We start from the raw sequence: 144,179 nt of genomic DNA, 5'->3' as shown, positions 1-144,179 counted from the left end.
TTATCAGATGTTCAAGGGCAGGAACCACAACTCTTTGTTCTCCAGAGTACAAATGTTTCTTTCAGCAAATATGCTTTAAGCTCCTATTATGCTAAGCTCTTTAGATACAATGGCAAAAAAACACAAAAACAAATATAAAGCCACGATTGCGGCCTGTAGTAGTTTGCTAAGGTCGCAGAGAAAAGCACCCCAGATCGGGTGGCTTAAATGATGGAAGTTTATAGTCTCACAGCTATTGGCAACAGGGCTTTGGGGAAGAATCCGTTCCCAGGCTTTTCCCCTGGCTTCTGGTGGTTTGGGGCCATCTTCAGTGTTCCTTGGTTTGTGGAAACATCACCTCAGTCTCTTCATCTTCACATGGCCTTCTCGCTGATCTTGTGTGTCTGTCTTCAAATTCCCCCTTTTCTTTTTTTTAACTTCCTTTTAAGTTTTTTTTTTATTGAAGTATAGTTGATTTACAATGTTGTGTCAGTTTCTATAATACAGCAAAGTGAATCAGTTATAGATGCATAAATATATATATGCACTGTTTTTAGATTCTATTCCCATATAGGTCATTACGGCGTATTGGGTAGAGGTCCGGGTGCTATACAGTAGGCCTTTGTTAGTTATCACATTTTATATACAATAGCGTGTATATGTCAGTCCCAATCTTCCAGTTTATCCTTTCCCCCTTTCCCCCTGGTAAACATAGCTGTGTTTTCTACATCTGTAACTCTATTTTGTAGATAAGTTCATTTGAACCCTGTTTTTTTAGATTCCATATATAAGCAATATCATAGATATTTGTCTTTCTCTATATGATTTACATCACTCACAATATGACAATCTCTAGGTCCATGCATGTTGCTGCAAATGGCATTATTCCATTCTTTGTGGCTGAGTCCATTGTGTGTGTGTGTGTGTGTGTGTGTGTGTGTGTGTGTGTACCACATCCTCTTTATCCCTTCCTCTGTTGATGGACATTTAGGGTACTTCTATGTCCTGGCTATTGGAAACAGTGCTGCAATGAATATCGGATTGCATGTATCTTTTCTAATTATGGTTTTCTCCAGATATATATGCCCAGCAGTGGGATTGCTGGATCATATGATAGTGTGATATTCAATATAAGTGTTACATTCAATTTGCAGATGAGAAGTTTGAGGCTCAGAGATATTAAATAACTAACAAGTGTCACATAATCTCTAAAGGGTAGAGACAGAATTTGAAGCCAGATCTGCTCAACTTAGGCTCATTCTCCTTCCATAACTGTCGGTGTCCCCACGTCACAGGTCATGATCAACTATCACTGCAAACAGATATAAACAGGTCAGGGAGGCATCAGAGATTTCATACCCCGCCCCCCCATTTCGTAATTCTTGAAAGGAATCCAGAAATCTGGCCTAGTATGAATCACTCACGTTCACTTCATGAGAAAAGTGTCCCTAAAATGCTAAGAACATAAACATGACAGTAGAATATAGTGAAGCTTATGACAGAGAATCGGCTATCATGTTGAATAAAGGAGGCCTTTGGGCATATTTCTCTGTGTGGGGAGACACTGACGGAGTTCTGTGGAGACGGCTCTTCTCAGTGTGTGGAGTTACACAGTGTGATTTCCTTGGAGAGGGCCAGGCTGTGTTTTTCTGCAGGTTTTGCAGTCATTCCTGTCTTTTAATCTCAAGGACAAAGCACCGTCATTAGTTAACTACCGGAGCTATTGACTCCCTTTTCTTCAGTAAACACTACTGGCAGGTTCTTTCTGCTGCCTCCTCGCAGCCATAGTAACCGTTGTTGGGTAATCCACGGTTGCCAGACTCCTCAACTGAAGTGAGAGTTAAAAAAAAAACAACACCTAATGTCATATCCAGGACAAACAAGAAAAGTCCTTTCAACCCACACCAGACTCTTTTATAGCTACGGTATTTACCGTGTAGAATTTGTATGCTCTCATCTGCCCCTTTCTACTGCTTGGGAAAATATAGTTCACATGCAGAGATCTATCTGTCTCTGTTTAGAGAATAGATGGAGAAACAGGGATCAGAGATATGGCCCTAAAGATGCTTGTTGGGCCAGAATCCATAGGCGAACAAATCCAATTAAGCCTCACAGCTGCCTTAAAGGTAGGTACTCATGTGGTTCCCATTTTACAGATGAGAAAGCTGGGCCCTGGGTCAGTCAGGGTGGCGCTGGGATTTGAACCCGCCGTGAGTGATCCTTATTGGCCTGCCTTCAGTTTCGTTTACACGTCGTCCGTGATGTGTGTTCATTTCATTGCCAGCTAGCTTTCTAGCTCTGGAACCTATTCTTCACATAGAACATACAGATTTTGAGGAAAAGGGTAAAATCAAGGCAGACTTTCTCCTGCTGGGAGAAAGTGGGGGGTTCCCTGCAGATGAGGGAAGTAAGGAGCCGCGTTGCTGCTTCAGCTGCAGGTCCCTGCCAGGGCGACAGCCGCTCTGGCCCCTTCCTGGCTCCCGTGGAGAGCGGCCAGCGCTGGGGACCCGCCGTGACCCGACATACGTCACTGACCGACCCTGCAACAGTGAACAGCTGGAATCCAGTCACACGCAAACATTCAAAATCCGCTGCTGTAGCGTGACACTCTGTCAGGACGCTTTATAAATGAAGAGACAGTGTGGAAACCAAAGGAAGTCAGTCTTCTTATCAAGTTATATTTATTTACTTGAGGGGCTCTGGTCCCTAAAGTGGGTTCTCCCAGGGGCCCTTCCTGTGGCAGTGTGTTATTCCCCTGCAATGAATTCATATTATTATTAGGAATATTATTGTATTTTATATAATAATATACCTGTGTATTATATTGTATATATTAACATACTAGGGATGATATTTTAATTGAACAATTTGGACCTTATTGAACCCTCAGAGGTAGGTTAACATTCTTAAGCATGTAAAGAGGTCTTATAAATCCACATAGAAATAAAGAAGAACAACCCCACACAAAAAAGAAATAAGCCATTCACAAAAAAGGAAATATAAACTGCTCCAGACTATAAGAAGATAGACAGTCTTGTTCATAATAAATATCCAATTTAAAATAAATGAGATGCTATAGTTACCTACCAAATTGTCAAACCAACAACAGATTTAAAACTCAGTGCTGTCCACAGGGAACTCTGCTCAATGTCATGTGGCAGCCTGGATGGGAGGGGTTTGGGGGAGAATGGATACGTGTATATGCATGGCTGAGTCCCTTCACTGTTCACCTGAAACTATCACAACATTGTTAACTGACTATACCCCAATACAAAATAAAAAGTTAAAAAAAAAAACCAACTCAGGGCTGTTGAGAGTATGAAAAAAATAGAGTTTATATACTCTGTAGTGAGAGTATACATTTGGTTCAGTTATTACAAAAGAGCATTTTAGAAAAAAAAATGTAGCCTTTAAAGAGGCAGATACTAGACAGCTGTACATGTACATACAGACACACATACAGAAACACAAATGTACACACACACACACACATTGCATATCTTATGACTCAGTAACTAAACTTTCAGGAATGTGACCTAAGAAGGCCAATAAACTCGAAAAATGCAAGAGGTGGCTGCGCGGCACTGGAATGGCGAGTGGCCGAGGAGATACCCCATGTCCAAGGTCAGTTGCTGTGGCCGTGAGGAGATACCTCACACCCAAGGTAAGGGGCAGTGGCTGTGCTTTGCTGGAGCAGCCGTGATGAGATACCCCACGTCCAAGTTAAGAGAAACCCCAGTAAGATGGTAGGTACTGAGAGAGAGCATCAGAGGGCAGACAGACTGAAGCCACAATCACAGAAATTAACCAATCTAATCACACGGACCACAGACTTGTCTAACGCAATGAAACTATGAGCCATGCCGTGGAGGGCCACCCAAGATGGATGGGTCATGGTGGAGAGTTCTGACAAGATGTGGTCCACTGGAGAAGGGAATGGCAAACCACTTCAGTATTCTTGCCTCAAGAACTCCACGAACAGTATGAAAAGGCAAAAAAATAGGACACTGAAAGATGAACTCCCCAGGTGGGGAGATGCCCAATATGCTACTGGAGAAGAGTGGAAAAATAACTCCAGAAAGAATGAAGAGACGGAGCCAAAGCAAAAACAACACCCAGTTGTGAATGTGACTGGTGATGGAAGTAAGGTCTGATGCTATAAAGAGCAGTACTGCATAGGAACCTGGAATGTTAGGTCCATGAATCAAGGCAAATTGGAAGTGGTCAAACAGGAGATGGCAAGAGTGAACATCGACATTTTAGGAATCAGTGAACTAAAATGGACGGGAATGGGTGAGTGTAACTCAGATGACCATTATATCTACTACTGTGGGCAAGAATCCCTTAGAAGAAATGGAATAGCCATCATAGTCAACAAAAGAGTCTGAAATACAATACTTGAATGCAATCTCAAAAATGACAGAATGATCTCTGTTCATTTCCAAGGCACACCATTCAATATCACGGTAATCCAAGTCTATGCCCCGACCAGTAATGCTGAAGAAGCTGAAGTTGAATGGTTCTATGAAGACCTACAAGACCTTTTAGAACTAACACCCATGAAAGATGTCCTTTTCATTATAGGGGACTGGAATGCAAAAGTAGGAAGTCGAGAGATACCTGGAGTAACAGGCAAATTTGGGCTTGAGTACAGAATGAAGCAGGGCAAAGGCTAACAGAGTTTTGCCAAGAGAACACACTGGTCATAGCAAACACCCTCTTCCAACAACACAAGAGAAGACTCTACACATAGACATCACCAGATGGTCTTAATTGAAATCAGATTGATTATATTCTTTGCAGCCAAAGATGGAGAAGCTCTATACAGTCAACAAAAACAAGACTGGGAGCTGACTGGGACTCAGATCATGAACTCCTTATTGCAAAATTCAAACTTGAAGAAAGTAGGGAAAACCACTAGACCATTCAGGTATGACCTAAATCAAATCCCTTACGATTACACAGTGGAAGTGAGAAATAGACTTAAGGGACTAGATCTGATAGACAGAGTGCCTGATGAACTATGGACAGAGGTTTGTGACATTGTACAGGAGACAAGGATCAAGACCATCCCCAAGCAAAAGAAATGCAAAAAAACAAAATGGCTGTCTGAGGAGGCCTTACAAATAGCTGTGAAAACAGAGAAGCAAAAAGCAAAAGAGAAAAGGAAAGATATACCCATTTGAATGCAGAGTTCCAAAGAATAGCAAGGAGAGATATGAAAGCCTTCCTCAGTGATCAATGCAAAGAAATAGAGGAAAACAATAGAATGGGAAAGACTAGAGATCTCTTCAAGAAAATTAGAGATACCAAGGGAAATTTCATGCAACGATGGGTTCAATAAAGGACAGAAATGGTATGGACCTAACAGAAGCAGAAGATATTAAGAAGAGCTGGCAAGAATACACAGAAGAACTGTACAAAAAAGATCTTCATGAACCCAGATAATCACGACGGTGTGATCACTCAACCTAGAGCCAGACATCCTGGAATGTGATGTCAAATGGGCCTTAGAAAAGCATCAACGAACAAAGCTAGTAGAAGTGATGGAGTTCCAGCTGAGCTATTTCAAATCCTAAGATGATACTGTGAAAGTGCTGCCCTCAATATGCCAGCAAATTTGGAAAACTCAGCAGTGGCCACAGGACTGGAAAAGGTCAGTTTTCATTCCAATCCCAAAGGAAGGCAATGCCAAAGAATGCTCAAACTACAGCACAATTGCACTCATCTCACATGCTAGTAAAGTAATGCTCAAAATTTTCCAAGCCAGGCTTCAGCAATATGTGAACCATGAATTTCCAGATGTTCAAGCTGGATTTAGAAAAGGCAGAGGAACTAGAGATTAAAATTGCCAGCATCCATTGGATCATTCAAAAAGCAAGAGAGTTCCAGAAAAACATCTATTTCTGCTTTGTTGACTATGCCAAAGCCTTTGACTGTGTGGATCACAATACACTGTGGAAAATTCTGAAAGAGATGGAAATACCAGATCACCTGACCTACCTCTTGAGAAATCTGCATGCAGGTCAGGAAGCAACAGTTAGAACTGGACATGGAACAACAGACTGGTTCCAAATAGGAAAAGGAGTATATCAAGGCTGTATATTGTCACCCTGCTTATTTAACTTATATGCAGAGTACATCATGAGAAATGCTGGACTGGATGAAGCCCAAGCTGGAATCAAGATGGCTGGGAGAAATATCAATGACCTCAGATATGTAGATGACAGCACCCTTATGGCAGAAAGTGAAGAAGAACTAAAGAGCCTCTTGATGAAGGTGAAAGAGGAGAGTGAAAAAAATGGCTTAAAACTCAACATTCAGAAAACTAAGACCGTGGCATCCGGTCCCATCGCTTCATGGCAAATAGATGTGGAAACAGTGGAAATAGTGACAGACTATTTTTTTGGGCTCCAAAATCACTGCAGATGGTGATTGCAGCCATGAAATTAAAAGACACTCATTGGAAGGAAAGTTATGACCAACCTAGACAGCATATTAAAAAGCAGAGACATTACTTTGCCAACAAAGGTCCTTCTAGTCAAAGCTATGGTTTTTCCAGTGGTCACGTATGGATGTGAGAGTTGGACTATAAAGAAAGCAGAACACTGAAGGATTGATGCTTTTGAACTGTGGTGGTGGAGAAGACTCTTGAGAGTCCCTTGGATTGCAAGGAGATTCAACCAGTCCATCCTAAAGGAGATCAGTCCTGGGTGCTCATTGGAAGGACTGATGTTGAAGCTGAAACTCCAATACTTTGGCCACCTGATGCGAGGAGCCGACTCATTTGCAAAGACCCTGGTGCTGCGAAAGATTGAAGGCGGGAGGAGAAGGGGATGACAGAGGATGAGATGGTTGGATGGCATCACCGACTCAATGGACATGAGCCTAAGTAAATTCTGGGAGTTGGTGATGGACAGGGAGGCCTGGCGTGCTGCAGTTCATGGGGTTGCAAAGAGTCAGACACGACTGAGCAACTGAACTGAAACTCTAAAAGATAATCTTTTAGAAATCAAGAAAATGCAAATAAAATACGATGGGATCCATTTTTATCAGAGAGGCACCAATCCAACATTTGGCCATACATAGCATGGATGAGGTGATGGTGACGCACCACACACCCTCATTTGTTCACTAGTGGAGCCGGATTGTGCAACCACATTGGTCCAGTTTAACAGTAGACCTTAAAATTAAAAAATGTGCTTTCTCTGTGATCACCAATTCTACTTCCTTGAGTCTCACCAGAGAAGCATTTGCACATGTATGCAAGGAAGAGATCAAATTCAGCATTGTTTGTCTTAGCAAGAAACTAAAAAGAGCCCAAATACGCAGCAGTAGGAAACTAACTCAATAAACAGTCATTTGTCCTTATTATGGAATCGACCCAGCAGTTACAGAGAGAGTTCCAGAGCTTCATGTGGGAACATGGAAATATCTCCAGGATTTGCTGCCGAGTGAATATATACAGCATGTGAGCATCTGTGTGCCACTCCTAGCCTTGCAAATAGAAACCATACACCACTATATACTTTATTTAGATACATGAAAATATATGTAAACACACTGAAAAAAAGGAGGCTAGGCATTAACCAGTTACAGTAGTTAGTGACTAGAACATCACTGTCTAGTGACTAGTTGGTCACCAGAATGACTAGTTGGTCATTCACGGGGACTTGAGTCATAGCTGTACTGTTTTAAGTTTTTACCAAGCACATGTGTTGGCTGATTGCACATGTAGTTTAAAAATATTTGAAAGAATGATTGCAAAGCCTTGGCTACACTAATATTTATGGAGGTATTACTTGGAGTAGCGAAAATTTGGAAATAACCTAAATGTCCAACAGCAAGAAATATTTCATGGGATATCTCATGACGGATTACAACACAACCATCCAAATAATATTTACAAATCTAGTAAATAACAGAGGGGAATGTTCACAGTGATTGTCAAGGGGAAAAGGCAGATTAGCCAACAGTGTGCACATTATTAAATACCTGTTAACTGATGAGTCCAAAGCAGGCATGTCAGATCACAAAATGTGAGAGTGCTAGCCAAAAAGCTTTTTAAAGCTTCATTAAGATCAAAGTCAACAATACCGGTGGTTGAAATGATGATCCCCAGTAAGATGTTGGAGGGCTAGAGAAATTGAGGAGGAAGAAAGTGTGGCCAGGCAGCCAAGTGGAGGGTGTGAGTGAAGTGCTAATGGTGTCACTGGGGATGGGTTCATCACATGCGCTCTTTGTTCAGGACCCTTCTGGAGTCCAGGATCATGCTGGGGTCGGCCCAGCTGTACCTAGATCTGCCACTTTGCCAGATGTGATCAGTCTAGGGGTGGTCTGGTCCCCTTCCTCTTCCTACTGGAAGATCTTTTCAGAGTAGAGTGTGACCCTCCCCTTCCCACTTTGGGGATACATGCAGGCTCAGTCACTCAATCGTGTCCAACTCTTTGTAATCCCATAAACTGTAGCCCGCCAGGCTCCCATGTTCATGGGATTTCCCAAGAATACTGGAGTGGGTTGCCACCTCCTCCTCCAGGAGTTCTTTCTGACCCAGGGATGGAAGCCAGGTCTCCTGCATTGGCAGGAGGATTCTTTATCACTAGCGCCACCTGGGAAGCCCTCACTTGGCTGGACGGTAACATGCCTCCTAGGTGTAACTCCATGGCACATAGAGCCCCAGGCCACCTTCGGAGGGCAAAGCTAGGTGCTTCACACCTACAAGTCCCTTTCCAGTGGCTCCTCGAGAAACGGCTCATCTTCATTCAATCATGAAAACTGTCACACAATATGGCGAGGGCCCCCTTTGAAAGTCAAAAATGAATGTTAGAAAATCACATAGCAGAATTAGAGAGAAACGGTTCAATGGAATAGATTTTTACATTATGGAAAAGGAACAGAAAGAAGAGAAAACAGAGAAAAGAGGTGGATGGGAAAGAAGAAAGGAGAGAGAGAGACTATAAATCTAGAGGAGAAAAAGACCAGAGAGGTCTCCAAATTCACAAATGACTATGCTCTTCAGGTTTAACTGTGCCCCTCCCCCGCTGCCCCGCCCCAGCAGCCCTGGAACGTGAGTGAGCTGGTGTCTTCTGAGCTGGTGGAGGGTGGGAAGAGCTCATCTTAGCAAGATGAGTTAAGCGGACAGAGAAAGAGTCCAATTTGAAAACGCAGGTGGAAAGTAATCTGGGTCCTAAGTGCCAGCAGGTGTGGTTAAAACAATTAAGCAACCAAACCAACAAACAAATCGGCATCTCAGCATGAGTCTGGGGCTAGAGTAGTGGAAGAATAAATGGGGGAAGAGGGAGGCAGAACAAGGAAGGAGCATTTCTGATGCAGGAGGTGAACTTCAGGTGCTGGGTGTGATTCTAGAAACCGTGAGCTTGTGAGTTCGTTTCTTTTAAAAATTTATTTATTTTTTGAGTTTGGAGGATAATTGCTTGACAATGCTGTGTGGCTTTCTGTTGTACAACAATGCGCCTCAGCTCTAAGTATACACTTTTCTGCTCCCTCCCGAACCTCCTTCAACTTGTTTTCTTTCATCGGTCATTTTTCCTCTGCTGTTTTAAAAATCTCTTTCCCCCTTCCTGCTTTTATACCTGCATGAAGTAGTTATCCTCCGTGAAGGGGACAAAGGGTTTCGAGTCCCTTCTTGGTTTCATAACAGGTGGCGCCTTGCATGGGAAGGAAGCTCCCAAAAGAGGCAGGTGGGCTGGGAGAGAAGCTGCTTGCCCATAGTCTGCAGACTTGGAGAACTGCAGCCCGGACAGGTGGGAGTGGTGAGACCTGCATGCCAGCTTCAGAGATCAGAATAAAAATTTGCTTTGTTTCTGTGGTCAAGCTTGCAAACATTTAAAACTTATCTGGGTGATTTGTCAATGGATTTAAACAGTTTACGTCCTAACTCTAAGTAAGAATAGGTCTGTGCCTTTGAGCAATACTGACACCCAGTGTTGGAATTTTTAGAACTGAAAGGGAGGAGGAAGAAGAAATGCTAAATATAACTGCTCTCATTCACCGAAGTTCACTGCACCAACTGAGGTTCAGCAAGGCAAAGTGTTGATGGACTGGCCCTGTCTTCTTGTTCTGCACTACTCAAAAGCCAATGTGTGTGTCAGGGGTAAATTTTGGGAATTGAGTGTCCTTTTTTGTTTTTGTTTTTTTTTGTAGAAAAGATCGTTCAGAGGTCAACAAGTATTCAATAAGTAGGATACTAATTTTTTTTGGTTTTCAAAATTAGTATTTAACTTATTGAAGATTATAAAAATTTAAACATAAGCTATTTCTTCCTTAAGTGTTTAATGTCAACTTCCAAACCCCATTATGTTATTTATTAGTACAAGTACATCCTCAACAATCATATAGTCAACTGAAAGAACAATACACCACGTAAGACCTGTGAGTTTCAGTTTTTTTCAGGGAACTTACTGAGGGTTAAGCCCAGGAAACAGCCTCTCAGTAGCTCAGAGGAACTGATCTAAAGGGGTATGGGAGGAGCCAATGTATATATGAATTTTTTTGGCTAGGAAAATACACGTAGTCAAATGTACATCTTAAAAAAAAAAAAAAATCTATTTATTTGGCTGCGCCGAGTCCTAGTTGCAGCCACACAGGATCTTCCATCTTTTGCGGCATGCGAATTCTTAGTTGCAGCATGTGGGATCTAGTTTCCTGACCAGGGATCGAAACCAGGCCCCCTGAGTTGAGAGCACAGTCTTAGCCACTGGACCACCAGGGAAATCCCCAGACATACATCTTGGTAAAAGGTGACTACTTATCTCAAAGAGCAGACATCTCAGATTAATGATCTTTGTGCTTTTCTGTGTTTGGGAAGATACAAGAATCTGGAATCATTGGAATTCTTCTGGAGAGATGCATCTTAATTATCTGTGGACTCCTTTATCCAAAGCACAGAATGCCTCATTCTATTTTTCTCCATCCTGAATTCCCACGAGGGTGCACAGTCAGTGGGCCATGGGTCATGACTTAACCTTTTATACACCTGGATGATGAGTGACACTGTCCTTTTGTTGTTGTTCACAATATCTACTCTTTGGGAAAATCTGTCAATAAGCATATACGTATATATGATGTGAAACGAAGTAATTTAAATACTTAAAAAGAAATCTGAATATTAAAGAAGTGGGACAATGTACTTATATTTAAGGAAGCTAATTATATTTTTCATGCCTGTGAGTGTGCGCACTCAGTCGCTCAATTGCGTCTGACTCTTTGCAACCCCCTGTGAGGTTCCTTATCCATGGGATCCCCTCAAACACTGTCATTTCATTTACAAATTTATTATATTCAGATACCTTTTTGAGCACGTCTAATGGAAAACCCTTTCCAGATATTTTATAATAACTTTTAAACATCAGATAAAACAAAAATATGCGTAAGACAGTTTCTTAAAGTTACCTAAATGACTCAAGATTGGTTTCAAACTGAAATAATTATCTTGTTCCTTTCCAGTTAAAATCGTAAGTGTTGAACCGTTGGTAAGTCATCTTTTATTGTGGTGTTCTTAGATTTGTCAATAATGCTTCTACTGACGTTGTCACCCTTCACAAGATCTCGTTTGTTGTGATTTAGTGCTCGGAGGTGCTTCCCAACTAATTTTCATGTTATCACAATTTGGCACTTGCCATGGGCATTTGCCATCTATCTCTTCAAGGATTAAATCTTGTGCTGCTGCGGTGCTGACCTTCAACACCACCTAAAGCAGTTAGGGAGGAGGGCAGAAATGCGCCACTCTGTGCTCAGGGAGAAACCGGCAGGACGGGTCTTCAGACGGTCAGATAGTCTCAGGAGCTGATTTTATGAACCCAATTCTTGTATCCCCTCCTATCCAGAAAAGCACTAAAATCCTTCTATTAGTCCCTGTTTCTCACATCTAGCAGAAGCTTCACAAGACTAATAGAAACCTTTTGGAAAAATATGTGCCTGATTGCACGTATTCCCCCTTTACCAAAAATCACATATATGCTGTCCTCCCGCCAACCCCCTGCATCTTTGGAACAGTTTCTCAGAGGTATCTGAGGTGCTGTTTCCCCACTTGCAGTCTTCATTTTGCCCCAAATAAAACAACTCACAGCTCTCACTTTGTGTATTTTTTTTCTTTAAGCCGACAATATCATGGCCCACGTGGCAAATGCTGACATTTACTCAACGACTGGGGTCCATGGAGAGGCTTCTCCAGGCTGGAAGTGACTGCCCAGCCCTGCCTGAGCTTCCGGAGCTGCGGGTGCCGTGACCATCCCCAGGAGCCCCCCAGCAGCCCCGTAAGAGGCTACGGTGCTCTCCCTGGCTGGAATCTGGCCCTGGTTACGGGCCTGAGTGTGGACTGAAAGCAAAACCTTAAGATGAGAAATATCACAGGTCACTCTGTCAAGAAAAGGAGATTATACTTTCTGTCATTTGGAAGAAATGAGCTACCAGCCTTTCAAAAGTAGTAGTCAGATTCCACTCTAGCGTAGTCACAAAACCACTCACCCCATACTGAGATGGGCACAGAAAAGGTGCTTCTCTCTGGCTCGTCTGATTTTCTTTAGGAGCCCACCCCTATAGGGCAATAGGAAAAACCAACGACAGTCTGCTTAGAATGAACTTACTCTGGTGACCTTAGTCTGTCTGCAATAATACAAACTGCATGGACTTCTCCAGGCGAGAGGACTGGAGTGGGTGAGCTGTGCTGTGCTGAGCCAATCAGTCATGTTTGACTCTTTGCGACCCCATGGACTGTAGCCCACCAGGCTCCTCTGTCCATGGGGACTCTCCAGGCAAGAATACTGGAGTGAGTCGCCCTTCCCTTCTCCAGGGCATCTTCCCCACCCAGGGACTGAAGCCTGGTCTCCCATTTCTCCTGCGTTACAAGTGGATTCTTTACTGTCTGAGGCACCAGGGAAGCCCATAAACTGTCCCAGTTTCAGAAAAATTCTCAGTGCCTTTAACAGAAAGCCTCAGGCTCTCAGTTTCCACTGTCTTCCCTGGTTCTTCTTCAAGATGATTCCTGTATCCTGGATGGAGTGGCCATGATAACTCATCCTCCATATGGGACACTTTAAACACACACACACACACACAACTGGTACAACAAGCTGAACGTATAAAATAGCACACTTTCCATAGCACCAGCCACTACTCAGGGAACCATTGTTAGCAGCCTCTTTCCAAACATGTTCACTGCAGATGTGCAAACAGAAAGAACTTTTGTAATTAATAAATAGATGCAGGTGATACTTTTGTAATTAATAAATAGAATCACAATGTGCACCTTATTCTATATTATTTATTCGGGACATGTTTGAGATAGAAAAGAAGCATTAGAAGCCTGTGTGCTCAGTCATGTCCGTCTCGTTGCCATCCCCTGGACTATAGCCTGCCAGACTCCTCTGTCCATGGGATGTCCCTAGCTAGAATACTGGAGTGGGTTGCCATTTCCTTCTACAGGGGATCTTCCTGACCCAGGGATGGAAGCTGTGTCTCCTGCATCTCCTGCATTGCAATTGTATGCTTTACCACTGAGGAACGCCATTAACAGGTATTCTGGGATGACAAGCATGAAGGGGTGAAGATATATCCCTGGTAATGGAGGAGAGGCATGGCTCTTGTGACCTCATGGCAGAAAGAATGATTGCATCCATTTCGTGTCCTTTATTTACACGCTAGTTTATGCAATAGAGTGACTGGATGGGGCTCCCTCCTGCCCTGGTCCCTCTGGTGGGCTCCTGGCTTCATCTGGCCCTTTGGGGTATTATGTTGTAGCCCGCACTGGAGTCTGGAGACCTGGTCATTTTCTCTGATGTTGATGTCTGGAATCCCCAAGGCTTTTCTGAAGTGACCTGAGATCTCTGTTGACAAGTGGCATTCTTAGCATGGTTGCATTCCCTTCTGGTGGCACCTAGGACAGTTGGGCTCCATTGAGCCCCAGGCAGGTCCAGGGCATCCAGAAGCCCGGCCTTGGGTTCTTCTGTCACCCAGTTGCCATTACCTTGTGCCATTTTGGATGTAGCGTTGAGCTGAAGGCTGGTGTTCCCCAAGGACCTGGAGCTTCCCCTTCCTCTGCCCATGTTGTCGCCAAAATCTTGGCTTTCTCTGCCCACACACCAAAGCTGAGTTGAAAAATATGGAGACAGAGTTTGGAGAAAACAGACAGGTGGCTTTAATCCTCAGCTGGTAGAGGGTAGAACACAGTAGGCTCCTGCCTCAAAACTGTGCCCCCCTTCCACGAGGAACTGGGGGGATTAGATAGATGAGGGCTTGCAGTCAGGGGTAGGTGATGAACAACAAAGTTGTAGGATCTTGTATTCTTCCTCTCGCGTTGTTTCAAAAACAGCATTGGTTGGCATCAGGTAGCCTGGTAGTTGGGGCCACTGTCTTTTGTGTATTGTACCCTGACCTTCTTTCTGTAATGCAAACAGAAAAACAACAAGGAGTGGTCTGCAAAGAGGGTGCTATAAAGCTGAGCACCAGATACAGGATGTAATTAGCATAGAGGTAAAGGAGAGTAGGGCTTCCCTGATGACTCAGCAGGTAAAGAACCTGTCTGCAATGGAGACACAGGTTTGATCCCTAGGTCAGGAAGATTCCCTGGAGGAAGAAAGGCAACCCACTCCAGTATTCCTGCCTGGAAAACCCCATGGACAGAGAAGCCCAGGGGGCTATAGTCCCTGGGGTCAAAAAGAGTCAGACACATCTGAGCACTGGTACAGAATGTAGGTGGTGGAGTTAGGGGCGGAAAAGCAAACTTAGTTACAGACAACAGATTAGGAACCATTGAAGTAAAAACTAGGAGTGATCAGGCCTGCTTACTGTTCTTTATCCTCTTTGTTTTCAGGAAAGAAAAGAAAAACTCATTCCTCCTTTTTCCTTTTCACGGCAACACCCAGAGATGTGCATTTCCAATCCTGAGGTTCCAGCTTCCCTTCAGTGATCTCTGCGTTTCTACAGCTCCCCTCTTCCTAAGAGCTGCTCCTGAGAGAAAAGGTAAACCAAAGCCCCAGAGTTTGTCCTCCTTTACCGCCTTCCCTTCCTCCTGCAGCCCCTCAGTTCTAGAAAGGACAGGCATTGGGCTTCCAATTTCCTCCATGTCACAGCATCCTTCTGTCCAAGGATTACAGCCTAACCAGCTTAGCTGTCACTGAAGGATGGGGGTGGGGTGCGGGTTCTCTATCTGTGTGGAAAATGATCTGGGTCATCTAATTTGGTTTTTGACCTACTAAAAATAATTAAGAAAAGTCTCTCTCTCCCAGTAGAAATCAGTTTTCAAGCTGACTATGTTACTGCCGACACAAAGATGGTCAGTGTGGAGCAAAGCTGTTTTCTTATAGCAGACATCTGCCTTTCTCCCCAGGCACTCAGCTCAGGCTGTCAAAGGGCGCAAGCCTTGAGTAGTCACTGTGCAGGAATGGTAGCACCAGGGGATACCCCGACCTGACACACTCTTGGGCTATTTTATGGGTGACTTACAGCCTCTGGGGTCAGGACCGGAAAGAAGGAAAGAAAAGTGAGAAAGGGGGCTCCCGCCACCCACATCACTGCTGCTGTTGCAGCTCATCAAAACAAGAGCCTCAAACAGTTGCTGGAAAGTACCTTGAATGATTCCTTCGTAGAAACAAGAGCAGACAGCAAAAACTGCACAGTCAGTTCTGAGCACCATGCAGGCCTCCTCCACTAACCTTTCTGCTTGTCCTGCCTTCATCTTGCTCCTCCCAGCAGCTGAGTTTCAGATCCTATTTCTCTTGGATTTGACTCCTTCTCCCAGTGTTTGTGAAAATCAAGTCCTGCTCCCAGAGGCTCCGGAAAATGCTCCTGACAACTCAAGGAGGACTCAGCAGGAGGAGGGCCCAGACAGAGCATGGGAGAAGTACAGGATTTGGGAGAAGGTAGACCCATAGCTGGGTCTCAGGTCAGTGGATGTCTGACCTACAACCATTTACTAAATCTGAGACTCAGTTTCCCTATCTGTAAAGTGGGATTCATATTATCTACTTAATGGGCTGTTGTGGGAATTAAAATATGCTCCTGGGTGTGATATCAGCTCTCTGTTGGAGAGACTTACTGCTTGGACAATCTCAGCCTTCCTCAAACCATGCAGTTGCCTGCAGGTGTCACAGCTCTTTGGCTGATTTTTTTTTTTTCCTGGCCACTTCCTGTAGAGTTTCAGAAATAGACTTTAAATTTATTCTTGGGAAGAATTGCTTTTACACCTAATTTCATGTGTAAGAGTTGATTAACATGTTCAAGTGCAAAGAGCTCAGGACCATGAGTTCAAAAGCCAGCTAAAAGCCCCAACCGATATTCTGACTTTGAGAAAAAGCACCCAACTTTCTGGAGGTGGGTTTCCTTATGGGTAAGTGGAGGCTTAGGACCAGGTGGTTGCTGAGGTTCCTTCATCTGTGACATGCTCCGATTTCATCTAATGTTCAAGAATGCAGCTGGCGGGTGTTTTTCCCTCCAGAATGTTCTCTGGCCAGCAATTTGGTCACTGACTCCTCAGTCTTGCTCTTTACTGACTCAGATTCCTAGTCTCCAGCCCTCAGCTCCCAGGTCCCAGAGTCCCCTCCATAGGCTGTATCATCCAAGTTCGCTTTTCAGTTCAGGCTTGTAAGGGAGGTTATACTCATGAAAGCAGGGAGATTCAGCTGAAAGAGGAGCCTTGTGGCTCCCCATTATTCCAAGGCTCTTCCTCTCCTTTTCTTTTGTATAGAAAACACTTTCACACTTTTCCTGCCTGAGGCTCCAATGACATTTGACAGCTGTCCTAAACAGAAGCACCTTGGATCTTCCAAGACATCCTACAAGACATTCTTTTAGGGCTTCCCTGGCTGCTCAGTGGTAAAGAATCTGCCTGCCAATGCAGGAGACGTGGGTTCAATCCCTGGTCCAGAAGGATCCCTCGTGTTGCAGAGTAACTAAGCCCATGTGCCAGAACTATTGAGCCTGTGCTCTAGAGCCCGGGAGATGCAACTGCTGCAGCCTGTGAGCCCTAGAGCCCATGCTCCACAAGATAAACCGCGTCAGTGAGCAGCCCGTGCATCACAACTAGAGAGAGGTCCTCACTTGCCAAAACTAGAGAAAAGCCAGTGCAGCAAAGAAGACCCACCACAGCCAAAGATAAATAAATAAATAAAATTATTTTTATAAAAGACATTATTTTAAACAATAGCCAGATCCACAGTGCATTAAAGATTCATACTTTTTTTTAAACTTTTTATTTTGTATTGGGCTATCAGTTCAGTTCATTTCAGTTGCTCAGTCGTGTCTGATTCTTTGCAACCCCATGGACTGCAGCACGCCAGGCCTCCCTGTCCATCACTAACTCCTGGAGTTTACTCAAAGTCATGTCCACTGAGTCGGTGATGCCATCCAACCGTATCATCCTCTGTCATCCCCTTCTCCTCCCACCTTCAATCTTTCCCAGCATCAGGGTCTTTTCAAATGAGTCAGCTCTTCGCATCAGGTAGCCAAAGTATTGGAGTTTCAGCTTCAACATCAGTCCTTCCAATGAACACTCAGGACTGATTTCATTTAGGATGGACTGGTTGGATTTCCTTGCAGTCCAAGCGGCTCTCAAGAGCCTTCTCCAACACCGCAGTTCAAAACCATCCATTCTTTGGCGCTCAGCTTTCTTTACAGTCCAACTCTCACATCCATACATGACTATAGGAAAAAACATAGCCTTGACTAGATGAACCTTTGTTGGCAAAGTAATGTCTCTGCTTTTTAATGTGCTGTCTAGGTTGGTCATAACTTTCCTTCCAAAGAGTAAGCGTCTTTTAATTTCATGGCTGCAATCACCATCTGCAGTGATTTTGGAGCCCCAGAATATAAAGTCTGCCACTGTTTCCACTGTTTCCCCATCTATTTGACATGAAGTGATGGGACCAGATGCCATGATCTTAGTTTTCTGAATGTTGAGTTTTAAGCCAACTTTTTCACTCTCCTCTTCACCTTCATCAAGAGGCTCTTTAGTTCTTTACTTTCTGCCATAAGTGTGGTGTCATCTGCATATCTGAGGTTATTGATATTTCTCCCGGTAATCTTGATTCCAGCTAGTGCTTTATGCAGCCCAGCGTTTCTCATGATGTACTCTGCATATAAGTTAAATAAGCAGGGTGACAATATACAGCCTTGACGGACTCCTTTTCCTATTTGGAACCAGTCTGCTGTTCCACGTCCAGTTCTAACTGTTGCTTCCTGACCTGCATGCAGATTTCTTAAGAGGTAGGTCATGTGGTCTGATATTCCCATCTCTTTCAGAATTTTCCACAGTGTATTGTGATCCACACAGTCAAAGGCTTTGGCATAGTCAATAAAGCAGAAATAGATGTTTTTCTGGAACTCTCTTGCTTTTTGAATGATCCAATGGATGCTGGCAATTTTATCTCTGGTTCCTTTGCCTTTTCTAAATCCAGCTTGAACATCTGGAAATTCATGGTTCATGTATTGCTGAAGCCTGGCTTGGAGAATTTTGAGCATTACTTTACTAGCGTGTGAGATGAGTGCAATTGTGCGGTAGTTTGAGCATTCTTTGGGATTGCCTTTCTTAGGGATTGGAATGAAAACTGACCTTTTCCAGTCCTGTGGCCACTGCTGAGTTTTCCAAATTTGCTGGCATATTCAGTGCAGCACTTTCACAGCATCATCTTTCAGGATTTGAAATAGCTCAAGTGGAATTCCATCACCTCCACTAGCTTTGTTCATAGTGATGATTCCTAAGGCCCATTTGGCTTCACATTCCAGGATGTCTGGCTCTAGGTGAGTGATCACACCATCATGATTATCTGGGTCATATTCAATAATGGGGTATAGTCAAGTAAAAATGTTGTGATAGTTTCAGGTCAACAGCGAAGAGACTCAGCCATACATATACAGGAATCCATTCTCCCCCACACTCCCCTCCCATCCAGGCTGCCACATAACTCGGAGTGGAGTTCCATATGCTATGCAAAATGATAATGATAATAGCCAGATCCAGAATTGGGGGGGAAAAAAAAAAGATTCATATAGCAATGTCCCAACTAGTATCTCTTTGTCAACATGTCTCTGTCTTAGAAAAACCTCCACATGGCACTGTCTCCAACAGACTAACCGAGTGGCTTGAGAACTCCAGCTCTGGTTTCAAAGCTAAGAGGAATGAGAACCTACTCTATGGCACCGGGAACACCACTCAGCACTCTGTGGTGACCTAAATGGGAAGGAAATCCAAAAAAGAGGGGATGTATGTGAACAGCGGACTCAGTTTGCTGTATAGTAGAACTAACACACCATTGTAAAGCAATTTAACAACAACACCACCACAAACTAAGAGGAGATGAAATCACAGGCCAACCAAGATTCTTTAGGTTGCCTGCTTGTAAAATGACAAATGCAGTCATGAGAATAACTGTGATATCTCCAGTATTTCCAGTCATTATAGAAAAAATGAGGTAATCTAAGCCATGCTATTCACAGTGAGTTCTAAGGTGCAGCAGCATCTCCAGCCGTCATCTGGGAGCTTATTGGAAATGCAGAATCCCAGGCCCCACCCCAGAAATATTGAATCCAAGTCTGCATTTTAAGAGGATCTACAGATTTCCAAAACGTGTAAGTATTTGAAAAGCCCTGATGTAAACTACCTTCAGGGCTTCCCAGGTGGCTCAGTGATAAAGAATCCACCTACCAATGCAGGAGATGAGGGTTCGATCCCTGGGTCAGGAAGATTCCCTGGAGGAGGAAAAGGCAACTCACTCTAGTATTCTTGCCTGGAGAATCCCATGGACAGAGGAGCCTGGCAGGCTACCGCCCATGGGGTCTCAAAAGAGTCCAATATAACTGAGCAACTTGAGCACACGCCAACTACTCTGAGGGACTTCCCTGGTGGTCCACTGGTCAAGAATCCATGTTCCAATGCAGAGGATGCAGATTCAATCCCTCATCAGGGAACTAAGATCTTACATGCCATGGGGCAACTAAGCCTGAACACTGAAATGAAGATCCTGTGTGCCACAACTAAGACCCAGTGTAGCCAAAAATAAATGAATAACTTTTAAAAATATAAATAAACTGCCTTGAAAATTTAGAGGAACTCTGTGTGGAAAGGTCAAGGATTCACGTTGCTAGCTCTTCAAGTAAGCAATATCTTCTTCTAGGAGAATATTGTTACTTGTGCTTTAGACTCAAATATGACAGAGACAAATATAGGAAGACCTTCCCCTCTTTCTCCTTCCTTTCAGTGGTAACATGTAAAACTGCAAAAATTGAAAAACTTAGTACAGGTGAGGAGAGAAACAGGAGGTTCCCTTGGGTGGAAGAAAGAGCTCCCAGCCTTGGGAAGGGATAAGGGAGAGGGAAAGATGAAAACTTGTGGCTGAGAAGTTTCTGAGATTAGTGACATTTAATGAAATTTTGCCAAGTGGTTGATGACTTTGCTGTCACTGCTTTTGGAGTTAGATTTATATTTCTTTTGGATGTAGTACAGCAGGAAGATGGGTCATAAAGTGATAGAAAGAGTCCCAGAATTTCCCAGGATTCACATGTACTCTCTCCGTAATTCTACTTCTTAGGCCACCATTTTGCAAGGAATAGTGCTGGGAAAATATAAAAATGCAACGTTCAAATGTTAAAGTTCACACATACATTGGATGTCATAACTCCAATGATCTCACACTATAGATAAACATCCTTTTGTCCAGGGACTCTAAGATCATGCTCAAAGTCACAAAGAAGAGACAGGCGCAGATGCTGGGTTATACCCTTGACATTCATCACAAATAAAGTAACACTGCCACAACAAAACCTGAGTTCCCCAGTTCTTCTGAAAACTTGAAAGCATAGATATATCTGGTCTTGTGCACAGCTTGGGCGGAAACATGAAGCTCTCTGGAAATTACCAACTCCCATGAAACTCCCAGTTGACACCCCATCTTTGCAGATACGCGAAGTGGTTGTGAAGAGTGAAGTGAAGATGCCAGCGAAGTGAAGATCCCCTTCCCCGCAAGGGGGCTGAGCGCCCAGGAGCTCTTCCATCTCTACCGGAATCATCATCTTTCTCTGCGTTGGGCTCTGAGCCCTGCAGGGGCTGCTCCAGAAGCACCGAGGGCGTGGTGGCCACTGCTCCCAGCAACACCTCCTTTCTCTACAGCGCTCTGTTCCTGGGCTCCTGGAAGCAAGCTACTTCCTCCCAATCTCCTTAGTGACTGTTCTGGAAGGTTTGAAAGGGTCACACTCAGATGCGCTGCTTCAGTGACTAGAGAACAGCCATCTGGCCCAAATGATTTTCTACTTCTTGCCAGAGCCAACTCTGGCGAAACCTACTTTTCCTCCCAGAAACGATAAGTGGAACACCTGGAGGAGTTGGAGGAGAGGCCGGAGGCTGGGGGACGTGGAGGCCAGGGAGCGTGGTTGCTAGGACTAGTGTTGGGGTGGGGATCGACGGAGCACCGGCCAGGGTCAGGGAGCGGGCAGTGGGGTCTTCAGAGTGACAGTCACTGAGCGGTAGCCCTGCCTGAGACTAAAGTGATAAGCATGGATTTTATTTATTTATTCTTTTGATGGCCATAGTGTATGGTATATTTCCAGACAGGGCTTATCAAGGAGGAAAAGAAAATGGGCTTCCTGGAGTGACACTCCAGGCAGAAGTCTTTCTCTCTCTCTTTTTCTTTCTTTTTTTATTTTTTAAATTATGAAAGTATGATAACACATTTACAGGAGACTTGGAAAATATAGAACAAAGTTACATCTAGTTCTACTGCATATTGCAATTATTTTTTAAGTAGATAAATATAATTTTTAGTTGGGGTTCAACTATCAAACTCTCAAAAATTAATAGAATGAATATACAGAAAAGTAGAAAGTATAGTAGACCTGAAAAACACCATGAACCAATTCAAAATAATCAAGATTTATATAATTTTCACACAACAGCAGGATACAGATTCTATTCAAGCTCCCATAGTATAAAGCAGGAGACATTGGCACATATCATGGACATACAACAAGGTGCAAAAATTTCATGGTCTAAAGGTATTAAAAGCATATAGAGTCTGTTCTCTTATCACTGTGGAATTATGTTAGAAGTCAGTATCAAAAGATATTGAAAGGAACCCGTGTATTTTCAAGTTCAGTGTGACATCTCCCAAGCGAGATCTTTGACTTTTAGCCATTCAAAGCCTCAATGAAGTTAGAAGACCGAAGAAACACAGGTTGATTGCAGTGAAGAAAGCATTTAAATGAGAAATTAATATCAAAAATACTTTTAAAATGAAGTGGTAAGGATGGATTTTAATCGGTAACCTCCCTCTATCCTAGGGAAAAGAGACCAGTATGAACTGAACTCAACTTTGATTTTACAGAAATAACTGAGTGTTTTCAAGGGAGAATGAAGGACTATGCAGGGCAGTGGACAGGGCTCAGTAGAGTCAGAGAGGTGAAAAATCACAAAAACTGAGAAGACGGGATTTGCCCCATATGGTACTAAGTGCCGGGGTCCAGCCTCGGCAGGATCCAGGGGGTACCCTCGGGATGAACAGTGTCGGTGAGAGAAGACACGTGAGACCAGCCTTGATAGGGCCAAGTCTGCGAGGGAGAGAGAGAAAGAGAGAGAGAGAGAGAGAGAGAGACCAGATGGGGGGTGCAGCAGAGTCTGGCAGGGTCTGGCAATGCTTTATTTTTTACCGTAGCTTTTATACCCTAAGGTAGTATATTTCTAAGGGGAAGATAGTTTAACATTACATCAGCTTGTCCTTCATGAAACCAGGGTGTTTTCTGCATACTTCTTTGTTTTTGAGGGTCTTGTACAGTATCTTCTGGCCTTGGGGCCTTTTGACATTTTATGCAGATCAGGTGAATGTAAACCTATTTTCTGTTTCTATGGTGACCTTAACTGAAAGGTAGCAGTCTCATAGGTCAACAGTACAGAGTAGAAGTATAACCTTGTTAACACAAAAGTTAATCCTTCTGCAGAAGTTGTCAGTTGCGTTTATCTAAGAAGTTTACCCCACACAGACTCTGCGGCTTCAGTGAGGCAGCCCCTGCCTAGCACTCCTGGCTGACAATTAACAACCATCTCATTATTACTACACTAGGGCTAAGCTCTTAGTTTTCTAGATCTTTAACTATATTACCAATGGTTTCCATAACACAACCTTAGCACATTAAGAGTAAAAACACAGCAAGCAAATGTTAACCCAATAACCACTTTTAGAATAATTTTTCTTGTGTTTTCTAATAGGACTTCCTCACCCCCCAAAAAGACTCTATGTCTATTAGGGTCTTTATATGATCAGGTTCTTTATGCTATTTTATGATTAGAGTATTATGAGCAATCATGCATATTAGTACCAAGGGCATAAACGCATTTGCCAAACAAACTAAAACTAAAATACCAGCAAAGGAGTTTAAATTAAAACACTCTTTTCACCCTGGATAATCTCACAAAACACCACCACCCGGGAAACTTACTGATTAAAGTTCTAAGTTGATTCTTATTTGGAAAGAGATCAGGGAAGGCCTTCTGCCTGTGTCACAGAAATTAGGGAGTAGTTTATTGAAGCAAGCATCAGAAAGACAGATATCATCTTTAAGCTGAGCACCGGGGGCAGCTTTTCGGAATCCCTGAAAACCTGATCTGCCTTGCCTGGCAGGTTTTCTCCTGGTGACCTTGTCATGGGTGGGATCTCATGTGCGGGCTCCGGCAACTAAGGAAAGGAATATTTCCTGTCACATCAGTAAACAAGGACATCACAGTCATCAGTGATGGCAGCCCTTCAACGTGAGCCTGTGAACCCTGAGGACACTCAGGAAGGAAAAGAATGCCTGCCATTTTAGCAGCCATCAGACTGCAGCCACTCCCCATCGTGAGCCCTGAGGACAGTCAGGAAGTGAAAACACAGGATACTGGCCCAAGATAGCTGAGGTGCACATCAGCTATCTGATATGAGCCCAGACTCTTGCGTCTTCCCATACATAGAAAAACACTAAATTCCTTAACTTGGGATATCTGGTTTTCTTTAATTAATAATAATCTTTTGACGTTCAGATTGCCTGCTCTTTGTTTCAAAACTTCTATAAAACCTGGCTCCCCAACTCGCCTCCTCAGAGCAGTTCTTTCAGGGCTACTTGAGATGCTGTCTCCTGGGCTTGAAGTCCTAAAGATTTCTGCCGAATAAACAGAACTCTCGACTTCCAGGCTGCATTTTTTTTTTTTTTTTCAGTTAACAAAAACTCATCTGGGTTTGTCAATTGGCATTTACCGAAGTTAGCCTCCCACGTCCTGCAGAGGTGGGGAGCCAGGGACCCCATCTTGGGCTATTGGCTGGAACGGCCAATTCTTTTGCTAGCCTTGAGTTTTCTCAAGCTGGCATTTTAAGGGCGGGAGGGCTTAGGGTCAGCTAGGGATGCAGCCCTGAGCTGTGAAAAACTAGGTTAGTATTTTGTTCAAGTCTTTATAAGACAAAGTTGAGGCTTCATTGAGAAGAGGCCTCAGAGGAGCCTGATTGGAGATTGGAGCAGGAGTGACTTTTATGTTAATTTAATTTTTATTGGACTATAGTTACTTTACAATGTTGTGTTATGGGAGACACTCTTCATCACTGACCTTGGCGGGGCGGGGGTGGGGGGGGGGTCCCCATCACATTGACAATCTTCAACAGGAGCTTTTCAAGCTGCAGTTCCCTCTGATTCTGAATAGAGCAGCCCCGCTGAGCACAGACAGCTGATATTCTGTGCTGGGCACCCTGACCACGTGACTCCTCCTCCCTGGGGGAGCGTCTGGGAGAGCTGTGGCTGCCTTCCAGCCCACCCCAGAAGCTCAGCGCAGGGAGATGCCAGCCAACTCAGAGAAGCCATGGAAACAGACTGGCTTTGGCACTGGAACCTGATCTGGATTTTGATTCTGCCACTCGTGTGCCTAAGCTTCCATGTCCTCACCTAGAAACCGAGGGAAGAGCCTGTCTCCTTGGGCTACTGGACTAGATGGATTCATTCTGTAAAGTGTGTAACGTATAATGCTGCTGCTGCTGCTAAGTCGCTTCAGTCGTGTCCGACTCTGTGTGACCCCGTAGACGGCAGCCCACCAGGCTCCTCTGTTCCTGGGATTCTCCAGGCAAGAACACTGGAGTGGGTTGCCATTTCCTTCTCCAATGCATGAAAGTGAGAAGTGAAAGTGAAGTCGCTCAGTCATGTCTGACTCTTAGCGACCCCATAGGCTGCAGCCTACCAGGCTCCTCCGTCCATGGGATTTTCCAGGCAAGAGTACGGGAGTGGGGTGCCATTGCCTTCTCCAGATGTATAATCAGCACTTATTAGCATTTATTGAATTCAATAAATGCTCATTCCTTTCCTCCTCTTACAGAAGTTCAGAAAGTGCCCGATTTAATAAACAGGCTAAAGACCAAAATTCCCCTTGTAAGTCAGTTGTTTGTAATTTAGAAACAAAATACATTATATTTAGATTCGCGGGACACAAACATTCATCGATGCTAAATATAGTTGGTATGCTGCATGCTTACAACAAAACATGCAAAAGCCAAATCCATTTTTTTTTTTTTTTCCGCCAGCCAGTCAGATGTGCAAGACGTTCACAAGGACATGAAGATTCTTCCAGAGAGCTCACAACGCAGGCACCTGTAATTCTTGTCACCTCACCTGGAATTTTCTCTAAAAGTTAAGAGAACAAATTTCAGTGTCTGCAGACTTGTGTTCATGTCCGGACTCCTTCATTAGTAACTGTGATGTTCCTAAGCCTTAGTTTCCTCATCTGGGAAGTGGGCTAATAACGAGGGTTGCTTATGAGGACCAAATGAGAAGATTTCAGGGAAAGTGCTTGGTAGAGCGTCCGGTGGAGTTACAAGCCTAAGCAACCCCTCAGGATGTTCATTTCTGCGCTGCAAGACCTCGTGCACAGTCCGTGTTCAGGGAAGGTCTGTCTGGGGAATTGAACTAAAGCACAAGGGACAGGAGGAGACTCACCTGGCCCTTACTGCCACCGTGCTTTACGACAGCCGTGCTTTACGACAGCCGCGCTTTACGGCAGCCGCGCTTTACGGCAGCCACTGAGACGTGGAGCTGGAGGGACAGCGTGCTCTGAAAGGTAATCGTCTACCAGGCATGCGTGCAGATTCTTATGGAAACCTGTATGGGAAGCCATGTAAGCAACAAGGGCTCCTTCCCGCTCTGACACATCCCAAGAGTCAAAGCTTTGGTCTGGGCTTGATTGAAAACTGGATGGCACCCAAAAGTAGAGATTCACAAAGAAATATTTATTTCATCTCACTGAAAGACTTGTTGGACGAGGGGTGAGATTCTAGAAAACATTTGCCCGTTGTTGATGCCCCTGTGAGGCATCCAGAAAGCAATATGCGTTGTCCTGCAACCCCGGTGGGTGTTAGAAAGGTGATGATGGTGGCAACATCCCCAGAGCCCTTAGCTGCCTCCTTCATTCATTCATCAAACAGTGCTCCCATTGTGTGCTTAGCACAGTTCTTGGTACTGCGGGGACAACAGCTCTATGATGTTACACCTCTCGCTTGGGAGATGTCACATTGAACTTGGGATTTTGGTACCCAATGGGGTCATGGAAACAGTCCCCTGTGAACACTAAGGGACAGTTATATCAGACCTAAGACTGGTATTTAATCTGCCAGAGTGAGGGCAGGTGGCCATAAGCAGAAATATTGATCAGGCAAATGAATGGACATTTAGGGACCTAGGTGTGGAAAATGGGGATTCCCTGATGTGAACTTTAGTTCACAAAGATGGTTCTGAGCTTCTTAGCAGCCAACTCAAAGAGGAAAGTGCAATGAATATTCAGTATATATTACTGTAACTCAAGGTGTATATAGCATAAAAACATAAATGTTTCTTTAGAAAATCATGGCGGCTCTATGATGACAAGATACAGAGTAAGTATCAATTTAACTTGAATGCTACACTAACCGTTTTGTAAATATTCACCAAATGTTGTGCTTAGTCGCTAGGTCGTGTCTGACTCTGAGACCCCCATTTCCTCCTCCAGGGAATCTTCAAGACCCAGGGATCGAACCCATATCTCCTGCACTGGCAGGCAAATTCTTTACTGCTGAACTACCTGGGAAACCCCACTAAATGTTACCCTGTTTTAATTATAAGATGAAGGATAAGATGCCTAATCTATCTTCTTAAAACATCTATATACCAGGTAAGGCTGTGTTAAGAAATAAATTGCCTTTAATTTCCATTTCTTTATTGGTTATGGGTTTCAGTTGTGTCTTGTTATTTATTCCATTTGGGTCAGTTCTGCACCTAGTTAAATACAATTGGATCCACATATTAATACCCTGTCCTTCTTTTGGAACCTCAGTTCCACTTACAGAAGAGTCAGGGAACTGTAGCTCTTTAGAGATGCCCTGGCTATTTCGTCTAAGTAGTTCTGCCTGCTAATCTCTAAACCATCGCCCTATTCATTTTCTTCATAGCAATTATGTAAAACAAATCACATAGAGTATCTTCACTCCCTGTCAAAATTTTCACTCACCTTTCCCAATTTTTGTAGACATTCAGGATTTAGGTAGAATTTACTGGTAATATACATTTTTCATTGTATAACTTTTCTTTTAAATGTAATGGAGCATTTCACATCCCCCCTTATTACTTCATCTTAAATGAAGTGACATCTATATAGAACTAGTATTTGTAAAGAGGTAGGGTCAGCTGATTGCCTGTGGTCATGTCCACTTGTGTGGAATCTCATTCTCAGACCAATAGCCAGAGGATAGGTGGACAATACGAGTTCCTGTTTTCAGTTTCTGGCAGAATTTCACCCATAGACGCTCTGTTTTACCAGACTGCCAACTTCTCCTACCTTAACTAATTGGTTCTCTGATGTGGTATTCTGTGTCCAAGAAATGCATGGAAAACTTAGGTTTCTGATATATTGTCATACAGTGTATTTCCTACTCTTCTGTCACTTGGAGCACTTTACTTGTGGGGCCTATTCTTCCTGAAATGTGATGAGCTACTTCCAGTCCCTTCTAATTTCCGCACAGGATTTTTAAAATTAATATTATTTATTGTAGTATAGTTGCTTTACAATGTTGTATTAGCTTCTGCTGTCCAGCAGAGTGAATCAGCTATACATTTACATACATCCCCTCGTTTTTGGATTTCCTTCCTATTTAGGTCACCACAGAGCATTGAGTAGAGTTCCCTGTGCTATATAGTAGGTTCATATTGGTTATCTATTTCATACATAGTAGTGTATATATGTCAATCCCAACCTTCCAATTCATCCCACCCCTATTTCCCCCTTGGTATCCATGCATTTGTTCTCTGTGATTGTGTCTCTGTTTCTGCTTTGCAAATAATATCATCTATACCATTTATCAAGGTTACATATATATGCATTAATGTATGATATTTTATTTTCTCTGACAAGCTTTTTGTTTTTTAAAGTTCTTCCTATCTCTGAGTGAATATAGATTAAAAGGGGTCTGGGCTGGGAGTGGAATCACAAAGAACTCCCGTGTAATTCTCTGGTTGTTGCAGTGTTCAGATCCTGGGTCCCAGAAGGAGAGAGCAGACTGCAGGGATATATTAATACAACATATCTTCCAGCGTCTTTTATGTGCTGTCAGTTTCCTGAACTGAATCCTGGACATGCTTGAGGTGAAGACTGTTGTAGGTAGGTGTTCCCTCCACCCAGTTCTGCCTGCCATGCCATTCATGGAGTTTGTCTACACTTTTCATTAGATGATCTGTCAATCCTAGTTTTGGTGGTGGTATAAATTTTGTTTTTCCCTGGGCAATTGAGAAAAGCTACATTTAAGGGTTGCCAAGCAGATCTCATTTAAAAGCAACACTATATTAATATTATAACATTATTTTATGTGAGACACTGACACGATTTTCCTCAAAGCAGCATAAATAATTATTAAATATATACTTTTTCTCAATCAGCTATATGTTAGGAACTGGCACAAAAGGAAATTAGAAGAAATATATGAATATATTCATATTTTGTTGAGACTATTTAAAACCTCTCTTCTCATAGCTACAGCAGACTTTCATTTTCCTCTATGCTTTCTTTTTCCTGATTAAGGGGGAACCAACAGCAAATGCCTATTTCTCTTTAAATGAATCTCCCCCCTTTTCTATTTTCAACTATTTCTGAACATATATGGGCTGGAGAAACATAGATTTTAAAAACCTTGAATGAGTTAATTAAAAGGCTACTCTGCTTTCCCAGGGGTTTTGGTCATTATTATGGAGAAAACAGAACCACAGGAGTTAGAAAATCTGTATTTATCACTGAGCCATAGAAAACTTTAAATATACATTTGAAAATGTTTTATTATATAAAATACATGTTTAACATATTACATATAATATAGAATACATTTAACAGGTGTTTTATATATGACTGAAGTTACAAATTATGTATTTATCACTCAACAGCAGAAAGAGACTTTAATATATACAATATATGGGTTTCCCAGGTGGCTCTGTGGTAAAGAACCTGCCTGCCAATGCAGGAGACACGGGTTAGGTCCCTGGGAAGATCCCCTGGAGTAGGAAATGGCAACCCACTCCAGTATTCTTGCCTGGAGAATCCCATGGACAGAGGAACCTGACAGGCTCAGAGTCCAAGGGGTCTCAAAAGACACATGACTTAGGGAGTAAACTGTGATTATATGTAAAACACAATAAGTAAATATACATTATACACAAAATAGATATATAAGTGCATTTTACATTATACTTACATAATACATATTAAATATATATATATTTAGAATATATTTTAAATATATGTTTTAAATTATCTTTGTTGAGATAAACACATGTTTTGAAACTCCCTTGTCTCTTTTAAATGTATATGTGTATCTCCATTGTATTTAATTTTAAGGCAATAATCTAGGGACCAAAATGGAAAAAGTTCAGCTCGTGGTCGCCTTACAGACTGTAGACTGGCACAAAATCTGTATGGGGTCCAATGCGCGTGTTGAGCAAATCCTTGCAATAAGCCATTGACACTGTCAGGCTAAGGCCGTTTGAATGGAAAGCCAGCTCAGAGCCAAGGGCTTAAGGCTTTATTTTGAAAATAGAGCTCCACCTAGTGGCCATTCGAAGGCTGACCGCTAGGATCCTAAGAACCTGCCAGTTCAGGAAGCGTCTCTGAATTTGTTTTCTTTCTGCTGTTACGTTCTACCCCTGTATTTGCGCTAGATTTTAGCTTCCTTTCGCCCTCTGGGGGGAAACCCTTCCGTGTTGTTCTTACGTCTGTAGGACAAAGACACACCCTTCCCAGAGTGTCAGCAGATAGGACAGTTGGAGGCTGGTGGTGGGAAGAATACGGGGCAGAGACCCCTAGGTCTCTTGCTGGCTGTTCCATTGACTGTACCCTTGTTTTCCCCACCGGGGCTCAGAGCCCATATCTATGTAACCAGAGGCCTGAAGGCCGAGTCTGTCGAGGGCAACATCTGCTTCTGAGATTCTGTGGGTCTAGAAGCGGTTTGGGAAGAAGAGGGACTTCAGACCTTGGCATCTGCCGTTTCTCGGGGGGAGGAGTCTTATTCCACAAACTGGGCTTGCTGTGAGGTGGAGTCGTGGGGCTGGCCTGGGACCATGAGAAAACGTCCAAGCCCAAGCCTCCTTGGATAGTTCCGGTCACTCTAGGGAGGGGCGCCCATGTCCTCTTCACAGGGCATGGGCAGCAGATTTTGCTGCTGGAAGACTCCTTGGAAGAGGTATCCAAGGGGGAAGAAACCCAGTATTTTAAATGGGCAAATATTTAAAATCTGTCAAATTAACAATTAAAAACAAATATGCTCAGCTAAGGGTGTGGCAGGATGGGCAGATGGATGGGAATATAAACAGGTTGACCTTGTTTGGGGCAACCTGGTAACATCAAGAGCTCTGAAAATGATCATTACTCTTTTCTTGGAAATTTCAATTATGGAGGCAGAAATATAGGCAAAGATTACAATACAAAGCTGTTCATGTAACCTTCCATCACTTTAGAGAAAACTGGACGCAATCTAAACATTTAGCTTCAGGGAAGAGGTTTAATATGGAGGCATTCAAATGTTATTTCTGTAATTTTCCATGGAGCCTTTCTTCAGGGGGAATGTACAGTCTAAGGTACAAATGGATGGACCCAAGGGGGGAGGGGGTTCTGTTTCAGCACCCCACTGGACTGAGGACCTGGTTGGTCCCCACCCTCCTCTTTGACACCTCCTAAGGCATTTGCCCGGCACACACAGGACTCCAGGGCACAGATCAGAGCCACAGCTCGGTCAAGCTCAGGATACTGATGATGACCCTTCTCTCTGACTGGTAGAATTCTCCATGATTCTTTCCTTGATACTTTTACATTTCTGTACTTGCCAAATCTCTCATCTCTCATCGTGACTATTTTTTTTTTTTTTTTTTGCTGCCACTAAATATTTATCTTAAGAAACTGAAAGTAATGTTAGTTTATAATTTTAGAATTGGATGTATTATTGTCACACGTGTCTACATCCAACTTGTGTCAGCCTGGCCAGCATATTCTTTTATTCCTGGCAAATCTTCAGGCTTATGTGAGAAACCTGAATCCACAAAAAAGCAATATTAAGAAAATAAAAACCACTCATAGTCCCACTGCCTGGAGAAAACTATTTGTAGCATTTTAGTGTATTTTTCTTTACAGCTTTTTTTCTATGTGATATATATGTATGTATGCATAATGTAGGGCTTCCCAGGAGGCTCAGTTATAAAGAATCTGCCTGCTAATGCAGAAGATGTGGGTTTGATCCCTGGGTCAGGAAGATCCTCTGGAGAAGGAAATGGCAATGCACTCCAGTATTCTTGCCTGGGAAATCCCATGGACAGAGGAGCCTGGTGGGCTACAGGACAAAACTTAGTGACTAAACAACAATAAAACACAAGATATGTATTATTAAATATAGTATATAAAATAAACTTATTCTGTATCTTACACATGACATTTTATTATAAAGTTGTTTTTTTTTATTATAAAGTTTTACATCCTATTCATTTATATAAACTGCTGGGGTCCAGCCTCGGCAGGATCCAGGGGGTACCCTCGGGATGAACAGTGTCGGTGAGAGAAGACACGTGAGACCAGCCTTGATAGGGCCAAGTCTGCAAGGGAGAGAGAGAAACAGAGAGAGAAACAGAGACAGAGAGAGACCAGATGGGGGGTGCAGCAGAGTCTGGCAGGGTCTGGCAATGCTTTATTTTTTACCGTAGCTTTTATACCCTAAGTTAGTACATTTCTAAGGGGAAGATAGTTTAACATTACATCAGCTTGTCCTTCACGAAACCAGGGTGTTTTCTGCATACTTCTTTGTTTATGAGGGTCTTGTACTTTATCTTCTGGCCTTGGGGCCTTTTGACATTTTATGCAGGTCAGGTGAATGTAAACCTATTTTCCGTTTCTATGGTGACCTTAACTGAAAGGTAGCAGTCTCATAGGGCAACAGTACAGAGTAGAAGTATAACCTTGTTAACATAAAAATTAATCCTTCTGCAGAAGTTGTCAGTTGCGTTTATCTAAGAAGTTTACCCCACACTGACTCTGCGACTTTGGTGAGGCAGCCCCTGCCTAGCACTCCTGGCTAATAATTAACAACTGTTTCATTGTCACCACACTAGGGCTAAGCTCTTATTTTTCTAGATCTTTAACTATATTAACAATGGTTTCTATAACACAGCCTTAGCACATTAAGAGCAAAAACACAGCAAGCAAATGTTAACCCAATAGCCACTTTTAGAATAATTTTTCTTGTGTTTTCTAATAGGGCTTCCTCACTCCCCAAAGGGCTCTATGTCTATTAGGGCCTTTATATGATCAGGTTCTTTACATTATTTTATGATTAGGCTATTATAAGCAATCATGCATATTAGTACCAAGGGCATAAACGCATTTGCCAAACAAACTAAAATACCAGCAGAGGAGTTTAAATTAAAACACTCCTTTCACCCTGGGTAATCTCACAAAATACCACCACCCAGGAAACTTATTGATTAAAGTTCTAAATTGATTCTTATTTGGAAAGAGATCGGGGAAGGGCTTCTGCCTGTGTCACAGAAATTAGGGAGTAGTCTATTGAAGCAGGCATCAGAAAGACAGATATCATCTTTAAGGTGCGCGCCGGGGGCAGCTTTTTGGAATCCCTGAAAACCTGATCCGCCTTGCCTGTCAGGTTTTCTCCTCATGACCTTGTCATGGGTGGGATCTTGTGTGCTGGCTCCCAGCAATAAACATTATATTGTATATTCCCAAAACATTAAGTTTTGAAAAATAATGGTTTCTCAGTATTCAATTCTATTGATAAAATGTAATTTTCTAACCAATATTTTTGCTGTAATAGACCACACTAATGTGAACATATCTAAACATAAATCTTTTCTGTTTCTAATTATTTCCTTAGATTGAATTCCTAGAGAGAAGACAGTTGGGCCAAAGATTATGAATGTTTTTCAGGTTCAAAAGGTCTATGGTTAAATGTCCCTCCCGTCAGTGACCATAATACAATACTTTAAAAAGTCCTCCCAAGAGTAGTGACCAAGTGACCTTTACTTTGGCATTCATTGATTTGATATTAGAAATATACGTAAAATGTGCCCTCTTCATTAGGAAATGTCTGTTTATTTAGACAATAATTATAAACCTACTAAATGAATTTAATTTAAATGCTTTTTTACTTGTTTCAAATGGAGTTATAATCTGTCAAATGTTAAGGAGTCTCTGCTTTTATCCTTGTCTAGTCCTTCACGACCCTATGGACTGGGGCCCACCAGGCTCCTCTGTCCATGGAGTTCTCCAGGCAAGAATACTGGAGTAAGTTGCTATTCCATTCTCCAGAGTCCATTAATATTGAATAGTGAGTTAAAGAAAGTAACTGGTTTTCTGTTGCTAGCTGCAGTCAAGCCAAGTCTCACAGCATTCAATTTGGGGCAGAGAATTAAGATGAAAGTGAGCAAACAGCCAGCCCCACCACTCTTACTGAGTGCAGGCAAGAAGGCAGCCTTGCTCATGGGGAGTTACAGGCTTAGGTGCTGAGGCAGCAGGTTGGTTCTCCAGCGGAGCCAGTGGGAGAGTCTGGAAACAACGACAGAGTGATGAGACTCTCAGAGAGAGGGTGGGAGAGGCCTGCTTGGATGGTCCACACTGGACCCGGTTGCCTCCTGCCCCTCCCAGGGTACACTGAGGTGTTCACTGCCACACACCCCCACCCCACAGCCCATCCCAAGGATAGTCTGGGGCTTCGCCTAAGCCGGCTCAGGCCAGCTTTCCTCCTACACCAACAACGACAACCTCCTCGATTGAGTCCTGGAGTCTCCAATTCTGGGAAGGGCAAATCAGATACTCCCTGCCCCTGCTCTATGCAGGACAGGGCCAACCAACGCTTAACGTTTATATCAAAGTGCTTGGCCCAGATGAAAGGAATGGGGTGTTAGTGCCCCAACCCCAAGGAACTGGACTCGAGAAGGCTGTTTGTGCCCTGGGTGGATGAGAAGTGACTCCAGCAACCTTCCTGCTTGACCCCTGAACCTCTGGATCTGAGCTTCTAGGAGCCTGGGTGACTGGCAGCCTGAATATGCTGCTTTGCTCTGAAGTAGACGGTGTTTAATTCAGGGGGAGCGTGCACCTCCACGTCCTCGCCCATGCCTGTGGCAGACATTACCAATCAATCCCGGCACGCTGCGATCGACCACAGCTGCGCTCCGTCTTCTCGGAGAATCCGCTGTTTGTCTTCACGATTGAGCGGGCCTCGGTTTCTGAAGACCGCGCAGTGTAAAATGGCTCCTTTGGACTCCGCTCTCTATGAGTTCTCTGCACTTGGATCGTATGCATTCCACAGAGCTACTTCAGCTTCTGAAAGTCAAAGGTTAATACACGGGGAAGGTGAAAATCAACTTTAAAATCGCAGGTGAAACGCGGGGCTGGGCAATAGGAAGTTTAGAATTTGGCTTCTGGAGCAGCCTGGGTTTCCATAGAAACAAGATACTGCTGAATCAAACTCAGGAAGAAAATTGCCCACACTGTTTTTTAAGCCTGGAATGAAGCCCAAAAAGGGTATTTACTGATGGTTCAGGCAGAGTGAGAATTTTGACGGTAAAGCCCTCCACAAAATACCCAGCCAAAGTGAATGGCAGCGGCTCCCCATAAAAATCATGAGGGAGACCCCGCAGCAGCCTCATGTGCACTAGGGGTGGGGGCAGGCGCAGGACCAGCTCTGAGAATGAAAGGTGTTGTAAATCACTAAGGAAGCGTATCTTAAGATGGGCCTCACTGGTACCTCAGGCGGTAAAGAATGCGCCTGCAATGCGGCAGACCTGGGTTCCATCCCTGGGTTGGGAAGATCCCCTGGAGGAGGGCATGGCAACCCATTCCAGTATTCTTGCCTGGAGAATCCCATGGACAGAGGACCTGGCGGGCTACAGTCCATAGGGTCGCAAAAGAGTCGGACGTGACTGAGCAACTAAGCATAGAACAGCATCACCCCTAAGAAACCATTAGTCAGCACAGGCTAGTGATTTGGGGGTCTTTGGGGTTTCATGAAAATCACTATCACACTTTGCAGGCCCAGGGCCCCCAGTTTTTGCAGACAGAGCTAAGAAAGTGGAAACGGTGATGGGGCTTTGCGGCGGCACCTCCTGGCGCCCCCTGTGAGCCATAACCATGGCGCGGCAGCCTCGGCAGCTCGAGCCTGTTTTCCCAAAGCCTGGCAGTGGTGGGGGCGCGTGTACTCATACCTTCCCTCCGGGAGCCCGTGTGAACCCGTGGGCCTGTGGTGGCGCCGTCCAGCTGGAGCAGCAGAAGGTGAAAGGAAGCTTCCTTGAGCCGGGTGGGAGTTGTCTGGAACACCCACTGTTTGCTCCCTTTTTTCTCCTGGGCAGGAAGGACTGCGCTCCCGGCTGTGTGCTGGCGAGTGCTAAGTCGCGTCAGTCGTGTCTGACTCTTTGCAACCCCATGGACTGTAGCCCACCAGGCTTCTCTATCCATGGGATTTCCCGGGCAAGAATACTGGAGTGGGTTGCCATTTCCTCCTCCAGGGGATCTTCCTAATCCAGGGATCGAACCCGAGTCTCCTGCATCTTCTGCGTTGGCAGGCGGATTCTTTACCGCTAGCGCTACCGACCTGTTCTGCCTATCACAGGGCATCCTGGCTTGTCAGGAGCAGTCCCCACAGCTGACCGTGACGTTCATAGTCTTGCCTCATCATTTGAAGGTTCTTGGTTTCACCTGTTTGGAAGTGCTCATGAAGGTTCATGACATATGGCTGTTTGCTCTTGGGCTTCTGAGCTCCTGAGTCAAAGCCAGCGCCTGGCCAGTGAGAGAGCCTCACCAGCCTCCAGTTGCCAAACCAAAGCAGGGCTCCTTTGTTGATCTCATTTGCTGATCCTCAGATATTTCGACAGAGGGTGACATGGTTGGATGCCATCAAAGACTCAGTGGACATGAGTTTAAGCAAACTCCAGGACATGGTGAAGGACAGGGAAACATGGCGTGCTGCAGTCCATGGGGTCACAAAGAGTCGGACACGACTGAACAGCTGAATAGCAACAAGATATTTCCTCACAATAACCCTTTGAAATTGGCATTATTATTCCAGGATTTCTAGTAAGAGAACTTATTATATACCATAGTGATGTTTCCAAATTCAAGGATTATTTACATACTCCCCACAAAAAAATGTAGATGTTTTATATTCTTAGCAGATCCAGACTCCTTTGGAGGCTTGAAGCTTTAAAAAAAAAAAAAGAAAAAACTTTGGCCACTAGAGGGAGACAGCTCTTTGAAGAACTGAGGCCGTTTTTCCCATTTGTGGGTATAAACAGATGAAATCCTGTTTGTGTTTTAAAGTGGTATCCAGGGCAGACCTCACAGGTGGACAAAGAAGGGGGCAAGTCCGGCGCTCAGCCTCAGTGCAGACCTCACCGAACAGCCCTCCTCATCACCCACGGCTCCCTTTTCCATAGTCATGGTTGCCTCTCAAAGCAAAGGTCCATTTTACTTAGCCCTCGACAGCTTATCATTAAACAAACAAACAAAACTTCTTGGTCTTTCTGCCTTAGGGTAAACTTTGTGGAGATAAAGCTCGATAAGTTGTTAGAACTGATTCTGTGTAAAAACACAGAATCCCAGAGATCAAGTGCTGTCACGTAGGGCCTAAAACAGGCCCCTGCTCACCCAGACAAGCCCCGCTGCAACCGTGTTCAACAATATTATTCTGAAATGGGAACCCAGGCGTGTTTTCACTGTTAGAGAGTGCTGGGTTTCCTGACGTAAGATTTGCTCCCGACATCTCCTAGTTTGTTTATTTATTTTTCATCTCCTAGTTTAAAAAGTGCAACTTCTGTAGTAAAGAGGTTGCAAATGTCTTGTATGGAGATCATGCAAGACCAGATCTGCAGGCAGGGCCCAGGAGGAAAGAAGCTGGGTGACTTTAGCCCAACACCCTCTGTGGTGAATCTCAGAGATGCGAGGGTTTATTGGATAAACCCTCGGGTGGTGCCCGCCTCACCACCTCTTATGCAGAGATTTTGACTCAAATCTGGAAGAACTGGCCCCCAAACCACAGTTACTAATAGGGATTTGTCATATTGCTTATGTGTTTTCTGGGCTTCCCTGGTGGCTCAGCTGATAAAGAATCTGCCTGCAATGCGGGAGACCTGGGTTCAATCCCTGGGTTGGGAGGATCCCCTGGAGAGGGGAACGGCTACCCACTCCAGCATTCTGACCTGGAGAATTCCATGGACTGTATAGTCCATGAGGTCGCAAAGAGTTGGACGTGACTGAGCGACTTTCACTTTATGTGTTTTGAAGAAGTGAAAGGGTCTCCACTATGAAATCACTTGGCATTTTAGTTTTTTTCACCAGGCAGATCAGTCTTGGTTCATCATCTTCCTAGAAATGACATCCCTATCAGGCTCTTTAAAGGCTCTTTAATTATTTTTTCCTATCAGGCTCTTTAAAGGTTTTGTTGACTGTGCTTCTTCCTTCTTTTAAGTAAAATACATTTACTTTATTGGTAAATGGTGTGTTCTTGATCAAGCGGCTACGTCAATTAACTGATAAGGTTGAGTGAACTCTGTAGATTGTGTTGGCTATACTTCTATAACCAGATTTAAAATTAAACTTCAGTTACAGGCTGCATATATTGACTTGAAATATACAGTCTCTGTGATATGTACATTTAGTTCTTTTATAGCGTGAGGTCAGAGTGCTGCACATATTTTGCATAATAACAGCATTTGGTGTTCAAAATTAGTCACTGTTTTTTCAAGAAGATAAATTGTCTCTGTAATGAATTCTTATTTGCAGATTGCTTCAATCCTTGGATCTCTTCATTGAACAGACTCCCAGTAACTGGACGTTTGAGGTCAGCCTCTTGCAGTCAGGGAAGAGCTTGGGTCAAACCAAGACCAAACTTCCCTGCCTGGATAAGCAAAGGTCTAGTAAATATCTTCCTTGGTGAATCGGGCCACTTCTGGTTCCACCTGACCCAGTTAAGGCAGATGCATCATTAACATTAGTTAAAATTTTTCAAGAAGGGAGACTGGAGACTTCTTTCTGGAATCCAGTAGCGAGGTTCTGGTTTGAAAACAGATACTAGGACTTCCCTGGTGGTCCTGTGCCTTCCAGTGCAGGGGGTGTGGGTTCAATCCTGGGGAGCTAGGATCCTACCTGCCTTGTGGCTGGAAAAACCCAAAACATAAAAAACAGAAACTGTATTGTAACAAAATCAATAAAAGACTTTAAAAATGCTCCACATTTAAAAAAAAAAAAAAAGTCTTAAAAAAGAAAGAGGTACTTTTTGTGACTTGGCAACTAGTAGTCTAACTGGTGGCTGTTGGTGTAAAGATCCATCTCACTCCCACCCCCTTATGAAGCTGGGGGTTCATTGAAAGGATTCTGTGGACTAGAAATGGAGCTGGCAAGGACCCAAGGCTGAAGTAGGACTGGCTCCACCCCTTCCGTTCTGTCTTTCTAACAATACTGCACATAGACTGCCACACCATGCCGTATAGACAAAGGGCAAAGTATATATCTTCACCTGATATAGTTAAGAGTTTTCTCCCAAAGCTTATGTCATTATCCACAATTCTGGAATTCAAAAAGCCCTGAAAGCATTAAGATTTAGATAACTTGAGGAAAATCCTAATCTTATCTGAGCTCACTGGATGGCATACACTCACCTTGATCTCAGTTCATTTCAGTTCAGTCGCTCAGTTGTGTCCGACTTTTTGTGACCCCATGAACCGCAGCACGCCAGGCCTCCCTGTCCATCACCAACTCCCAGAGTCCACCCAAACCCATGTCCATCGAGTCAGTGATGCCATCCAACCATCTCATCCTCTGTCATCCCCTTCTCCTCCTGTCCTCAATCTTTCCCAGCCTCAGGGTCTTTTCCAATGAGTCAGCTCTTCGCATGAGGTGGCCAAAGTATTGGAGTCTCAGCTTCAACATCAGTCCTTCCAATGAACACCCAGGACTGATCTCCTTAGGATGGACTGGTTGGATCTCCTTGCAGTGCAAGGGACTCTCAAGAGTCTTCTCCAACACCACAGTTCAAAAGCATCAATTCTTCAGTGCTCAGCTTTCTTTATAGTCCACCTCTCACATCCATACATGACTACTGGAAAAACCATAGCCTTGACTAGACGGACCTTTGTTGGCAAAGTAATGACTCTGCTCTTTAATGTGCTGTCTAGGTTGGTCATAACTTTTCTTCCAAGGAGTTAGCGTCTTTTAATTCCATTGCTGCAGTCACCATCTGCAGTGATTTTGGAGCCCAGAAAAATAAAGCCAGCCACTGTTTCCACTGTTTCCCCATCTATTTGCCATAAAGTGATGGGACCGGATACCATGATCTTAGTTTTCTGAATGTTGAGCTTTAAGCCAACTTTTTCACTCTCCTCTTTCACTTTCATCAAGAGGCTCTTTAGTGCGTCTTCACTCTCTGCCATAAGGGTGGTGTCATCTGCATATCTGAGGTTATTGATATTTCTCCTGGCAATCTTGATTCCAGCTTGTGCTTCCTCCAGCCCAGCGTTTCTCATGATGTACTCTGCATAGAAGTTAAACAAGCAGGGTGACAATATACAGCCTTGACGTGCTCCTTTTCCTATTTGGAACCAGTCTGTTGTTCCAATGGGAGGCTATTTGTGGTCTTTTCTTTAATCCCACTTAGTGTGAACATACATTCATTTTTCTGTAGAAATATTGACAGATATGATAATTGGGTGATGCCTCGAATGCTGCTGGAGTTTATATGACATATTCTACATGCACCATGTTACCTTTTCACATCAGAAAAATGCTCAACTCCCAAACATAGTTTGCCTCAAGGGTTTCAAAGCACCTGTGGACCATTACAAGCAGGAAAGAAATCTATTACAGGCAAATAAACAATGAAAGGGGGTGGGTTGGGTAGAGAGGTGGAATAAATGAAGGTGAAATTTTGAAAAGCATTATTATGGGAGATGATACCTACTCTGGACTCATTATTTTATGAGTGATCTTTGTGATCTTTCATTCCTTTCCCTATTTGACATGCAGCTTTCTCTTCTCCAAGATGAACAGATTACCACTAGATTATTGCCGGGGAGCCGCACACGAGATCCCACCCATGACAAGGTCATGAGGAGAAGACCTGAAAGGCAAGGCAGATCAGGACTTCAGGGATTTCAAAAAGCTGCCCTGGTGCTCACCCTAAAGATGATCTCTGTCTTTCTGATGCTTGCTGTATTAGACTACTCCCTAATTTCTGTGACACAGGCAGAAGGCCTTCCCCGATCTCTCTCCAAACAGAATCAACTTAGAACTTTAATCAATATGTCCCCCGGACGGTGGTATCCTATAAGATTATCCAGGATGAAAGGAGTGTTTCCATTTAGACCCCTTTGCTGGCATTCTAGCCTGCTTGGCAAATGCATTCTAATGCACATGACTGCTCACAACACCTTAATCATAAACAGCATAAAGAACCTGATCACATAAAAGGCCCTAATAGGCACAGAGCCCTTCGGGAGGTGAGGAAGCCCTATTAGAGAACACAAAAATTTATTCTAAAAGTGGTTGTAGTTAAAGATTTAGAAAAATAAGAGTTTAGAATTGTGAATTTTAACCAGGAATGCTAAACAGGGGCTGCCTCACCAGAGCTGCAGAGTCTTTGTGTGGTAAACCTTTTAGATAAATTTAACTGATAACTTCTGCAAAAGGACTGACCTTGTGTTCATTAAAGAATAGATTACGGAAAACAGCTTTGCATTCACCTAGGTCATAAAATGTCAATGGGCCCCAAGGCCAGAAGATTATGTACAACGCTCTCACAAAGAAGTATGCAGAAAACACCCTGGTTTCATGTAGGACAAGCTGATGTAATATTAAACTATCTTCCCCTTAAAAATATACTAACTTAGAATATAAAAGCTACGGTAAAAAATAAAACATTGCCAGACTCTGCTGCACCCCCCGTCTGGTCATTCTCTGTCTCTGTCTCTCTCTGTCTCTCTCTCTCTCTCTTTCTCTCTCCCTCGCAGACTTGGCCCTATCAAGGCTGGTCTCACGTGTCTTCTCTCACCGACGCCATTCATCCTGAGGGTACCCCCTGGATCCTGCCAAGGCTGGACCCTGGCAGATTATGTCTGTAGTCTCTTTCATATTCACAACTCTATAATTCTGTGATTGTAGTTGCTTTTTTCAAAGCAGTTCTTCTCATCTGGCAGCAAACAAGATGTGACAATTCTCTTTTTTTTTTTGTAGCAATTCCTTATCAAGGTTTACATGCTACTGCATTTTCCCTTCATATTTCACGTATTTAATGTAAACTTCAACTAACCATTTTTTCAGTTTTCTTGAAAAGAAAAACATTGAGGAGTTTCTATTGGTTTAAAGTGAGTTTTTACATTCAGCTTTTATGTAATTATTAAATAATCAATTTTACTTTCCTCAGCCTACATGATGATTTCTGTTTATCCAGCAAAGACAGAAAGAGAGAACCTTAGGTCATTTGTACAAGAGTGTTTGGGCCAGGGCTCAGAATTGCGTACTCTTGACAGCCATGCTGAGATCACTTCCCTAGTTCTATTCTGAAGATAAAGTTCCTTTGTTACCTTGGATCGTGGTTTGAATTAGGTTAACTTCCCTCTTTTTTTCTGATTTATATGATGAGGTGATTGCTTAAAGATGGCAATTCTCCTATGGTGCTGATCTTGACAAATGGTGCTACTCCGTCATCAGAGGCAGAACCTTGGGAACTATCCAAGACCCCTTTCTCTTACCACCCACATGTTCAATTCATCACCAGGGCTGCTGATGATTTTTAAGTTATAATATGTTTCTGGCCTGCACAAAATCCAAGGGCATAATATAACTAGCAGCCTTGTCCCAACCCTAGTGGTTGTGAAATTGTAGCATTTTGTCCTACAAGGACCCTTGGCATTTGTATTTTGTTTCTTAAATGAATAGAACCTTCCAAACTTGAGACCCCAAGGCAGCTCTCCCTGGTTTCATTCTCTTCTGTCCTTTCCAGAGGAAACCTCAGCCCTGATTTTGATGTTTATAATTTCCATGGTGTTGGTGCTATTATACAGAATATTGTGCTGGATGTTTTTATGTTAATATTTTAGATCGTGTGTATCCATCTCCAACTGATTTTTCTAACTCACTGTTATTCTTGAGATCTTCAAGAACCAGACATCTACATCTCGTTCTACATCTACATCTTTTGGGGCTTCTGTGGTAGCTCAGGCAGTAAAGAATCTGCCTGACAGTGCAGGAGACCTGGGTTTGATCACTGAGTCAGGAAGATCCCCTAGAGAAGGGAATGGCAACCCACCCCAGTATTCTTGCCTGGAGAATTCCATGGACAGCGGAGCCTGGTGGGCTACAGTCCATGAGTGGGACATGACTGAGCAACTAACACTTTCAGTTCTTTAGGACAGCTATAGAGTGTTCTGTTCTTTGAATACTGATATTACTTATTCATACTCTTGTTAATGGATTTTTAGATTATTTCTACTTTTTTTTTTTGCCATTACAGACACTGTAACAATAAATACCCATGTATCTATCTCATTGTACAAGCTTATCCATGACAGCTTCTCTCATGCACAGTGGAGTTAGCTCAGCATTCATGATTTCCTTTGACAAACTTTTTTTTAATGGTCACAGTGTTATAGGCTTTCTGTCATCATTGGAACCACTAAAATATATTTTGATACACAAAAAAATCTTCTGCCTATTTCAGTAAGAAGATTTAGAAACTTTACCATGAGAAGATGCAGAATAACTCTAGATGGTTCATCATCAGAGTCACAGTAGGTATGGTCCTCCCATGGTGTCCTCAGGGATTGTTTCTAGGACTCTCCCGCATCCCCGGGCCAAAATCCATGGACGCTCAAGTCCTTTATATAAAATGCATAATGAGTACATGCTTTCGCATCAGTTGTGTCCAACTCTCTGTGACCCCATGGCCTGTAGCCCAACAGGCTCCTCTGGGCTCTTCAGGCAAGAATCCTGGAATGGGTTGCCATGCCCTCCTCCAGGGAATCTTCCCAATCCAGGAATCAAACCTGTGTCTCTCTTATGTCTCCTGCCTTGGGCCCCATCCTTTTGTTTTATGAACACTTCCTCACTTTCTGGTTCTTCTACTAATTTTCGCATCCATCAGTGGATATTGCCTGTGACAGTTACTTCTGCAGTGTTCCTACAGCGATTTTCTGTTTCCCCCTCTCAGTTTAATCAAGGCAAGCTGAAGATGTTTAGGGACTTTGATTTTTCTTCCTAATTTCACAAACTGAATGTGTTCCCCTAAAATACAAAGCTATAAAAGAGACCTGGGCTGGAATTGCAGTTCTGACTCTTCGGGTTATTTGACCTTAGGCGTCTCTGAACCTCGATTTCCTTTGCATTGTAGGGATATAAATACCTGCCTTACAAATGATCAGAAGATCTAAGTGAAATAGTGCATGTAAAGTTGTTTTATTTTCCTTTGGCTGCACTGGGTCTTCATTGCAGGGGGTGGGTGGGCTTTCTCTAGTTGAGGCGCCTGGGGGCTTCTCTCTAGTTGCAGTTCCCAGGCTTCTCTTGTTGTAAAGCACGGGTTTGCCCCGAGGCATGTGGGATTTTAGCTTCCCAACCAGGCATCGAACCCATGTCCCCTGCATTGGCATATTGGCATGTGGATTCTCAATCCCTGGGCCACCAGGGAAGTCCCGCATGTAAAGTTCTTAATATCAAGAAAGGTGGGTGTTATTACTCTTGCTTCCGTCAGCACTGATGTCGCCTCCTCGTGGCTTCTGGATCCTGCTTTCTAACACGCAGATCTGAAGGTGACGTGACCTTCTTCAGGCCTGTCTGTTGCTGCCTGTCATTGTCAGCAGTGGTTCCCAAGCCTGGCTTTTGATCAAAATGACAGAGGGGCCACTCCTTTGAGGTCAGCCCACCCTCGTATTCCAAGGGTGTACTATCTGCTGCCAGTTTAATGAAATTCTGCTTGCTTGAGCTGTAACTGAAAAAAAAAAACATACAGGAGGCATCTTTAAAGATATATAATAAGCCAGTCTTACCGACTAGAATTGTGGTGGGATGGGTTCAGTCCTCATCTATACTCTGGAATAGTGAGGCCAGGATCCACCACAGGAGACAGGATTCTGCAGCCCCCTCTGAGGCTGATCATATCAAGAGAGAACCCCTGCTCCCCGCCATGAAATGGCCAAGCAGGACCAAAGCATGAGATTAGCAGTCAGGCCAGCAGTTCTTAGACATTCCACCTAGTATCTGGGTGATCTTGCTCACTTAGCTCTCTCTTACATACAGGTTCTTGTGCACCTGTGTGCTCACTCAGTCGTGTCCAACTCTTGTGATTCCATGGACTGTAGCCTGCCAGAATCCTCTGTCCATGGGATTCTCCCGGCAGGAATACTGGAGTGGATTGCCATTTCCTCCTCCAGCTGATCTTCCTAACACAGGGGATCTTCCCAAATGCAGGCATCTGCTGCGTGGGCAGGCGGATTCTTTACCCCTGAGCCACCTGGGAACCCCGAGTACATTCTTGAAGGCCATTTAATTTAAAGCGTGCACAGATGAAACTGCTTTCCTAGTAGGAAGACATAGAATGATTGTCGTATGAATTTTTTTCAATGCTCTTTTACTCCTTTTTAAAAAATCTTTAATTCTAATACATTGCAGAGTGTTCTTTCTTTTGTTCTGATTCAGTACAGATGTATATTGTGAAAAGATGATCACGATAAGGTTAGTTGACACCTCCGTTGCATCACAGACAGAGGATAGAGGTTGGCTGACAGCCATTCTAGAATTGATTAAGGTCAAACTGCCTTCAATCCCTGGGAAGCTTTGACCAGAACCTTACAAGCTTCACCAGGATCTGAGCAACGTTATAATGATAATAATAGCGTTCATCAAGGGCATGCTATGGGCCACACACATTTTGTAAGCCTTTATATTGAATTTCCTGCCAAATGAAAGACCCACAGATGCCTGGTATCTGGACTTAGTGCTTTGTCTCCTGACCCACCTGTGCTTGCTGCCCTGCATTGACCTGCTGGCCTGCCTCCCAGGCCCTCCTCGGCCTGGTCCTTCTTGGCACGAAGCCTCATGGTTATCCCTAGCTGTGCTTGTCCATCTCGAAATCTCACCCACCAAGGCTGTCTCATTGCTGCCCTCCTAGGGCAGTGCTGTCTCAGACCAATTCCAGTAATGACCCCTGACAATCTTGTCCAACTCTGGAACTTTCTGGCTCTATGACTCTGCTGAGAGGTGCCTCCTCCTACAGTTGTGTCTGGACACAAGCAACTTGAAATATAAAGTAAATTCTGTGTATAGATGGATACTAAAACAATCAATGATTGACACATAGACAAATAAAAATTTGTTTTTAAATGTTCTGGAGATGGGGGCGCTGCTGGAAAGTTCACAGGTATGTCCACCTAAGTTTACTGTCTCCTGTTGACACCCTGAGTTAAGAGGTCCATGTTACTAAATTCTGAGGAAGTCAGTGAGAGAGTTTAAATTGGGCAGAGATGAGGGATAACAGCAAATTAAGAGATCACCCTTTCCCTTGACTCCTCCCTTTGGTTAGCTCAACTGCAAAGTTAGAGTTGACTTCTGTCATCTAAAATTCAACCTCTCCGTGGGTGCTTGTATTTCTGGAATATTCGCCCCAAAATAATATGGTTTGCTAACTAAAACAGATGGACAATGTGAGAGTTGTGAGTTAAGTTTTATTTGGGGCAAATTGAGGACGGCAGCTCAGGAGACAGCAGCTCAGATATCTCCAAGAGGCTGCTCCAAAGAGGTATTAGGGAAGGACAGTGTGTGTGTGTGATTTTGGGAGCCGCTGGGACAAGAAAGGAACCTGCAAGGCAGCTCTTCCCCTCGAGGTTGTCCCAGGGGCCCGGTATGTCCCTTTCTTCCTTCTGTCTTACTGTTGTTGGGCTTTCTATTAATTTTTGGAAATGATAATTTATAGTAATAAGGCCTCGCTGGAAAAGTTCAAACCTTTTTGGAAATGCTTAAGATTGCTCTAGCTCAGGACACGACCATAAACATGAAGTCATAAAAGAAAAGGCCACAGGTATAGTTTGGCTGCTTGCTTAAAAGATTATAATGTTCTAGAACAGAAAAGAGTAGAGGTGTTTAGATTTAGAAGTAGATATACTGCTTTAGTTTACTTTCTCTTTGGTTGAAAGGGTTTTCACTATTGCTATTTCCTTGCTGCTACCTGTTCATTGTTTCCCCTTCTTTAAACAACATGGGATATTATGGGTATTTTTATAAAGTTAGAAAATGGGGTATATAAGATTTTAATAGAAGATTTATATTAACCAGCTTTATTGCCATTATTTTACTATTAATAGAGGTATTTTGCTGCTTTAGAGGTGTTTTTGCTGTTTAATAGTTAATCGTTGTAAATTGGGATTTTGTGGTTTCAGGTAAAGAAAAATATCAGGTTTTTCTCATGGTACTATTTTCAGAAATGCCAAACATGTTACTGTAACCCTTCCCATGTATTGTTTTATTGTCCAAAGAATTTACACTATACCTGAGATTTATGAAACATTGTTTTTGTTAGAGTGAGAATGTTAGGCCATTGAGGCAAGAAGATTATGTACGGGATATTTAAGTATAAACCCTGTAATCGGAAACGTTCTAGATGAATGCTTAGGGGAAAAACATGGGGAAAAAAATATTGACGGAAGCATAAACCAATATCTGATGTAATATGTGGTGACTTAAGGGGGAGGTAACATTCATTCTATAAAAACTGAGCTATCCTAAAAAAAAAAAAAAGCTACCTCTTCTACTCAACGTCTGTGTGTGTGTGTCTGTCTGTCTGTCTTCTCTCGCCGATGCCGTTCATCCTGAGGGTTCCCCTGGATCCTGCTGGGGCTGGACCCTGGCAGTGTAACACGTGCAATCAAGTGTGTGTATATATATATATATATATTTTTTTTTTTTGTAGAAAGTTTCTGCTGGTCTCCTGAAGCTTCTGCTAGTCATAAGAGTCAGTCACCATGCAAATCCCAGGGTACACTTTCCTATCCATCCAGGTGGAAGCCAAGGTCATAAATTAGTACCCACAGAGTCCCATTTGGTGCAACCCAGTGACTCTCTGGTCGTCTGCCCAGTCAGTTCCACACCGATCACTGTCTCTAAGGGTAATAATATGTAGGCACTGTTCATAAGGCACCCAGCCTAGTTTCCCAATGTTACTAGGCTGGTTATCCTTCAGTTCGGTTCAGTTGCTCAGTCGTGTCCGACTCTTTGCGACCCCATGAATCACAGCACGCCAGGCCTCCCTGTCCATCACAAACTCCCGGAGTGTACTCAAACTCATGCCCATCGAGTCGGTGATGCCATCTAGCCATCTCATCCTCTATCGTCCCTTCTCCTCCTGCCCCCAATCCCTCCCAGCATCAGGGTCTTTTCCAACGAGTCAACTCTTCGCATGAGGTGGCCAAAGTATTGGAGTTTCAGCTTCAGCATCAGTCCTTCCAATGAACACCCAGGACTGATCTCCTTAGGATGGACTGGTTGGATCTCCTTGCAGTCCAAGGGACTCTCAAGAGTCTTCTCCAACACCATAGTTCAAAAGCATCAATTTTTCGGCGCTCAGCTTTCTTCACAGTCCAACTCTCACATCCATACATGACCACTGGAAAAACCATAGCCTTGACTAGATGGACCTTTGCTGACAAAGTAGTATCTCTGCTTTTTTTTTTTTTAATCTCTGCTTTTTAATATGCTATCTAGGTTGGTCATAACTTTCCTTCCAAGGAGTAAGCGTCTTTTAATTTCATGGCTGTAGTCACCATCTGTAGTGATTTTGGAGCCCAAAAAAATAAAGTCTGACACTGTTTCCACTGGCTCCCCATCTATTTCCCGTGAGGTGATGGGACCAGATGCCATGATCTTAGTTTTCTGAATGTTGAGCTTTAAGCCAACTTTTTCACTCTCCTCTTTCACTTTCATCAAGAGGCTTTTTAGTTCCTCTTCACTCTCTGCCACAAAGGCGGTGTCATCTGCATATCTGAGGTTATTGATATTTCTCCCAGCAATCTTGATTCCAGTTGTGCTTCCTCCAGCCCAGCATTTCTCATGATGTACTCTGCATAGAAGTTAAATAAGCAGGGTGACAATATACAGCCTTGACGTACTCCTTTTCCTATTTGGAACCAGTCTGTTGTTCCATGTCCAGTTCTAACTGTTGCTTTCTGACCTGCTTACAGGTTTCTCAAGAGGCAGGTCAGGTGGTCTGGTATTCCCATCTCCTTCAGAATTTTCCACAGTGTGATTTAATTGTTCCCAAAATTGAGGAGCTTTTAAACTTAAATGGCCAAAGCCTGTTGTTAACTGTCTAAGCCCATCTCATAATGTGGGGCCGGTGAGGGGGCGGGGTTCCTTTTAATAGACGAGAGGTCATAGGTTTTGATTGAAACTTGGCTCATTGTTTTGATTGAGCCTTATGAGCTGAAAAGAGACTTTATGACAAGGGTCAGAGCAGGTATTATCAGTTGGCCAGGTGAGAGGATCCCATCTATTAGGTTCATGCAAAAGTAACTGCAGTTTTGCATTGTTGAGCTTTGCCATTTGATCTTGGAATCATACATTCTTAAATAAATAGAGGGTGTGAGCTACTGCAAGGGGCCTCAGGGAAGTGTCTGATACCCCCATGCCCTCCCAGGCAGTAGAGAGCCCTGGGTGGGCAGCAGGGGTCATCTGGCCCTAAGGAGCAGGTGAGCCCTGGACCAGGAGTGCCTCTGGAGTTCTTCAGTTCGGTTCAGTCGCTCAGTCGTGTCCGACTCTTTGCGAACCCATGAATTGCAGCACGCCAGGCCCCCCTGTCCACCAACTCCCGGAGTCCACACAAACCCATGTCCATTGAGTCAGTAATGCCATCCAACCATCTCATCCTCTGTCATCCCCTTCTCCTCCTGCCCTCAATCTTTCCCAGCATCAGGGTCTTTTTCAATGAGTCAGCTCTACGCATGAGGTGGCCAAAGTATATTGGAGTTTCAGCTTCAACATCTGTCCTTCCAATGAAACCCAGGACTGATCTCCTTTAGGATGGACTGGTTGGATCTCCTTGCAATCCAAGGGACTCTCAAGAGTCTTCTCCAACACCATAGTTCAAAAGCATCAATTCTTTGGTGTTCAGCTTTCTTTATAGTCCAATTCTCGAATCCATACATGACTACTGGAAAAACCATAGCCTTGACTAAACTGACCTTTGTTGACTAAGTAATATCTCTGCTTTTTAATATGCTATCTAGGTTGGTCATAACTTTCCTTCCAAGGAGTAAGCGTCTTTTAATTTCATGGCAGCAATCACCATCTGCAGTGATTTGGGAGCCAAAAAAAATAAAGTCTAACACTGTTCTGCTGTTTCCCCGTCTATTTGCCATGAAGTGATGGGACCAGATGCCATGATCTTAGTTTTCTGAATGTTGAGCTTTAAGTCAACTTTTTCACTCTCCTCTTTAACTTTCCTCAAGACGCTCCTTAGTTCTTCTTCACTTTCTGCCATAAAGGTGGTGTCATCTGCATATCTGAGGTTGTTGATATTTCTCCCAGCAATCTTAATTCCAGCTTGCGCTTCTTCCTGCCCAGCATTTCACATGATGTACTCTGCATATAAGTTAAATAAATAGAGTGACAATATACAGCCTTGACGTACTCCTTTTCCAGTTTGGAACCAGTCTGTTCCATGTCCAGTTCTAACTGTTGCTTCCTGACCTGCATACAGATTTCTCAAGAGGTAGGTCAGGTGGTCTGGTATTCCCATCTCTTTCAGAATTTTCCACAGTTTATTGTTAACCACACAGTCAAAGGCTTTGGCATAGTCAATAAAGCAGAAGTAGATGTTTTTATGGAACTCTCTTGCTTTTTGGATGATCCAGCAGATGTTGGCAATTTGATCTCTCATTTCTCTGCCTTTTCTAAAACCAGCTTGAACATCTGGAAGTTCACGGTTCATGTATTGCTGAAGCCTGGCTTGGAGAATTTTGAGCATTGCTTTACTAGCGTGTGAGATGAGTGCAATTATGCGGTAGTTTAGCATTCTTTGACATTGCCTTTCTTTGGGATTGGAATGAAAACGGACCTTTTCTAGTCCTGCGGCCACTGCTGAGTTTTCCAAATTTGCTGGCATATTGAGTGCAGCACTTTCACAGCATCATCTTTTAGGATTTGAAATAGCTCAAGTGGAATTCCATCAACTCCACTAGCTTTGTTTGTAGTGATGCTTCCTAAGGCCCACTTGACTTCACATTCCAGGATGTTTGGCTCTAGGTGAGTGATCACACCATGGTGATTATCTGGGTCATGCAGATCTTTTTTGTACAGTTCTTCTGTGTATTTTTTTCTTCTGGAGTTCTCCTGTGTCTATTCCCACCTCGCTGTTCCAGGGTTCACTTGCAGGAGGAATGAGAGGTCTCCGTGGTTGGGAAGATCACGTGATGAAAAGACAGGGCAGGGCCCCAGGCTTAGCTGCCTTGAGGATTCAGGTGCCCAGGAGCCTGAGGACTGCACCTCCAGTGTAGGGATGAAGCTGGCCGGGGCCAGGGCGGTGGGGTTCCAGGCCGGCTCTGCCTCCAGTGCTCTTGGCCCCAGATCACCGCTCTGTCCCCAGAGACCTGGGGCCTGTGGCCAATAGCAAGGTCAGTGGGCAGGGCTCTGGTCCCTCTCCCCATATTAGAAAAACAAAACAAGATCTCAGGATCCTCAGCCTCTGCGGGAGATCCTAGAGCCAAAGGAGACTTCTCCAAATTTGTCTGCACTCCCGAGGAGGTGGATGGGCTCGAGGGGCTGCTGGTGGTACCGAGGCTTGGGGTCCTCGTAGAGTTCAGGCAAAGGAGGGAAGTCCACTCTGGGTCTCTTCACTGGTCGCTATGACTGTCGACTAAAAATGATGCACACTGTGAGCGTTGCGAGTTGAGTTTTATTTGGGGTAAAATGAGGACTGCAGCCTGGAGACAGCACCTCTGATAGCTCTTGGAAACTGCTCCAAAGAGGTCGGAGGGACAGGCAGTGTATATGTGATTCTGGCGAAGGGGGAGTACATGCCATCAAGCACTTTATTTTTCTTTTTTGGTAGAGTTTCTTCTGTTCTCGTGGAGCTTCTGCTAGTCACAAGATACAGTAACTAGCAGAAGTATTTTAGTGCTTTTCTGAATATGAGGAAACAACTGGATATGAGGGGAAACCAGCTCCTGAAAATATCTGACCACCATCCGAAGACCTTCCCTGCCAGTTTCCTGGAGTACAGAGTGCCTCATTCCTGAGGCACTCATTCCTCATCTCCACCCTAGACTCCTTGGGAGGGGGGGAGGTCAGAGGTCAGCGCCACAGCATCACGTGACTTCACCATTGTAGAGATACAATAGATGGCAAGCACCCATGGCAAGTGCCCCTTTGTGCTGGGGTCCAGCCTCGGCAGGATCCAGGGATGAACGGCGTCGGTGAGAGAGAGAGACGGGAGACCAGCCTTGATAGGGCCAAGTCTGCGAGGGAGAGAGAGAAAGAGAGAGAGAGAGAGAGAGACACCAGATGGGGGTGTGCAGCCAAGTCTGGCAGGGTCTGGCAATGCTTTATTTTTTACCGTAGCTTTTATACCCTAAGTTAGTATATTTCTAAGGGGAAGATAGTTTAACATTACATCAGCTTGTCCTTCACGAAACCAGGGTGTTTTCTGCATACTTCTTTGTTTATGAGGGTCTTGTATATTATCTTCTGGCCTTGGGGCTTATTAATATTTTATGCAAGTCAGGTGAATGTAAACCTATTTTCTGTTTCTATGGTGACCTTAACTGAAAGGTAGCAGTCTCATAGGGCAACAGTACAGAGTAGAAGTATAACCTTGTTAACATAAAAATTAATCCTTCTGCAGAAGTTGTCAGTTGCGTTTATCTAAGAAGTTTACCCCACATTGACTCTGCGACTTTGGTGAGGCAGTTTCTACCTAGCACTCCTGGCTGACAATTAACAACCATCTCATTGTTACCACACTAGGGCTAAGCTCTTAGTTTTCTAGATCTTTAACTGTATTACCAATGGTTTCCATAACACAACCTTAGCACATTAAGAGTGAAAACACAGCAAGCAAACGTTAACCCAATAACCACTTTTAGAATAATTTTTCTTGTGTTTTCTAATAGGACTCCTTCACCCCCCAAAAAGGCTCTATGTCTATTAGGGCCTTTATATGATCAGGTTCTTTATGCTGCTTTATGATTAGGGTATTATGAGCAATCATGCATATTAGTACCAAGGGCATAAAGGCATTTGCCAAACAAACTAAAACTAAAATACCAGCAAAGGAGTTTAAATTAAAACACTCCTTTCATCTTGGATAATCTCATAAGATACCACCAGCCGGGAAACTTATTGATTAAAGTTCTAAATTGATTCTGATTTGGAAAGAGATCGGGGAAGGCCTTCTGCCTGTGTCACAGAAATTAGGGAGTAGTCTATTGAAGCAAGCATCAGAAAGACAGATATCATCTTTGAGGTTAGCGCCGGGGGCAGCTTTTCAGAATCCCTGAAAACCTGATCTGCCTTGCCTGTCAGGTTTTCTCCTGGTGACCTTGTCTTGGGTGGGATCTTACTTGTTGGCTCCGGGCACCTTTGTGGTTTAAGAGTTGCACTCTCTCTCTCCCCTGGTGTTCATCCCAGGTGGTTTGGGAACCTGACTTCTCTGAAGGAGTCCATCTCCAGACTTGCTAGTAAAGGGTGAAGCCTAGATGTTTTTAAAAGGGGGTGCTGTTCCTTTAAATTCTGAAAGTGAACTTGGCTCAGGAAGGCCAGTAGTCAAGGTCCAGCCCCTAGAAGAGAGAACAGCTGCAGTCTCTGCACCCTAGGCTGGGGCAGGCTCCTGGTGGCATGGCAGGGAAGCTGGGGATCCTCCTGCTGGCCCTCATGCTCAGCTTGGCGCAGCCAGCCTCGGCCCGCCAGAAACTCCTGTTGTTTCTGCTGGACGGCTTCCGAGCAGACTACATCAGCGATGAGGCCCTGGAGTCCTTGCCTGGGTTCAAAGAGATTGTGAGCAGAGGGGTCAAAGTGGATTACTTGACCCCGGACTTTCCCAGTCTCTCTTATCCCAATTACTACAGCCTCATGACCGGTGAGTACCCTGTCCTCCTCTGGGTGGGGAGGGTGGGCTGGAGTCCATCAGAAACAGTGAGCTCCTGGCATTAGAATCGTGTTTAAAGTTTCAGTCTGCCTTCGTCTTTGGGGAACCCAGGGATAGGCAAGAAGAGCGTGTTCTCGGCTGAGATTCCTTTTTTTTTTTTTTTCGGTGCATGAATGTGTTATTTTCCTAAAGTTATTCCCTAGGACCTGTTTTGGCTTTGCAGTGTGGAGAACAGAGGACTCTATGATTAGATGATGGTTAAAGTGGTTATTTGTTTTGCAAATTAAAAATTCTAGCCAACTCTGTATTTTCTAAGTTGAAATTTAAAAAGCCAACAGGTCTTCGTTTGTATCAAATTCCTTCTGTCCCTTTTGCTCTGTGGTCATCTGTCATCCTGGAACTGTTTTGGCTTGTTGGGCTATGAAAGTTACATGTGGGATTCCTGCATGACTCGGAGGGATATTCAGGTCATATCCTAAAGTATTACTTAGCAACACTACTTGCTCCTTCTTTTGCCTTTTCGGGCCAGGTAAAATGACATGGAGAAGAAAAAATTAACGCATAGTTCAGATTCCCGTTTTTAACTTCTAGCATCTGTTAAGAAAACAAAGCTCAAATCCCCAGCTCACCCAGACTGTGCCGACGTTTGGGAAAGCTGACTTTTGCCTCAAGATAAACTTCGCCTAGGATTGCAGGCACACCAAATGTGATTCCATGAACTCGGTCCTCTATCTGTGTCACAGAATGTACATCCCGATGGCACAATGGGATTCCTAGCTTCCAATTTGTTTACCAGTTAACCACTGTAAGGTCCAGTAAGAGGCACTCGGAAGGAATTTAGCAAACTGTCCAGGGACGCTGGTAAGAATGCACTGTTATTGATGGTGCTTATGTAGGACTTAGCTCTGTGCTCTGTGCTCTGAGTGCAGGGGAAAACTCCATGAATTATGTTAACAGGAAGGGAATGAAAACTCTTGTACTTCATTATGGATCTTCACAGAACAGCAAAGCCGCAGGATCCTGGAAAGACAAATTGCTATGTCTGTCTTCATACATGGAGACTGAATGCATGTGTACATCAAAAAGCTATAAAATGAAAGAGGGGAGAGAGTTTGGGAATTAGAAGTAAGGGCATGGAGAGGAAAGAAAATCCGGACTGCACACAGCAAGGAAATTATTTGTCCATTTTGAAACATCTCCCTCGGACAGACAAATGATCAGCATCTCTAAGATCTGGTCCTCACTTGGCACGGCTTTCCCCTTGCAGGGAAGGAAGCCGTTTGCTGGCTGCTGGGCCACACATAGATGCTATTGTGTGTCGCAGCCCGGCTTCCACTGTGTCCGTCCGGGGGTTTTCACACACGCAGACCACCCCCCACAGCAGTTGTCTTTCAGAGCCTTGCCGGGAGACTCAGTTCACAAACTGCCACGTGCACTTTTCTCAGTGTCAGTAAAAGATGAAGAAAATCCAGTCTGAGCAAGCCAGACTCCAGTGAGCAAAAAGGGACCATTACAGTCTGCAAGAGAAGCCAAGCCAGTGACACGACCCTTTGTTCGTCAGATGCCCCTCTTCCTGATATCCCTGCGAGGACGAATTGGCACAAAGCCTCAGTCACGCAGACACTTTCTTGTCAGGCTGTGGGTATCGTCTAGTCTCTGGTCTAGCCATGACAGAAGGGTTCTTTTCATGGGGGGCACAGTGCAGATCCCAGGAATGTGTGACAGAGATCTTCTTTACTTTCAATCTTGCAGGCTTCAGTAGCGGCAGCACTAGGGCTCGGTTATTGCCGTTCCCGGGCTCCAGAGCACAGGCTCAGCGGTTGTGGCCCATGGGTCCAGATGCCCCGTGGCATGTGGGATCTTCCTGGACCAGGGCTTGAACCCATGTCTCCTGCATTGGCAGGCAGGTTCTTTACCACTGAGCCACCAGGGAAGCCCCTCCCCTTTTTTACTTCTATGGAAGCAATAGTATGTATAGGATGTGTCCCGCAAGACATGTTCATGTGAAGATGTCTTTGGGTGTGGCTTGCCTTATACACAGTGAGCAGACATAAGGCTTGGAGCAGGACTGTGGGCTGGATGATGCCCGGCCGTGAGGCTGCTGTCATGTCCGCTGCCCTGGAACTGACTCAGGGTGAAATCTCCACTATTTTCCCCAATGTCCATGCTTATTTTTCCACCTGATACTGAAAAATTCCTCTTTATATATATATATATATATATATATATATATAAAGGAAGGATATATATATATATATATATATATATATATATAAGGAAGGATATATCTGTTGGGAATTGCACTTAGGGTTTGAGCATTTTATGAACCAACAAAAGAATCATGCTAGATCTCTTTGGTACCGAAATACACACTGTCTTAAGGTTCCTCAGAATCCCTAAGATGGACTATAATCTCACTTCCTTACATGAATTATTGCCCATAACACATAAAGCCCTTGGTGTTCTCTTTGTGTAATGAGGAATGATGGGTTACTGGAAAGAACTTGGTCTTGAAGCTGGGAGAACATGGTGGGAGTCCTCGAAGGGTCGGGAAGACTTCAGGCGCAAGTCATCACTGTGCCCTGAACCTCAGTTTCCCTAGTTTCTGGGTCCTCATTAGGCCAGAATCTCAGCTGCTGCCAGAAGCAGGCATGAAATGAGAAAAAGTCAGGACTGGCACTTCTTGGGAGGCCCGTGTGTTGTGTGCTCAGTCGTGTCTGCCTATTTGCAATCCCATGGACTGTGGCCCTCCAGGCTCCTCTGTCCATGGGATTCTCCAAGCAAGAATATTGGAGTGGGTTGCCATTTTCTCCCCCAGGAGATCGTCCCAATCCAGGGGTCGAACCTGAGTCTCTTGCATCTCCTGCATTTGCAGGAGCACTCTACCACTAGTGCCACAGGGAAGCCCAAAATGTATTTGTAGCAGGACAAATATGGCTTCCCCGGTGGCTCAGCAGTGGAATTTGCCGGCCAGTGCAGGAGATGGAAGAGACTCAGGTTCGATCCCTGGGTCAGGAAGATCCCCTCGGGGAGGAAATGGGAACGCACTCCAGTATTACTGCCTGGAGAATCCCATGGACAGAGGAGTCTGGCAGACTACAGTGGGGTCACATAGGGTCACAAGGAGTTGGACACGACTGAGTGACTGAACTACCAAATAAAGTGCTGGGAGACTGGGTGCTTCCCTCCAGACACCTGAGGGCATCAGTGTGAGGGCTGAGATCCGAGGGCAGGCTCCAGCGGTCCACATGTCACACAGGGACCAGCATGGCGCTGACTCCAGTCCTGGCATGTCCAGAAGGCGGTATGTGTGACCTGGGATCCACAGGCAGAGGTCTCCTTATGCCCAGTCCAGAAGGCAGCCAGAGCCTGGACAAAGGCACTTGATTAATCATCTACTGGAATCAAGGCAAAACCAAGAAAGTTAACTACTTAGAATTAATATCTGTGCTGCTACACTTCTGACCACCCTCCTAGAAATACCACCTGAAGTGAATTCTTCCCAGATAGCAAGGCCCCACATTCTGGAGTGAGGGATTATGGGATAAGGTAAGCTTTCCCTTGCTTTCAAGAAAATAGCTGATTTAAATTAAAACCAGCTGTCACTTGGGCCAAACGAAATCAATGTAGATAGTACTTGAGAAATCATGTTTTGAAAAAAGCCCACATCCTCAACCTTCTGCAGAATTCAAAGTTTCACCTGGGGGCCTCTCTGTGAGCCTCCAGCACAAGCAGTGTGGACTTGGCCTCCTGGCTCCCTGGCCTCCCCTCCCCTGGATCTATTTTACACACGCTAGTGTATATATAGGGCTTTCCAGGAGGCACATTGGTAAAGAATCCATCTGTCAATGCAGGAGATGCACGATCAAGCTCTGTGTTGGGAAGATCCCCTGGAGAAGGAAATGGCAACCCACCCCAGTATTCTTGCCTGGAGAATCCCATGGACAGTGGAGCCTTGTTGGGTACAGTCCATGGGGTCACAAGGAGTCGGACCTGACTAAGCTCTCATGCAAGCGTGTATGTGTCAATGCTAGTCTCCCAATTTGTCCCACCCTCCTCTTTCCCGTCTGTGTCAACATGTCCCTTCTCTGTATCTGTGCTTCTATTCCTGCCCTGCAAATAGCTAAATCTGTACCATTTTTCTGGCTTCCATATATATTTGTGTGTGTGTTAATATAGGATATTTGTTTTTCTCTTTCTGACTTACTTCACCTTGCATGACAGACTCTAGGTCCATTCGCATCACTACAATCTGGTTCATTTTTGTGGCTGAGTAATATTGCATTGTATATATGTACTACATCTTCTCTATCCATTCCTCTATTGATGGATGTTGATACCTTCATGTCCCGGTTACAACACTAGTTACAATAGTAACTAGGGCTGCAATGATGTACCTTGAGCATCTATTCTTTACGATGGACTGTAAGTGAAAAGTCGAATTTGAGGCATGCCCTTGAGGCAGAACTTGCTGACTGAGTATGAGTGACTATGGAAGAGCTAAGAGGAAGGGAACCTGAGTCAATTCCAAGGCGACAAGAAATTCAGAAGTCTGGGGCTCCTATGAGCAGAGATGGGAAAGCTTGGATAGCTGTTTGTTTGATGAAGTCAATTTTCATCAGACTAGATTTCAGGTTGGATTAGGATATTCACCTGGACTTGGCCCTTGAGGGGATCAAAGACAGTAGAGTGAAGGAGAGTTCCAGAAACATGTAGAAAAATGATGGGGGTCCAAGACAGAAATTGCTCCTGTGGGTCCCAGTGGACCCCCGTACATGGACTTGTCTTTCCACTTGCCCCACAGCTGGTAGAGGATATTTCTCGCTGACACACAGTTAAATCTGTCTTCTCAACTGCATGAACTTTTGTCTGAATTTTGTCACTTACTTCCCAGAGACACCTAATGACATCCTTTCACGTTTCCACTTAAAACTAACAGTGTGTGTAGTGGATGCTGATTAGTGGGTGTGGGAGGTGTCCGGGTGGCCGAATGGGTTAGGAACACTCAGAGGCTCAAGGCTGCAGGAAAAAAGTGTCTTCCAAGAATTTACAAAAGTAACCTCTCTCAGCGCGTCATTATTTTAGCCCCCACCACCAGACCTGTCTACAATGAAGTGCCACTTTTCAAAAAGCCTGTTTCTCTTGGCGTCCACGGTGACGCCAGGGTGTTCTTGTTACAGGGGTTCGTCTGGCTTCAAGAAACACATTCCCAGCAGGAGGGGCTGGCGAGGGTGGCGGGCAAAGCTTAAAGGCGTGCTGAAAGCCTTTGATTCTGAGCACAGCAAGCCCTCCTTCAGGAGGTTCCCCACACAGAGCCAGGCGGTCTCCACCCCAGGCGGGTCTCCCATCTCACTCCCCTCTCCCCGCTGCTGACCCAGGGGATGCAGGCATGCTGCCTGCGCTGCCCCATCATGACTGCTTTGCCACAGACGGGTTAGAGAGCACCTCCAATGGATTTGGAGGGAGCCTGAGTCAGCAGGTCAATGTTTATTTCAGAGACACTTTCAACAACACCTACTCGGGTTTCAGAGTCCCCATCCGTGAATAAGGCCATTGTGTCCACGGTCTCCCAGGAGGGGGTCCTGGGGCAGGTCTGGGACTCCTTGGGGTCCCATGTTGGACCTGGTGCTTGATCGTGACCTCCTCCTGTCTTTGACCCTTTCCTACGAGGAGAAGGGGCTTGAGAGCCGGGTCACACGCACCTGGACGAGGGCCACCCAGGCCGAAATCGCAGACAGGCTTATGTGAGGGGTATTGCCCATCCTTTGTGCCCTGAGGAAGTGACTTCCCCTGGGCACCTGCCTGTAAAAGTGGGCGCTCCTGCGGTGCCAGGACCGCGGCAGCAGAGCTTCCCAGCTGAAAGGACGGCCTCCCTCAGATGCACGGGGCTGGAAGCTGAGCTGTCCTTTCTGGTCCTTCCTGCCTGTTTATCCATGCTTGTCACTTGACCAGCGCCCTTCAGCACTCCACTCTGTCCTGGTGGGGCTTCCCTGCTGGACAGCTTTGACTTTCCCTCGGCCTCAGGAACATCTGCCAAGATGTGTAAGGTGAAGTAGAGATGGGATTCGAAGAAGCCTTCTGTGTAGGTTTCATCAAGATCTGGTCAAGGGGGAGGTGGAAGCCTCTAGAAGGTTGTGTGTGGTGGGGGTCGGGATGGGGATGTTTGGGGCTCAGCTCAGCCACCCTCCCCACTTCCCCGAGTCTGGATGATCCTCAGAGAATGGCTGCTCTTCTTCACAAGCCTGGAATAACCTCCCGAGTTCCGGTGGAACAGATAAGAAGCAAAATCGTGTTCCAGAGAGTTCACTCTCAGACTGTGTCAACAGCTGCTGAAAGCTAAAACAATCCAATGAAAACAAAAATGCCTTTTTTAATTTATCCGATTCTCAACCACCTGTTGGACTTTTGAACCCATCAGCCAGCTATGTGGTGAATCATGCCTCAGGAGATTCCGTCAGTGGACACAGACTGGCTCCTACCCTTCAAAAGCGGGGATCACTGGGGTCTGGTCAGCCAATCGTGACGCCCCTGTGGGAATGGAAACTCTGGAGAGTGACCTCTTTACTTCCCCGTTTGGGTTGGAGGCCTCTCCCAGAACGTCCTGTCCTTCCCTTGGCTGATACTGCTTCTTACTTCTGAGAGGGCTCTCCTCCCGTCCTCCCTACAGCCCCAGCCTCAACCCCAGCCCAGCTGCAGCTGCCCTCCAACCCATCTTTCTCTTTCAGGCCAAAGTAAGATGCCCCCCACCCTCCATACGGCCTTGACCCACAGATGGTCACCTTTCAGAGCTGGGTAGTGCTTTGAGATCCCATTTTCATTCATTTGCTGACTCCTGTATCGCTTACTGTCCGAACCACTGAATCTGGCAATTATTACAGCAACATGTAACTTTGACACAAATTTATAGTGTACGTTTGTGTATGATCACTCCTGATGCAGGGCTATGCAAATGTTTTCTAGGTGAGACTGCTCTTCTGAAGGGACATGTCTTCTGTCTTGGATGAACTTGTAATGAAGCTGAACAGCTCAGAGTGTGTGGAGTCACAGACCAGGACAGAACAGGGACAGAGGGTGCAGGGACCACTTCTGAGGAGGTTTGCTGAGGTGATGGTATTTGAGTAAAGCCTGAAGGGTGTGGGAAAGTGAAAGTGTTAGTCGTTCAGTCGCGTCCAACTTTTTGCGACTCCATGGACTGTAGCCCACCAGGCTCTTCTGTTCATGGGTATTCTCCAGGCAAGAATACTGGAATGGGTTGCCATTTCCTTTTCCAGGGGACCTTCCCAACCCAGGGATCAAACCCAGGTCTCCCACATTGCAGGCAGACTCTTTATCACCTGAGCCACCAGGATTTGAGGGAGGAATTGAAACCTGAAGAAAAGGCTGGGTGGGGAGGCGGGAATGATGGAGCATTTGGAGAGCACAGCTGGGCTTTGAGACAATTACTCTGACATTTCTGAGCTGTGTGGATTTGGGCAAGGCCATCCAAGTCCAAGGGGAGAGTTAAGGAGCCTGGGAGTCAAGTCTCCAGAATGAACCTGGGGTCAGGGGCCTGATAGGGAACTGGCAAGACTAGTTGGATGTGGAGGATCAGAGAGAAAAACAACTTCAGGGTAAGATAAGAATTTGACCAGAATTAGGGGAAGATGAATAAGTCCATCTGTATGTACAGTGGATCCAAGTTCACAAACTTGAGTGAATTGGTTCAGTCAGTTCAGCTGTTCAGTCGTGTCCGACTCTTTGCGACCCCATGGACTGCAGCTCGGCAGGCCTCCCTGCCCATCACCAAATCCTGGAGTTTACTCAAACTCATGTCCATTGAGTGTATTAGAAATTGTTCATTTCTTGATTTTCTTTTAAAAAAAAGCATCTAAATGGGTAAACTTGAAAACATTCTAAGTCAAATAAGCCATACACAGAAAGAGATAGATTGTTTAATTCCACTTACCTGCAGTACCCAGAATCACCAAATTCACAGAGATAGTGAGTGGAAGGTGGTTATCAGGGGCTGGGGGAATAAGGAGTTAATGCTGAATGAGGCAGAGTTTCAGTTTGGGATAATAAAAAGTTCTGGAGATGGGTGGTGCTGATGGTTGCACACGCAGAGTGAACATTCTTCATACCACTAAACTGTACACTTAAAAGTGGTTCAAGTGGTAACTTTTATATTATGTATATTTTACTGCAATAAAAAATAAGTAAATCTCAATCTGACTCTGACCTCCATCCCACTGGGCTCAGTGGAGATTCAGTTTCAGTCTTTACTGGGTGGGTGGTGATGTGACCTCTTTTCCTCCTCTATGATTTTGCAAAGGTCCTGGACCACATACCCAGTCCTAAGGCATTGGGACTTCAGCCCTGAGTCATTAGTCTTCCGAGAGTTTTATACTTTTAATTCTTACATCTAGGTTCACGATACATGTGGAGCTAATTTTTGTGTTTGGTGTGAGATAACTGTTCTGGCACCATTTGTTGAAATAATAATTTCTTTCCTGCTGAATTTTCTTGACATTTTTGTAGAAAATCAACTGACCATGAATGTTAGAGTTTATTCCTGGGCTCTCAGTTTAACTCTCTCTGTTTGTCCTAATACTAGGACCACACGGTCATGATCACTGTAGCTTTGTAGTAAGTTGTGAAATTGGGATGTGTATGTTTTTCCACTTTGTACTTCTTGAAGATTGTTTTGGCTATCTTGAGTCACTTATATTTCCAAATGAGTTTTAGTATGAACTTTTCAATTTCTGGGGGAAAAAAAAACTCTAGCTAGGATTTTGTTAGGTGTTGTATTGAATCTATACAACAATTTAGGACATATTACCAACGTAACAGTATTAAATTTTTTGATCCACAAACATGGAACATCCTTTCAGGTTCCAAAGTGTTCCCACAGCGCTTTATAATTTTCAGTGCACAAGTCTTGCCCTTCTTTTAAAAAAACTTCTAGGCATTTTATTTTTTATTTTATTATGAATGGAATTATTTTCTTAATTTCACTTTTGCAGTATATGAAAACTCAGTGGCTTTCTGGGTGTCGATCTTGCATCTCGCTACCTTGCTGAATTTGTTTATTAACTCTAATTGAATTTTGTGGATTCCTCAGGATTTTCTGCATCGCAAGGATCTTCAAGATCCTATTTCCTGCAAATAAAAACAGTTACTTCTTCCTTTCTAATCTTGATACCTTCAAATGATCTTTATAATCCCCTTGGAAGCTATGTGAGGGCAAATTCGCAGATGAGAGAGCTCAAATCTGGGGAGGGTAAGCAGTTAGTCCGAGGTTACCTAGCCAGGAAATGGGTAAATCAGGACCAGAGCAGGGGACCTCTGCACCCCCCATCTATCCCTCAGCATCTTGGCCACCCTGCCTCTGGTCGCTGGAGTCAGAATCTGTGATTACAATGGAGGCCTATTCTCAGCAGCACGCCTGTTGTCCTCCTTTGTTACAAGCAGCCAGATTCAGTCAAGAGGGAACAGAATGTACATTTCCCAAACGCCTACCAGATTTCTACATCTGTGTGTCTACAGTACTTAGTGCGAGATGCTTTCAAATCGAATTTCAGTCCATCCTCAGAAAACCCTGTAAGGCAGGCCTGGTTACCCTGGTTTTACATCTGAGGGAACTGAGGCTGGGAGATATAAAATCGCTCATTCAAGCTCACAGAGCCCCAGGCTGGCAGAACCTGTGAGAACAGCATCCTGTCTTCCTGTTGGGACCTCCGGCTTTCAAGGAAGTGGCTCTGAGCGCAACGCTGTCCTGTGGCCGTCCAAGTGTCTGCCCCTCAGCCCGAGACCTTGTAGCTGCATTCATTATGCATGCGACACACGCCTGCACACACACACGCCACAGTGCGTGTGTCCCTGCCCATCCAGGCTTCTTCCAGACCAAGAACCTCAGGGACAACTCTGCTTTTAAACCCTCCTTTGTGTGTCTCAATGGACAATACAAACAATAAGCGCTTCTGGGGTTGAGTATAAAAGAGAGGATTCAACCTCAGACACTTAGCTACTTATCTCAGTCGGCCACGGCTGAACAGTTGTATGGCATGGTTTAAACAGGCCTCTTTTGACAAGCCACATCTGGGACACTGACTCAGGCCATCGCAGTGACCCCGGACCAGGCGTTCGTTCGTTCACTTGGTTCTGGGGCCCGGGAGGGCCTGGCGGTCCCAGTGAGGGCAGGACCTTCGCTCAAGTTTCTCACGTACCCTGACACTTTAGGAACTCAGTAAGCATTCCTTTGTGCGTGTTAGAGTTACTTAGGACTTCCCCGGTGGCTCAAATGGTAAAGAATCTGCCTGCAGTGCAGGAGACCCGGGTTCAATCCCTGGGTTGGGAAGGTCCCCTGGAGAAGGAAATGGCTACCCACTCCAGTATTCTGGCCTGGAGAATCCCATGGACAGAGGAGCCTGGTGGGCCACAGTCCACAGGGTCGCAAAGAGTCAGATACAATTGAGCAACGAGCACTTTCACTAAAATTACTTGGAAACTGCTTTATCCTAAATACTCAGCCCGTTTCCTTTTAAATTCTCTTTCCCATCACACCCCCTACTTCTTACAGAAAGGCAGCCCTCAAGGCTAGGCCATCATGGGGGAGCTTTGCAGTTCCACAGTGGATGAAAAATCCAAATGGATGCTGCAAACACTGCCTAAAACAGCAGCCTGACAGCCCCCTTCTCCCCAGCCCCAGTCCACACCAGTTCAGGATAGGTTTCCGAAATGCAAAGTAGAAGTGTGTATAATTAAGTATTTTGCACATTCTGTCAAATATTTTAAGAAGTGAGTAGATAGCCAATTGGAAACTCCTTATGGTTTACCTTTTCACTAAATTCCAAACCGGGGAGGACTTCAGCGCTCTGGTGGCTTAAAACAACTTCAGTCTTCTTCCCAAGAGATTTTAGGTTTGGGAGTTTAAGTCATTTATAACCAGGAGTCTGGAAAAGTTTTCAGAAATAGCAGTTCCCTTGGGAGAATGGTGTGAGGTAAAAGGTATCCTTTTTACCCAGCTTCTACCTCAGGTGGTTTCGTGGTCAGCAGAATATGAATTTCTTAGTAACGTGAAAAAAAAAGGCAGTGCTTCTACCAAAACAAGACTACCTTGTGTTTGACTTTGCCCTGTTTTCTAGTCTTTCCAGTCAAGGCCATAAGCAACCGCCTGTCCCCTCGCATGAGTCCCCTTTCTCTCCACGTTTGGGCGCCCACCCTGGTGCTGACCAGCTCCTCACCCTGGGCGTGGCCCGCTCGCTTCCTCTCTGACTTTTGATGATGTCTTGGCAAGAAGGGTGATAGATTAGAAGCAAGAGGTATTAGTTCTAGTCTGGCTACAGTGGCTTCTAAACCCTGTGGCTTCAAAGTCTTTCTGGGTTCAAGTTTCTTTCCTGAAAAAAAATGAGGGGATTGAGGGCTCCAAATAGCAGTGTTAGTCACTCAGTCGTGTCTGACTCTCTGCGACCCCGTGGACTGTAGCCTGCCAGGCTCCTCTGTCCATGGGATTCTCCCGGCAAGAATACTGGAGTGGGTTGCCATGCCCTTCTCCAGGGGATCTTCCTGACCCAGGGATTGAACCCAGGTCTCCTGCGCTGCAGGTGGATTCTTCACCATCTGAGCTATGGGGAAGCCCCCTCTGAGCTTGAGGGCTCCAAGGAGTGGGTTTAAATGCTGTGACGAGGTCCTCTGTCTTATGTATTGTCGTGATCGCTTCTCTTTTTTTTTAACCCAACTTCTTCTTTATAACATTTTTATTTATTGTTTGTTTGGCTCAATGTTGTATTGAGCAGCACGTGGGATTGCAGTTCCCCGACTAGAGATCAAACCCATGCCCCCTGCACTGGGAGGGCGGAGAGTTAACCACTGGGCTGCCAGGGGCGTCTCCTGTTGTGACCAGTTCTGTTTCCCCTGGAACTTTCCAACCCTGATGCACGTCAAAGGGAAGAGAGTGTTGTTATTGCCCCGGGTGCCCTCTGGACAACAGTGGCTACTGAACCCAAAGGGCACTGTAGCTGTGGTTAGCATTTGAAGCCAGACAGCCATACACTCACTTTTCAAAGGAAGAATGTTCTTACACTCACGCCTTGCCCTGTTAAGATGCATAGTTATGATTTTTTTTTTAAGGACTACCAGAGACCCTGTAAAAATGGTATCATCTTCTTTTTTATAATAATTTTATTTATTTATTTATATTTGGCTGTGCTGGGTCTTCGTTGCTTTTCTCTAGTTGCAGCGAGCAGGGGCTAATCTCTAGTTGCTGCGCGGGCTGAGTGCAGTGGCTTCCTTGCTGTGACGCTCGGGCTCTAGGGTGTGAGGGCTTCACTAGTTGCAGCATGTGGGCTCAGGAGTGGTGGCTCTGGGCTGCAGGGCAACGGTTCAGTAGCTGTGGCCCAACAGGCTTAATTGCTCCAACTGGTGAGATCGACCCCGGTCAGGGATCAAACCCGAGTCTCCTGCATTGGCAGGCGGATTCTTTACCACTGAGCCACCACCAGGGAAGCCCCCAGAGTATGATTTTAAAAAGAGGAAAGTCACCTGGTTTGAGGTAGGATTGGGGAGCGGGGTGTGTGGGGAGGGGTTAGACTCCTAGGCCAGAAAGTTTTACTTAAAATCACATCCTTCACTATCAATTTCCCGGAGGAACAAAGTTTAATAATTCTTTGGGGGGAAAAAACTAATGGACTCCATGCCCCCCTGTTTCACTGGAGAAATCCCCGCATAGAACTGTGGCAAGGAAAGAAGGGCAGCCAGGGAGGAATTTCCCTGCAATTCCTCCCTGGAATTCCAGGGAGCAATTCAAGGTGTAGCCTTGAGGAACTATTTATGATTAATATATCGACTTCAGTCCACTCTTCCAGCGTGGGGCCTGCTGGCCGGCCGGGCACACGAGCTGCTGGGTTCTGAGCCTCTGAAACAGCCTGACAGGCCAAACCTTCTCATAGCAACATCCAGTGCCATCTTTCAGCCTCTCTCTGTGGAATTTATCTTTTGACCATCCCTGCCTTCGACAGACACTTCATTGGTTTCCAAATTTCCTCCCTCCTCTCAATCCACCTTTATACTAACTTCTGCTGACTTCTCTTCTGCTAACCCCTTCACATGGAGGCTCCGTGTGGCCCTTGTTCTCTGGTCTTTGCTTATTCTCTCTCCCCATTTCGGTGGTCTCATCCCTCATGAGGTCTCACCCCTCATGCACATTTACTGTTGATTCCCATTTGTCACCATCTCTGCCCCAGATCACCACTACTTTATCTACTTCATGTCTTTTTAGTTTTGCCTTTTATAGATATTTCACATAAATGGAGTCATTCAATACCATGGTCCCTTGGGTCTTGCTTCTTTTACTGAGCATACTATTTTTGAACAACAGACTGGTTCCAAATCAGGAAAGGAGTACATCAAGGCTGTACATTGTCACCCTGCTTATTTAACTTATATGCAGAGTACATCATGTGAAATGCCAGGCTGGATGAAGCACAAGCTAGAATCAAGATTGCTGGGAGAAATATCAGTAACTTCAGATATGCAGATGACACCCTTATGGCAGAAAGCGAAGAGGAACTAAAGAGCCTCTTGATGAAAGTGAAAGAGGACAGTGAAAAAGTTGACTTAAAATTCAACATTCAAAACACTAAGATCATGAGATCTCATCCCATCACTTCACGGCAAATAGATGGGAAAACAATGGAAACAGTGAAAGACTTTATTTTCTTGGGCTCCAAAATCACTGCAGATGGTGATTGCTGCCATGAAATTAAAAGACACTTACTCCTTGGAAGAAAAGTTATGACCAACCTAGACAGCATATTAAAAAGCAGAGAGATTACTTTGCCAACAGAGGTCCATCTAGTCAAAGTTATGGTTTTTCATACAGTAGTCATGTACGGATGTGAGAGTTGGACTATAAAGAAAGCTGAGTGCTGAAGAATTGATGCTTTTCAACTGTGGAGTTGGAGAAGACTCTTGAGAGTCCCTTGGACTGCAAGGAGATCCAACCAGTCCATCCTAAAGGAGATCAGTCCTGAATATTCATTGGAAGGTCTGATGCTGAAGCTGAAACTCCAATACTTTGGCCACCTGATGGGAAGAGTTGACTCATTTGAAAAGACCCTGATGCTGGGAAAGCTTGAAGACGGGAGGAGGAGGGGACGATAGAGGTGAGATGGTTGGATGGCATCACCAATGCAATGGACATGAGTTTGAGTAAGTTCCAGGAGTTGGTGATGGACAGGGAAGCCTGGTGCGCTGCAGTCCATGGGGTTGCAAAGAATCGGACACAACTGAGCAACTGAATTGGACTGAACTGTTTGTGAAGTTCAGTCACCGGGTGGCAGGTGTCTAGTTTGCTCCTTTTAATTGTCGAGTAATATTCCATCATATGGCTATCCCCCAGGTTCCTATAATGAAAAAGTCTCAAAGCTACAGAAATGCTGAAATAGTATTATGAGTATCTGTGTGCTGTGCCTCTCTCACTGTTAACATTTGGCATGTTTGCTTTTATGCTCACTTGAGAAATACAGAGTTCTGTTTTATTTTGGTTTTTGTGCCTGCTGAACCAGCTGCAAGTCAATTTCTGGGACTTCCCAGGTGGCGCAGTGTTTAAGACTCTGTGCTTCCCCTGCAGGGGGTGCAGGTTTAACACTTGGTCAGGGAACTAACATGTCACGTGCCGCATCAGTTCAGTCGCTCAGTCGTGTCTGAGTCTCTGCGACCCCATGAATCGCAGCACGCCAGGCCTCCCTGTCCATACCAACTCCCGGAGTTTACTCAAACTCATGCCCATCGAGTCAGTGATGCCATCCAGCCATCTCATCCTCTGTCGGCCCCTTCTCCTCCTGCCCACAATCCCTCCCAGCATCAGGGTCTTTTCAAATGAGTCAACTCTTCGCATGAGGTGGCCAAAGTATTGGAGTTTCAGCTTCAGCATCAGTCCTTCCAATGAACACCCAGGACTTATCTCCTTCAGGATGGACTGCTTGGATCTCCTTGCAGTCCAAGGGACTCTCAAGAGTCTTCTCCAACACCACAGTTCAAAAGCATCAATTTTTCAGCACTCAGCTTTCTTCACAGTCCAACTTTCACATCCATACATGACCACTGGAAAAACCATAGCCTTGACCAGATGGACCTTTGTTGGCAAAGTAATGTCTCTGCTTTTTAATATGCTATCTAGGTTGGTCATAACTTTCCTTCCAAGGAGTTAAACATCTTTTAATTTCATGGCAGCAATCACCATCTGCAGTGATTTTGGAGTCCAAAAAAATAAAGTCTGACACTGTTTCCACTGTCTCCCCATCTATTTCCCATGAGGTGATGGGACCGGATGCCATGATCTTAGTTTTCTGAGTGTTGAGCTTTAAGCCAACTTTTTCACTCCTCTTTCACTTTCATCAAGAGGCTTTTTAGTTCCTCTTCACTCTCTGCCATAAGGGTGGTGTTATTTGCATATCTGAGTTTATTGATATTTCTCCCAGCAATCTTAATTCCAGCTTGTGCTTCTTCCAGCCTAGCGTTTCTCATGATGTACTCTGCATAGAAGTTAAATAAGCAGGGTGACAATATACAGCCTTGACGTACTCCTTTTCCTATTTGGAACCAGTCTGTTGTTCCATGTCCAGTTCTAACTGTTGCTTCCTAACCTGCATATAGGTTTCTCAAGAGGCAGGTCAGGTGGTCTGGTATTCCCATCTCCTTCAGAATTTTCCAGTTTATTGTGATCTACACAGTCAAAGGCTTTGGCGTAGTCAATAAAGCAGAAATAGATGTTTTTCTGGAACTCTCTTGTTTTTTCGATGATCCAGTGGATATTGGCAATTTTATCTCTGGTTCCTCTGCCTTTTCTAAAACCAGCTTGAACATCTAGAAGTTCTCGGTTCACGTATTGCTGAAGCCTGGCCTGGAGAATTTTGAGCATTACTTTACTAGCGTGTGAGATGAGTGCAATTGTGAGGTAGTTTGAGCATTCTTTGACATTGCCTTTCTTTGGGATTGGAATGAAAACGGACCTTTTCCAGTCCTGTGGCCACTGCTGAGTTTTCCAAATTTGCTGGCATATTGAGTGCAGCACTTTCACAGCATCATCTTTCAGGATTTGAAATAGCTCAACTGGAATTTCATCACATCCACTAGCTTTGTTCGTAGTGATGCTTTCTAAGGCCCACTTGACTTCACATTCCAGGATGTCTGGCTCTAGGTGAGTGATCACACCATTGTGATTATCTGGGTCATGAAGATATTTTTTGTACAGTTTTTCTGTGTATTCTTGCCACCTCTTCTTAATATCTTCTGCTTCTGTTAGGTCTATACCATTTCTGTCCTTTATTGAGCCCATTTTTGCATGAAATGTTCCCTTGGTATCTCTAATTTTCTTGAAGAGATATCTAGTTTTTCCCATTCTGTTGTTTTCCTCGATTTCTTTGCATTGATCGCTGAGGAAGGCTTTCTTATCTCTCCTGGCTATTCTTTGGAGCTCTGCATTCAAATGGGTACATCTTTCCTTTTCTCCTTTGCTTTTTGCTTCTCTTCTTTTCAAAGCTATTTGTAAGGCCTCCTTAGACAACCATTTTGCCTTTTTGCATTTCTTTTCCATGGGGATGGTCTTGATCCCTGTCTCCTGTACAATGTCACGAACCTCCGTCCATAGTTCATCAGGGTCTCTGTCTATCAGATCTAGTCCCTTAAATCTATTTTTCATTTCCACTGTATAGTCATAAGGGATTTGATCATGGTGCAGCCAAAGAAAGAATGTCAATTGTTAACATCATGACACTTTACCTGCCCCCACCTGCCGCCCCCCAAATAATGCAGCGTGTCTAGGATATACTTCCATATGACCACAATTATTTTCAGTTTTTCTCCATTGCCAAAAAAATATCCTTTATAACCTTTTCTGAAATGAAAAATCTAACCACGGTTCAAGCAGGCCACTCAGCTGCCATGCTCCTTTGCTCTCCGTCAAGAGTGACGTCCCTGCCTTTCTGTTTCCTCTGGACTCCCACCATGTTGACATTCTTGAGAAGCCCGGGGCTGTATTTTAGATTTGTCTGACTTTTCTTCATGGTTAGATGCATTAAAAAAACTTTTTTTTTTTGGCAAGAATTCTACATTTTTAAGAATCCAAACTAGGACAAGGGGTCATGCAAGTTAGGACAGCGTGACGCGTGTACAAAGGTCTAAGATGTTGGGACTTTTCTAGAAGAGGGTCCTTGCAGCTCTCCCTCTGCTCACCCCACAGATGCTGACACACCAGTGGCTCTTTGTGGCCCTGGTTGGGTCGTTCTCACAGGCTTTTTTTACCTTGAAGCTCACAGGGAGTTTTGTCGTAGATGTTGTCCATGGGATGTTGGTACTGCTATTTTTGTCTTTGCAGGGGGTGGATTTGGTGACATTCAAAATCTGTGCAAATCAAGAAGATACTTTTGAAAATGAAAAAAGTTGCTGAGAATCAGAAACAACAGCTGTGAATCAGAACTGTCCTGGGAAAATGCTGCCCGTGACCCAGAAATCCTAGTCCTAGGCAGAGATAAGACTCTGAAGATGTGGATTTTCATCATTCTCATTATGGTTTATCTGAGTATAAATTTGGGGATTACAATTGAACCTTCTTTGGGACTTCCCTGGTGGTCCAGCGGTTAAGACTTTGCCTTCCAATGCAGGGGGTAGGAGTTTGATCCCTAGTCGGGAAGCTAAGATTCCCACATGCCTCAAGGCCAAAAAAACCATAAAACATAAAGCAACAGAAACAATATTGTAACAAGTTCAATAATGACTTTAAAAACGGTCCACATCAAAAAAAGTCTTAACAAATTTTAATGTACTTTTTAGTATGTTGGGTCCCTTGTTTAAGGATTCCTGTATTTCGTCAGTTTGGGAAAGTGTCAGCCATTATCCCTTGTGATGTTGCCCGTCTTCTGGTCCCCCTATTCCTCCTTCTGGAGCTCTGATCCGATGTAACGCAGAACTTCCCCTTCTATCCTCATCTCTTACCTTTGTCTTAGTTTCCCACAGCTGCTGTAACAAATTGCCGCAAACCAGGTAGCCTAAAACAACAGAAGTATTTTCTTTCACAGTTTGACGGTCCAAAACTCTGAGATCAAGTTGTTGGCAGGCTTGGTTCCTTCTAGAGGCTCAGAGGGAGAATGTTCCACGCCTCTCTCCCAGCTTCCGGCACTGCCAGAACTGCTCGGTGTCCTTGGCTTGTGGATTCATCACTCTGATCTCTGCCTCCATCGTCACATCGTCTTCTCCTTTTGTGCAACTGTGTGTCCTCTTCTTATAAGGACACTTGGACAATCTAGGATGATCTCATCTCAAGATCCTTAATTTCACCTGTGGAGAACTTTTTTCTATGTACAATCACATCCACAAGCTTTGGGGGGATGTACCTTTTAAGGAGCCACCATTCAGCCCACCACAGTCTTTCTTTCATATTTTGACCTCTTTCTCTTTAATCTCTTTCCTCTGGGTCATTCAGTGATATCTTCAGTTTCCCTATCTTTTCAGCTGTGTTTACTCTGCGATTTATCTTGCCACCAAATTTTTATTTAAATCATTATATTTTTAATGTCCAAAGTTCTGTTTGATTCTTTCTTAATTCTGCCAAGTTATCTTTGATAGTCTTTTGTTCCTTGATAATGTTGATTCTCTTTTATTTCTTTAAACATGTCATAAAGCTTATTTCATATTCTAAATATGATAATCCCAGAACTCTAAAGCCCTTGATGCTAAATTTGTGGTTTACTGTCTCTGCTGATGTTCACAATGACTGATTAGTTAAGGTAAAACCAACTGCTGCATACTTAACCTCCAAAATCTCAGTGGTTTAACACTCCGGGTCTTTCTCTATTACTTCCGTCATGTCAAGTTGACGGATTGACGTGGGGCTATGTCCTGTGTGGTCATTCAAGGACATTGACTGACAAAGGCTCTGCCATGTTCAATACGTGGCCTCCAGGATCGCCCTGAGCTCCAGCATCCTGCTAATGGACAGGAGCGTCCCTAGAGGACCCCAAGCGTGGTCTTTGTGGGCCAGGTCTGGAAATGCCATCTACCTCTTCTGCTTTCCTTCCTTTATCCAAACCACGGGTCATGGCTCCACCTGGATACAAGGGTGGCTGGAAACTAGAGTTGCTGGCTGGTCTGTTGCAACAATTATTCACTATGGAAGGAAGGCAAAGGCCATTAGCTAAGAACTACCTGCCTGAGACATATGATTTGTTTCTCTGTGTCTTAGGTCTTTCTTTCTTTCTTTTAGCTCATATTTGATTGAACGTAGTCTGTGGGAAATCTGAGAGCTTAAATTGGAACTTAAGAGAAGATATTCATTTGCTTTGCTAAGAAAGAAGGGACACTACTGACCTGGGATCACTTGTGAACTTGGCAATATTTCAAACTCACGTGCATATGTGTGTGTGTTACCCGAGATCTAGTTATATTGTATATTGTAGTTTTATTGTAGAGGGAGAGTCTTTCAGAGCGTACACATCAGTGTTCCTCGCTTACCTGTCAATGGCAAGTGTCTGTGCTCTAATATTCAAGTTTATTTTGTTGGCTGTGCAATCTAAAATGAGAAGCTATTCACTTATTCCTACATACGATATGTGCCTGATAGAATCTCATATTCTCGTTAGGTCCCGTTAGTCTGACACTGGTTTACTGCTCAAGTCCGGACCAGGGATCCCTCCTACAGGTTTGCGTTTGCTGCAGAGACTTAAGGGGGCTGCCCTGGGTGTGTGGCCGCCTGGCCCCCCTGGCCTCTCTCTGTACCTCGCCCTGAATCCTCAGCATGTTTAGTATCTTCACAAGCAGCTCTGGGGATGCTGGGATGCCTTTACATATGAAAAATGTCAGAACAAAATACCAGGCTGGCAAAGGTGCGCAGTGCCCAGCGAGAGCCTGGGTGAGGCTGTGAGTAGTGATGACTGTGACGGCCAGTAGAGGGCAGTGTCGGGCCAGGCATTTCCCAGGCGCAGGGGAAATGTCATAAACGCCTGAGGTTAGTTTCCGAATTGGGGATTCACTGGTTACAAAGCTTCCTGAGTAACGGTAATGGGTGATAGTGCCTTTTTCTACGCCTCGCCCCCCCCCCCCCCAACCCAAGGAGATCTGTGAATCTACTTCAAGGGCTTGTGTGTGACTATGAGACAATAAATAGGCTACCCAGCCTTATCCCTCCTGGAGCCATTGACCACTGCATGCTGTTTGATAAGGTTGCCCTTTATTTATTTATTATTATTATTATTTTGGCCACACAGCATGTGGTATATCAGTCTCCCGATGAGGGATCCGACAAGGATCAAACCTGCTCCCCCTGCATTGAAAGCTCAGAGTCTTAAGCACTGGACCACCGGGGAAGCCCAATAGGGTTGCCCTTTAAAAGAGGATTTAGGTGGTGGTTTGCATTTCCCCAACGCCTACTGTGTGCCAGACTTCATGCTAAAGTGTTGCCTACCCCAAATTATTTAACTCTGGACAAACGTATGGGGGTTCCCAGGTGGCACTAGTGGTAAAGAATCTGTCTGTCAATGCAGGAGACCCAAGAGACTAGGGTTTGATCCCTGGGTTGGCAGTATCCCCTGGAGCAGGAAATGGCAGCCGACTCCAGTATTCTTGCCTGGGAAAATACCATGCGCAAAGGAGCATAATGGGCCACAGTCCATGGGTTCGCAAAGAATCGGACACGACTGAGCGACTGAGCACCCTGCACACACAAAGGTATGACTGCTTTTCAGAGGAGAAAGCTGAGGCTCTCTACAGTTAAGTGACTTGTGTGAGATCCCAGCGCAGGGGCCGACTTTGATCTGTTGGGCTCTAAGTGCTTTCCGCTCGGCCACGTGCTTCTCATCGGTCCTCAGTTCCTGCCAGTTTTCATCCTTCCGGATGCTTCTATTTTTAACTCAAAAAGCTCCTCTATTCCAATGACATCTTCTGTTTGGACTGGGAAGCTCTCAATACATCAGAAAGATACTTCTCACACCTAGCCACGTGACGATGGTGCTCATTTGAGTTCCTCTTTCATCCCCAGGGCAAGTTATCTTTCAACACATTTTATATATGCTAAGAGCACCTAAGGAGAATTATGTACACAGATCATTAGGCCAGGTGCAGGGTCAGCTCCAGACACTGTCTGTTTATTTGCGGATCGCTCATTGATCTGGGCAGATAAGCTGTGGCTACAGCCATGACCTAAACTGATTTTTTAATCCCATGATTTGGGAGACTGGTCTCACTATTCTACGGCCACACCTGACCCAAGGCAGTGAACTTGGGTGGGCTAGCATCATACTTCACACATGGGTTTTTGTTTGTTTATTGTAGATTGGTTGGTTCACACTGGTGGTGGTTTAGTCACCAGTTCTGACTCTTGTGACCCCATGGAGGGTAACCCGCCAGACTCCTCTGGTCTATGGGATTTCCCAGGCAAGAATACTGGAGCAGGTTGCCGTTTCCTTCTCCAGGGGATCTTCCCGACTCACTGATGGAACCCGTGTCTCATGCATCGCAGCCAGTCTCCGGCACTGCAGGAGGATTTTTTTACTGACTAAACCGCCAGGGACTGGATTGAACCATTAACATTGTGATCACCTCATATGCCCGAATAGCTGAATTTGATCATTTTTAATCAATTGCTGTCATTAATGGTTGATCCAATAATGTTTTGGTACCTGTTGTTGGAGATCACCCATCAGCCGTTCTAGGTCGTGCACCAGTTGAAAAGATGGATTTTCGAACATGGCTTGGATCCAGGACCTAAGTGTGCCCTCCCCATTTTTAAACAGAATTGAACTCCCCTCCTTACCCCCAGCCCTGCCCCAGTCACAGGTGGGGGCAGCTGGAGAACTAGAGCAACCCCCTGCCCTGGTGGGAGGAAGACTCCTGTCCTGGGTGAATTTATGGGGAGGGAACACAGAAGGGGCCTCCCACCACCAGCAGGCAGACAGGACGGGAGGTGGCTGCAGCCTGTTTTATGCCAAAGTCACCACTCCAGTGGCAGGAGGACTGTGGCTGACCTGACGTCACTGCGGGAGGGGAGGGTGGCTGAGTGGGGAGGAGTTGGATGCTTTAGCATTGGAGAGAGGGAGAAGAAACTTCTAGACTGAGGTGTTGGTGGGTTCTGTCTTGTGTATGATGTATTCCCTGGCGGCTCAGACCATAAAGAATTTGCCTGCAGTGCAGGAGACCTGGGTTCAATCCCTGGGTTGGGAAGATCCCTGATAACCCCTCCAGCATTGTTGCCTGGAGAATTTCATGGACAGAGGAGCTGGGCGAGCTTCAGTCCATGGGTTTGCAAAGTCAGACACGACTGAGTGACTAACATACACACTCTTGTGTATGGAAGATTAGGGGCCAGGAATAAGGACTTTCCCCCTCCAAACACCTACCATCTTTAAAAAAATTTTTTTTCTTTGAGACTCAATTTTATTTATTATTTTTATTTTTAAACTTTTTGGCTGCATAGCCTGTGGGATCTTATTTCCCCAACCAGGGATGGAACCTGTGTCCCTTGCATAGGGAATGCAGAGTCTTAACCACTGGACCATCAGGGAAGTCCCACACCTACCATCTTTGGAAGTCCCTACAAATGCTCATGCAGGAGACCTGAGTTTGATCCCTGGGTTGGGAAGATTCCCTGGAGGAGGGCGTGGCAACCCACTCCAGTATTCTTGCCTGGAGAATGCCGTGGATAGAGGAGCCCGGTGGGCTACAGTCCATGGGGTCGCAAATAGTCGGACATGACTGAGCGACTAAGCACAGCATAACACAGAAATGCTCAATAAAATGGGAGTGTGTTTCAGAAGGGATTCCATCTTAAATGCAGTAATTAATTCAAGCTCTTTTCCAGCTTTGTGCTGAGATGAGGATAGATTAAATTGTCTGGAAATATCCTTGAGCTTTGGTAAAAATTAGCTTTCCTCAAATAAAGAGTGTTTAAAAGTCCCAAGCTTACCTTTTTGTCCTTATACTGGAAAATAACTTTTGTTTCTGTACCTGTCTTCTAGTTGCTAAATAATTACACCAAGCTAGCATGTTCCAGAAAAATAATACATTCTTTTGAGTCCAGTGACCTCAAAACTCTGAGCATGAATATCTCCAATCAAAAAATCTCTCCTCTCTTAACATTCTGGAGTTATTTTTGTTGCAGTCCCTACACTTCACACTATAATCAAAGCCTGTTATCTCGGACTTGCAATATTTGTGACTCAGACTTAATCAGGACTGTGTCTAGCACATACATCAGTCGTTGCATTTAAAGATGTGCAAATTGTGAACTTTTCTTTCAACTTGATCTTGCATATTTCTCTTAAAACCTCTTCTTTAACACACCAAATCCTGTCTTTGATCAAGTTAAGAAAATAAGATGTATTTCCTAGCAAAGGTGACCCATAAAGCCAATTACAGTTTGTAAGTTATGTCGGTACTTCGAGCAGTGCACTCTTCATTCTTTCAAATCTCTTGGGTATCGAGTAGTTCCTTGAACATTCACTAGTCTAAACAGGGTCTCAACTCATTTGTAGACCCTCCAAATGGAAAAGTGCAGAGAGGAGTCTAGCGGTGGAAAAGTCTGGCTTATATAACGTTCTCAGGCTGCCGGGCTCTGAATCCAGCATGCAGTTACTTCTTGGCATCGTGTCAATTTGAGGTGATGTCTGTACATACGTTCAGTCTCTAAAATGCACCCATTAACTGGAGACCCCTACACTGCAGACCTTTGGGAGCCTCTCATTCCGCAGCTGGACGCCTTCCAGAGGGAGAGGGAGGGTAGGAGTCCCGATCCGCTTTGTTAGCACCCCTTGTCTGGCAGTCTCTCCTCCTTCAGAGATATTTCTGGTACAGTTTGTGCATGATAATCAATTGCCAGCGGCAGGCGGGTCTGGCTTTTCTGAAGATCCGAGCTCCTCTCTGTGATCACCTCGGGGAGAGCCTCAGAGGCAGTCCCTGGATGTGGGGCAGTTTCTACCCAAATGACCAAACCCTGGTGGGCCGGGGAGCCACCTGGTGGCCGGAGGGGAGAGGCTGCTGGGGAGGGTGTGGGCATTGAGTCCCCGAGACCTGGCTTTGAGCTGGGGCTCTGCCCTTGTAGCGGCTCCCTGGCACTAGCCTTGCCCCCCAGCCACGCTGAGCCTTACTCTCCCACCTGCAGCACAGTATTCTCTGCCTCTCAGAGTTGTGTTGAAAACTAAATGAGATGGAAGCACCTAGCTCCAGGTACACGGAAGGTGGGGGAGACCTGGGAACTAACTAGTCCTCTTACTAAGCTGATCAGCAGACACCCGTCAAGTTGGCTCTGACCTTTGGCCTTCAGGTCATGGCTTCTCCTGAGTCTAACTCCAGCCCAGGTAAAGTGCTTCCTGAGTGGGCTGATCCCCAGAGCCTGACCCCTGACCCCTCATGGTCCCCGGAAGTCAACCGGTCCTTGAGGGCAGATGCTCTACGATGGCATGAAAGCTGGTCCAGCAGTGGCAGCAGCTCCATCTCTGTGGGTGCGTTAAGGCTGTGGAGGGTACCCAGTGCCAGGTGAACTAGTGACCCCCGGTGAGCTGGTGTTAGAGGGTCAGCGTGGTCAAGTGTGAGGACTCTGGGTCCAGGCTCCCTCGGTTGAATCCTGGCTCCACTTCACCTGCCGGTGTGAGAATTCAATCCAGCTACCTCTCCGGGCCTCACTTATTTCACCTGTAAAGTGGGCCTACCACGAGTACTTGCCCGTGAGGGTGATCGTGAAGATTAAACGTGCTGGTTTCCTAAAGCTGCTTTAAGTACCACAAGTTGGGTGCCTTGGAACACCACAAATGCACTGTCTCGCTGTTCTGGTGGTCAAAAGTCAGAAACCAAGGAGTTGGGGCCCCGGTCCCTCTGAAGGCACCAGGGGAAGGTCCTTCCTTGCCACTCCCCGCTTCTGGGGTCCCTGGTGCTCCTTGGTTTGTCAATGACCATCTTCTCCCTGTGGCTTTACAGCATCTTTCCTCTGTGCATGTGGGTCCCAGTGTCTAAATGCCCCCTTTATAAGGACATCAGATTAGGGGCCCCCTGTGACCTTATTTGAACTTGATTTCCTCCGTAAAGATCCACTTTCCAAATAAGGTCACCTTTTGAGGTACTGGGCGTTGAGGACTTCAGTATATTTTTGGGGGGAGGGTACCATTCAACCTGAGGAGGGCATGGCAACCCACTCCAGTATTCTGGAGAATCTTCATGAACAGGGGAGCCTGATTGGCTGCAGTCCATAGGGTCGCAAAGAGTCAGACATGACTGAGCGACTCGGCACAGCACAGTACCGCTCAACCTGTAACAGACGGACTCAGAACAAACCTTGGAACACAGTAAGCATTGCATATGTTTTTAAACTATTTTTGTCTTTAAAACTCACCATAGTCCAGCCAGGGAAGTATTATTATCCCCATTTTAGAGATGGAAAAGTGAGGCTCTGAGAATTTACAGATTAGCCTCAATTTCCACAGCTAGAAACGGGGGAAGACGCCTTCACCCCAACTCTGACCTGTCTGACCACGGGCTCATGCTCTCTCCACTATCCCCGTCAGCCTCTCAGGGATGGACAGCTTGCCCACAGCTGGTGCCAGGTGTCCATTGCGCATGGTTATGACCCAGACTTTCAGCAGACTTTCAGTGTGGCCACAGAGGCCTGCCTGCCTGCAGCTCTGGGCTCAGAAGTCACCTGAGTGCTGCCTCTGGGTGAAAATGTGTATGCTCTAAAAGAATCATTTCCCAAGTCCGCATTAATATTTTATAACCTGTATTTATATCTCCATGTTTTGACTAAACTGATGTGCCTAAAGTATGACTTCACTTTTCAACCAGCTATTTTGATATCTAGTAGACGTGGCCATATTCAGCTAATGGAAACACATGGATGTCAGAAAAACAATGAATGCCTTTAGAAATTAAAGATTAGTATGACTTTGTAAAGGTGATTGTACACCCCAAGAATTCAGAAAGCTTTTGTATAATAGAGAAATTCCTCATTGGTTGTGGAACCTGAGTGTTTAGTGATTGAATTCACTATGTCGTCGTTTCTCGGCATGTGTGTTTAGAGACATAAATAAATGATCTAAAAAGGCCAAGAGGTCTCATCTTGAAGTCAGCATAGTTTTATGCTCCAGATTGCAAATATAACCACTAAAACTATTGCAACCATGAAAAAGTGAAGTGCCCAGAATATGATGATGAAAGAGAGATGACCCAAGTTCGAGTCGCTCGTATCTCTTTGCCCGCCCCCCTGCCCCCACCGCCGTCCACATACGATTTATTAGCACTGGGACGGTGAGCAAAATATTCAACCCTTTGCAGTTAATACATATAAAATGTGGAGAGTCATTCCTTACTTCTGAATTCATAGGTGGTGGGTTAGGCCAGGGGTTTCCCTGGTGGCTCAGATGGTAAAGAACCTGAGATGCAGGTTCAGTCCTTAGGTGGGGAAGATTACCTGGAGGAGGGCATGGCAGCTCACTCCGGTGCTCTTACCTGGAGAGTCCCATGGACAGAGGAGCCTGGCAGGCTACAGTCCATGGGGTTGCACAGAGTCAGACACGACTGAAGCGACTGAGCAACACGCATGCACAAGTTAGAACAGGAGACCAGCTGGGGTGTCTTCCGTTCCTGAGATGTGTGTAGGGTCATATGCACTCACAAGGCGTGTGCCGGGACCTCAGGCTCAGGTGGTCCCCATATCCAGTTAAGGACTCACTTCTCCACCTAAGAAGTCAACACGATTGATTTTCTTGAGAAGCCCACGCCTTAGCATTCTCTTTGGCGGTTGTGCTGGGAATTCTCTATTGGTCTCTGCCCTCCTCCCCCTCCTCTGGCCTGCCTGGAGCCCCGGAGGATGTCACAGAGAGCCTCAGCTGGACAGCACTGGGGGGACAGTGGAGGCCTGTATTGATCTCCCCCAGGCTCTCTGCTGGCCACACCAGCTCCCCTTGCCCTTCAAGCCTGGGGGGCAGGTGCACGATGGGTGAAAATAGAAAAAGCCCGGGTTGCTTCACCATCTCTTATTGGCCCCCCAGGGCCCTGGCCACCCCTTTGCAAACAACCCCTTTGATAACCATCCATGTGTCATGCCAGGACATTGGCTGAGTGAAGCTCTGACTGTTTTGAATTGTATTAGCCCAGCATGTCATTAAGGAGATCTTGCCTTCCCAGGAAAGAGAGCCCTGAGTGATAGGGTGGAAAGTTCTACATTTCACCTGAATAAACGTTCTCCCCCTCATCTCATCATTGTATATACATGCTATCACCTCAGTTGAATACCTCCTGATTTTACTTCTTCTCCTTCACTGTGACTGTGAAATAGGAGCAAATAAAGGATGCTTTCTTTAGACCTGCCAGATAGAATACAGGATACTTGGTTAAATTAGAAGTTTAGGTAAACAACAAATAATTTTTTAGCAGAAATATGTTCCATGGAATATTGGGGACATGTTTATAGTAAAAAATTGTTTATCTGAAACTCAAATTTAACTCGGAATCTTAGAACTTTTTTTTCTTTTAACTAAAATAAATACAACAACTCCATCTAGAATGGCCTTCTGAAGTGGGTAGTTCCTGTTCAAAGAAACATTTTCTTTTTGTTTTTTGTTCTTTTTCTCTTTGTCCTTCCTTATTTTCTTCTTTCTTTCCCCTTACCCCCACTTTTTAAAGCATTCTATAAGCTAATAAATTAAAAGATGCTTGCTTCTTGGAAGAAAAGCTATGACAACATATGCAACATATGCAACCTAGACAACATATTAAGAAGCAGAGGCATTACTTTACCAACAAAGGTCCATCTAGTCCAAGCTTTGGTTTTTCCAGTAGTCACGTATGGATGTGAGAGTTGGACTATAAAGAAAGCTGAGCACTAAAGAATTGATGTGTTTGAACTGTGGTGTTGGAGAATACTCTTGAGAGTTGCTTGGACTGCAAGGAGATCCAACCAGTCAGTCCATCCTAAAGGAAATCAGTCCTTTTCCAATGAGTATTGGAAGGTCTGATACTGAAGCTAAAACTCCAATACTTTGGCCACCTGATGCAAAGAACCAACTCATTGGAAAAAACCCTGATGCTGGGAAGGATTGAAGGCAGGAGGAGAAGGGGATGACAGAAGATAAGATGGTTGGCTGGCATCACCGATGTGATGGACATGAGTTTGAGCAAGCTCCAGGAGTTGGTGATGGACAGGGAAGCCTGGCGTTCTATAGTCCATGGGGTCACAAAGAGTCAGACATGACTGAGCAACTGAACTGAACTGAACTGATGAGCTAATGAGGGCTTCCCAAGAGGCACTAGTGGTAAAGAATCCAACTGCCAATGGAGGAGGCATAAGAGACTTGCGTTCAATCCCTGGGTTGGGAAGATCTCCTGGAGTAGGCATGGCAACCCACTCCAGTATTCTTGCCTGGAGAATCCCATGGATTCTGGTGCCTGGCGGGCCACAGTCCATGGGCTCGAAAAGAGTCGGACAGGACTGAGCAACTTAGTGCGCATGCATAAGCTAATGAGCTATGCAAACTTAGGAGTGAAGCAGGAGCTTTGGAGGGCTGAACTGTTTTTGAGAGAACTTTGAAGTTCAGGGAGAAATTTTGGAGATAGGTGATATGTAGCAGAGATGAATCAGTAAGGTGTGCAAGGTCAGAGTTTTTTGAGTGAGGGGCCAAGGAGGAAACCTTGGTGGGGGAAGCTGAAAGGACTTTTAAGAACCTGGATGTCTAACCCTCAATCTGCAGTTCTTTGCACTGCTCTGTCTTCCTGTTCGTACCCCACTGAATCCCCAGTTAAGTTTACCCGACTCGTGTATGTTTCATGTGAGCAGGTTTTTTGTGCCAGGCAGTAAAGCAGTGAGCGTCACTTCTGGGGTGCCATATGTTATGGCAGCAGGAGTCTAGAAGGAGAGATGCCTGTGATGTAGTGAGTGTCACAGGGAAGTGCAAGAATTCAGTGGAAACGGGGTTGGGGCAAATCACGTGGAGAGCTCAGAAGAAAGGAGGCTCCAACTGATCTCCAGATTTCATTTGTCAGCATGACTCTCTACCCTCATATTAATAATGTAACTTAATGTTCAGAGGTTTTACTATGTGCTATGTATTCATCTATGTGGTGGTGGTTTAGTTGCTAAGACATGTCCGACTCTTTGCAACCCCATGGACTGTAGCCCGCCAGTCTTCTCTGTCCATGACATTTTCCAGGCAACAACACTGGAGTGGGTTGCCATTACCTTCTCCAATTTATGTATGTATTCATAGGCATATGTGTGTACAGAGCTTCATTTGGAGGAAGCGGGGGACGAGGGAGAGGAGGTTGATCTTCCTTAACACTATACCTGAAATCCACCTGAGATTTGTGGTCTGTGATGGTGTCAGGAAAGTTTCTACTGATGTTTTCAGCAAAGGGTCTGAGTAATCAAACTACAGCAAGGCTCTGTTTAGAAAGCCCAGAGCAGAGAAAAATCAAGAAGAGTTGCAGATGCATAAAAATAGAGACAGGTCAGGCAGAAATATGGAAAGGAGAGCTTGTGGGCTGCAGAAGCCGGTACATTGTGCTCTGTTCTGTTCTTTTCCGCTTTTGCCCAAGCAATAAAAACAAAAGCGCGAGAGAAGGCCAGGGTGGGTAAGGAAACTAGCCTGAGGAAGAGCAGACTCAGAGTCACAGACACAGACTGCCAGCCTTCATATATTCATGCAAAGGAAAACCAGCTCAGCCGGGAGAAAAGATTTGAGCAGGAGATGGAGAGCAAACGTCTCCTGCTGGCTTCCGTGAAAGGCAGTGCTTCCCAGAACAAAGGGATGCCCCTGGGAACCGGCCTGGCATCTGTGATTAAGCCTTTGAAGAATACACCCTCTCACTTCAACTCGAGGCCCAATCCACTAAAAGAATAAAACCCACTTTCTGAAGAGGGTTCCGAGATGACCTTCTTGTTGAAAGGTCTCCCTCTTCACTTCGAAACCCTTTAATCATAGAAGGGAAACCACTAGTTCCAGGATCTTCTTGGGCACCATCCTCTCCCAGGAAGTGGTCAGGACCCTCCCTGCTGGTGCTCATGTCATTCATCCTCTAGAGAGGGGTTGGGTCTCAGGACAGTGGGGATGGATGATTTACCTTCTTAGGTCTGAGCTCCCCGTAGAAGGGATGTGCCACTCTGGGCCATCCTGGACCAGCCTCGGTGCCCGTGGGGACCAAAGCCATCTCTGGAGGTCTTGTCTCAAAGACACTTCCCTGGAGAGGACCGTAATTAAGGTCTCTGAGGTTCACCGGAGTCTACAGGCTCCATGACCAATTGGTATGGAAAGAAGATATAAAAACTAATGCTAGGTCCTACCTATTGTTGAGAACAGAAGACCCTTTAGGGAAAAAGTGAAGAGACCCAGATGACCACAGGAAAAAAGATCTTATCATCTGAAATGTAAAAATATGGTAGAACCGTGCATTAGCTGCACACACAGATCCTAGCTCTCCTCAATGAGGCCTTATGGGTATTTAAAATACACAAGTGGGAGAAGTAGAGAATTTAGTTTAGCAGAAATTCTCAGGGAGAATATTCTCTCTCTGCCTCCCTCTGTCACACATACATGCACACCCCCCCCCCAATCCAGTCATGTTACAGCTCAATAATCTAGGGGATGCCATCACTTTTCACCCATGAGGGAAAGAGCAAAAGATAGTAAGAAAGCCTGTAAACTTTGGGTCTAGAGTGTTGAAAGCGAGTGTTGAAAAGAAGAGGGAAATTTCATCAAATGATATTGTAGGGTTTCTCAGACATACAAGGATGGAAGTTTTAAACACTTAAAAAAAGTTTTTTTGTTTGTTTGCTTCATGCTTCTCTGAATACAGCACATTTTCAAAACTGAATCATATGAGGCCCCTTACTTAGATCTTGGTTTCATGCATTTCTTCTAGAGTAATCGAAACAGTTCCAATTGAAAGTAGAAATTGCTGTGCGCGCGCACACACACACACACCTTCTCCCTACTATTTGAACTTTTTGGCCAACGCTATACATAACAAGGGCTTCTCTGGTGGCTCAGCGGTAAAGAATCTGATAGCCAGTGCAGGAGACGTGGGTTCGAGCCCTGGGTCGGGAAGATCCCCTGGAGGAGGAAATGGCAACCCACTCCAGAATTCTTGCCTGGAGAATCCCATGGGCAGAGGAGCCTGGAGAGCTATAGTCCACGGAGTAACAAAGAGTCTAACACAACTTAGCGACTAAACAACAACATGCATAACAAGGTACTTGAGTATGGGGACCACATTTATTCAAATGTGAGTCTCTACATCCAGAGGAGCATTTAATAAATGTTAGTTGGAGGAATAAATGAAACTAGGAAGTTCTGTAGTCATTGGATAATTTGCTCAAAGTTTTAATTTATTTATTAATTCTGTCAATTCACACGTGAAAGCTTTGGTCAGGGTCAAAAAACTAACTCTACAGCTTTGAGCAAAAATAATTTTGTTTGGCTCTCTGGGCTTTAAATCGAAAGCATCACTTGTGGAACACCTGAGTTTCTATGATGAAATAAGAGGTTTTTACTTTGGGATATTTGGAGTCTGCAAATTTTCAAAATTATATTTTATGGTTTCTCCTTTTTTGATTAAAAGTAAAGTGTGGGTGTTGAGGGGTAGGCGCTGGCAGGAGGAAAGAACAACAGCAGACAAACAAGGAAACAAAAAAGCCACTTTGATGAAGCATCGTCAGTGAACTCGATGAGGCATGTGTCATCCCGGAGCCAAATGATGCTCACTGAAATCACAGCAATTTCTGATGCACTTGCCAATGTTTGTGTTATTTTTACTTTAAAGATGTAACAGATTGCTCCAAAATAAATAATTTAAGCCTCATGTTTCAAATGAGTCCAAGTGCTGCGTCTTTCACTTCTGCACCCAGCAGAAGCTCCCCTCGTGTCTGCACCACACTCCACTGGGAGGGCTGTTTGCTTGCTTTGTTTTTCAAAGCGGAGTCTATTTTTCACCATTCTGTTCCAAACATCAGGGGTTCTATCATCATTCGGCACTTGAAGCGATAACTCCTCTTTATCTGGGAAAAATGGGAACAAACTCCGTGGCGTCTAGATTCGTGATCTGGTGGGAGGAGGACTTGGAAAAGCTGCAGAGAGAGCTCTGGGCTGAGAACATAACCCAAGCCCATGGGAATCTGCAGTGTTCACACTGATTCTTTTCTGGATGTCGAGCCACGAACAATGGGTCAGGTTTTACACACGATGGTCTCAGTTTAACTTAAAATAGCTTCAGACTTGGCCAATTACTTTCACTTGAAATGGCCTCATCATCAATCAGTATTGAACTTCTTACTGGGTTGTTTGCCTTTATGGTACAATCTAAGAGAAAAGAAACATCTATGATTTTTTTTTAAAAATCAAAAAATAAGAATGTATGCTGTTCTCTGCTCCCTAAATAAGCACGAACAGCTTATAAATCCAGAAAATAAAGATGACATGTAAAAATACCAGAACAATAAACTGACAGCCATGTGTCTTCGTTAATGCAGGTCGCCACTGTGAGGTCCATCACATGACCGAGAACTACATGTGGGACTCCGACACCAACAAGTCATTTAACATAGGTATCAACAGAGACAGCCAGTTGCCTCTCTGGTGGAATGGATCAGAACCTCTGTGGGTCACTCTGACCAAGGCCAAAAGGAAGGTCTACATGTACTACTGGCCAGGTGAGTGAACTGGCCTCCAGACCACTCCAACCTTCCAAATCTCAAAGTACAGTGGCATCTCTGAGGACAAGCATGCATGTGGAGGTGTTTGAAGACCAAACCAGGGTTTGAAAAGCTGGGGTCTTTGTTCAAAAAATATCTTATGGATGTGTTTCTTTATATTTTGCTGCACATAGATATATTTGAAGACCAAGCCAGGGTTTGGAAAAGTGGGGTCTTTGTTCAAAAAATGGCTTATGGAAGTGTTCCTCTATATTTTGTTGCCCTGTGGCATGTGGGATCTTAGTTCCCAGACCAGGGATCAAACCTATGTCCCCAGCATTGGCAGGCAGATTCTTAACCACTAGGGAAATCTCCTTTATATTTTGGTTCAAACGCTAGCGTCAGACCAGACACTATGCCATCTCTTACTATCCTTGGTTCAGCAATATTTCTGCATTTTCATGGGCATAATTTTGGATACCCAGGAGAGATAAGTAACAGGGTGCTTATTTGCTTTACAAAAGAATTTGGAGTACCATTTCTATAGATTTTGAGATCCCCTACAATATTGGAAAGAGGGTTCAAAGCTCTTAACAATGTTTTGGTTGTGCATTAAATGAAGCCTCTGTATTAACAGTCTGCCTGCACATCATAGGTCAATGAGAAACTGAAGGACTTGACTTACTTCAGTGAGGGAGGTAAGCAGTCATGTAGACTGTCCTGGAGGCCGCAAGGAGGCTTCAGCATCTCTCATCTTTTTGTTTTATTCTATTTTTTGGCTGCACCGTACAGCTTGTGGGATCTTAGTTTCCTCAACCAGGGATTAAACCTGTGCCCCCTGCAGTGGAAGCACAGAGTCTGAACCACTGGGCCACCAGGCAAGTCCGGGAGGCTCTCATTTTGTCAGCCAAAACTCTGTCATTAAGGATGACAGGATTCCATGACAGCAAAATAATCAACTCACCTCTGTCTTCCCATTGATGGGATATGTTGCTAGGCAAGCGCACAATGTGACTTTTCCACACACATGGCTGCAGACACTTTTTTCCTATTGCTTCTTGGTGTAATCCTAGATGATTGTCCTTGTGGAAGGAGAGATGGGGGAGGCCTAGAAGAAGCGAAGGGATATAAGCAGAGAAGCTGCTAGAGGGATTTCGCTGGGCTGGGCTGGTGGCAGAGCAGCCTGATGAAATGGTGAGAGTGTGGTGGGGGAGCCTGGAGAGAAGGGTGAGTAAGCCCGGGCTGAGTCACAGGCGGCCCACGTGGAGGACGTGGGCCTTGAGCAGGAGTTTGGAGGATGCTGGTTGGAGGCGGTCACATGGAGAGTGGTTCAGGGCATTCAAGGCCGTGCCAGCTCCCAGGGGAGGAGCGTGGAACACAGACAGATGGAGAACGGGCAAACTGCCATGCTGTGGCGAGTGCCCTAAAGCCACCACTGAGCAGAGACTAGCACCCAGAGGTGAGCCGGGGAAGACCAGGGCGGCTTTCACATCGCATTAGCTACTTCACCTCCAAGCAGTGAGACAGACAGACCGGTCCTGCTGCCAGATGCCAAGCTGGGGGAGCATTAGCATTGCTTCAGGAGACACCTGGGGTTTCGTCCCTAACGGCTACCTTGGCTGACGTGAGAAGAAGCTTTCAAGCAAGGGTAGGATTTAGAAGATGCCATCACCTTAAATGGAGGCTCCATTTTTCAAAGAGTTGGACGTAAGATTAAGAAAACTAGTGGGTGCCTCAGCCAAGCTAATCAGACTCCGAGAGGAGGCAAGCTTAGGTTCAGCACAACATGATGAGGTCCGGAGCCAAACGTTGCCGCATTTTGAGGTCATTCTCAGTAATCAGCGTTGAAAAGCCCAAGGATCGTGGTGTGTAGGCCCAGCAGAGGTACAGATGGATCGCACTGTCTTAGGGGCCACCTCAGAACAGACCATCAAGACAAATATTGCCCTTCCATGGTATCCGGTTAATTTAACTTTCCATGTCTTGGAACTTGAGTTCTTCCTGCCTTGAAGAGGACCTTCCCCGGAATCTCCTCCCCTCACCCACATGCTTCATCCACCTATGTTCCCCCTCTCCCATGACCTTTTGGGTGGCTTTGAATGCTGATGTTCGTGGAAAGGCAGAGGAAGACCCTAAAGGAGACAGTTGCCGTATTTCAGACTCCTCTCTGCCCTATTCCAGAGCATCACTCTTGATCTCACCTTGGGGCATCTGGCTCCGTAACCATGATCAACAATTTGAATTTATATATCGCCGAGTAGCTACAAAGTCTCGACGCTAGTTTGCATGTAAAGTATCTTGCTGCACCTCCAAAACGGCTCCTGAAGGGCAAGAAAAAGCCCGTCGCTTTCTCTGAGTCCCAGCTAATGTGACATGACAAATAAACCTTGAGGTCAGTGTAAGGTGTTACCTGTCGGGAGGGCAGAAGCTAAGAAAGATAACCTCCTAGAATTTCCTCGGTGACCCAAACGAAGATTAGCTGTCTGGCTGTGTGGAAGTCTTGAGAGAAATTGGATGAAAAGTCTCTGGCTTCTTAGACACTGTCCAGTCCTTGTAAACTGGATCCACAAATTTAGATTCCTTGAGAACCCGCTGGCTCTGAAGGCCCTGCCGCCCAGCCCACGGCCGGTGCGCTCCGGCCCCTCCGCTCCTACTGGCTGACCGCCAAGGCACTAACAGGGACAGCTGTCCTTTTCCTTCCCTCCTCTGTCCCCTCCAGACACAGCGCCTGGCCCGGGGTGTTCCTTGGCCTCTGCAAGATTAAGCAGAATGCAGTGGCGTTTCTTCTGAACGTGACTTGGTTTTCTTTTCCTTCTCAAATCCTCCTCTCCCCTCTCCACTCCCCACTGGACATTGTACAGACCTCTTGACGAGGCCTGGGAAATCTTCGTTGCTCCAGTGAGCTGTGTTATGACACTCCGAGTCTCGCCATGAAGTCAATATTTAGAAGTGCAATTTAGAAATGGCAGGAGTTCAAGTCTTCCTGTCAGGTAGATAAAGCGGCAGACTGAAAAATTGATCACTGCTGAAGAATCCAAAGGACCCCACCTCAAGTCTTGAGAAACTTGATATTGTAAACAGACCCTTTATTTCCTCACCCAGTGGTGCCATGGGGCTGTGCAATGGGGAGATGGTCCCCTCAGGAAATGATCCCAGGCCCTAAATCAAATACTTGGAGGGAAGGCTCCCCCAGATCAGCCAGGGTCTAGGAGTGCTCTGTGAAGGATGAGTTGAGGGTATGTCATCCCCTAATTTTATTCCCCTATTCCATCCATTGGTTTGAAGTCCAGGGGGTTTTATTGAGGAGGAAAAAGAAGAGGCTCCAATATTCACTTCAGATGGAGACCAAACCAAAGAGAAGGATGCCTGAGGGGAGGAGGTGACATGGGGGAAAATAGGAGGGCAAGTTAAACATTGCATGGAAATAGAATTTGGGCTCTGTGAACAATTGATGTTACTTTACACAATGGAAGAAGTTTTTAGGTTTATTCTCAGGGCTCTGATGAAACCCCCCCAAAGGAAAAAAAAACAGCAGCCTTTTAGGAGTCTGTGATTAAAACTCTTGGAGCAAGCGTCTGAAGACTCTAAGGTTACATCTTCAGTCATGATTTTGCAGCACTAACTCCAAGTCCAAGCAGTTAGGAAGACCTGGGGGCAACCGATCGTGTGGCTGGGGATGGTGTTGGGTGGGGATATGGCCTCTATCCTGTCCTATGCGGGTGTTGAGACAAATAAGACACCTTATGTGGGGAAAGGCACATTTCCAACTGGCTTCTCCTCCCCTGCCTTGCAGAGGTGGGCTGCGTGGGGAGTTAACAGGTGGGTATGTGACCCAGCTCCAGTCCAGTTTGTGTGTTCTCAGCCGCTCAGGTGTGTCTGACTCTTTGTGACCCCATGGACTGTAGCCCACCAGGCTCCTCTGTCCATGAGGATTCTCCAGGCAAGAATACTGGGGTGGGTTGCCATGCCCTCCTCCAGGGGATCTTCCCAACCCAGGGATCAAACCCAGGCCTCTCGCATTGCAGACGGATTCTTTACTGTCTGAGCCACTAAGGAAGCTTCCCAGTCCAGTCTGGGTTGTTAAAATCAAGTTGATTTAGTCTGGATAAGTGAGGAGACACTTCCTGGCTACTGATCAGGACTTGTGGATTGTTCACAGCATCTTGCCCTGACCCACCATGCTAGGTCCCTGACAGCTTTCCCTTGGCCAAACTTAGATGAATGAACTTAGGCTTGGGGCAGTCTGGGAGCCCAGCATCAATCATGCAAATGTGTAAGTTCTTGGATTCTATCTATATGTGACTCCAAACATCCGGACCAGAGACTGGAATTTTTTGTCAAACATTTAACATTCAAACACAGGGACCCAGATTTTCACTAAATTTTCCAGTAACACTGCCAGTTTGGCATTGACCTTTGAGATGGATGCAATTTTAGGACCCAAAGAGGCTTTAGTCAGTATGTAACTTTCGGGTTCCTACACTTGTAAATCAAGATCTCTTTAGGAAACTGATCAAAACTATGTTTTGTTTCATTTTTTTGCTAGAAAAACAAACACATACATACTACACTCACAATTCAGTGCTCATATAATGCAAGAGACTACAGTGATGAGAAATACCAGATGGTCTTTGACATGACAACATATATACATCTATTCTATCTAATAGATTTTTTTTTTTTTTTAATGTGAGAGAAACATGTCTTGAAAACTCATCAAACTATCAATAAAACCCCCCAATCCTCTGGTTCATGTTGTCTGCCAAGAGTAGGCTTGGGCCAGAGTTCCCTAAGTCTCTGGATGGCATCACTGACTCAATGGACACGAATTGGAGCAAACTCAGAGAGACAGTGAAGGACAGGGAAGCCTGGCATGCTGCAGTCCATGGGGTCACAAAGAGTCGGACACAGCTTGGTGACTGAACAACAGCTCTGGTTGAATGCACCTTGGGTTCTTTCCTTTGTTGGTACCTGAGGGTAAGGTCTGCGTTGCTGCGGCTGTGATCTGTCTGCATCAGCAAGGAAAAGATGACACATTCGCATTTCAAGTCAGAGGTTGTCTCAGAGAAGTGATCTATCTTCGAAAACCTCCCTTCAAAGGCTCAGCCAGTTCCGCCGCAGAGAGACGGGAGGGTGGTGTTGCTCTGGAGCGCTGCCTGCCACGGACTGCTCCCCCAGCTCTCCTGAGTCTTCAGAGCCGTTCAGCCACAGCCAGGCTCCTCTCATAGGACGGTGCCTCGGCCAAGGGAGCCCATAGTTTCTCAGCAACGTCCATTATAGTCACTGGAAAGCCTTGAAGAGAAACCCAGGCACGCACTCCCCTTCTTCACAAATCATGGCAAATCTGCTTCTTCATAAAACGTCTTACAAGGGTGTGACTCAGGGCCGGTAATAAGCTCTCAGGAGACAGCCGTGAGCAAAACCAGATACAGGCTCTCCCCGCCTCTGCCCGCTCCCCCAGGGAACTTACCATCCATCCAGCCCAGGAGACAGATGATAATCTAATACTTGCCCAGATAAATGAAAAGTCCACTTGTTTAAAGTATAATGACGAAAAGTCGATTGCCTTATGACCTCATCTAAGAGGGGATCTGGTTTCACCCTAGAGGGCGATGTACATTAACACCTGAGGGCATGGTGGGAGGGCAGTGGTGGAAGGAGCATCCGGACTAAGCGGACAACTCGTGTTAAGGGATGAGAGGAGCTTGGAAGTTGGCTCCGCTTGCTGCAGAGACGAGAGGAAAGAAGAGGTTCCAGGAGAGAGTGGCCGTCCCCAGGCTCCCTGTTGAGGGGTATGGTGGGGGTGGCAAATACTGCACCTGGATTTATTACCCACAGCATCACTGGCCAGCTCCGAACTCTGTAGCTGTTTAATTTCTTTAACATTTTTCAATGTAGTGTCAAGAAGGGTCCATAATAATAACCCCAGAGTATCCTTTAATTTCCCATCTATTGCCGAAGAGTCTGGGCTTGTATAGTGACAATGATCATTGTACCTCATCTCATACTGGTTTTTGAAGGAAACAAAATGTACAAAGAATAAAATTTGTCATGATTTTTTCCCACACTTTTCAATTAAACAGAAAAAGAAAAAAAGAAAAAACACCTTTTTTACTCTGATTAGTGAATCCACTGACTCCCGCTAGGAGCTGGTATACTCTGATGACAAAAAGGCACGTTTCAGGTCTCAAGGCAGACTAGGAGTCTGCAGTCAGCCCCCACCGTGGGCGATGCTGTGATTACAGCAGACACGGTACTGTATGCGAATGTGGGATAGGTTTCTAGGAGCATCTGAGGCATAAGAAAGGAACATGTGCTAAGGTTCAAAGAGGAGCAGGCCTGGGCATATTGTGTTCACGGAACTACGGAGAGTAGGACAAGGTTGCAGCTGAGACTAAGGCAGAAGCCAAGAGCTCAGACACTGGCCAGATCTTAAGATGCAGGGACTTAGATTTTAGTAGGCAAAGGAACTTGAGTTCAAGGAACAAGGAGTATTAGTCAGGTTAGTATCCATCGTAGAAACAGATAAGCCCCAGAGTCTCAGAGGTTTAGCCCAGTGGAAGTTTATTTATTTATTTATTTTTGCCAATGCAGGAGATGCAAGAGATGCAGGTTTGATCCCTAGGTCGGGAGGATCCCCTGGAGAAGGAAATAGCAGCCCACTCCAGAACTCTTGCCTGGGAAAATCCCATGGACAGAGGAGCCTGGCAGGCTACAGTTCATGGGGTCACAAAGCGTTGGACATGGTTGAAAGACTGATCACACGAAGTCTGAAATGGGTAATTGTGACCAGCAGCTGACACCCCAGATAAGGATACAGACGCTGCTAGAGGCTGAAACGTGTCCCCGCAGGTTCCTTCCTTTACCACCTAAGCCACCAGAGAAGCCTTCTCGGATCCAAATACCAGGAAACCACTATTCAGGGAGGGGGCTCTGGTAGGGACAGCAGTCAAGACGCCTTTCCCCTCCGCCCCCCCGGGGGAGCATGACGTCATTGTGATCATGCAGTCATTTGCAAGATTTCGATGACCTTGAATCATGTGCCTGAGACCCAAAGATGCTACTTGTGGCTGCTAAGAGGGGCTGCCGGGGGGGTCCCTCACACCTCACCTGGGTCTGCTGGGGGAAACCTGGTCTCTGGGAGATCACACCTGGGGAGGAGTGTGATCCCTGACCCGAGACAGACCTTCCCATCGGACTCCCAGAGGCAGAGACCGCAACCCACTTTGGGCCTCACAATGCCTTGCTGAAGTTTCCCCACCGCCTTCCAAAAGCAGCTGCCCAGCCGGGTTAGGCACATGCCGCCCCCGCCCTTGGGTTCCTATCAGTCACCTCTTATGCCCAGTGAGTCATTCTCAGGGGAGTTTCCACAATCCTCTCTATTGGATGGGTGCCTCTCGTCTCAGCTCTCTGCCCCCGATGGCGGGCCAGCCCTTGTGGCCCCCTGTGCTCGAGCTAGCCCCCCACCCCCCAAGAGCCCCAGATCAGAAGAGTCCTTCCAGCCCCGTGGGCCAGGCCGACCCGGGAAAGGGTCTCTGAGATCAAAGGCCTAGCTTCCCCCGAGGACTTGTCCCCACAAGTTCCCATGCCTCCCATGTGTTTCCCTGGAAAAGGTTACATGTGTCTAAGAGAGCTAATTGGCTTAGCTGTTTTAATAAGCTCTCCTGAGACACATATTCAGCGGCCGTACACCTGCCTCCTATCACATAAAATGCAGCTCGCAGGGGTTATTGTTACAAGACGCATCAAAGTTGGCAAGCCGAGCAGCACTTGGAAGGCGAGACCTGTGTTCTAGGAAGTTTGGAGAGGCGTGATTTTCACGGGCTCAGCTTGGTGGTCCTTGGAGGGAGCCGCCAGGAAGCAAGGATTATTCAGGAAAACAGCGGAAAAGTATCAGAGCCAGGAAGCTGATTAGTAGATGGCAAGGAGACCTTGGGGTGATCACCTCTTCCACCTGAGGCTGTTGCTTTCTCAGCTGTAAAATAAAAAGGGTTGACGTGAGGCTGCTGTGAAGGGATGTTCCTTGTGTTCGAATGGGGGCGTGGCTGACACTGTTGCCATCTCAGATTCCCATGTTTATTTTGACAGTATTTTGGTCCATGACAGTCAAGTGTTGCTAGGATATATTAAAATAATTTTCTAGTGGATGGAAGTTAAGTGTTTTGAAGAAGAAAGCCTTAAATTTCTTTTTCTTGTTTGCATAAAGGTGCATGGGATTAGTGGTTCTCTTGGGTTGTCTTTTAAGTTCTGTCTAACTCTTTGTTCTCAGCTCAGGATATTTTTATTGGGTTGCTGAGGTGGGAAAACAGACTTTTGACAGAGATAAGATGAGGACCTAGACAATGAGCCCTAATTAAGGGCAGTTCCCTTCCAAGTTCCCTGGGAACCGCGAGGAAACAAGATGTAGCAAAGCCAAGGCCTGCCCTTGACGGGCTGATGAAGCCTGACGCTTCCTGCCAAGTTGCCGGCTGGTCTTTGAAACTTCTAGAGCCAGGCCACTGCCCTTGTTTCCCCACAGACTCCTGTGCAGAGATTCAGGAATCCCTGCTTTCCTCAGGCATGGCTAGGGTGACCCGAAGGCCCTCAGTTGGCCAGACTCACGCTCCTGGGGAGGCCATGAAAAGGTTCTGGAAGCAGCCTCAGGGCACCCAGGCCCACAGACTGAGCCCATGGTGGATCCAGAGAGGGGCCCACAGACTCCTGACCAGAGAAACAGCTCATGGGATCCATGCAACACAGCCCCTCTGATGCGCTTATTTCCATCAGAGAAAGACTAAAGGAAATAAAACCAAGCCCCCACACAAATTCTCCCAGGAATAATGAGCCTTGCTCTCTCTAAAACTACCACTCACTTTTCCATGTTTCATTGCACCGTGACTGTCTCTGCTGGCTGGCTGTTTCCTTTGCCAGTCATTCATTCATTCTGGGTTTTCAATATTAGAGGTCTGGTGGCTGGTGTTGCCTTTTGAGTTTCCACCCGGGAGAGACCGTTCAGGGCAGAGCATGCAGAAGGATGGCACTGGCCCCCGTTTCTGTGTACTCAGGGACTGGGCTCTCCCTTCCCGGATCCAGACGGAGGTGTATAGGTTCTATCCAAATTAACTGTTCCTGCAGGACTTGCATTCAGGGCATCTCCGCTGAGTTGAGAGACAATCCTCTCACTCCATCATCTGGCTTTCTGCTTATCTGCAGGGACAGTGAGCAATAATGCTCAGTTTTCTCTGCAGTGAAGGTTTTCCCTCTCTCTGCTCAGCGTCTAGAGCTTCAGCGGGGGAACAAGCCTGAGAATAAATGACAGCCATCCATCACATCTTACCTCCAGCTCCCCAAGGCACTGTATACCCTGCTGCTTTCTGAAGTTCCCTTAGAGTAGCAGACTACTGCCTGGTTTCCTGGTTCAGGGGTCTTCAAACTGTAAGGATTTCCAAGAGCACTATTAAAGGAGTCTCTTTGAAGATCACCACCTTTCATATATAGTGCAAAGTTTGTTCTGATTAAAAATATGTCCTTTTCCCACTTTATACAAGAAAGGAGTACCCCTTGGTGATCAAGAACCTTACTAAGGTGCTATGCCCTAGTATTTAAAAGTCTCCAGGGCCAAACAAAGGAACTGTTCAAAATATTGGAGTAGGTGTATAGAAAAGAATGCTTACAGTGACAAAATAACAAAACTTAAAAAGAAACCAAGCAATTTCCAATGCTCTCTCTTAAATTATTTAAGAAAAACTTAATTGAATTGTCAGCTGAAGCAGTATTTAAAAATTTATGATGATAGATCACTATGTGAATGTTAGCATTCAAAGAAGCAGTTCAAAGACTTAAATGACAAACTACTTCTATTTCCATCTACTTATTTATGTAAACTACTCTCTTAGCACTTAGATTTAACAAATAGGAATAGAGTCAATTCTAAACTTGTCTCATTCTACAGATCAATCATATTCATCCATGGATATACAAAGTGATTTTTAAAAGATCCTATTCCTTTCACTATGAGGTGCATTTCCAATAAAATTGTTAACTTTTTATTATTTTTTTAAAGAAAACATGATTTTAAACATTCATATGTTATTCATTTTTAAATGTCAAGAGTTATCGGTAGACTTGAAAACACTTTAAAAACAAGTCCTTGGCCACCTTCAAATTATTCTTGGTGACCTTAACATCACTCTAACTTTTTATTTTTAAAAATCATTTACTGAAATTTGGGATTCCACTTGGTACAATGACAGGCAAAGATACTTTGAAACAATTCTTCTCTCCAGCAACAACTGAAAATGCTGCTGAACTGTGTGTGTTGCGGGGGAGGTGATGATCAGACACAGACCAAGATCTAGAGAACCAGGTGTATCTGACAATTAGCACCATATTTTCCCTCCCTTCAAACACTGACCTCAAAAGCAGCCCCTGAGAGACTAAGACACTAAACTGAGGTTTTGACAGGATCTCAGGATGGGGGAAATGACAAAGATTGGCATTCACAGGTCACCATGGAGAAGATATAGAAAACATCCTAGACTTTCAGTTGGGACAGTAACAGACAATATCCTTGGAGTAAGAATGAGCTTTTGAAAATTGATGCTTTTGAACTATGGTGTTGGAGAAGACTCTTGAGAGTCCCTTGGACTGCAAGGAGATCCAACCAGTCCATCCTGAAGGAGATCAGTCCTGGGTGTTCATTGGAAGGACTGATGCTAAAGCTGAAACTCCGATACTTTGGCCACCTCATGTGTTGACTCATTGGAAAAGACCCTGATGCTGGGAGGGATTGGGGGCAGGAGGAGAAGGGGACGACAGAGGATGAGATGGCTGGATGGCATCACCGACTCGATGGGCATGAGTTTGAGTAAATTCCGGGAGTTGGTGATGGACAGGGAGGCCTGGCATGCTGTGATTCATGGGGTTGCAAAGAGTCAGATATGACTGAGTGACTGAACTGAACTAAACTGAAGAATGAGCTAGAAGCAGACAAGGGGTGATGACCTCTGGATGGCTGAAGCCTTCATAAATCCCAGGCCGAGCTTCAAATCATCCTTGGTTCAGTTCAGTCACTCAGTCGTGTCCAACTGTTTGTGACTCTATGGACTGCACAATGCCAGACCACTAGCTCCCGGAGTTTACTCAAACTCATGTCCATTTAGTTGGTGATGCCATCCAACCATCTCATCCTGTCATCCCCTTCTCCTCCTGCCTTCAATCTTTCCCAGCATCAGGGTCTTTTCAAATGAGTCAGTTCTTCACATCACGTGGCCAAAGTATTGGAGTTTCAGCTTCAGCATCAGTCCTTCCAATGAACACCCAGGACTGATTTCCTTTAGGATTGACTGGTTGGATCGCCTTGCACTCCAAGAGACTCTCAAGAGTCTTCTCCAACACCACAGTTCAAAAGCATCAATTCTTCAGTGCTCAGCTTTCTTTATAGTCCAACTCACATCCATACATGACTACTGGAAAATCAAATCATCTTAATCTCTGACTAAATTGACTCTGGGTTGGGACCTCCCCTGTGGTCCAGTAGTATAGACTCAGTGCTCCCAATGCAAGCGGCCTGGATTCAATCCCTGGTCAGGGAACTACATCCCACATGCCACAAATGAAAGATCCCATGTGCTGCAAGTAAGACCTGGTGCAGATGAGTAAATAAATAGTTTAAAAGGTAATTTCACTCTGGGTTAAGATGGTCTGCCTGTAGCCTATATGCCCATGAGAAGCAAAAGCATATGCTCTCCAGAATAAGTTAATAACATACAGAGTGTCAAATGATAGCTACAATTTTCCATATACAATAGAGAGCATTCAGCTATTTAAAAAAACAGAATATGGGAAAACAAGGCCTGACTGAAAACTCAGGGGAAATAAACAGACCAGTTTTGACTGAAAAATCAAGAGAAACACAGTGGACAAAAGACTCAAACTCACTGATCCAGATACCAGATAACTTAAATTGAGGTATGATAAAAGAACTAAGTGACAAAATGGAGACTTGTACTAGTAAACTAGAACCTTTTTTAAAAAATGAATTCTAGAGCTGAAGACAGTTCTCAAGCTTAAATAGGGAAAAGAATGAAAAAAGGCTGTTCAAGATATATGGGACATCATGAAAAGGCCACATGAGGAAGGTCTGGAGAGAGAGGATGAGACACAAGTGATATTTGAGAGATGATGTTTGAGAACTTTCCAAAACGGACAAGAAATATCGAGTCACAGACTCAAGAAGTGCTGTGAAACCCGGGAGTGAACACTGTGGCTATGAGAACTACTGACTCCTCAGACAATGAGGAGATTTCCTAAGCAGCAGCAGAAAATTGTGCAGAGGGGCAGTGATAGGACTGACAGCTGACTTTCCCACAGAAACGTTGGAATCCAGAAAGACAATACAATGATATTCCCAAAGTGATGGAAGGAAAATATTTCTCTGTATTCAGTGAAAAATATCCCTCAGAAATGGAGCCAAAATAATGATTTTTTTTTTTCTAGAGACAGAAAACTGAGAGAATTTATTGCCAGCAGGTTTAGAGTAGAAGAAATGCAAAACTCTTTAGGCAGAAGGAAAATGGTCACAAATGGAAGCACAGAGATGGAGGAAGGAATGAAGAGCCACAGAGAGAGTAAATGTGTAGAAAAGGTAAATTAATAAATAATAATATTTAGTAATAATAATTTTTAGATAAAAAATCCATAAGGAATTAAAATACATGGCAAGAGAAGCATAGAAGGTGGGAGAAATGTAAAATTCAGAGCTGAAGTGTTCAAATGTCTTTGCATTGCCTGGAACATTATGGGAGTACAAATTTATATTTCAATAAACCAATTTCAATTTTAACAAATCATCTTTAGGGCACTATGCCAGAAAGAGGTTAATTAAAATATACAAATACAAGGTAATAGAGGAGAGAAAATTGAACAATAATAATCGCACATACATAATCTGAAAGGAGTTAAGAAAGGAGACAAAAGCTATTAAATGCATCATGAATTCAAGACATGTATTTGGGTGGCTGATTTAAACACAAAAATTTTCTTAAGTCTATTACATGTAAAAGTTTTTTTAAATTTTTTTTACTAATATTTCATTAAATACTCCAGTTAATCTGAAGGAGTCTATTTATATCAAGTTCAAAAGCAGATAAAGCTAATCTAGTGTTAGAATAGTGTTTACACTTGGAAGGGCAGTGACTGAAAGGGGGCGTAAGAAGGTACTCATATGTGAAGGTCATGTTCTGTTTCCTGGGCTGGGTGCTGGCCGCGCAGCTCCATTTACTTTGCCAGAATTTGTTCAACAGTACATTTATCATTTGTTCACTTTGTATGTGTTTTTTGTTAAGCTTTAGTAGAAATTTACATGAAAAACAACTATTAGCAGACTGGATTAAAAACAAAAGCTAATATATGCTGCTTATAAACGATGTACATTGGGACTTCCCTGGTGGTTCAGCAGTTAAGACTCCGAGCTTCCACTGCAGGGGGCAGAGGTTCCATTGCTGGTCAGAGAACTAAGATCCCACATGCTGTGCAGTACGGCCAAAATGTAAAACAAAACAAAACAACTTACATTAAATGTAAGGATGCAGAAATGTTGAGAGTGATCGCATTTTTAAAAGACATAGCACACAGACACTCACCAAAGGAGAGCTGGTGCAGCTATATCGTTAACTAGGGCAGACCCTAAGCTTAGACTATTTTTAAATAAAGAACAACAGTTCACATTGATATAAAAGTTCAATCTACCAAGAAGTTGTAATAATTCTAAATTTTAATGCTCCTAGTTACACAATCTCAAAATAAATAAAGCAAACATTGATGAAACTAAAAGGAGAAATGAGTATTCACAATGATGATAGATTTTTAAGACATCTTTCTCAGTCATCGATAAAAAAAAGAAAATAAAAAGGTTAGAAGGATACTGAAAATTTATGCAACATAATTAACACATTTACTAATTGATATTACTAGAACTCTGTACCCAGCTACTGCTAAATACCCATCATTCCCAAGTGCACATGGAACGTTTGTCAAAAATGACCATATGTTAGCCACAGGGCATTTCTCAACAAATTGGAACTGTATGAAATTATACAGAATGTGTTCTCTGACTACAGTGCAATTATGGTCAATAATAGAAAAATTTAAATCCACATATTTGTAAAATAACCAGAGACTTCTAAATAACTCATAGTTCAAAGAAGAAATAAGTATGGAAATTTGGAAAATATCTTAGATTGAGGAATAATGAAAATATTACATATAATACAGTAGAATGCAACTAATGTCATTTTTAAATGGAAATTAATAGTTACACATCCAAGTGATGACAAGGGTGGAGACACACAGGCTTATATAGTGCTGGGAGGAACAGATTAATGTAATTGCTTTGAAAAACTCTTTGGAATTATCTAATAATAAAGGTGAACATATGCACACCCCAAATTTAGCAAATCTATTCCTATGCAGATAACAACAGAAATGCACACCTAAGTGCATCCAAGAATGTGTATGAGAATGTTTATATCATCATTATCCATAATTTTTAAAAAGTGGATATTCATACTAGAACTTTTGTGTCCTAATGGGTCTATTAGAAAGAAGTTGGAAGTTACAACTAAAAAATATGTCTTTCGTTTCTTATAACAAAACTAACAGGTATTTATTTTAGGAAAGTTTGTTCAATTCAATAAACAATAATAGGAATTTAAAAGTCAACTATGATCCTTCTGTATCAGTTAGAAACTACTTCCCACAAATTTTAGAAAACCTAGCCAACAGTGTACAATGGCTAAACACATAAGAATTTCTTTGTGTCATGTAAGAAGTATGTACTTTATATAGTTCAGCAGCTTAACATGTCATTTGAAAAACCTAGGCTCTTTCTATCCTTCTGCTCCATATTGGTATATTAACATTTTATCTTCATGTTTGTTGACTCATGGCTTCAAAATGGCTGCCGCCAGTCCAGGGAGCATATCCTTACAATCTACATTCCAAATTGCAAAAGGGGAAAAGAGATAATGCTGGCACCTCATGTTTATTTTTCATGTGGAAGCAAATCTTCCCATGAAGCATCTCACCAGATATCAATGTCCTGGTGGGTCACGTGACTATTCCTAGTTATAAGGGAGCCTGGGCACTTGAGAAAGTTTTCCTCTTTTTATACTAAGGGATGCAAAGGAAGTTCAGAATTACTTCAGTTTAGCCAAGAATAAGTCTACCAAATCAGCCACTGAAATTTTACCCTTTCTTATATTTTGTAATATTTGCTTCCACTCTTTCTTAGACATAATCATCTTTTAAATATTTACAAAAGTGATCTCATTCCTTTACCAACTATTCACTAGCCTTTTTTTTTCACATAAAATAGTATGCCAGTGAATACAAATGACATAATTTTAATTCCTATATGGCATTTCATTATTTGGATGTGCCATAATTTAAACATACCCCTGTTACCAAATGTTTAAATTGCTTCTTGATTTTATATTCTAAATAATATTGTATTAAAGATGCTTGTATATGCAACTTTATTTTCTTAGAATATGTTTTCTGAAGTGGCTTGCAAGGCAAAGCATGTATACAATCAAAAATGGCATAAGTATTACCTAACATTGCCACTATGGAAGAGAGCAACCCAGAAATTCACTCCTAGGTGTATGCCTCATGTTGATGTTTTTCAAACACTGATCTTGATTCACAAGGACAGTGATATCACATATGGATCACAAACCAGTGTTTTAAAAAACCTACATAAAACAGAATAGTACAAGAATATTAGCAGACACTGTGTATAGTTTGATGCAATATCTGTTTCTTCTGTGAGTGTGTGTGTTCTGTGTCAAGAAGCAAAATGAGTATTTTGCCACGGGTGACAAAAAGTTTTTTTAAAATGTTCCCATAGAGGAATGTTCGTGCTTGCCTTCTGATTCCAGCGCTCATATTTTATTTCTGCTTCTTGTTAATTGCCTTGATAAGAAGTTCTGTAACAGTAACAAATTACAGCGGTGATGGCAATGTTCCTATTTGCTTCTGTCCTAAATGAAAATGTGTCCCATGAAGCTTTGAAATGTAGAATTTTCACCATTGTTCATAACTAGCCTGTCAGTGAAGTTTTCATTTCCTCTTTACATCAAGTTTCATAGAGGTTTTCTTTTTTATTCATAATGAGTTGGATTTATTTTTAGTTAACTGTTATGATTAATTTCTAGTTTTATTACCTGTGGTCAGAGATAATATGCATTGTGCTATAAAGTTTCTACTTTTGGGAAGTTATTGAGATTTTCTCTGTGGATGAGAATATGGTCAGTTTTTCCAACTGTTGTATTTTTATAAAAATTCTATTCTTATAAGAATTCTATAATAATAAGATTCTATAGTAACATTCTACAATAATAAGATACATTTTCAATGTCTATTGACTACAACTTGGGCTTCCCAGGTAGCTCAGATGGTAAAGAATTCACCTGCAATGCAGGAGACACTGGTTCGATCCTTGGGTTGGGAAGATCCCCTGGAGGAGGGCACGGAAACCCACTCCAGGATTCTTGCCTGGAGAATCCCATGGACAGAGGAGCCTGGTGGGCTACAGTCCATGGGGTCACAAAGAGTCGGACGTGACTGAAGTGACTGAGCTTGCACACACATTGAATACAAGTTATTGATACTAACATTCAAAGCCTCTGTATCTTTATGTAGCTATCTTATATATTTTTTTATTCTTTATATCTTGAGCTGTCATTAAAGTCTCCCACCAAGACTGTAATTTTGCGCTTTATATTCCCAAGCCTTCTGTGTGTTGTGTTGTGTATATTTATGGTACATAAATGCTAATTCACATTCTAAATGCTTAATGTGGATTTGTAGCTGTTTCAAGCTTATGAGATCATAATAAATTTTAATACTATTGATAGACCTGATTTTTTGGTTTACTTTTGGTGGGTTTCTTTGGTCTACTCTTTTATATCTAACATTTCTGTGTCCTTTTACTTAAACTATAAATTTAAAAAATAGTTTATAGTTACTTCATGTTGACATTCTTGCAAGAATAGAGTGTAACCCATTCACATTTATTTTGAAACAAGTATATTTGATTTTCTCTTTGATTATGCTTTCAGTATTAGTGCTTCTTGGATATTTCCTTTTTAAAAAACTTTTCACGTACTTTGATTTTTATGCATCTTTTTTTTCCTTTAGTGATTTGGAAGTTATGCATACAGCTTTTTTCTGTATATTCCAATCTTTTAAAATCAGTGTCTAGAATAAAAGCTATATATTAATGATTCCTTCCTGCTAACAAAAATAAAAATGCTTTTCCTTTCATTTTTGTTGAAATAACTTGGAACTTTGGATCCAAGTTATTATATTAAACATTTTAAAAATATGCATCTTATTTTTTCAAAAAAATATGTTCACATAACTACGTTAATACTTATTATTAACACTTAACTGTTTTTTAAGATTTCATCTTTTGCTGCTGCTTTATTTCAAAACCCTATCTTGTTCATTCTTAGATTCTTTTATTTTGACTTATTTCTCGATAAACTTGAGTAAATCTAAATAGTATGGGAATATCTCTGTCCTTAGTTTCCATAATTTCTGTCCATGCATGTCTGAATTCATCAGGTACTATTTTAAAAGAATACCTAAAGTTTTGGAGTCAGGTAACCCTAGATTCTAATGCTAGCTCCTCCTCACATTTGCCCTGTGGCAGTGGGAAAATCTCACCACTTTTCTGACTCAGTTCCTCCTGATAAAATGGAGGCATGATCAAGTATTATATAGGATTCATAAGGATTGTACCAAGTTTACATGGGACTCATTTTCTCTGGGCTACAAAATAGCTCACTGTCTGGCCTCCAGACTCCTCCCGGCCTGGGAATGTTACGTACCTGCTGGTCTCCACACACCTTATTGTTTCTCCCTTTGAACTCTTGCTTCCACTGCTCTCATCGCTTCGGGTATCTCTTTCTTTCCACCTCCAGCCCCCAACCCATTGGCCAGACACAGTCTATATGCCTGAGTCCATTTGGGGATTCAAGGAAAGCTTCCAGGAGGAAACAATATCTGAATTGAATGTGCCTGTGTCTGACTCCCTTACCACCCAGTAAACAGGCACCTCACTTTAGACTTCAAGTCTGACACTGTTTTCACGAGGTCCCCTCCCACTAGGCTAGATTCTAGAACAAAACAGCATGGAGATGCTATGTCTGAACATAGTGACCTAGTTGGTGCCCAAGAAATAGACTCAACTATTTTAAACTGAGGCTGGCTCATTCCTCTCCTGTTCTATTTTCTGATGATAAGATTGGGTGTCTCTTTCTCAGGGCAACCATTTCAACTTGTTCAAGGTCTGGGATGAAAAAACTGAGGCCACAGCAGCTCCTAACATCTAAATGCTTTTCATTCTTTTGCTTCATTTTGGAAGAGGCAAGAGTTTGGCTTAGAATCCTTGCTTGAACTCAGTGATTTTTAGGCATTTCCATCAGTGCGGTACTTCTGAGTCCAGTCAGATTATTATTCCCAGGCTGGTCAGATACTACTTTATACTTGATTCTGGGCTTCCCTTGTGGCTCAGCTGGTAAAGAATCTGCCTACAGTGCGGGAGACCTGGGTTCGATCCCTTAGTTGGGAAGATCCCCTGGAGAAGGGAAAGGCTGCCCACTCCAGTATTCTGGCTTGGAGAATTCTGGACTGGATAGTCCACGGGGTTGCAAAGAGTCAGACATGACTGAGTGACTTTCACTTTCACTTTCTCTACTTGATTCTAGAACAGGCAAAGATACACTAGAAGAATCAGTAGTTGTAAAAATTCTATAGAAAAAAGTTTTAATTGAGACATTTTGTGTTCTAATTAATTTTTGTCATTGTTTCAAACTGAGAAAAATAACCATTAGCCAATTTTGCTAGTTCTTGTCATAAGACACCATGTTGTATTGTTATTCATCATTCAATCACTCAGGTGTATTCAACTCTTTGCGATCCCATGGACTGCAACACACCAGGCTTCCCTGTCCTTCTATCTCCGAGTTTGCTCAAAGTCCATTGAACCAATATCCATTGAGTCTGTGATGCCATCTGACCATCTCACCCTCAGTCACCCCCTTCTCCTCCTACCCAAGTGTTCTATAGAAATGACATTTAAAACCCACTTAAACAAAATTAGAGCTAAATACAATACCTATCACTAATACATTTTTATTTAATAAAAAGGAACAAAAATTTTCGTTTCAACTAATGTTATTTGCTTCCTAAAATTGCCCCACGACCCTATCTTGATTACTGAAGAAAGTAACCATTAACCATCTTTCTCCTCCTTAGGCTGTGAGGTTGAGATTCTTGGCGTCAGACCTACTTACTGCCTCGAGTATAAATCTGTCCCAACGGATGCCAATTTTGCCAACGCAGTCAGCGGCGCTCTTGACGTCTTCAAGTGAGTGTCCCAAATTCTTAGCCATGCCAGTGTTCTTCCTTGTTTCCAGGACCAATAAAGAATGCTCAAGTGGATTAAGAACCCTTTGGGATAGGTGGCCCAGTGTTTCAGAGAGGTGGTGAGCCTTTCCCGTGGTGATTGCTACCAGCTAGCGTGAGAAATTTTAGGTAGGGGTGGTCTTTGGAAACATTGAATTGACAGCAAGGAAGTCTCCAGGTATTTGGGACTTTCTTCTTTGTGTTGATGGATAGTAGAGAAGCAATGTGAATGTCATTATTTCTCTAATCATGATATAGTGAATGCTTGGCTCTCAGAAGACATCGATAAGTTTTTGGCAAAAAAAAAAAAAAGGGAAAATCTGTGGTGGAAAAACGTTTGGAGAAACTGCCTACTCTGCCATCTTCTTTGGAAACATACAAAGCCTATTGGCATATTAGTACATAAAAGCTTTTTTCTTCTTCCCCATGCAACTTATCATCACACCAGTTTGAAAAACACAGAAGTCAGTAGAGCTCTCCTGAATAGCAGACTAGAGTCGGGGAAACTGACTTAACTTCTAAGTCTTGAATTTTTTTAATAGTCAACAACTTCAATTATCCCTTTAAACTGCCTCCATTTCTCTCTGCCTAATTCCTTCTTTACAATCCACTTCAATAAGGAAAATGGATGTGACATCCTGCACTTTTTTACATTGCAAAGAGATCTGGACAGAATCCTAAGGTGATGGGAGATCTGGGTGTCCCTGAAAGCCCAGGGCCGGGGGCCCCTCATAGCTCTCAGGTAACTGGGCTCATGGCCACATGTCCTTCTGGCATGGTTCCTGGGCTGGAGGCTATAAAGGGCCAGAAACAGATCTGTAGGCGTTCCTATCCGCCGCTCCTCGCCCGGCCCCTCCGTTACAAATGAGCTGACCTGTGATGGAGACCAGACCCATGTTGAAAACAGCTGGCCACCAAGAATTTGTCAGCTAAGCTCCAAACAGGCAAGCGCGCTCAGCCCTTGAAGACTCCGGTCCCTCATGAATCAACGTGCTCCCACATAGATGTCTTTCACAAAAGGCATGCGTATAAATCCCCAAATCGCAAGCATCGCAGCTCCAGTGTTCCTGGCATCTGGGGTTGACAGCCTCCTGACACAAAGCCATCAGGTAAACCTGTGAGACTTGTTAGCTTTCCGACCACACGGAGATTTATGAATATGCCAAACAGCCTTAAGCCAGGCCAGTGGCTGCTGAATTAAGGTGCAGTGTCTAAAACCTAGTGACCTGAAAGCATTTCACTGAACTTCAGTGCAACCAGTCAACATTGTGAAATTCTCCCCACGTCCAAGCCCCACCCTGGAGGTGTGCATGGTAAACATAGGAGGCACTGTGAGGACCAGCACGTCTGGGATGCTCCAGGCTCAAGTACATAAGGCAGCTAAACGCGGAGGCATGTCTGAGGGCTTGATTTTGTGGAAAGTTCCTTTTTGTTCAAACGTGGTGGAGGAAATGCCATCAGCCCATCAGTGTAATGAACATGGGCCTCAAAAAAGTTTACGGAGAGATGTGAAAATGCCATTCCCGAGTAAGAATTTTTCCCACTGCCTACATTACGGGGACCCTTCGTGATGTTTTGTTCTCTGCTGTCTGTAAAGGCAGGGGGATTTGTTATTAGTCATCCACATGTTAGCAAGTATGAATGATGATAATTTTATTTGTGAGAAACAACCAAATAATAACTTAACACAGTTCCCACCATGGAGGAAGGACCGATGCTGAAGCTGAAACTCCAATACTTTGGCCACCGGATGTGAAGAGCCGACTCATTGGAAAAGACCCTGATGCTAAGAAAGTTGAGGGCAGGAGGGGAAGCGGGCGAGAGAGGATGGGGGGGGGGTTAGAGGGCATCACCAACTCAGTGGACGGGAGTTTGAGCAAACTCTAGGAAATCGTGTAGGACAGGGAAGCCTGGTGTGCTGCTGTCCGTGGGGTCACAGAGTTGGACCTGACTTAGCAACTGAACAACAATATTGTGGAGGAGAGAGGACACGGTATTTGTTAAAGAGGGACCAGTCTGTTTTGTTCTAAAAAGAGAAAATCACGCTTGACTGGCAATTTCCCTTACCTTGAAACCCGTGTATCCTCCACACCATGAATGAAGTATACCTCTGGGTATGAGAACATCACAGTATCGTTAAAGGGTGTGCCCTCTTGGTGATTATGACCATGGAGAAGGAAGATGCTGGGCTGAACCTGCTCTGGACTCCATCCCCGTGCAGTGAACGGCGTCGGTGTGGACATTTCGAAAGCCTGGGCTGTGGAGCAACGTGTCCTGACCTTGCATGTGGAAGGTTCACAGTCTCCAGTCCTAACCACGACTCCCCCTGGAGAAGAGATAGGCTACCCTCTTCAGTATTCTTGGGATTCCCTAGTGGCTCAGACTCAGAATCCGCCTGCAGTGCGGGAGACCTGGGTTCAATCCCTGGGTTGGGAAGATCCCCTGGAGGAGGGTGTGGCCACCCATTCGAGTACCCTTGCCTAGAGAATCCCCATGGACAGAGGAGCCTGGTGGGCTATAGTCCATGCGGTCACAAAAAATCAGACACGACTGAGCGACTAAGCAGCCATGACTCAGGTCTGTGAGGCCCTGAGTAACTCCTCGAATCCTTTCTGGCCTGTTTCCTCACCTGCAAAATCTGCCAAAGCTATTCTCTGGGGACGCTCTTCACCACAGACCCAGAGTCTGGAGGCACATCCAACAGAGCTCACACCGGGAAATGAGAGCGACTGCTGCCTTCGCCACACCTCACACCCGGCTTTCTTGGGAATGGTGGGACCCGATAGCCGAATGAGAACCATTTCCACAAGTCAGTTGGGCTAAGCAGAATGTTCCCCTATTGGTGCGGGCTGCTGAGTCCTTTCAGGGTGTTGGGTCAAGATGTCGAGTCAGCCCCACCGGGGTCTCAGTGGTGGCTCCGCTTCTCATGAGCTGAGTGACGTGGACAACCATCTTGAACTCTCTGTTTTCAGTATTCGTACCTGATAGGGTTGCTGTAAGGATGAATTCCGATAATGCATAAAAAGCACTCAACTTAGTGCCTGACTCAAGCACTTGGAGCTTCCCCCCATGCCTCAGCCATAAAAAAAAATCCACCTGCAATATGGGAGATGCAGGAGGCACAGGTTCGATCCCTGGGTTGGGAAGATCCACTGGAGGAGGACATGGCAACCCACTCCAGTTTTCTTGCCTGGAGAATCCCACGGACAGAGGAGCCTGGCGGGCTACAGTCCGTGAGGTCACAAAGAGTCGGACACAACTGAATTGATCTAGCATGCACACACACACTGAGCACTTACTATTATTATACCTTCTACCGATAGTTACGGAGCTCCTACAGCATACCAGATCCTAGACTGAGCTGAGATACGATGGAGCGTGAATGCACCCCAGGGCAAAAGAACCCTGTGATTTAGAGGGGAGAAGGATACATAAATGGGCGATTAGAGCACAGTGTGAAGAATCACAACCTGGAGATGAACCAGGAATGCTGCAGGAGCACCCGGGAGGAGCACCCGGGAGGACCACCCAGCTGAGCCTCGGCATGCGGACACGCTCCTGGAGGAGGCAGCATCTCCCTGAGACCTGAAGGACAGGCGGGGGTGTTCGTTCATGCAACCACGCTCTTGATCTACTCTGGGTTTCTTTTTCCTCTGCTGTAGATCACAAGGCCCAAGGCGCTGCAGGCATTCAGGACACACGTTCTCTCATTCTAAGGGTCGGGGAGACCAGACCCAGAGAGACCTTGCCGCCTCCCTTGTGTAGTTTAAATAGAGTTTTTCGAGATAAATGAGGCAGTCTGCCAAGAGTATTTGTTATTAATCCTTGTAAAGTCCAAGCAAAGGAGTTAGCCTTCATTCCTTTTCCATTTCTTCCTCTTTTGTCAGTTGCTCTTACCACTACACTCATCCTCACCAGCATCCTCACCAATGTAGCTCTGTTCCCCTGCTTTGGGGGGGTTCCGCCGGGGGGCAGTCACGGTGGGAAGCCCCCCGCTGTGCGGGGCGGGGAGGGCACATGGCCCCGTGTTTTCTCTTCTCCCAGACTCCCTCAGCCTCCTGCTCCAGTTCATCTCTCTAGTTCCCACTCGGTCTCAACCCCGCTGGGTTTGTAACACCAGTACTCTGGCCCCGAGCGGGCATTTAGCCAGAACCGAGTCTTCCTGGGAGGCAGGAAGTGTGGTCAGTGCTAGAATTCACGCTGTGTCCACCCTGGAGCTGAGCCGTCCTGGGTGCCCGGGGAGCAACCGTGCTGGGGGTGTCTGCAGATGTCAAGCCTTGAACACAAACCTGTCTGCCTCCCGCGAGGTGGCCTGGTAAAGCTTGCTCTTACTCTTGCCGGTCAGCTACACCTACAGCTCAGGGTTTCCTTTAGAGGCTTCCCCGAAGGCCAGCAGTAATGGGACAGCCGTTACTTGAGTGATCATCGCTCCTCTTCTCTCTGATCTTCCGAAGGCACCCGGCAGGGAGGAGGCCTTTCAGAACCGTCCCCTGCCTGTGGCCACCTCGTCCGACTCCTGGGTCCCGATGAGCTGAGAGGGGAGGTGACACAGAAGCACATCCTGTGGCTTTCGTCACCATGGCGCTCGGGACTGGCAGGCCTAGATGCACTCGTCCTGTCTCTCCCTCGGAGAACCCACTTGCTTGTTTCGGGGTGTCAGCTGTGCTCAGCCTACAGGCCCGCCCCCACCGGGGCCGCAGGTCGGGAGGAGAGAAGGCTGGGGGGCTTCTCTCAGCTGCACCTCTCTTGCTGCCCCCCCAGGAGTGGCCAGGCGGACCTGGCGGCCATCTACTACGAGCGCGTCGACGTGGAAGGCCACCATCACGGGCCCTGGTCGCCACAGAGGAAAGACGCCGTGAAGGCCGTGGACACCGTGATGGCGTACTTGACCAAGTGGATCCAGGTGACGGGAAACCCGGCCCCCTGGGCTAGCCTCCCCTCTGTCTGTCTCCTCTGTCCCCTGGACTGTCCCAGCCCTCCACATCGCCTTTCTTGCTCTGAGAGCTGACTGGGCCAGCTCGAGGGTCTGTGGGTACGGGGGTGGGGGTAGGTTCTCTTTTCTTCACACAGTGAATCACTCAGTCGTGTCCGACTCTTTGCGACCCCATGGACTATACCGTCCCTGGAACTCTCCAGGCCAGAATATTGGAATGGGTCGCCATTCCCTTCTCCAGGGGATCTTCCCAACCCAGGGATGGAATCCAGGTCTCCTGCATTGCAGGCGGATTCTTCACCAGCTGAGCCCCCAGGGAAGCCCTTTCTTCATACAGCATCTCCCCAAACACTCCAAGATCCCCTGTGAGCAGCCGGGCCAGTGGTGCTGAAGTGACCTGATCTGCATGGCCTCCAGGCTCATCGGGCGAGGTGGACCGAGGCTTTACCCCAAGGCTAAAGTCTGGTCACCAGGTCACCGGGAGCCTCGAAACCAGGCCTGGGTTCTGTCCCCGATCCTGCCACACCTTTCCTGAATGACTTTAAGCACAGGATTATTTCTTAATTTTATTTTTTTAAGGCAGTATAGTTGATTTGCAATGTGCTAATTTCAGGCGTACGGCAAAGACATTCAGTTACACACACACACATATGTATATGGTTCTTTTTCACTATAGGCTATTACAGGTATTGAATATAGTCCCTTGTATTTTTACAGTATTCCCAGGTGGCCCAGTGGTAAAGAATACATCTGCCAAACAGGAGCCTCAGGAGACGTGGGTTCGATCCCTGAGTCAGAAAGACCCCCTGGAGGAGGGCATGGCAACCCACTCCAGTATTCTTGCCTGCAGAATCCCGTGGACAGAGGAGCCTGGTGGGCTACAGTTCATGGGTTTGCAAAGAGTTGGACACGACTTAGTGACTAAACCACCACCACCATCTTATTGTTTATTTTATATACAGGAGTGTATATGTTAATCCCTACCTCCTAATTTATCCTTCTCCTTCCACTTTCCCCTTTGGTAGCCGTAAGTTTGATTTCTATGCCCATGAGTCTAATTCTGTTTTGTAAATAATTTCATTTGTAGCATTTTTTTTTTTTAGATTCCACATAAAAATGGTATCATATGATATTTGACTTTCTCTGTCTGACTTAAAAGTATTAATGTTTTAAACTTTCCTGGGCTTGATTCTTCAAACCTGTGTAAAACGGGCAAGTGAGAGTCGTCATATTTCCCACACGAGTTTTTTGCAAGCCCCAAAGAGGATGAAAACCGAGTGGCTACCTTAAAAACCTGGAGCCTGTATGTATCACGTTCAGCCTGGGCTTCCGGGCTCCCCTCCCCAAAGTGCTTCTGCTACGATTTTGAGCCGTGTCGCATCAAGGCAGACAAGTAGATGATTAAATTCAGAACTGAGGACGAACTCTTGCTCCTATATATAGCCTGTAAGTTAAGTAAGGACTTTGAGAAAGTCAGGTACACACCGCTATGTTTAAAACGGATAACCAACAAAAACCTACTGTGTGGCGCAGGGAAGTCTGCTCAGTGTTATGTGGCAGGCTGGATGGGAGGGGAGTTTGGGGGAGAATGGATACATGTGTAAACGTATGGCTGAGTCCCTTCATTGTTCACCTGAAACTATCACAACATTGTTAATTGGCTCTACCCCAATACAAAATGTTTTTGGTGTGAATAAAAAATTAAAAATTAAAAAAAAAAAAGAGAAAACACCTCTTTGCAAGACAGCTGGTGTTAAGAGGGTCCTTCTGTGGACACCGTCCTGACCGCCTCTCCTGCCCGCCCCCCCACCCCCCCACCCCCCCCCTCACCAAGGAACGGGAGCTGCAGGACGACCTTAACGTCATCATCTTCTCAGATCACGGGATGACTGATATTTCGTGGATAGACAAAGTGATTGAGCTGTATAACTACATCAACCTTCGTGATCTGCAGCAGGTGAAGGGGCGAGGGCCAATCATGAGCCTGTGGCCAGCCCCTGGGAAGCATTCGGAGGTACGAAGGGTGGGTGGTGGGCCAAGTCGGGGGGGGGCGGGGGTGGGGGTGTCTGTGCTGGGTCTTTGTCGTTTCAAGGTGGAAATGCAGGGCGACCTCGGGGGGCCAGGACTCTGGAGACAGATGACGCACCCAGCCCCTCCCTTGCCGGGTGACCTCTGTTCGGCGGTCTTCTCTTGTCTGAGATGAGCTCGGAACGTTAGTGGCTCTGAAGCGAGACAAGGATGTGCAGTGCTCAGCTTTCCAAGGGTTCAGCCCCTAACAGGGCTGCTTTCTTCTTGGACGACATGCAGCACATGCCAGGCACAGCTGGGCACAGTGGATGCCCGCCCAGGGTGCTCTTCTCTGCAAGAAAGCGGCCAGTCCGACCTGTTCCGATCAGGGCCCGGGGAGGAGAAGGTGACCAGTGAACCCGGGGCGAGGCTGAGTGTGCCATAGGTCAGCCAGGGGTGGGACTCCAACCCTCAGCCGCTGAGCGGCTCCCTGACCGGCCCTCCTGCTGCGTCTCCTGCCTAGGAGCTGGCGGCATCATCGCTGCCCTCCTGGGTGGCTCTGAAGCATGGAGAAGCTTGCTGGGCCCACGGCAGGGGCTGCGGATGGTCACCAAGGACAGTGATCACCCCTGGAGAGCGCCGTTCCCAAGAGGACGTGGCAGTCCTTGCCCCCCGGGAACTGGGCACCTGGGATTGGTGAGACCACCACTCACCCCTCCCTCCAAACAATACTTCCATCTGAGTGGCTGGCACACCACACTGAGAAGCTAAAGGAGCAAGTGGCACCTCTGGCTGACCGCTTGGCCCCGTGTGGCTTGATCGTCTCCCAGTGCAGGCCCTGGGGCTTCCGCCCACTCCCGGAGAGAACTGCCATCTTTCTCCGGGGGTCCCACCCCACCTGCAGTGGGGGTGCCACCCACAGGGAGCCAGGAATGGGCCTCAGTGGGGCCTGGTGCCTCCACCCGTCCTCACCCCAGTGACGTGGTTGGTGTTGATGGAGCGCTGGTGCAGGCTGGGGGGGCGGGGGGGTGTCCTCCTTTTTGGCCCAGAGAGAGACCCTCCTCCCAACCCTGCCTGCTCCCTCCCACCTAAGAGTCTGAGATCTGTCTGTGTGGAGTTGAGGAACACGGTGCCCACATAGCCGTTCCCCCCAGCCTTATCCCCTCCCTACACAGATGCCCCCCTTTTTCTCAAGCTCCGTGGTCAGCAAGTTCAGGTGCTCAACATGTGTGCTCAGCGTTCCCATGAACTCCGTAAGTGTGAAACTGGGAAGAATACTTTCCACGCTGGCCGCTCCCGCAGTCAATGGCTTCTTGCAAAGGAGTTCTGTTTCACAGGCAAGGCACACCATCCGTGTCTCCAACTTGGCACCTGGGCCCCAGGATGCCAGGGTGTCAGTGGCTCGCTAGCTGGGGAGTTTCTTGCTTCCAATGTGGTGTGTACGTCAGGCAGGTGCAAGCTGCCTAAAGCAGTTGGTGGATTATTCAGGAGCAGGGACTGTGTTTGGTTGACAGCTCGTCACATGATGGACGCAAGAGTTTGTGAGACCCGCTGCGTGCCATCAGAGTTTCCACTTAACTAAAATCTTTCTGGGGATGCACCCTCCTTTCCTTAAGAATTACGGTTTTCTAATATAGGAAATTATAACTCCCAGGGCCATTAGAAACTCTCTACCAAGCAGCCTAAAGACTCATTATTTTCCAGAGTTGAGTGGATAAACTCAATTTTCTATTCAGGTCTACCCAGGAATGAATGTCTGATTTGGCTAAGTATCAGCCAGTTGATTTTAATTTTAGCCATACAGATTTAAGCTGCTGTTAAATACTGAAAATACATACAGGGTTTATGCCTTCATCAGATCAGCAGTGTAATTAATGGCAAACAGTTACTAGTATTTTTCTTTTTTGGCCATGTGGCATGTGGGATCCTAGTTCCCCGATCAGGGTTCGAACTCTAGCCCCCCCTACTTTGGAAGCATGGAACCCTAACTACTGGACTGCCAGGGACATCCCTACTAGTTCTTTTAGAATCAGGTGTAGGTAGGACATGCTCTAGGTCTAGTCAAAGAATAAATGCATTTCTTTGATCTTGGGGGTATTTAACACCAGGCAGACCAATTCCTCATTCGTATTTTAATTTTGCTATAGTATTTTTGACATGAATAAGTTTTTATAAGAGGATCCTCTCCTCCAGGTCCAATATATGGTCACGTATATGTAAGAAAGAGAATGCAAACCTGGTCCTTCTTGGTTCTCTTTACAGATATATAACAAACTGAGGCGAGTGGAGCACATGACTGTCTACAAGAAGGAAGACATTCCGAGCAGGTTCCATTACAAGAAAGGGAAGTTTGTCTCCCCTCTGACCCTAGTGGCTGACGAAGGATGGTTCATAACTGAGGTAAACAAAAAACACACGACAAGACATCCATGATACAAATTCTATCAAACAGCCAAATGTAAATAATTACTCACCTTTTCCACTTGAAAAATGTTTGTTCTTACCCAAGTCTCTCATTGGCTGTGTTATTTCCTTCTTGAGACAATTGAAAGGCTTGGTCAGATGACTGCAGATGCAAAGGGGAGGCTCCAGAGCCAAGGTTTAGACTTCCTGGCTCCAGACTTGTTGTATTTTAACAAATGCGCCTTAACTCAATTACCAAGGCTTACAATGTAACCTATTCAGTGGAAAGTGGAACAATTACTGTGAACCAAAGCAATTGCTTTAGGGCATCGAACAGCCAGGGGAGGCTCCGCTTTGCTTTCACCTTAAACAGCAGTGATTGGCAAACAAAAGTCCGCCTGCAGACCCAGGTCTCAGGTTTGCCAACTTGATTTTACAGAGCTTCTCTTGCCTTCTGAATCCAAACCCTGATTGCCTGATGCCCTAAAGACCTCAGCAGCCTTCTCCTTGTCTGCCGGGACACCGTGCTCACCCGGCTCTTGCATCAGCTTTGATACCTGGCCAGCTGGGAAAGCCCATCTCCCCATCCCCTTCCAGGGGAATCTGCGGTTCTGTGTATAGTCAGTTTCCAGACAGAGCCTGAGTCCTTGTCTGTATGAACTTGAAGCTGGGCTGCAAACTGATCAGACTGGAGAGTAAAAGAGAGTGGCAAATGTTGGCACATGAGGGTCGTTGTAGAGTTGAATTTGAGGTTGCGCATCCGTAGATTCAAATGATTGCAAATCAGAAATATTCAGGGGGGAAAAAGAGTCCCAAAAGTTCCAAAAAGCAAAGCTTGAATTTGCTGAGTGTCGGCAACTATTTACATCACATTTCCATTATATTTATAGTTATTTATATCACATTGCATTGTCTGCAGTATCATAAGTAATCTAGAGAGGATTTAAGATACACAGGAGAATATGTGTCCTTATATGCAAATGCTATGCCATTTTGGATAAGAGACTTCAGCGTCCATGGATTTTGGTACCCAACGGGGTCATGGAAACAGTCCCCTGTGAACACTAAGGGACAGTTATATCAGACCTAAGACTGGTATTTAATCCGCCAGAGTGAGGGCGGGTGGCCATCAGCAGAAATATTGATCAGACAAATGAATGGACATTTAGGGACCCAGGTGTGGAAACGGGGATTCGCTGATGTGAACTTTAGTTCACAGAGATGGTTCTGAGCTTCCTAGCAGCCAACTCAATGAGGAAAGCACAATGAATATACAGTATATATTACTGTAACTCTAGGTGTATATAGCATAAAAACATAAATGTTTCTTTAGAAAATCACGGCAGTCCCTGGTCCCCTTAAGAGAAATTTAGATATCTTTTAGTCAGTCTTTTGTTGTACCTTAGTCTCCTAGACTATCTTAATCATTTTACTATCTTCGAATTTACAGATTTTTAAGATTCACATATGAAAATTCTAATTGTGAGACGGGCATAACTAGTGCTATGACAGGCGCCCTGAACTAAGAGTAGGCCTAAGTTTCAGTTTCTCCCAAGGGTGGGGTAATTATCTGCCCTCAACAGGCCACCAGAGACCAGCCAATCAGCACGTGCCCAGTAAACCTCCGGGAGAGTCCCCTGGAAATTCCCGCGCGCGGGAAAGTTTTAAAGTGTGTTTGACCAATGAAATTGCTTTGCAAACATGTAACCAATCCGCTTGCACCAACTACCTACTGCTTATGTTCGAAAATTGAGCACCCTATAAATGTGTGTGACAGCTTGTGCCCGGGGCTCTCTGACTCTGCACCACTGCGTTGGTTGCGGCAGGGGCCCTGACTCGAGTCAGCAATAAATTCCCTTCCTTTGTGTGTTGCATTGTTGTGGAGGTCTTCTCTCTTCCCTCTTGGGGATTCGGACATCAGGCATAACAATAATCTCTGATCCTTAGATATAATAATCTAAGGATTTTAATTTCTAGTTAAAATTTATAATTTTATAATTCATAAATTATAATTTTTAAAGTTATAATTTCTAATTTTAATGGATAATTTCTGATACTTAGATTTAATATTGGGGTTTTACTCTTATCTTCTGAAAAATCCTAAAAGCGAGCACCCTTTCTTTCCCTGCTTAGATTTTTTTTTTTTTTCTTTTACGTCTCCCTGCTGTTTATTAAACTTACTTGACTATAGAGAATTGAAAACGTCGCTCTAGGCCCCTGTTGCTGCTCTGTGCCAAGACTCTTAATCTCCCCCATTCTTATTTGCAAAATCTCTCCCCACGTGGTGACAGAACCTGTGTTTGCTCTGTAACCTCCATACCAGTGCCCAGTGAGGGATCTCGCTTTGCATCTGCAGCAGGACGGTTTCTCAGCTTTAAAAGCAGCTGCTCTGAGTCTAGGTTTGGCTAGCAGGGGAGCCTTTTTTTTCTTTCTGGCTTAAATATGAAAACAGCTGAGTCAGGACAAATTGCTGCTGGTTGGGGCCAATAAAACAGAATCCCATCTTTCCTTCCTTTTTCCCTACAACTGCTATCCCATAAACGTGCAAGATTTGGTTTCCTTGGCAAAAACGCCCTTCCCATATAAACACCAACTTAAGTTCTGCAGGCTCTTAGGCAGCTGCTCCAACAGGAAGATGCCATGGAGCACTTTCTGTTTTTTATTTTTTTAAATGGTTGCTTGGAGAACTGTCCCTGAAAAAGATAAAGGCAGGGAAACAGATTGACTTTGTCACCTGGAATGGCACCATTATCCGGTGTGACTGCTGACGTCATAAAAGCAAGGCCCGCTGCCCAGTGGTTCCCAGAGATTGTTTTTCATCGTGAGAGTTAATATACAGACTGGATTTCCAACTAGTGCCAGTACCTTCTCTGGCCTCCTCTCCTACAGGGCAGGAAGCTGAGTGTGTTCATTTTTCCAGAAGACTAACCATGAAGCAGCAGGAAAAAAACAAAAACAAAAAACCCAGGTCACCTGCCTAGGTTAAGCCCCAGCCTGTCACACCTGCCAAGCTCCTTTCTTCAAGCATGGAAACAGGGCTTTGGAAATGGTGCCTCCGCCCCTCTGTCCCCCTAAGACCTGGTCACCATCCTCTGTAAACCGTCTCTTTGCATGTCCTTGTCAGGGGATAAGGGTCACTGAGGGCATGGTCCCTCAGTCGTGTCCGACTCTTTTAGACTCTTTGGACTGTAGCCCACCAGGGTCCTCTGTCTATTGGGTTCTCCAGGCAGAAATACCGGAGTGAGCTGCCAGTTCCCTCCTCCAGGGGATCTTCCCGACCCTGGGATCGAACCCACGTCTCCTGCACTGCAGGCAGATCCTTCACCCTCTGAGCCACTGGAGTTGTCACGATGTCTAGGGTGGTCCAAAGATCCTCAGGAGGCAGGCCCAGTGATGCTTCCTCGGGGGGAAGCTCCTTGAGGACAGGTCTGTGGCATCTTGACCGGAGTGTTCCTCTGTGGAACCTGGTACATGGCAGAGACTCAGTACATGTTTGTGGAATACGAAATTAAGAAATGAATTCATAAATAGAGACAGCTGGCTCTTGATTACTTGTTGTTATTGTTCAGTTGCTCAGTCCTGTCCGACTATTTGCAACCCCATGGACTGCAGCACACCGGATTTCCCTGTCCTTCATTACCTCCCAGAGTTTGCTCAGACTCACGTCCATTGAGTCAGTCATGCCATCCAACCATCTCATCCTGTGTCACCCCTTTATCCTCCTGCCCTCAATCTTTTCCAGCATCAAGATCTTTTTGACAGATTGTTTACTTTGCAGGCTAATAAATCAGTGACTAAGTACCCAGAAAGGAAAGCTAAGTCAGGCCTCTCACCTGGACTAATTTTTAGTAGCCCTAGAAGAGATTTCAACAGAGAAAAGGTGTTGAGACCCCCAGTGGCCATTGTCCTGGCCCAGCTAGCCCCCAGCTGGAGTCCAGGGGCGGGCGGACACCTCAGCTGTCCCCGGTCCCCACTCAGCTTCAGGGGCTGATTCCCACGGCCTCTACTGGACAGTGTCCCCTCCTGACACCATGCTCAGAAAGGCGGCCAAATGGTGGCCAGAAGCTGGTGAAAGATCGTGAGACTTTCACACAATGGAGCTTCATTGTGGATCCTCCGGACTCTCATCTGTGTGGAGAGAAATGCAGCAAATGCAGGCTTCAGATTCCAAAAAAAGGCCTGTATTAGTCTCCTGAGGAAAGATTTATTTCAAAAACCAGCAAAGGATATGAAATGCCAGGCTCAATTCTCAGGCCTGGGATTGAGTGGCAGTTAGGCCCGGGCCCAAAATACTTGGGGAAATCAAGACAAGCTGGAGAGCGTGGCTCCTGAGTTTTAGTGGCAGCCGGAGTGGTTTCCTGCGGGCCCGGGGTGCCGGAGGTCCAGGATGCCTGTGTCGGGGGCTGGAAGCCGCTTGCCTTCTGGTGGAGACCAGGGTCGTCACTGTAAGCCATCGGAGGGCAAGCGATGCCCTCCTCACCCTCGGTGCACTTCAGCAAACACGATCTTGGGAGAAAGTAGAAGTAAAAGCCAGCTCACCCGCTGGGCACCCTGCTCCAGCTCTTCTCTCTTCTCTGAGGAATTCTGCCGTCTCTGGACCCTGCTGCTCCTGCTGTCTGGCATTTCGCAATTTCCAGAACGAGGTCGCATGTGGCAGTAAGCTTGGCAGGGTGAGACCAGGGTCTGGGGCCTAAGACATTACATTCTGTTCTAGAAAGAGGTGGCCTTCTAAGACGGAGAAACAGCTGGGGGGACTTGTCTTCGCAGCAGTGTGTGGCAAACACACATCTGAGGGTCTGTGACCACCGCTGCCGGGGGCCCCACAGGAAGCCTCTCGGGAGGAGGGTTTAAAATAGTGATGAGACACAGCGCTTTGTCACCTAGCTCGACCTTAACCCTGGCAGCAAAACCCCGGAGCCAACCAAACCGTGCTTCCTTCCGCAAGAGTCCTGACTGAGTCCTCTTCCAAGACATCACCGGGTGCCTTTTCCAGCCTGAGATGCTGTGAGCTTATTGAACTGTGGAGGGCAGGGGAAGCTCCTATTACAACCCTGACCTGGGGGAATAGGGTCGACTGCATTTGTATTAGGCCCATCACACACCTCAGACAGGGGTTCACATTTTACTTACTGATTTTAATTGGACCTGATTTCACCTTTGTTCCCCAGCACCCTAGACAAGGGGTGAGAGGCCTCATCCAAAGAGAAGGAGGGGACACCCGGGTCCCTGACCCCACTTCTCAGCAGGAATTACACTGTCAGGGGCTGACATGAGGGATGGCGGTCAAGATGTGTAACCATCAGTGAACCTGGCGCCAGCCAACGATCCTGGGGAAAGCCAGTCGGCTGCCACGATTCCTCTTTGGAAAGCAGCCCGTGTGAGCGACTCCGAGCCTGACTCCGCACCCACGGTGGCTGAAACACAGACTCAGCATGGCGACCAGTGTAAGACGAAGCATTCTTAGGAACGGACAGATCATTGTTGAACACAGCCCAGGACAAACGCCAGGTGAAAGACTCCCAGTGGTTATCAGGCCGGATGCTGCATCCCAGCCACCCAGGGGATGACTATTAAATAGCCAGAGTTGCCGCTTTAACCCACGTGCAAATCCAAACACCCAAAGTGAGACTCGGGATAAACTCAGGGAGCTGTGTGCACAGCCAGGCTTGGGATCCAGCAGTGTAGACAGTGTGTTTCCAGGGAAAGACGGAAGAGAAGGTCGCTCGGGCAGAGCAGGGCCACGCAGACAAGGCCCCCACCAGTGCCTGTGGTCAGGGGACAGAACCCCCGGAGGACGGATTTCCACCTCCTTGGCTGTCAGAGGAGAAGTCATTTTGGGGTGTGAGGCGAGAGCTGGTGTCCAGATGTTTTCCCAGACCTGGTGACCCTCCTGCCTCCTCAGGAATAATTTTCTCTGTGGCTTAGCTACTATTTTCTGATCTGCACCCAGGGGAACTTGAAAGGAGCCGGTGAGAACAGCACGTGCTAATATAGTCTCCAAATGCAACAGTGTGAAGTGAGTAAATGCCGGACAGTTCACCAAAGCAAGTGACTGCAAGTCAGACAGACAGCAGTGACTGCAGACTGTCCAGGCCGCCCTCTGCTCCTCCCCGGCCTTCCATCACTCCTGTCACCCCGACCCTCTTTCCCAGCGCCAGCCCCATTTCTGACTGTGCCCCCACCCCACCCCCGACAGCTCAGCTCAGCTCTAGAAAGGTCTCCAAAGATGCCAAGTCAAAGAGATGGGTCCTGGCAAGTGCTAAACAAACTTCATTAACTGGTTTGCTGATCTGGGGGGTAAAGAGTGAAGGCTACTTTTTGCTGTTGTTAATGCCAAGGATGAATGAGATAAAGGTCTAGTCTAGAAACCAAAACATGCATCTTACAGGTAACCGCCTGGCTTCCCCAGTTCAGCAAGCTTCTGGCAGGCGTTTGGTGGGGCTAGTAGTGGAGTGAGGCTTCAAAAATACAAGGCAGGCACCAAATACTAGAACATACATCTATAAACACAGGAACAGCCGTTCCTCACAGTGTTCCTCCTGGGGAACTGTTTCCAGGTCCTTCCTGTTAGAAACGATGAACGAGTTTAGGGGTTCATAAATGGGGGGGCGGGTCCTGGCACTGCTATCCACCCCGTACAGAGGAGGGGTCCTGGAAGGTGCTGGACAAATGACACTCAGCACAGATTTTATTTGAATTGCCAAGAAAGTGTTCATGACAGAGTCACCAGCTTGTCGCGGCTTGCCCAGGTCAGTCCTATTTTTTGTTTTTTTGTCTTGTGTTTTTTTTTTTTTTTTTTTTTTTTTGCATCCCTGGAACTCCTCAGTCCTGGGCAAACCAGGGCGGTTAGTCAGCCCCTCTGACTGGCCCAACCTCGTAGAGAAACCGCCTCACTCCTTCCAGCGTCCTCACGGTGCTTCCTTCTCATGCGCTTCCCACATGCAGTCACTACGCAAGGTCCCTCGGCCTTGCAGGGACTCCTGTGTCCGCACTGCCCCAACTCAGACACACACGCACGCACGCACGCACGCTTTCATCTGGAGGGCCCGGGCACCTCCCCAGGATGTCGCTAGGTGGCGCTGTGTGGAGGTCCCTGGACCCGGAAGGTTCAGGAGGGATGGAGGCTCCTCAGCCAGTAACCTGAGGACCCCCCAGCCTGGGGACGCGGGAGGTTTGGAGCGCCTCACCAGCAGGGCTGCACGTGTGAGGTGTGCATTACACGGCTGCACGGGCCCGCACTGGTGTGATAATGTGTGTGTGTGGGGAGGGGGGGGGGCGCACACAGGACCAAATGAATCAGTGAAAGCCACCAGGAAGGACAAAGGGAAAATTCATCAACTCGCCTTCTTGAGGTTCATTAAGTCATGTAATTAGATTATGTCATGTAATCCACTCAGTCTGATTATGTCACGTAATCCGTTCAGTCACTTAGCCTCTCACATAACTAGCCAGGTTATTATTACTTTTTAAAATCAGTAAACATAGTTGTTTTAAAAAACAAAAAATGCAAGAACAGTTGTTTCACGAGAGCAAATTGTCATGTTAATAAAAATACCAGTGGCTTTACCTGCCACTGGAGATCATCCAGATCTCCCATCATCTTCAGGGCTGAGATGCCTCGTTGCTGTATGTTTGCATGTGGAAGTTAGACTGGAATTTTCAAATCAGGCAGTCTTCGTCTCCCTTACACCTGTCCCTCCCCCATGGGACACACATGTCCCATGGGGTTCATGATTAGTGACACCGCTAGTGACATGTCCTACCTAGTTCTTTGGGAATCACTGCCTTGTAGACTAGGATGGGGAGGGGAGCAGCACGTGAAATTAGCAAACGAAGCTAAGCTGGCATGTATCGTGAGCATGACCACAAAGAACAAAAGAGGGTATAAGCCAGAAAGGCAGTAAGTTAATAAATATATTCCCATGGAAAAATACAAGCTACAGCTGGAGAAGGAGGGATGGAAATTGAGGAAACAGAGAGTCAATGAAACAGTGCGATTTGGAAAGCAGTAATGCCAGGGAGCGATTTATGGGGTGAGACGGGACGGGCGTGCAATGTGATATGACAGCTAAAGAAGCAAAGGAGGGTTCAACCCTGCTGCACAAGCCCCGAGCACCTCACCCTGCAGCCGGTGGCATATGGCGACTGCCCCTGGCTGTTTATCGAGCACCTACTGTGTGTAGGGCTTAGCACACAATCAGGTTATCCCTCAGAGTCTCTGAGGCAGGTGTTGTCACATTCAGCAAGGAAGCTGAAGCTCAGACAAGTTATGCAGCTTGCCCAGCATCACAGAGTTGGAAAGCAACAAACTGGAATTGAACCCCCATCCTATTCAAAATCTCATCTCCATACTGGCTGCCACTCTGTGAATGAAGAGGCAAGGGACAGGCTACAGGAGCCCTGCAGTGACCTCTGGCTGTGGGGTCCTGGAAGGTATACCAAGACCAGGAGACTGACGCCCTGGCTTCCAAGCCCAGCCCTGCCTCCCAACAGTTGTGTGACTTTAAGAGTGTCACTTAACCTCTCTGTGCCAAAATGGGAAGAAAAAAAAAATACCGTCCGCAGCAGGTGTTGATGCCGGTGGATGTCGGGGGAGGCTCTTGGTGAACCGTACACAAAACGGCATACATGTGCTGTTACAAGTCTTGCAAAAGGGTTAGTCCCTCTGTCGTGTCCGTCTCTGTGACCCCACGGACTATATATAGCCTGCTAGGCTCCTCTGTCCATGGGATTCTCCAGGCAAGAATACTGGAGTGGGTTGCCATTCCTTTCTCCAGGGGATCTTCCTGACCCAGGAATCAAACCCAGGTCTCCTGCATTGAAGGCAGATTCTTTATCGTCTGAGCTACCAGGGAAGCTGACCTGTAAATCCCTGGTCCTTGAGCTGTGCTGCTTCCATGCATTCATCACGACCAGTCAGTTCTACCTCCTGCATTTGGAAAACTTGTCATATTAAACCCTGCTGAGCCAGAAGATGACGGACTATCAGGAATGAAGTCTCAGTCCACCTCAAAGAGCTCGGTTTGTGTCCAGCTGGCTAGCCTCCTCAGGATTTGCAAAACCTCCTGTGAGCTTTGTTGTCTCTCAAATAAGCTACTATAGTCTAGGAAAATTTAGTTCTGAAGGAAAGAAGGGTGACAGGGCAGCAACAGGTCTGGAAGCCATCCCGAATGAAGAATGGTCAAAGGACATGAAGATCCACAAGGCGTGGAGGAGAGGAACATGGGGCCATCTTCAAAGGCTAACTCAATGGAGAGGAGGAGGACTTCTGTGCTTGGAGTTGCTCCTCGGGGTGGAGCTGGATAAACAGAGGACAGGGGTGGTCCTCCAGTGGAGGGACCCCTGGAGTGGTGCAGGCCTGCTGCCTCTGGGCTTCCGAGGCTGGGCTAGAAAAATGAAGAGATTCCATTAGCCGCTGTGTTTGCCAGCGAAATTTCTCCCACAACAATCGGGTATCCTACCATGTCAATTCAATTCTGACACCATCCCAGGTTAGAGCAGACCCATACTTTAAAGGCTCCATGCCACAAGACGGCCCACACATCTGAATGCTTGTCCCAAGTCCCGGGTCCCCCGGCTGCCCACACTTGTGTCTGATTTGGCCACAAATCTGAGGGTTCTCACCACCCGCCTTCGGCTTTGATAATTCACTGAGATGAATCGCAGAACTCAGAAAGGTGCCACAATTACGACTGCAATCTTCTCATAAAGGATGCTACGCAGGGGCAGACAAATGGAAGAGATGCACAGGGCACAGTGTGGTGGCGAGGGGTGCAGAGAACCCAGGTCGGGTGCACCAGCCTCCCTACTGTTCATTAATCCAGATGGCTCCCCAGACCCTGCTGTTCCTGGGGGTTTATGTGGGGTCTCATTGGGTTGGCTCAAGTAACAAAATCATTACCCACATGGTTGAACTCAGTCTTAGAGATCAGAGGATGAGGGCTGGAAGTTCTAATTCTCTCCTTGTGCGCTTGCTTCTTCTGGTGACCAGCCCCCCATCCTGAAGCTATCTAGCCCCCCAGCCCAAAGATCATCCCATTCCATTAGCATAAACTCAGGTATGGGAACTAAGGACTCATCAAGAATAACAAAACACCCCCAGCACTCAGGAAATTCCAAGGATTTAGGTGCTCTGGGCCAGGGAACCTGGGACAAAGGCCAACTCTATTTTTTATTATACCACAGGTACACTTTCACGTCCCTTCTGTCTCTGACACGCTATGTTTAGTGGCTCTGAAACTGATTATGAGGCACAGTTCAGCCCAGTGTAAGGAGAGACCTTCAGAACTAGGGCTCTTTGGCAATTTAACGGGCCACCCCCAAAGGTCCGAGCTACCTGGAGTGGGAAGTGATCTGGCTAAGGTCGGACGACCCTGGCTGAGACCCCTGAGCAGGAAAGCCCTGCGCTGGGTGGGTGGTAGTTTGAACCTGATGCTTGCTCACCCCCTGGCCTGGTCACAGGGTGATGTCAATCCTTTGTTGATTTCAGAATCGACAGTCACTTCCATTCTGGATGAACAGCACCATCACCCGCAAGGCAGAAGGCTGGCAATGGGGCTGGCACGGATATGACAACGAGCTCAGAACCATGAGGGGCATCTTCCTGGCCTTCGGACCTGGTAGGCAAGATCTTAGTCATTCCTTCCCCTAGGCATCAGGGGCTGACGGTGCTCGGAAAGGCTGGAGCGATTTCTTTACGGATCCTCTTTATGAGCAAAGCTGAGCAAAGCCAGCCGGTCTCCACGAAATGTCTTTGGCTGGCTTGCTTTCAAATGCTTCTTGGGTTTGGCAAACGTGGCCAAATACTTCTCCCTGTAAGTTTTAAATCTCAAGCGCAGTGAGGAAAATGTATTCCACATGTTTGTGATTCATTTTTTATTTAATTCATCAAAACATCCCTTCACAGTCATCTTATGTCCAGGGAAGCTTATCAGGCACCAGGTTGCTGACAGCCACAAGTCCCAAAGTCGACGTGCTCGCTTCACGGTGTCTGACACTTCCACACTTCCTCCCTCTCTAGAGCGGCCACCCCCGTGTGGGTCATCCAGTCCAGGGCCCACCAGAAGCTGGGATGTGCTCACGGCAGGCTAGGAAACGGTTTTGTGACTGACTCTGAGGATGAGCCAGAATGACTTTTGCAGTGTCTAGGATGAGAGCGAATTGACTTTGCCCTTTTGGACCTGATGTCTTCCTGGGTCTGAAAGAGAGGTGGGGCAGAGGGGGGCCCATTTGGTCATTTGCTTTAATTAATACAGCACTGTAAAATTCACATTTTGGAAAAGTTTATCAAACGCTCTAACAATCATGCTACTACCTGTATACTCCCTTTAAAAAAAAGAGTGAAAAGCAGTCAACCACCATCAAGAGTCAGCTGACCAGATCACGAGCTCTTCGTCTTCCTTCCTGCTGTCCACGCTCCTTATTAAACATAATAAGCTTACCCTGATATCCACAGTCCAGGTTCCTTTTTCTGGATGTTTTGATCAAAATGTTTCAGCCCACAAAAGCCCATGCTTTCCTATCAGGTGATAGGTTAGAGGTCACACCTGGAAGCCCTGCCCTCCTCCGCAACATACTGGACAGAGATGCTTGTGAGCCCTCCTTCATTCCATCCACCTCGGGTCACCTTCTCAACCACAAGAAAAACCTGCTGAGAGCTACAAGGCGTCAACTTCTGCCCCCGCCATGGGTGCCTCTGGGAGCCTGAGCCCAGGGAACACACGTGGGCCCACATCATTGTCCACACATCATCCAAGTCCCCATGTCCTTAAGTAAGCAACAGGACCAGTAGCTGCAAGCATTTCTAGGGCACAGCTGGGTTCACGACATTGGCCTCAGAGAATTCAGAGGATGCTCCCACATGATACCGTCAACTGGTAACAGCTACCTGTTAGCCAAGCCCCAGGTTAGATCTGCGGAGCTCAGAAGCCAACTCAGTTCAGGATGGAGCCTTGAGGATGCTGTGAGGTCAACCGCTAGATCAGGGTGGAGACTTCCCAGGCCATGGCCTTTACACAGAGGAACATGAGACAGGGGTGCTTTCATTCAAAGGCATCACCTCCTCCCTCCCCAAAAGAGAGGAATCAGATCATGAATGCAAAACAGTTGTCAGCTGGAGTGTTTATGAGTAAGCATCTTGGGCAGATTTTAAAACAGAAACGAATCTAGCCTCAAACCAAAATTTTAAACCAAGCACCCAGAGCTGCAACAGCTGAAATTCAGCGGGGAGCTTTTTATCCATTAACAAAGGCCTCCATCATACGCTCCTTTAAAACTAAAAGCCCAAGTCTTTTATAGACAGAAAGACGACCCCAGATGAAAATGGACTGGGCTAATTGCAAAACTGTTTCCAGGCAGATACAGCCTCCCGCAAACCATCACGTTTCTGGCTTCACTTCTCATGCAAGATTGAACAGCTCTACACACTGACTGTTTATGCAGAAGAAAATTTAAGAGCGAGGTCTTTAATAACAATCTAGCTGCACTTTGAGATAAACGTACTGCCCTCCTGATTAATTGGAGGTGATTCTCACTTATACAGGATGCTGAGCATTGCTACGGCTGCCCAGATACAGCTTTAGAAGTCAGGAAGTCTGGTCCAGCTAAGCGAAAGGGAAATCATTCTGGAAGACAGGCTCTCTCTGGTTAACCCCAGTTCCTAATTGGAACAATCTAACCTTGCCCTAAGTCTGTAAGTCTTCCTTCTGTTTTGTAAGGAAGTCCATTTATAGCGTTTCCTTTTAGAATCCACCTATAAGGGATATCAGACATTATTTCTAGGTGGCCTAGGGGCTCAGATGGTAAAGAATCCGCCTGCAATGCAGAAGATGCGAGTTTGATCCCTGGGTCGGGAAGATTCCTTGGAGGAGGGCATGACCCACTCCAGTATTCTTGCTTGGAGAATCCCATGGACAGAGGAGCGTGGAGGGCTACAGTCCATGAGGTCGCAAAGAATTGGACACAATGGAGTGACTAAGCACATATGATATTTCTCCTTTTCTGTCTGACTTACTTCACTCAGTATGACAATCCCTAAGTCCATCCACTAACTTTTTTTTTTTTTTTGGTCAGAAGAGCCTGACCTCAATTTTTCTTGCCAAATGTTAAAGAAAGAGACATCTGAAAGGCTGGGCATTTGCTATTGACCTCCACCTGCACACGTGACAAGACACGGCCACCGCGTGATGTGTGTGGCAGGATGACCTCACATCCACAGCAAGTCAGGGAGATAAGTCTTCTGTGTCACGGGACCACCTCGCCACTGACTCCTAGCTGAGGCTGATTCTTCTCTGGGGAGGCGTAACCACCATCCTCAGCTAATTGCAATGTTTTCCTTCATATGAGAAGGGCTGGCACTCCAGGCTCTACATTCTCCTTCCCAGGGTGGCTCTGGATTTGTTTGAAATTAGTGTTACCCTGAGACAGTGCAGATCCTTACCCTCCATACCCTAAAAGTAAGTGAACACTTCACATAAGCTATGGGGTAAGTATTTTCAATGCGAACTTTCCCCTGCTGGGCACTTATTCTATTAATATCAACAGCTCCCATCTATTGAGCACAGACATGAGCCTGCAACTAGCCTGCAACTGCATCTCTGTGCCCATTCCCTGAGGTTATCCAGCTGGTGAGTGGCTGCAGGCTGCTCTGTAAAGCCTGTGAACTTCTTTATATGGAATTCTACTTTTATACCTCAAAATGAGCAAAACCTATCACTTGAGACGTTGCTCTGGATCTAACATACTCTGTGGCAGAGTTCTCTCTGTCGCTCCTGTATTTGTAATTTCAGGGTTAACGTAAGAGCGGCATTTGGTGTGGACACTTCTGGGTCACATCGCTGTCGCTGTTGACGTTTGCTTTTTAAATCAAGGATATGTGATCGTTTCAGCAAAGCAATTATAAAGATTATTTTCTAAGGCAGAAACTTGTCCTCACAGCCCCCAAACTACCTTTGAAAAAAGTTATGGAGGGACTCAAAGAGCACATGCCTGGGCCTTTATTGGCGGATAATCCAAGTGAAAGTCAGTCACTCAGTCCAGTCCAGCTCTTTGCGACCCCATGGACTGTAGCCCACCAGGTTCCTCTGTCCATGGAATTCTCCAGGCAAGAATACTGGAGTGGGTTGCCATTTCCTTCTCCACGGGATCTTCTGGACCCAGGGATCGAACCCAGTTCTCCCACACTGCAGGCAGACTCTTCACCGACTGAACCACCAGGGAAGCCACTATTGATGGATAAAAGTCCCTCCTAAATTCAACTTCAATAGCTTTGGGTATTTTGTTGGAAGCGCTGGTTTGGAACCTAAATGTCAAGTGGCTTATGAATATCACTAAAGTCTCGTATTCACTCTTTGTTGTTGTCCGGTTACTTAGTCTTGTCCGACTCTGCAACCCCATGGACTGTAGCTCACCCGGCTTCCCCGTCCTTCACTGTCTCCCAAAGTTTGCTTAAACTCATGTCCATTGAGTCAATGATGTTCATTCAGCACCTTTTCTGCCTCCCATGGAGAAAGAGACAGTCCCTTTAGCGCCCTTACTTGCTATGCTGTGAGCAGCCAGCCCTGTCCCCGGTGGCCTGTGTCCACGTAGAGTCTGGAGCAGCATCTGGGTGGAAGCACTTTCCTTCATGAGATGGCTTCCAGCCTTCACTCGGGTCCCCAACTCCAATACCAGCTTCTTTATCTTCCCCACAGCTAAGTTACTTTATCTGCTAGGGAAAAGCTCCCAAGGAATGTTCAACTGATCTTCCAGACATACTTAGGAGACCATCTCTGTGGCTTGTGCACTAGCCACACTGCCAGTTCTGTCCAGTCCTGGGACCTCCACGTGGCAGAAAAATGGGAAATATTCTTGAGCTGGGGACACCCAGGCTAACCACTCCCTGCTAGATAGGTGCCTGATAGAGACCTCTGCAACCGAATTGGATTTGGGGAGCTGAGCAAGATGAGGCCTGCAGAAATGAGCAGCTTCAAGTGGCCTTTGGGTCCTCAGGGAAAGCTCTGTTGTTACAATGGAAGCACACTTATGCACAAATCAGTTTGCTGTCTGATTTGTCTTTCAAAGAAACATGGCGCTAAGTGGTAAAGATCCCACCTGCAGATGCAGCAGACATAAGAGATGCAGGTTCAATCCCTGAGTTAGGAAGATTCCCCTGGAGAAGGAAATGGCAACTCACTCCAGTATTCTTGCCTGGAGAATCCCATGGACAGAGGAGTCTGGCGGGCTACAGTCCATGCGGTCTCAAAGAGTGGGACACACTAAAGCGACTTAGCGCACACTCACATCTCTGTAAACCATAAAAAGCGACTTCCTTTCACAACCTAGAACCTTCCAGATCTCCTTTCAGGTTCACAATCCCTTGGCCAGGCTCCATGAACAAGGGGGATCTACCAGTCCTAGAGCTGCTGAAATGCCAAGCGTAACCCCTCCACTGCGTGACCCACCCCTCTCTGCCCTGCCCAGCCCAGGAGTGGCCTTGACCACTTACTTCCTTGCCTTTCCCTTGCAGATTTCAAGTCCGACTTCAGAGCCGCTCCCATCAGAGTCGTGGATATCTACAACCTCATGTGCAGAGTGACAGGCGTCACCCCCCTGCCCAACAACGGGTCCTGGTCCCGGGTGATGTGCATGCTGAAGGACCCGGCCAGCTCGGCCCCGGGTGCCCTGCCCAGCGCCTCTGCACTGGTCACCGTCCTGGTGGTACTGCTGGTGATGCTGGGCTAGCTGCGTGCGCCGTGTCCCCAACACTCGGCACAGTGGGTGAATTAACCACCTCCTTGATTCATGCAAGGCCATACAACTATTAATCTATTCTTGGATGATTCCATACACAAGAGTCCCTACTTCTTTAGAATCGTTTTTGTTTTTTCTAGAGGTAAGGAAAGTTCTAGCTTTTCATTTGTTCAACTAGAGGTTATTTTCTTTCTTTCTTTTTTTTTTTTTTCATGTACTCAGATGAATTGTCTGAACAGGGCCTCCCGCTGTAGTGACCAGACCCCAGGTGGGTGTTCTATGGAGTCCTGGCCCCTCTGTTTTGCACAAAATAGGCCCTGGTCTGAGGTCTGTCTACACCTGGGAGCCATCCTGTATAGCTCCTTCCATCGGGGGAAAAAGGAGGCTCATGTGAAAGCAGTAGCTGCTGTCTATTTCTGACCCAGCTCGTGGGGTTTCTTCACCTTATACAAAGTCCCAGAAAGGGCTTATCTTAGCTTGGCTCACCCATCAGTCAAACTCACTAAGAACTGCAGAATTGCAGAGAACAAAATGAAAGATATGGGTTCCTTCCCAAAGTCTGGGTGCACAAAATTTTCTCCCTGCGTTGAGGAGCAGAAGAATTTACCATGGATACGGGCTCCTTCGAGCCTTCTCCTAGCGTATTCGCGGTGTGAACACACACACGCCAGGAGCTGCCTTGCCTGTCTGCCCATCTGCCTGTGGGGAGGCTGGCTTAGAGGATCCTATATGGAATGTGAGTGCGTGCTCAGTCACTTCAATCATGTCTGACTCTGTGCAACCCCATAGACTGGGGCCCCCAGGCTCCTCTGTCCATGGGATTCTCCAGGCAAGAATACTAGAGTGGGTTGCCATTTCCTACTCTAGGGAATCTTCCCAACCCAGGGATCAAACCCAGGTCTCCTACACCTTCTGCACGGGCAGGTGGGTTTGTTACCACTAGTGCCACGATAAACTCCAGCAACGCCTGACATATCATCTATCATCACGGGTGGGGAAAGGGATGTCTGGCTGATGACAGTGTGGACATACTTGCAGAAATCTCACTCCATTGCTTGAAATGGTGACGTACTGAGCGTAGGTTTGATGCACCCGTGTCCCTGAGAGCAAGGTTTCTTTAACAGCCACAGCAAAGTGGACCCTTGAGTCACCCAGAATTCCAAGAAAAATGGTGGAGCGCAGGGAACAGAGTTAGCGTGATGCAACTGAATCCCAGTCACTAACCACTCAGCCATTTGATTAGGTAACAGTTTGGGCAAAGTGACACCTCAGAGACCTTGGTTTTTAAGAAACCCCAAAGAAGAGGCTCTGAGCCTTGGTTGAAATGTTTTTAGTCTTGTAAGTCTGCTATAGGAGATATATTGTTGCAAAACAAGGGATACCTGCACTTCTGTATGATCAGAGTCATAGACATGTATCACTGCCTTAAAAACGAGTTTGTGCTAAATGAATCCCACCTGCAGATGAGACATTTCATCAAGAAAAGACAACAGATCAGGTGTCGGCAGAACAATAAAGCCCCTTATGTGCTGTTTACCTTGAAAAATGAAAATCTACGCTCACCCTGATTCAAGAAGTCTGGGAGCCATCTCTAGACCTTGAATCATGAGAGCGAAGGATCACTGCTTAAAAATATCACATTTATCTTCACAAAAGATTTCTAAGGTTTTATGTAATGTGTTTTTAAAGCGCTAGCAAACCATCAAGTCAATAGGAAAGGCAAATCAGCCTTTGTCATCTGTCTGAAAGCCAATTAGTGCTTTGGGAACATTGTGGTGGTTATTGAAACAACATCTATTGTTTAAAGTTTTCTCTCTCTGTAAAGGACTGTGTTCTAATGAATTTGGTGGAGCTCATTGTGCTCCCATGTGAAGAAAGAGGACCTAAAAGAAACCCACTGATTCAATTAAAAGTGGATTATACAAGTCTAGAGGGGTACGAACAGATACACGATCTTGAGTTTGTCCTTCCCACTCTGGTCTACCAATTTTTCCCCTCACTCATTCTTAAAATCTTCAAGTTACATAATCAAATTTCAGACATCTGCCTGGCAAGGCGTAGTTACTCTGTAAGTCGTTTTGAAGCTCCAGTACTTTGCGCACCTCATACGAAGAGCCGACTCTGCAGAAAAGACCCTGATGCTGGGAAAGATTGAAGGAAGAAGAAGGGGATGACAGAGAATGAGATGGTTTGATGGCATCACCGACCCAACAGACATGAGTTTGAGCAAACTCTGGGAGACGGCGAAGGACTGGGAAGCCTAGCATGCTGCAGTCCATGGGGTTGAGAAGAGTTGGACACAACTGAGCAACTGAACAACAACAACAACAAAAATGAGAATAAGACACGTTTGGAATCATAAATATTGGTGAATAATAAGAAAATTCAGACACTGAGTGGAAGCAAAACCGTAAACCTAAAGCAACACATATGTTTTAGTGGCTCAACTGTTTAGCTAGAATTTTTTTCTTCTGATTTTTGTTCTAAGCTATGTTCTTTTCCCAAGGAAAATTCTATTTTCTCTAAATGCATTTTGTTCCATCAGAGTAACATTTGCTAGGACCATACACACAACTTTCCTCCTATTTTACCACTTCATCGCTAATTCCAGGAGGAAGGTCATTGGAGTGACCTGCAAATATCAAAGACAGATGAAAGAAGTGATCTTTAAGTTAAAGATGAGGTGAGAGGCTACTGTCCCTTCCTGTATGCAGAATCACCAGAACCCAACTCAACTATGTTCTGAAGCCTTCACCATCAATTAGAGCAGACCCAGGGAGTTCTTTCACACCTCCAAGAGGCCTGACTTACAAAGTCCCAACTCTCTTTACTTCTAAAGGGCTCTTCGAAATCCACAGCAGATCTGAACTGTCATAGACAGCAGTTTGCAAACCTTCTGGGATTGCCAGCATCATTGGCCCTCTTCCGGAGATGCAGGTTCTGAGGACCTGGCATGGGGCTTTCCACAACACTTTTAAGTCACATGGATCTAAGGTCCAGGTTTGCCCTAATGAGTGGTGGGTTCTGATTTGACCTTGGTACACCTGAGTCTCCCACAGCAATTTCATGATCTGCTGCTCTCTTCAGTGGCCATCAGCCTGGCATTGGCTACTGATCCCAGCTGGGTCAGCTTCCCGCCCTTCTAAAACCAAAGCAGATCTGTAAGTCCCAGTGATGAAATGGCTTTTCAATACCCAATCCCCATGAGTTTAAGATCCTCAACGGTGCTATCAGACAAACTCATTGTTCAAGACACAGCTCTTTTATGAATTTTCTATGAAAGTGTTTTACATGTCTGTAAATCTCAAGAGATTTCCAAATGTGATTATGTGTTTAATCTTTGTAAGCAATTGGTGATAGGCCAAAGTCAGCTCTTGTAAGTTACTTGTGAGGAGGAAGAAAGATGGTAGGCTTGACAGCCTAGTTATAAACCACAGGAAACTTGGTCTCAGGTCTGTGTGATGGAAGATATGCTTATGTGTTGCTTTGAAATCATAAAATTGCACCTAGTATTGTGTCTCACGTGTTTCGTAAATGTCCCATAAATGTGTTGAATCAAAAAAAGAATAAATAAAACTGAGGAGACTTGCTTACACAGCATATAGTCTTTCTCTTTGTCTGTACTTTTTCAAACAAATCTTTCCTTTTTGGATTGCAATCTTTTCTTATCACCCAAGTGACAATATAATTATACTTCATTTCATGGACTAAGCATATTCCATCCCAAGCTTATAAACTTGACAGATTGGTGGAAGAAAGGAAGGAGATTAGATTTTGAATATACTAAGCATATTTACTTTTTAAAAAATGTGACAGTTTTATCAAGATTCAGTTCACATGCCTTATAACCCTTCCTTTTAAAGTATCAATTTAATGGCAGTAGTATGGTCACAGAGCTGTGCAACTATTCCACAATCAACTCTAGAACATTTTATCACCCCCAAAAGAAACTCCATATCCATGAGCATGTTAGCACTCACCCCCACTTCCCCCCAGCCCACCCCCAGGCAACCTCTAAACTATACCTCTACAGATTTGCCTCTTGGGGATATTTCAAGAAAATGGAATAGCCACGAACTCTGTGACTGTCTGAGTCCAGGCTCTAGCCAACGTTACTGTTCAAATACACTCAGTCTCTCTCAGAGCATCTCTCTCTCTCTTTTTTTTAATGTCAATCATTTTTAAAGTCATTATTGATTTGTTACAATATTGCTTCTGCTTTATGTTTTGGTATTTTTGGCCATGAGGCATGTGAGATCTTAACTCCCTGACCAGGGATCGAACCCACACTCCCTGCACTGGAAGGTGAAGTCTTAACAGTGGACCACCAGGGAAGTCCCTCCCGGAGCATCCTTATGGCATCACCCCAGAAACCAGTAACAGCCCACGTGCCCCTTCTCACCAGCAGCCCAGCCAGGACATCTACGTATCACTGTGCGTCAGCTTCCTGACAGGTGTTCTTGAGATGCCGGAGGCTGGCTCTGGCTCGTTCTCCTCTCTTCCACTTGAGGGTCCTGCTCAAATGCTGACCATGCCGCTCCCCTGCCCGAACCCATCACTGACTGCCCCGCCACCCCACTACCATCTTAACTTCTGCAGCAGGCTTCCTGGGGCTGGCACCTGTGTGTCCTTTTACCTGATCTCGGGTCACTCTCCCTTTCACTATGTAAGCTCTTTTTGCCTTAGGGTAGTTCCATCCTGTCACTTTCTCCTCCTTGATTAGTACCCCATCCTCACCTACTTAGTGCCCCTTCCCTGAGAACTCTGGCCAATGTTTCCTTACACTCCTCTGAACCAGATCAGGCCCCGCTGGCTGACACTCTTTACACCAGCCACATGCAACCCCACGCGTCACAATACCAGCAGCTGGAAGAAGCAAGTAACAGTCCTCTCCTGGAGCCTTTAGAGGGAGCATGGCTTCTCAATTTCAGACTTCTCACTTCCAGATCCGTGAGAGGATACATTTCTGTTCTTTTAAGTCACCCAGTTTCTAGTCATCTGTTTCAGCAACCACAGGATATTAATACACCTTTCAAACTGCTTTCAAAGTAGTCCATCTAGCTCATCAAAGATTTCTTGAGCTCCTCCTTCACACCAGGTACTGGGCTACCTTTTGGGGATGCATAGAGGAAAAACTATCTTTCCTGTTCTCACAGAATTTACAAGGTAGTCATTTCATTTCTTCCCATTTTTAAAAAATAATTTTATTTTTTATTGAAGTACAGCTGATTTACAGTGTTCTGTTAGTTTCTGGTTAGATTCATATTCTTTTCCATTATGATTTATTATAAGATATTGAATATAGTTCCCTGTGTCATTTCTTCCATTTTTGAGAGGAGTCAAATTCTCGTTTCTATAGAATGAAATGTTCTGGTTGCTATGCAAGGAGATGCAAGGAGAGATGCTATGCAAGGTTGGTGATGCAAGGAGAGAATTTCACAGCAAACAGGAGTAACACAATGAAGAAGGCATCAGCTAACCACCCTTGTCTCTCACTCCTATGGAATTAAACTCCAAATTCTGCCTCCCATCCATTTCCATGGATTAACATCCCTCTACATCTTGGATATTTCATGTCAAATTTCTCAGCTGAGGCCCCGGACGAACCATTGTCAACTCTCTTACCTTGGTCCCATGTCCAGGATGCTCCTTCCCACTCTCCGTCTGGCAAACTTTCATTTATCCTTCAGAGCCTTCTCTGTAAGGCTTTGGGGCTCTCACATTTTTTTCTTGTTTCATTTACTGCAGAGCAAATCACATTGCCTTGTAATAATCTGTTGTCAAGTGTTCTCCAACAAGGCCGTTAGCTAAGCAGAATGCTAGGATTGTATCTTCTCATTTTTGAAGTCACCAGACCACATCTGTAGCAAAGTCTGCCCATACAACAGTTGATAACTGCCTGGTGAAATGAATGAATTATTGAAGGAAGGAGGGAAAGAAAGAAGGAAGGAATGGAAAAGCTTAGGACACTCTGGTCATAAGATGACCTAAATTTGGACAGAGCTTCTCACAGTAGTGCTAAGTTGTAAAAGCCAGAGGCAGGAAATCTTTTGTAGAAAGTAGCAGGATTTGACAAATGACTAATGTGTGACATGGAATCCAGGGGGCAGGGGTTTCTTTTTCAACATTTCAGCAGGCCCCCTCTTTAGCCATGAACACTAGGAAGTGCAGCCGATGGGAATAAGGAAGAAAAGATAAATGAGTCCTGTCTTCACCATGCTTAATTCGACTTTTCAACAAGATGCTAACACAAGCCTGCACTGTCATTTCCCTATGGCTTGAAAGAGACAGCAGAAGGCGGTTCAGAGCCCTGGATGCTCAAGTCCTAGCACGTGGAAGAAGAGGAGGCGTCCCAGTCACCTGCCCCCTTCCTCCCACACCTTCTGAGTCCCACCTACCTCTGCTGCTGGGAAATGGGAAGTGGGTGGTGGGAGGAGGTGAAGACCCCTATTTTCTTCACACGTCAATTACCAGATGCCTCGGTTTCCCTCCTGCCAGATGAAGACAATTTCACTTATCATTTACTTTACAGGGGTGCCCTGAAGATTAATGAGATGTTTCTAAATACCCTGAAAGCCCCCGGGACTGTGGTTGTGTGAGCATCAGGTGGTGCACATGGCTGGCTCTGTTGGCACACACAGAAATAGAGGGAAGAAAGTTCAAAAGGAGAGTTGGAGCCTTAAAAACACACCCCAGCGCTGTTTCTTGGTTGGCGTGGGTGTTAAATAGGTCTCTGGATGCAACTGGCTGGGAGCAAGGCGACGACGACGTGTAGGGCGGAAACTGACCAGCAGCCTTCCCAGCAGGCTCCGCGCGCCCAGGACGACTTGTGCGATGTGAGTTGTCGCGGGAAGTTGAACGAATCCCTGAACGAGTAGCGACCCGGAAGTTCGTAGAGAAATGCCATCCTAAGTTGTTTGAAGGCCTTTGGTTCTCAAACTTCAGGGCGAATTAAAATCACTTGGTGATTTTAATAAGAGGCGGATTTCCAGGCTTTACCTCTAGAAACCATCATGGTTTCCAGTTTGGTTTGGAGTTCATGGTTGGTTTGGAGTTCTGCCCAGGAATCTGAATTTAAGTAAGCTGATTCTTCTGCATCCCAACCTTTGAGAATCAGGGATCTAAATTTTACAGCCAGCTGGTGAACTAAGCCAGCATGATTCTCTGAAGGCGGGGATAGACTGGGCCTAACTGAATTCTAACCCTTGTTCTAAATTATTTCTAAAAAATATTTACTTATTTGGCAGGCAGGATCTTCGTTGTGGGAGCTAGTTCCTTGACCAGGGATTGAACTGGGTCTTAGCTACTAGACTACCAGGGAAGTCCCTAAATTCTGCTTCAGAATGGATCGTGGAGAGGATAGAGGAGGCAGAATTTTCTGGGGGAGGGAGACTCCACACCATTACTAAGTACAGTCATTCATGTACCCAGAGCAGTAAATAAATGACTGAGGTTGTATAGTTATTTGGAGCAGATAAATACTATGTATTCAGGCTGTGTGATTGGGTAGCCATTGGCCACATGTGGCTACTGAAAACTTAAAATGTGAAATTGAATTTAAGTCCAAATCAAGATTTAATATAAGTATGAAAGAAACCAGATTTCACAGATTTAATGCAAAAAAGAGAAAAAATTTAATTAGCATTTTTTCATTGATATATGTGGAAACAGTAATGTTTTAGAAATGCATTGTGAACTAAAATATGTTAAAATGAATGTCATTTCTTTCCTTTTTCTTTTGTTAATGAGGTACCAGAAATTTTAAATTTCTTCTGTGACTCACATTATATTTTTCTTGGATAGTATTGTTCTAGATCTGTATACTGTCTGGGTCTTAATTTATAGAAGTCCTTGCTCTTGTCATATGCTTCTTCTGGATAATACTGGTGTGTCAAGAACCTGTTCTTCATTGTGATCTTAGCAAGGTGATTAAACTGTAAATGGCTCCTCAAGAGAGAAAAGAGAAGAAGAAAGCCTGACCCAGCTCATTAATTAGTCCAAAAATGGCTGCCAGGCATGAATACTCCTGCAGTATATAGTCAAGGGTATAAATGAATCACTGAAAAGACAATAAAAATGGCAGTGATGTCAAACCTGTTGACCACTCGTGTGCTATAGAGTAACTCTATCATCTAGGGTCCTGTTCCTACCTACCCTCGTAGGGAAGGGAAGAACAGGAGGGATGCAGTGATGGGTTGAAGGAGGTGGTACCCAGCTCTAGTGAGGGCAAGAGCAAATGAAGGCCATCTCACTTTCTCCCAGACTGCACTTTGTTGTACCTGAAACAAGGCTATCCGATCCTATCTGCAGTGACTTGAAAATACCGTTTTGAAGATTATTTCTTTAATTTAAGTCATTACATTCTTACTCCAGTCCTCTTATCACTGGCCCAGATGCCAGTGAAGATATCATGAAGCATGAACATAATTCTTTTTAAATGACAGAACAGGCAGGGAGAAATTCGTAGGTTATTTGGGAGCATAACAAATTTTACACCTAGAGGAAAGTGCAAGAAAAAGAGATTCTCACCTTGTTAACAAAACTGGAACTGAAAATAAAGATTTGATGTGTTCTGACTTCCTGGCTGCTCTGGGTGCTATGGCGCCTTAAAATTCTAAAAAGATTCTAACACTCTCACTGGCCTCCTTCTTTCTGGTGAGCTTGTTTGAGCTCCTCTTCAATCCTAGAGGTCTGGATGCTTGACAAGCTCTCTGCCTCAATCCCAAGCTGCTGGGAAGAATCCATCCTGGTGGCTTGAATTATGGCTATTTCACCAAGTGACCGACATTGTAGCTTCTTTATGTACAAGCAAGAACTGTGACTGGTGGCCAGAGAACCCCCCCCCTCCCCCAAACAACAACAAAAAACCCCCAAACTCAACTTTTCAAAAGGCAAAATTCATAGCATCTTGTCAGGCCTTTGCTTCAGGTGTGAACTCATTTACTCAGTAGAAGGAACTGAACCAGACTAGAAATTAGGTTAAATCATAAATAGGGAAATGGGGCTTCCCTGGTAGCTCAGCTGATTAAGAATCTGCCTGCAATGCAGGAGAACCCAGTTTGATTCCTGGGTCGGGAAGTTCCCCTGAAGAAGGGATAGGCTACCCACTCCTGTATTCATGGGTTTCCCTGGTGGCTCAGGCAATAAAAGAATCCACCTGCAATGCAGGAAGCCTGGGCTTGATGGCTGGGTTGGGAAGATCCCCTGGAGGAGGGCCTGACCATCCACTCCAGTATTCTTGCCTGGAGAATCCCATGGGCAGAGGAGCCTGGTGGGCTACACTCCGTGAGCGTGCAGAGTCAGACACGACCTAGCGACTAAGCACTGAAGAGGGGAATGGCACTTCCCTTTGTTCTAATCAGCTGTGTCTTGAGACAGCATTCAGCAGGACCGGGGCATCTTCGCCTGCTTGCACGAGTTACACTAAATTGATTTGCACTAAATTGATTTGCGTATCAGTCCAGTTGCAGCAGCAATCAATGTACAAGGGATGTCACACACGTGCTTCGCCGTCACATTCTCTGCGTGGCAGAGTGAGTGATTCCTCAGACATACAGCTCGCAGAGGTCAAAGAGTCTCTCGATTCCACCTTTTTTGTTTTTACTTATGGTGGATTTTCTGACAGGAAATGGGAATTTGGTTGATAATTACCAGGCGTAGAGATAAGGTTTCCTCATTAAAGTCTTATAAAACCATGAAAATAAATCATTGCCAGTGGAGAGAGAAAGAAAATCTTCTGTTTAGATTTTTCCATGACCGTTGAGGCCAATTCTTTTCCCCCTTCCAGCCCGGTGACTTTATATCCAGCTAGCGTAGGGCCTGATAATCAGAGGAAAGAATGTAGCGGCCTCTCAGACCTTTTCTGATTTCAAGTTAATGGCTTGGTATGTCAAGGACAGGCCGAGCCTGGCAGAATAAATTATAAAAGTGCAGCTGAAGAAACACAGTGGAGGAAACCCACATCATACACATCTGCAGATACGATACAGACATAAATAAATCCTACCATTTCAGGGAAATCGAAGGGGTCCGTTTGGCCTGCCCTGGAGATCAAAGCTGGTAGGAGTCATGGAGCGGCTGACAGTCCCAAAGGCAACTCCCCTAGAAATGGGATCAGCCCGCCCTTTCCTGGTCCCCCCTCTATCAAACCCAGGTCTTAGGGACCCTGATGCAACTCAGTTTCCCAGCAACTCCTCCTCTTCAGGAATTCCCCAACTCAGCCACAAACCCAGGAGCTTTCCAACTTTTCTGCCATAATTTTCTCTGGCCCCAAGTTCCAGCTTTGGGGGCATTTTGCTTTCAGCAGAGTTGATGTGATCAGCTGATCAGAACAAAGGTGTTACCGGGGCACTAGATGGTAATAGTGGCTTTCAGGTTTCCTGACCAATACCTGACCTTGGTTCCCAGTGCAGCTGTCCTGCAGCCTGCTCCCTCACTGGATCACCTTAGGGAGAGACCCACCCTAAAGTCAGCTGGTAATTTCAGACTAAAGAAATCCAGGTTATTCATAAACCAGGCCATTCAAATGAAGATATCGGGGGCAGGTGACCGATGTGGCGTTGGGGTGATGAAACTGCCAAACTCAGACAAGCCAGCCCCGTGCCGGGTGGACCAGAGACAATACCTGAAACCAGACTCAGAGCTCCTTTCACTCTTTCCTGAGAGACTGAAACACGTCTTGGGCAGTGACTGCAAAGTACCCCAATATAAGAAGGTTTTAGCCCTATAAGCCTATATCCTCCTCCTCAGTGGCAAGTACAGCACAGTCCTGAAGCTCCAGCTGAAAGGCTCCATCTGCCTCCAAATGTCTTCGTCTGCTCGAGTTGACATAACAAAATACCAAGCCGGGTGGCTTAAACTACAGACATTTGTTTGCTCACAGTGCTAGAGGCCAGAAGTCCTAGACCATGTTCCGTTTCTGGTGGGGTCTCTCTTCCTGGCTTGCCGATGGCCCCCTTCCTACTGTGACCTCAAGTGGCCTTTCCTCGGCGTGTCTGTACAGGGACAGAGAGAAAGCAAGCTCTCTGATGTCTCTTATTATAAGAACACTAATCCTATTTGATCAAAGCCTCAGTCTTATGACCTCCTTTAACCTTAGTTCCTTCCTGCACCTCCCATCCAGCCACACTAGGGGGTTGGGGCTTTAACATATAAACTAGGGGAGACACAAACATTCAGTCTGCAACAGCTATGTCACTCACTCAAAGGCACTGACCAATCTGAAATCTCCATCCTTAAATATCTCTTGAGAAAATGGATAGAACAGCCCTTGGCCGGCAGAATGCCCTGTGCAAGTTGACCATGCTATGATGATCAGGGTGATGGTGATGATGGACCATTAGCTGGGCTTCTGCTTGTCCACTTTTCTGAGTGTGTTTACTGGGCAAAGGCTTTTGTCTGCTGCTCATTATCTGAGCCCCAGAACGATCCCCCCCCCGCCCCAGACTCAAGCTACCCAGCCCAGCTGAGCCCACCCTCTTCCTCCACACGCTGTCCCTTCCTTCCCCGCTCCCTTCTTCCTGTGCTCTGGGGCCATAGCCAGAGGGTAGGTCAGTGGAGCCAACTGCTGTCCCGAATTTGAAGCCAGAAAGTTCCTTTCCACATAATTATGTAAAGTCTCCAGTTACCCAGATAACTTTATTCAGTTCCCTCCCAGTCTTATTTGATAAAGAGAGGTGCTTATTTTCCTGTCTTTTCTAAGGGTTTTATTAATGGCAAACAGGACATTCAAGTTTTTCACTGAAGAACTCTGAAAGTATCAGCAAAGTATAATGAAAAGGACCTTGGGCGTTCTGTCTCCACCATCCAAATATGTCCTGTTACACTTTAATTGAAAACATACAGGCAAAAGTTTATTCCTAGGGACTTCCCTGGTGGTCCAGTGGTTAAGAATCCATCTTGCACTGCAGGGGAGGAAGGTTTGACCCCTGGGGAACTCAGATCCCACAGGCCATGGAGCAACTAAGCCTGAGAGCCACAACTAGAGGGTCTGGGCACTGCAAGAGAAGATCCCACATGCCACAAGACCCGAGGCAACCAGAAAAAAAAAAAAGTTTATTCCTAAATCCAGGTGTCAAGGACCCAGAGTTCTTCTCTCATTTACTTGAATGTTCATGAAAGCAACAGCATGACTATTTGATAGGTTTTGCGACTATGCCTTTGGGCTTCTATTATATGCCATGTATTAAATAGATTCCCTTGCTTTGTGAAGGGGCATTTGTGACACTGCAGAGGGACAATCCCTGTTTGTCACAGGGAGCTTAGTGACCCTAATGACGCACCCTTGCTGAATGCTGGGCCCATTTTAGGCATGTTTGTTGAATGACTACATGAAATGTGATTCTCCTCCTGCATTCCTGTGCCTGCTCACACTAGCTGTGATGTCATGACTGGTAAAACTGGGAAGAGCTTTAAAGAAGAATTCAAGCAGAAAAGAACCAACCGCTGACTGTTCTCGAGAAGTGTCCGGCGTCCCAGCCTTCTCTTGTCACTTCTCTTGACATACTTCTCTTGTCAGTGTGGATTGCACCCCGTGTTCATCACTGGGGCTGCAGTTTTGGGGCACACACAGCCCCTGAATAGGTTTGCCTCTGTTTAGACGGCCGCATAGCTGAACAGACAGCGAGGCCAGTCAGACTTTCAAGACTGCATCTACACAAAGCATCCACTTGGTTACATAAACAGTGCAATCTAGTCCTGAAAACAAGATTTATTTATTTTTTTTAATTTAAAAGTCAGGAAGGGATGGACCATGAGAGTACCTCTGCAGTGGAGAGAGCTGACAAACACTGCCTTAGTGAGGTGCCCGAGGTCAAAATCAACAGTCATACATTATGTTGGTCTGTACCCCTAATATACATATGATGAAAACGGTACTTTACATCTGTGACCTTCCTTTCAAAAACCCATGATAACGCCAGTCTAGTCTTGAGAAAAACATCAGACAAATCCTGGTAAGGGGAGATCCCATAATAAACCTGACCAGTGCTCCTTCAAACTGTCAACGTCCTCAAAATCACGTGGCCAGTGACTGTCCCAGCCATGAGGAGTCTAAGAGGATATGATGTTACTCTGTCATGGGGTGTCCTGGATGGGATCCTAGAACAGAAGGAGGACAGTAGGTAAAAACTAAGGAAATCTGAATAAACTATGGACTTTGATAATGATGTGTTGACACTGGCTCATTAATTGTGACAATGGTTCATTACTGTACTCAAGTAGGATGTTAATGATAAGGGAAATTGTATGAAGGGCAGAGGGTAGTGCATTCCTATATACTCTCTATTTTAGCTCTCTGTACTATCTGCTTAATTTTCCTGTAAATCTAAGACGGTTCTAAAAATAAAGTGTATTAATAGTAATGCTGCGCTGTGCTTAGTCGCTCAGTCGTTTCCCACTCTTTGCAGCCCCATGG

General features: G+C 45.4%; 1 protein-coding gene across 1 annotated transcript; it reads left to right on the top strand.

The window, feature by feature from the left end:
• Positions 1-53,328: 53,328 nt before the first annotated feature.
• On the top strand, positions 53,329-134,365 carry ENPP6 (ectonucleotide pyrophosphatase/phosphodiesterase 6). The gene is made up of 8 exons (XM_061134557.1): positions 53,329-53,594; positions 86,077-86,256; positions 105,544-105,655; positions 110,455-110,596; positions 112,461-112,640; positions 114,896-115,033; positions 125,526-125,655; positions 130,542-134,365. Exons 1-8 carry the CDS (start codon positions 53,354-53,356, stop codon positions 130,754-130,756), a joined length of 1,338 nt encoding a protein of 445 aa, XP_060990540.1. The 5' UTR covers positions 53,329-53,353; the 3' UTR covers positions 130,757-134,365.
• The last annotated feature ends 9,814 nt before the right edge of the window (positions 134,366-144,179 follow it).

The sequence above is a fragment of the Dama dama genome, chromosome 32, assembly GCF_033118175.1.
Source record: "Dama dama isolate Ldn47 chromosome 32, ASM3311817v1, whole genome shotgun sequence".
Classification (NCBI taxonomy): Eukaryota; Metazoa; Chordata; class Mammalia; order Artiodactyla; family Cervidae; genus Dama; species Dama dama.
This window is presented reverse-complemented; position numbering and strand designations above follow the sequence as displayed.

What these genes read in the sequence shown, in the direction of transcription:
- ENPP6 (XM_061134557.1), top strand. Translation starts at nt 53,354, where the DNA reads ATGGCAGGGAAGCTGGGGATCCTCCTGCTGGCCCTCATGCTCAGCTTG. An exon ending in CCCCTGGGAAGCATTCGGAG is followed by an intron (nt 112,641 to 114,895) that starts GTACGAAGGGTG and finishes TTCTCTTTACAG; the next exon opens with ATATATAACAAACTGAGGCG. An exon ending in AAGGATGGTTCATAACTGAG is followed by an intron (nt 115,034 to 125,525) that starts GTAAACAAAAAA and finishes TGTTGATTTCAG; the next exon opens with AATCGACAGTCACTTCCATT.